The sequence below is a fragment of the Manis javanica genome, chromosome 17 (genome assembly GCF_040802235.1).
Source record: "Manis javanica isolate MJ-LG chromosome 17, MJ_LKY, whole genome shotgun sequence".
Taxonomy (NCBI): domain Eukaryota; kingdom Metazoa; phylum Chordata; class Mammalia; order Pholidota; family Manidae; genus Manis; species Manis javanica.
The window spans coordinates 14,683,892-14,787,381 of record NC_133172.1 but is presented as its reverse complement, the minus strand read 5'-3'; the positions used below and the strand labels follow the sequence as shown (position 1 = coordinate 14,787,381).

The following is a 103,490-nucleotide window of genomic DNA, read 5'->3' as shown; positions in this document are numbered from 1 at the left end:
GTGCTTGCTGCTGTGTCTTTATCTCTTCCTGCCCCTCCATCTGATGGATTCTCGGCCTGCTGTTCTCTCTCTTTTCCTTCTCAGCTCACTGCCTCTCTGTCCATCTCTCTGGTCCCCTTTCGTCTCTCTTTCTTTTGTCTCTGTATCTGTTTATGTCTCTCTCTGTCTCCATCCTTCTCGCTCTGTATCTCCGTGTGTCTCTCCATAACTGTCTTGTGTGGGCCTCACTGTCTGTCCTTCTCTGTCCTTGTAACTCCTCAACCTCCCCATAGCAGGTCCCTTCAGGACCCCGTCTCCCCCTCCCAGACAAGGCAGACCTCAGCCTGGTCACTCCAGGCAGGTTGGCTGTGGAGGAGCGGCTCTGCACCCCCTGCCCTGGGCTGGGAGCCAGGCCCATCAGCGACCATGACTCTCCAGCCTGCTTGTGGCTCCGGAATTGGTGGAGCAGTATTTCCCTGAAAGGACACTGGACCATTGGAAGAAATGGGTTCCAAGCCACCAGAAACACACTAGGCTTTGTCCTTGCAGACTGTCCACTCTCAGCAGGTGTCTCCTGCCCTGGCAGAGCCTTGGCATCTCTGTTGGCACCCAGATATCTCTCAGTCCTCTGGCGTCTTTCCTTCCAAGTGGACCAACAGATATGGTTTGAGCCCCTGGCTCTGTGGCCACCGAAAGGGGCTTATAAAACAAGTTTTCTTCCTGTAGACTTGCCAAGACCAGCCCTGACCCTCATGTGAGGCAGGTGATCATGGTTAGAAGCACCTGCCAGGGCTTGGAGCCAGAGAGCCTGGGTGTGAGTCCGACTCTGCTCCTTAGAACTTTGTGTCTTGGGCAAGTCACTTAACGTGTGTGTGCCGTTTCCTCATCTCTACAATGGGGGTAATAATAGGACCTACCTTGGAGGGTTGTTGTGAGAAACAAATGAATTCATATGCAGGACATGTTCAGAGCAGTGCCTGACGCATAGTAGGCGCTCCTACGTTGGGTGTTATGACAATGTCGCCCAGCACCTCTGACTGCTGGTTCTGCCACTTCCACAGTCACCTCAGCCATTCCACTTATCTATTCTCCACCTTCCCACCTCACGAGTCACAGCGTGCTCCCCTGTATTTGCCCCACAGTACCACTAACTGTAGGAAGAAGCAGTTAATAAAATCTGACTGACATCTTGTGACCAGGAAAAACTACCTGTGAGAACAGACGGTGGGGTCACCCAGCCTTCCTCTGAGGGCCCCTCCTGGCCGCTGCACTTCCTAGCTCCCTGCTGGCTGCCACGTTCTGGTCATATCTCACACACAAGAGTTCTCTTTATGATCTCTGTCCCCATCACCCCTTAGAGCCAGTGTCTTTCCCGGACAAGGTAAGGAAAACGCATTGATGCCATCAGAGTGGATACCGGGTGCTTTGCGAGCCCAGCACCCCCTACCTTTTCTGAAATCAGCACCCCCATCATGTTTGGGGATCTATGGGTCCCTTGTTCCCAAGCCCAGTGGCTTTGGTAACTACCTCCACCCACCCACTTCGGGGAAGAGCGCTTGATCCAGACCAGCCAATCGGCGCAGCGCATACCTGGCCACGCCCCCTCGCCACACCCCTAGGTCAGTGTCTGGGGCTTGTCCCACTTCTAATACCAGACGCAGGGCGGGGCTTCTCTTTCCTCGGGGCCTGGAAGCTGAAGGGATCTAGGCCGGCTTTCGCTACATTGTCGGGAGACCGACCTGAGACTGGCAGCGCAGAGTGAAGCAGAGCCAGGCGACAGGGAGGGAAAGATTTCCACGAGCATAGAGCCTCTTAATCCGGATGTGTTTGAAACAAGACTTTTACTAAAGGAACCAATAAGTTTTGTTCCTCTCTTTTCCCCACTTTTAACTTAAACTTAATTTTGCTTTTTGTCACCAGCAAAGAAACCTTTCCAATTCAGTTGGCACGATTTCTGCAGCGACTGCAGCAGCTTGAATGTCCAGGACCTCAATCCCCTATGGAGTAAGGCATTCGATGCAGGCATGAAGAAAGGGACCAGGTGCCATTTTGCTCCATTTCTACTCCTGCCTCCTTAACTAACCAACAAAGTGTAGAATGGTCCTGTTTCACCAAGTTAAGGCTGTACTTGAGCCCTTGAAAAAAATTCTGCCCAAAACACTATGACGAAAATGAAAAGCCCCTCCACCCCCCCCACCCCCCGAAGACAGGAACTTGTTACACATATAATAAATAGCTTACTATTTACTGAGGGCTTCCTGTGACTGCACCAGGCACTCTTCTAAGTGTTTGCAAATACAATTTCATTTAATCCTCACATGAACCTTGAGAGGTGTCTCAGTCTGCTCTGGCTGCTACAGCAAATACCATAGACTGGGGGCTCAAACAACAGGCATTTGTTTCTCAGTTCCAGAGCCTGGGGGTCCCACACCAGGGAGCCAGTTTAGTCTGTTCTGATGAGAAATTTCTTCCAGATTTACAGACAACCACCTTCTTGCTGTATCTGCCCACGGCAGAGAGAGAGAGAGAGAGAGAGAGAGAGAGAGCAAGCTCTGGTGTCTCTCTTCTAATAAGGGCACTAATTCCATTATGGGGACCTGATCCTCATTACCCTATCTAAATCTAATTACCTCCAAAAGGTCCCACCTCTTAATACCATCACATTAGGAGTTAGATTGTCAGCATATGAATTTTGGGGAGGACACAAACATTCATTCCATAGCAAGAGGTAAGTTTTATAGTGACCCACATTGTACAGATGAGAAAACTGAGGCACAGAGAAGCGTGGTGCTTTGCCCATGATCTCACATTTGCAGAATCAGGATTTGAATCTGGTGGTCTGGCTTACTGATTATACTATATTGCCCCTCAAAAGATTAGTATTAGTATTCAGAATATATAAAGAGCTCCTAGAAACAAACAACAGTGACTCAATAGAAAAATGGGCAAAAGACACGAATAAGCAATTGCAGTACCAATAGCCAATAAGCACATGAAGTCATGTTCAATGTCAAGGAAATGCTAATTAAAACATGAAATACCATTATGCCCACTAGATTAGGAAGAAACCTAAGGAGTCTGAAAATACCAAGTGTTGACAGGGACACGGAGCAAAAAGTGTGCTGATGGAGAGTTGTAACCTGGTACAAACACTTTGGAAGACAATTTGGTGTTACTCAGGAAATGCCTACCCTATGACCCAGAAGTTCTACTCCCAGACATATAGCCTTAGTACATGTACGTGTGTCTCAGCAGACATGTCCAAAAACGTTTATAGCAGCATGGTTTGTAATAGCAAAAAACGAGAAAATTGTGCTATGTTCATGCAAGGGACGACAATGCAGAAGTGGAAACTGGATGAACTGCCATCACCCAGCTTCAACAACTGTTAAGCAGCCAATCCCACCTCACCCCTCTTGTATAATTTGAAGCAAATCCCAGACATCATTTCATTTCCTCAGTAAACATTTCAATATATTTCTCTAAAAGCTAAAAACTCTTAAAGAGCAACCATAACCTAAGCACCATTGTCAAAGAAAATTAACAATTCCTGAAAATCCTCAGCTGTCCAGTCCATGTCCACATTTCTAGTTGTCTCATAAATGTCATAAAATGGTGACTAATTTCTTATTAGGATCTTATCAGCATCCAAATAAAGTGGTTTTACTGCAATTGCTTGACATGTATTTAAAATCTCTTTTTATCTATAGGTCTTTCAGCTCTCTTTTTTTTATTTTTTACAATTTTTTTTCTGAAGACCCTGATCATTAGTCCTGGAGTTTGCCACAGTCTAGAGATGGATGATGCATGCCTGGTGGCATTTAACAAGAGCTTCTGTCTCCCTGTAAACTGGGCATTAAATCTAAATGCTTCATCAGTTGCAGGTTCCAGTCTGGGGCAAGATGGTGGCCCAGGAGGTGTTTGCTTTTGCTTCTGGCTGCTGCTGTGTTTGTGATGTTGGCAGCAGGTGCTCGTGGCCAGCTGCACAGTGTGACCATGCGAATCCTAGCATTTCATCTTCCTTTAGTAGCAAGGCTGTCACATAAAGGCACACAGCCCCTGAGCTGCTGTTTAGTTGCTCTGAGGTACAGTTCATAAAAGAAAGGATACTTCCTTGATTCTTCCCTTTTACCACTTTTCAGAACCACCCTTGTTTATTAAACATCTGAATATGTATCAGAATTTCTTTTGATAGCTTTTGGTGTAACAGCCTAAACTAGCTAGTGACAAACCAGCCGTCATGTTGGTGACGGTTAACAGGCAGCAGGGACAAAAATGTCCTCATAACCTGTTCTGTAAGTTTGGTGAGGCCCCAGCGGCTATCCTTCCACGTGCTCTAGGCTCACCTTTCATAGATGGTTCATTTGAGGTGAACCTGACCACATCCTGGATGAGCATATAGCTGGTATCAGGCAACCAGAGTCCTTCTGGAACTATTGGCTAAACATAGGATCACTTAGAAATGTGCCTCGGGCACCATTCCTGAAGGTGAGTGATGAAGTTTACTAGATTCTTACACACTGTTCAAACAAGGGTAAGAAATAGCTAAAATATTTTAGCCAACATTGCACGCTCCCAATTTTGCCAATAACAGCCCATTTTTAACACACTCTATGCTAATTATTAATAAGCCACTCAATACACAAATGAAAACCCATTTCTATTATTCATCGTGCTAATTAATGAAGTCTCTGGTGATTCTCAAAGATAAGTAGTTGACATCTGTGGAGTTTAACAACAAAGCAAAAACTGAAGGAACATAACAGCAGCAGACTCATGGAACCCAAGAATGGACTAACAGTTACCAAAGGGAAAGGGACTGGGGAGGCTGGGTGGGAAGGGAGGGATAAGGGGGAAAATGGGGCATTACGATTAGCACACATAACATTGCCGGGGGGCATAGGGAAGGCAGTATAGCACAGAGAAGACAAGCAGCGACTCTTTCTTTAGCATCTTACTATGCTGATGGACAGTGACTATTATGGGGTATGTGATAGGGACTTGATAATAGGGGGAATGCAGTAACCACAATGTTGTTCATGTGAAACCTGAGCATAAGATTGTATATCAGTGATACCTTAATTTTAAAAAAAAGGATAAATAATTGAAGTCTTGTAGTAATTGACTATTTGGCTTTTGATCAGATGTTGGCTGACTATTTTAGAAGTATGTATTACAGCTTAGGGTAACCAATGGCCCCCAGAATGTAACATATTTACATATATATTTAGATCATCCTGTGTCTTAGCTTGAGTTCCTCAGAAACAGATTCTGAGCCAAATTGTTGCATGCAGAAGGGAGTGGCCTCAAGTGATACCCCCAAAAGGAAAATAGGAGACACAAGAGGCAAAGAATAATAACAAAACCATAATTGTGTCTATAAAAACTGGAATGAGTTACTAGGAAGAAAGAATAATCTACTCCTTCTTAGTAATATAAGAAAAATTATTAGTATTATCAGGAATATTATATTTTCTTATATAACCTCTCTAATTTTACATGGGGAAAGTTTACAGATAGCATTTAATTCTTGACATTGATAATTAAGTATCATAAGTTCAAGTATGAACTTTAAAAAAAATCAGTAGCTGATAACTATTGTACAATAAGAACAGGGCATATAACTTTCAAATCAGTGGAATTATTTAAAAGGAAAAAAGGAGAATATAATCCATTTGGCAAAGGTCAAAAAACAAAGATCAATTCAGGGACTCCTAACAAAAACCGAAAGCACGAAACAGTGACAGAGGATCAGCTACAATGCGTTCCTGCAAATGTGTAACACTTACTAGGACAGGCCAACAAACTTCAGCTCTGTGAATTGCACATCAAATCACTCTCCTGATTAAACAACCCAGAAAAGTTTAAAATAAAAAGATTTGAAATAGATATCAAGCAACGTGCAAACAAACAAAATTCAGGATGGTATATTTGGTATCAGAGAAAAATGAATTTAAGAGATTTAGCATTATTTTGGACAAAAGGGACTTTTTTTCTCCTTAACACTTAATTTTATTCAGAATTTTTAAACTGTCTCCAAACTATCTTTTATGGTAGTTTTTTAAATTATTATTTTTTATTATCAAATGTACATCACAATGGTTCAAGAGTCCCTCTCCCTCTCCCCCTCCCCCTGCCCACTCCCCTCCCCGTTGGTGACCACTAGTCACTTTTCAGTGTCTATGAGTCTAATGCTGTTTTGTTCCTTCTGTTTTGCTTTGTTTTTATAGTCCACAAATAAGTGAAATCATATGGTATTTGTCTTTCTCCACCTGGCTTATTTCACTGAGCATAATACCCTCCAACTCCATCCATGTTGTTGCAAATGGCAGGATTTCTTTTCTTTTTATGGCTGAATAATATTCCATTGTGTATATGTACCACATCTTCTTTATGCATTCATCTACTGATGGACACTTTGGTTGCTTCCCTATCTTTGCTATTGCAAACAGTGCAGTGATAAACATAGTCGTGTATATGTCTTTTCAAATTAGGAATTTTGCTTTCTTCTGGTAAATTCCTAGGAGTGGAGTTACTGGATCAAATGGTATTTCTATTTTTATTTTTTTAGGAGCCTCCATACTGCTCTCCACAACAGTTGCACCAATTTGCACTCCCACCAACAGTGTAGGAGGGTTCCTATTTTTTCTCATCCTCTCCAGCATTTGTTATTTCTTGTCTTTTGGATAGTGGCCATTCTAAGTGGTGTGAGGTGATACCGTGGTTTTAATTTGTGTTTCCCTGATGATTAGTGATATGGAGCATCTTTTCATGTGCCTGTTGGCCATTTCCATTTCTTCTTTGGAGAAGTGTATGTTCAGATCATCTGCTCATTTTTTTATTGGGTTACTTGTTTTTTGGGAGTTGAGGCATGTGAGTTCTTTATATATTTTGGATGTTAACCCCTTATCAGATGAGTCGATAATCTCCCATACTGTAGGATGCCTTTTTGTTCTGTTGATGGTGTCCTTACTGCACAGAAGCTTTTTTAGTTTGATATAGTGCCACTTGTTCATTTTTATTTTTTATTCTTTTTTATTTTGGTATCATTAATGTACAATTAATTGAACAACATTATGGTTACTAGACTCCCCCTATTATCAAGTCCCCACCACATACCCCATGTACAGTCACTGTCCATCAGCATAGTAAGATGCTATAGAGTCATTACTTGTCTTCTCTGTTATACTGCCTTTCCCATGTCCCCCCCGCTACATTATGTGTGCTAATTGTAATACCCCTTTTCCCCCCTTATCCTTCCCTTCCCACCCACCCTCCCCAGTCCTTTTTCCTTTGATAACTGTTAGTCCATTCTTGGGTTCTGTGATTCTGCCGCTGTTTGTTCCTTCAGTTTTTGCTTTGTTCTTATGCTCCACAGATGAGTGAAATAATTTGATACTTGTCTTTCTCCACCTGACTTATTTCACTGAGCATAATACCCTCTAGCTCCATCCATGTTGTTGCAAATGGTAGGATTTATTTTCTTCTTATGGCTGAATAATATTCCATTGTGTATATGTACCACATCTTCTTTATCCATTCAGCTACTGATGGACACTTAGGTTGCTTCCATTTCTTGGCTATTGTAAACAGTGCTGCAATAAACATAGGGGTGCATATGTCTTTTTCAAACTGGGCTGCTGCATTCTTAGGGTAAATTCCTAGGAGTGGAATTCCTGGGTCAAATGGTATTTCTATTTTGAGTTTTTTGAGGACCCTCCATACTGCTTTCCGCAATAGTTGAACTAATTTACATTCCCTCCAGCAGTGTAGGAGGGTTCCCCTTTCTCCACAACCTCGCCAACATTTGCTGTTGTCTTTTGGATGCTGGCCATCCTAACTGGTGTGAGGTGATATCTCATTGTGGTTTTAATTTACATTTCTCTGATGACTAGAAATGTGGAGCATCTTTTCATGTGCCTGTTGGCCATCTGAATTTCTTCTTTGGAAAAGTGTCTGTTCAGCTCCTCTGCCCGTTTTTTAATTGACTCATTTTCTGTTTGTTTGTTGAGGTGCGTGAGCTCTTTATATAATTTGGATGTCAACCTCTTATCAGATATGTCATTTATGAATATATTCTCCCATACAGTAGGGTGTCTTTTTGTTCTACTGATGGTGTCCTTTGCTGTACAGAAGCTTTTCAGCTTGATATAGTCCCACTTGTTCATTTTTGCTTTTGTTTCCCTTGCCTGGGGAGATTGTTCATGAAGAAGTTGCTCATGTTTATGTCCAGGAGATTTCTGCCTGTGTTTTTTCTAAGAGTTTTATGGTTTATAACTTACATTCAGGTCTTTGATCCATTTTTAGTTTACTTTTGTATATAAGGTTAGACAATGATCCAATTTCATTCTCTTACATGGAGCTGTCCAGTTTTACCAACACCAGCTGTTGAAGGGGCTGTCATTTCCCCATTGTATGTCCATGGCTCCTTTATCATATATTAATTGACCATATATGCCTGGGTTTATATCTGGGCTCTCTAGTCTGTTCCATTGGTCTATGGCTCTGTTCTTGTGCCAGTACCAGATTGTATTGATTACTGTGGCTTTGTAGTAGAGCCTGAAGTTGGGGAGTGAGATCCCCCCTACTTTATTCTTCTTTCTCAGGATTGCTTTGGCTATTCAGGGTCTTTTGTGGTTCCATATGAATTTTTGAACTATTTGCTCTAGTTCATTGAAGAATGCTGTTGGTATTTTGATAGGGATTCCACTGAATCTGTAGATTGCTTTAGGCAGGATGACCATTTTGACAATATTAATTCTTCCTATCCATGAGCATGGGATGTGTTTCCGTGATATTGGTTTGTTCTTTAATTTTTTTCATGAGTGTCTTGTAGTTTTCAGGGTATAGGTCTTTCACTTCCTTGGTTAGGTATATTCCTAGGTATTTTATTCCTTTTGGTGCAATTGTGAATGGAATTGTTTTCCTGATATCTGCTTCTGCTAGTTCATTGTTAATGTATAGGAATGCAACAGATTTCTGTGTATTAATTTTGTATCCTGCAACTTTGCTGAATTCAGATATTAGATCTAGTAGTTTTAGAGTGGATTATTTAGGGTTTTTTATGGACAATATCATGTCATCTGCAAACAGGGACAGTTTAACTTCTTCCTTGCCAATCTGGATGCCTTTTATTTCTTTGTGTTGTCTGATTGCCATGGCTAGGACCTCCAGTACTATGTTGAATAAAAGTGGGGAGGGTGGGTATCCTTGTCTTGTTGCTGATCTTAAAGGAAAAGCTTTCAGCCTCTCCCTCTTAGGTATAATGTCGGCTGTGGGTTTGTCATATATGACCTTTATTATGTTGAGGTACTTGCCCTCTATACCCATTTTGTTGAGAGTTTTTATCATGAATGAATGTTGAATTTTGTTGAATGCTTTTTCAGCATCTATGGAGATGATCATGTGGTTTTTGTCTTTCTTTTTGTTGATGTCGTGGATGATGTGGATGGATTTTCGAATGTTGTACCATCCTTGCATCCCTGGGATGAATCCCACTTGGTCATGGTGTATGATCCTTTTGATGTATTTTTTAATTCGGTTTGCTAATATTTTGTTGAGTATTTTTGCATCTATGTTCATCAGAGATATTGGTCTGTACTTTTCTTTTTTTGTGGTCTGTTTGCCTGGTTTTGGTATTAGAGTGATGTTGGCCTCATAGAATGAGTTTGGGAGTATTCCCTCCTCTTCTACTTTTTGGAAAACTTTAAGGAGGATGGGAAATTAAACCCTTTTGTGCTTGCAAGTGTTACTGTGGAAAAAAGTGACAAGGCAACTCACATAATGGGAGAAAATATTTGAGAGCCGATAAGAGGCTCTGTGGTGGTTGATTTTATGTGTGAGCTTGGCTAGGCCACACGTAAAGAAAACCAACGAAAGGAAAAACTCTTTTTACTTTATTGCATAATACTTCTGACCCCGGATGTGAGGGTTTTCCCACACTAAACAGTTCTCCAGTTTACAGCGGACCCTGACTGGCTGTCCTATGATGTAACTCCATTCTGACTCTGTCTGCCCAGAGTTAGCTCAGATCCGCAGGTTAGGGCTCAGTCCCAGGAGACTGCACCCCCCACTCACCCGCCCCCTCCACCCTGACTTAGATTCCAAGCTGAAGTCCATACTGTCGTTGTGCTTCTGACCAACTGGCTATAAATCAGAAATTCCCACAACCTTTGCCCTGGATTGGATAATTTGCTAGAACAGCTCACAGAATTCAGAGACTGTTTATTTGCTAGGTTACCAGTTAATTGTAAAGGATACAACTCAGGAATAGTCCATGAAAGAAATGCACGGAACAAGGCATGGGGGGAAGGGTCTCGAACTTCCATGACCTCTTCAGGTGCACCAACCCCTAGCACTTTGATTTGTTTACCAACCCGGAAATGCTCAAAACCCCTTTAGTTAGGATTTTTATGGGGGCTTCATTATGGAGGCATGATTGATTAAATCATTGGCCATTGGTGACTGAACACGATCTACAGCCCCTCTCCCCTCCCTGTTTTCCGCAGAAGCTGTGCCATTTTACTTCCCCACCAACAGTGCAAAGGGTTCCAATTTTTCCACATCTTGGACATTTTTTATTTTCTTTTTTCTTTTTTGATAGTAGACCTCCTAATGGGTATAAGGTGGTATCTTATGGTTTTGATGTGCATTTCCCGAATGATTAAAGATATTGAGCATCTTTTTATATGCTTATTGACCATTTGCACAGTTTTTTGGAGAACTGTCTATTCAAGTCCTTTGCCCATTTTTGAACTGATTTTGTTGTGCTGTTGAGTTTGAAGAATTTTCTATGTATTCAGAATATAAATCCTTTATCAGGCATAAGATTTGAAAGTATTTCCTCACGTTCTGTGGGACGTCTTTTACTCTGTGGACAGTGTCTTCTATGCGTCAAATGAAAAAATTTTATTGAAAACCAATTTGTCTATTTTTTTCTTTTGCTTCCTGTGTCTTGGTGTGGTATCCAAAAAACCATTGCCAAATCTAAGTGATGAAGCTCTTGCCTATGTTTTCTCTTAATTGTTTTATAGACCTCTTATATTTAGGTCTTTGATGCATTTTGGATTTACTTTTGTGTGTGGCGGTGTTAGATAAGTGTCCACCTTCATTCTTTTGCGGGTGGATATCCAGGCCTCCCAAAACTATTCATTCAAAGGACAGTAACATGTATAATTGTTGAGTCACTAGGTTGTATACCTGAAACCAGCATAATATTGTATATCAATTGTATTTCAATAAAAAAAATGAAAAAAAAATCACCCCAAAGTAGTGTTATAAACCATGAACATGGGTGTGTGATTCATTTTTCTTTTTCAATGTCTTCGAGCTTGTAGTCTTCATTGTATACATCCTTCACATCCTTGGCTACTAATTCCTAAGTTGATTCCTTTTGATGCTTTCGTAAAGGGACATTGTTTCCTGAATTTTCTTCTCAGACTGTTAACTGTTAGTGTAGGGAAATGCAACTGATTTTTACGTGTTGACTAGTGTCCTGCTACTTTGCTGAATTCATTTGTTAACAAGTTTTTTGCTTTAACAATTTTGGGGGAGAATCTTTAGGGGATTCTACATAAAATCATATCACACTATATATGATATCACGTATCATACTACACATATGTATATGTGTACACATACTACATATACATAGACAAACAAAACATTTTAAATACGTACAAACTTCAGTTTTCTCCTGAGCCATTTATGAGTAAGTTACCAGCATGCAGCCTCTTCACCTCCAAATACTTAACTCTGTATTTTGTACAAACAAAACATTCTCACTATATACATGATAAGACAAGAGGTGAAAATCGGGAAATTAATACAGATGGATCATTGCCATTAATTGGCAGAACCCAACCATCCTTACCAGGTGTGCAAATAATGTCTTACTTTTCACCGTATATTATGAAATTCGTGCCATAGGGGTATATTACCTTTACAATTTTTTTTTAATGTTCAAAGACTACATGACACAGACAAATTTAAAAAATTTTTAATTCATTTAATAAGAGCCCTGGAACCAGTAAATGACACTTTCTCGTCTCCATCGGAAGGGAAGGACCCTTCGTTCCACAGTCCACCCAGAAATACACTCAGAAGGGCCAACACGAAGAGCGACGGCTCCATTGGAACTTGGAAAAGTGCAGAAAAAGTTCAGGTCGTTTCAGGATTCGAACCCGCGCCCAGAATAGGTGTCCCGTTCAGGGTGCTGCCCTCTTTTTCAGGCTAATCAAGGTGACAGACCCGAGATCCTGCATGGATGGCAAGAGTGCATCATCCGCAGCGGCCAAGAGGGGGCGACCTGTCACTAGCTTTCCAGGGTTACCGGACCGGAAGCCCCAGGCGTGTCCCGAGGGCAGTGGCTCCTCACCTTTTCCGCCCAGGCCTGAGCCCAAGTGCCCGCCGGGTGCTGCCACCCGCCGGCTCCACCGCCCGATGAGAGATGGGGCCGCTGCCGAAGGCGGGTGGGGGCGGGGGGTGGCGCTCGCTTGCTCCCCATGCCCCGGCCATTCGGGGGAGACCTAGTCCACGCCCCCCCGGAGAATCCCCCCCTGTCGGTCGCGGGAAACTGGGCGTCTGTCTGCGCGCCCGCTCCCCTGTCCCCTCGGGAGTCATGTGGGTGGAGCCGGGGTCTCGGGGCGGCAGGGGAGCCGAGGTGGAGAAGGGTGGGAACGGGGCTTGTGAGGGCAGCGGGGACCCAAGAGTCTGCCCCGGGTGCGCGTCTGCCCTGGGGGGCCCACGGCGGGGGCCTGTCCCGACTCGGGGGCACATGAGAGCCCCCACGACATCCCGATCTGCTTCACAGCCCCTCCCCGCCGGAGCCGGTTCCAGGCCCCGAGGGTAGAAGGGGAGGCCGGCGCGCAGCCTGCACCCTCTGAGGCTGGGGTCTTCAAGGACCAGGCGTCTGGGACTCAATGCCCCGGCTTGCAGATGGACAGATTCGGAGGTTCCTCAGATCCGCGGAGGGGCAGCCAGGGAGGCCCGAGCCCTCGCCAGCTCCATAAGGTCACCCCAACCCCAGTGCGCGGGCTGCTTTGCAAAGTGCAGCAGGAAGACAAGCCAAACACCCACCCTCCAAGGCCGTCCCAGGCAGCAGTGGACCTCGCATCCTGCCCGAATCCCCCTCGGCCCCCGAATCGTTGTGTGAACCTTAGTGCCTTCACCTTTCTGAACCTGCTCTCTTCTGTATGAAGGAGACACAGACACAGATGAGGGGCTAAGATTTTATCTGCCCTCCAGGGACCCTGGCTGCCATCTCACCGGCCTCCAGCGGTGGCTCAGAAGACAGTCACGGACTCCAGCTTCAGGTCCCCGCGCACCTCCAGCAGGCGCACGCGCGCTGGCGGGATCCTGTGGCGGAAGTGGTGGTAATCCAGTCCACAGACCGTCACCTGCAGGGGCGGGGGCCGTGCTAAGGTTGCAGAGGCCGCCTGCGGGGCCATTCTCGACCCCACTTACTTGAGTGACCCGGGCAATCACTCTGCTGGGGCTCAGGTTCCTCACTGGGACTATGGGCTAATGTTCATTCTAACCTCTTGGTTTGAGAATTAAATGAGTTTACCATTCAGCGCACATGTGCGTTTTAAGTGTTGCAGTGGCCTTCTTACCACCATTTCAGCGTCCACTGCCTCCCTCCTCACAGCAGACTTAAAGTGGTGGGTGGGCAGCCCTGGCGGTTGAGGGTCTGCAGTGACCACTCCCTGCCGGCCTTGTCTCAGGGTCCCATCTCCCAACATACCCTTGCCCCTGCCACAGCCCCAAGCTCAGGCAGGAATGCAGAGGGTGTCGGGTCTGGGATGGAGGTCTGGGCCACGTCTCCCTGCCAGGACACCCACCCTTTGGGCTCCTGGCTCTGCTCACTCGCCCTTGCCCCTGTGCACACCTGCCCTTCTGCCACTGGTGGTTTGTGGCAGGGGAGGAAGAGGCCTAGGGACACCCTGCCCAGCCCTGGCCACACATTTGCTCCTCACCACCATGAAGGGCCTTCCTAGCCTTCCCCAACTGCAGGAGGGACCTGGGTCTTCGCCCCCCCACCCCTGTGCCAGGGACACACCTGGAAGCCATCTTCCTGGACAATGAAGAGCAGTTCGAAGGGCTGCCCAACCTGGAAGGGCATGCCTGAGCCAAACTCCTCTAGGCCCCAGGAGCCATGCTCCCGGGTGTTGAAGACCACAACACACTGGTCGAGCCGGGGGTTGAAATGTAGGACATAGTCATCACAGGGCCCACAGATGGACCGCAGGATTACAGAGAACCTGGTAGATGGAGGTGGGGGTGAGTTATCAGATTGATGTCAGGAGCCTAGAAACACCCAGGCCAATGTCAAGGAGTCAGGGATGGGGACTCATGATTTTCAGAGCACACACATTCTCAGGAATGTCACACACAACAGGAGTGGCTGTGGACTAGTGTCCAAAACTTTGGGTGGGCCTGGATGCGCATCCATTTTGCGAGAGTCAGTGTGCTATGGTCTGGGCGCTCGGCATCCCCAGATGAGTATTCAGGCAGTAAGGGTGTCTTGGTGCTGACCCCTTTACTCCATGCAGATGGATGCAGCTGCTGCTTCCCAGAGGAATCCCCGTTCTCAGAGAGCTCAAGACAGTATCAAGGAACCCAAAATATTCAGGCACCATAGGTTCCCAGAAAGCCTGCAGTTCCCTGACACAGGAAGTCATAGGATTGAATGCTTAGGCCCACATGATACCCAGGTCCCTTGTGAAAAACAGGAGACATTTCCAGAGGTCCTGGGGACTCAGACTGGAAGTCATAGGTTTTATGAGGGAGCCATGAGTTTGCCCTGGAATCACCAGATTATTAGTGAGATGTAGGGACCCAGTTTGTACTGTCTTGGGATAAATAAGTAAAGACATCAGATTCCACAAGGTCAGAAATGGTCTAGGGAATCCCAGACCCTGGTGAGCAAAGGTAGCTCTGGGGCCTCCTCTCAGGGCTGTAAGCAGCTGGGGTCCATAGAACCTGGATACCTCCCGTCTCTTACAGCTGGGACCCAGACTCACCTGCCAGCCCTGCAGGGGACAACACCACGGATTTTGATGACTGTGTCAATTGTGATGCCATTGGGCAGCAAGGTCTGGTTGAGCAAGTCCTGTTGCAGAAGCAGGGGTGTGGGGGGCAAAGTTACCCAGGCAGACAGAGACAGATGGGTCAGGCCTAGGGAGAAAACCAGCAGCCCCCAGACCAGCAGAATCAGAGAGAAGAAAGGGCACAGAGAGAGTGAAAGAGCCAGAGACAGGGGAGGGGGTGGAGAGAGAAACACAGGGCATCACAGAGAAATATTCAGGGAGAGGGAAACTGAGAGGAAAGACCAAGAGGGTCATGGGGGCATTGGGACAGGGGCTCAACCAGAAGCCCAAGCCCAGGCCCTTCAACGGCCCAGGAGCACCCACTTTGTCTTCTAAAGCAGGAGACCTCAGCCAGGCCCCAGCCCCACCCCTGTGCATCCTTGGCTCCAAGATCCCCCAACACCCTCGGCTCTTGGAGCACTCACAGAGCTCCCTGCCATGGCTGGGGTAGGGGACAGGTGGGTGGGAGGTGTGGCTGGTGGGACCTTAAGTAAAGGCAGGGCGTGGCTGGCCTTGTTGACTCACAACCGCATTCCTCCCCTCCTGTCACACCAGGCACTCTGGCTCTGTGGCCCTGCTGGCCCAGCACCCATTGTCCCACTGTCTGGGGCCTGTGACCCCCCTCCACTCACTGAGGGTCCCCAGGTCACCGTCCTCTCCTTTGAGCTGATACAGGTAGCGACAGTTACTAATGCAAGAACAGGGAGCAGGCTCACTGAGCCACCCTCCACCCAGCCCTGTCTTCCTGCTGCCTGGCAGAGAGGATAGAACCTTAGGCCCATTTTACCTTGGAAAACGTGGGTCCTGAGAGGCCAGGCTGGGGGATGGAAGTGGGGACCCCTCTTTCCCAAGTTGGGACCTGCTCCCTAAGGCCAAGGATGTGTCCCCACAGAAACTGGTGCATCTGTCAGACTGGCCACGGCACAGCCAATGGCAAGAGGAAAGGGGGAGCAGAGGGGCGGGATTTCTTGCCTGGGCTTCAGTGCTGTATCGTGGTGCCTGGAGGGGCCTGGCGGTACTAAGCTCTCAGCAGGTGTGGGTGGAAGAGGGAGTAAAATCCATTCAGTCTGTTATCAGCTTAGTTTCTAGGTCATTTCTCCTAACTCGGATTGAAACCGTGCCTTGCAGGGGAACAATCACAGATTATGAATCAATACTGTTGAGCTTCTTTTTCAGACAAAGGCCAGAAGCCCCCGAGCCCCTGGCAGGTCCTCCCCCGAAACCCACCTGATCCAGGTGAAACCGGGGGAGCCCTCCAGCTCATGCAAAGGACAGATTCCTTCTCCTGGTCGCTGATCTTTTTGATGCCCTAGAAGTAAATTATCCAGGCAAAGAAGTAACAAAGCTGGGGAAAAAGGTCTGAGGTGAAGGGTACCCTTAATTATTGTAGGCAGGCAAACAGTAAAAGCGATCCAGCCTCAACCACAGAAAACATGTCCCAAATCACCATCAGTTAATGATGTGGAAATGACTGTGGATGGAGAAACCTGAGGAGGAATTTCCCAATTTAGGAATATTTTTTTTTTACTCTTTTAAGAAATCAAAATGGAGTCACATTTGTCAGACACTTGATATGGATTTGGGCCAAGCACGTCCTCCCTCCAGTGCGAACTTGAACATTAAACTGTCTGAACCACAGCATGTCAAGGACCAAAGTAACCAAGTTCTGTTGACTGTGACCTTGTAGTTTTTCAAAATGCAAGCTACAAACTCGAATTTCATAATTCTAATATTTCCCTCATCTATCTTTGCTTCATGAAAGTGCCACACATAATTTTTGACAACTTTTGTGATTTTCCTTAACCCTGTGAATTTTGCCTTTATAAGCCTCGTCCGTTTGTCATCTGGTGGAACACAGGTCAAGCACACCTTGACTGTGTCCCCTGGGCTTCAGACCTAACAAACCCGGAATAAATCTTTTCTGTTTAATCTGATCAGGATCTTTGCTTCCTTTCTTGGTGGACATTTCTTGGCATAGTCAGCAGGGTCTAGAGCAACCACCCGGACCCCAGTGCTGCCAAGGGCTCGTGGAAGTTGCCTCATGGAAGGAGACCAGTACTCTCTGACGTCTCCCCCGGCAGGCTCCGGCGCTCCAGCGGTGAGCCCTCTGGGATCCGAACCTCCCGGACTTTGGTTGAGGTTCAGATCAGACCAAGTCATTTATTCACCTGTTTCAGGTCATAGTTGACTCTGTCCTCTTCCATTTAGGAAGGAGGTTTCCACCTCTACCCACAGGCAGGAGGTTCGGGTTTAAGATTCTTCTCCCTCCGATAAAAGGTTTGACTTTAAAAATAGATAATGGGCTCATCTTGATCTAAGGAAAATAACAAAGAAATGCCTCCTCCAGGGACACTAGCTGGTTTTACATTTTACACCTATGGACCATCCTCCTACAAATTTTAACCATGATGGATCCATGTCATCCTGTGGGAGGAGTCAGTAACTTCTTGGACAGTCTTCTGTGTGAGGATGACCTGACAACTCTTGCTAACAGCCATGTGTGGGAGCCTTCTTAGAATGGGCTCTTTCAGTCCCATCAAGCCTAGAGAACAGATGTTGCAATCTTTTTCTATAATGGCCACACAGTAAATATGTTAGTTATTGCGGGTGATCCTGCCTCTGTCAAACTACTGAACTGTACTGATGAAGGAAAAAAGCAGCCATCAGGCAACACATAAATGAAGGAGTATGGCTGTGTTCCAATGGCGCTTTATTTACGGACACTGAGACTGGGATTCTATAAGGTTTTCCACGTTGTGAAACAATATACCTCTTTTAATTTTTTGAGGTGTTTCAAAGTGAAAAGATCATTCTTAGCCTGTGAAACAGGCTGTGCCTGTGCCAACTGAACACATAGCCTGTGCCTACTAACACAGGCAGTGGGTGGGTTTGTCCCACAGACGTATTCGCCAAACCTTTTTGTAGATGACCAGTCACTGATGGTTGGACTGTCACTTCATGGAAAACCAGAACCACAATCCTTTAGATAAGCAAATCCTGGGTTCCTAACTCCAGATCCTGTGTAAGATAATAAATATTCATTATTTCATGGGGCTAATTTATGGAATAATTTGTGAAGAAGCACTAAATAACCAATACTGTCAGAATGGATAAGAAGACAAGATCCAAGTACATGCTGTGTACAAGACATGCTCTAGATCTTAGACACAAATAAGTTGGAGTCTTTTAGTGTTTTGCATATACATACAGGTTTATTTAAATGATTGGATCTATGCTCTTGGAGACTGAAGCAAATAAATTAAAAGTATAAGGATGAGAAATGATATATGGTGGAAACAGTAACCATGAAAGAGTAAGAAAGACAAAATTGCTATCAGACAATAGATATTTAAATAAATTTTACTGGAGACAAAAAGGGACAATTCAAAATGATAGTCAATATTATAATATGTAAGTAAATTATTAAATATATATATCAAATACACACACACAAATTTAGCAAGTAAAAATGTATGCTAACAACACACCTGAAAATACACGAGAGAACTGAATGGACAAATAGACTATTATCTAATTATAGTTATGAACTTGACTACCCCTCTTTCACTAAAATTGATAGAAAATACAAACAGAAACTTGTAAGGATATAGAATAGATAAACATTATCAACCAGTTTCACCTAACGAATAACACTCCACCTAACAAAAGCAGAATGTACACTATCCTCAAGCACATTAGGAAAATTCTTCAGTGTAGAACATTGCTAGGCCATAAAATAAGTCCTGGTAACTATACAAATTGAAATTCTACAAAGTATGTTCTCCAACCATACTGGAATTTGGTTAGGAATCAACATATAAAGAGAAATTCAGGACATCTGCAAATATGTAGAAATTAGACAACACACTTGTGGTTGACCCTTCTGCCAAAGAAAAAATCAAGAGACAATTTAGAAAGTATCTTGAGCTGAATAAAATCAAAACACAACATAACACAAAGCATATGATGCAGCTACAGCAGCATTTAGAGAGAAATTTATAGCTTTAAGTACATAATAGAAAGGAAGCAAGGCCTAAAATCAACTATCTAAGCTTCCACCTGAAGACATAGAAAAAGAAGAGAAAATCAAACTCAAAGCAAATAGAAGAAAATACTCAAGATCAGAGTAGAAATCAAATAAATAGAAGACATAAAAACCAGAAAGAAAAATCAGTGAAACCATCAGTGGTTATTTGAAGAGATCAATAAAATTAATAAACCTTAGCTAGACTGATCAAAAAAGAAAAGGGAGAGACAGAAATTACTAGCATCTAGAATAAAGGAGGGAATACCACAATGGTTCTACAGAAAATAAAAAGGAGTACAAGGGAATATTATGGAAAAGTTGAGGCCAACAAATTAGACAACTTACATGAAAAGAAAAAATTCCTAGCAAGTCAGTGATGATCTAAATGTGATAGAGAAGAAATGGAAAATATTAACACCTATAGCAAGAACAGCAATTGAATGAGTAATTTCAAAATGCTCTTACAGAAAAACCCATTCCCAGATGGCTTCACTGGCCAATTCCACTAAATATTAAAGTAATGCCAACTCTACATAAACTCTCTGAGAAAAAAATGAAGCACAGGGAACAATTCCATAATTATTTTATGACACAATTATTTTCCTGATACCAAAGTCACACAAATGTATCACAAGGAAAGAAACTAAAGACCAAGGACCTTCATGAACATACATGTAAAAATCTTTAACAAAATATTTGGAATCTGAATCCTTACTATATACAAAAATGATTATACATCATAACTAAATGGGATTTCATCTCATGTTGCAAAGTAGGCTTATATCATAAAATTAAATCATGTAACGAGAAACGAGTCCACACAAAGGCGCATTGATACCATGCTAATTCCTGATCACCAACACTGGAAACACCTCAAATGTCCACCAACAGATGAATGGATCATCAACAGATGAATGGTATGATCCTACAATGGATTACTATTCAGATAAAATGAATGAATGAATACTGCATGCATACATACATGAACTTTAAAAATATTGTGCTGAACTGAAATTGGCCTGGCAGAAAAGAGTATGTACCCTCTTCTATTAATGTTAGAGCAGGAAAGCCTACATTATTGTGGCAGATAGCAGATGAGTGGCTGCCAGGTGCCAAGGATGTGCTTGGGAAAGGGTGATGGAACTTTCCTGCTCCTTGATGGCGCAGTTGGTGGCACAACCATGTAGGTTTTCAAAAATTCATGGAATTGTACACCTAGAAAGGGTGAATTTTATTATATGTAATTTTGTTATATGTGATTTATTATACTTAATAAATGTGATGTTAAAAAAATCAGTAAATATATGTATTCCAGTATTCCTCAAAATGTAGAGTGTATTATATAAACAATTATATAAAAACACTGGAAGGAAAGACATGAAAGTACTAACAGTAATCATTATCTGGATGGTTTCAAATTTGTTATTTAAAATTCTGGAAAAAGCCTGCATATATTTTATAATCATGGAGATTTAAAGAAACGTAAAAACTTTTTTCTGACAGCTGCCAGGAGCTTACTGCAGCATTGTTTGCATGTAGTGGATGACGGTCGTGACACCAAGAGACATACAGCAGGGTTCAGGTGACATCTGTTGTGTCATTTCTTACCATGGAGCACTGGGCAGCCAAAAAAATGAATGAAGCTGAACACATATTTTGCTAAGTGACAAAAACTCAGTGGATAAAGGATATTGCCATTTATGCAAGGAGGAAAGAACATTGCATACACATTTAGTTAACCTTAGAAATAAAGCTATTTCAGTTATTTATTCCAACAGCAGGAAAAAAAAAAAGCTTTTATTTGGTAACAGCAGAGAAATGCAATCCGGGACAAGGAAAGCTATTGCAAAACCGTAAGCATATCCAGAGAACAAAGAAGAGGGACACTCCTTTCGGGAGTAAAGTCTGAGTTGGGAGGGCTCTTCTAAGCAAAAAATCCACTGGGCCAAACTAGGAGTCCCAGGTGTTGTGCTGCTCATTGGCTGAGTTGTGAAAGTCTCTCATTGGCTGGGCTTTTGCAGGGAGACAAATTCTTCCTCCCTCCCGTGGTAAGTTAGAGTAACTAAAATAGTATGACTTGCAAGCCTGCGTCTCCTCTGGCGAGACCTGCATTTAAACAGCTGTGGGCGTGAGCGCTCCCTCTGCTGGCCTACTGATGCCATGTCAGTGAGTTTTCTCTTAATTTTCACCTTTCCCTTTTTTGATGGAGATCTTTCTCTGAAAACATTGCTGATGGAGTCGGGTTTTCTCTCTTTAGTGGTTTCGTCCCTTAGTGCCAGAAAGGACCTTTCCTGGTTGTCATGTCCTGTGTCAGAGTTGAAAACCACTGAAGGCCACATTTGAGTAGCAAGGAAGGTTAGGAGGGAGAACTCTCAGGCACATCCCACCTGCAGTCTCTTTCCAAGATCGTAAGCATTGGTGATCACCTATTTATGAGAATCATTTTCACAAAAGCTTGCAGGAAACAAAATACAAAACTTAAAATAATCATACAACATCATATCATAGATAAATTTTCACAAATGCCTAGGATGCCTAAATGGTTTTCTTGGCTTCACTGGAGATGGCTGGTAATTATAGATTTGCTTTGTTTATGTCACCGTATTCCTATTATGTTAATATGTGTGTGCAAATTAGTTAGTAGTTTAAAACCTATACATACTTAAGGTACTATACAAGAAGATATGTCAAAGAAATAATCAATCCTCCCAAGTTTCCTTCATATGCTACATCTATAGCTTTTCTTCTTCCTTCCTAATTACAAACCTTAAATAGAATTCGTGCCTCATATCGAATTTACCGAGTATCATAATTCCTCCAGGTGGTAAAGATACCTCGAGACAAGTGCTGGGCATAGAAGCCACAGGGCATAAATCTGCAAAGAAGTAAAAAGCTAACCTTTGCAAACAATATGGCTTCTCTCTCACTTACCAACTTTACATTTCCCTGTATGGCCCCGGAAGATGACTGGTTAGCCAGAGACGGGTAAGATTCCTCAAGGGAGGAACAACCTAAGACAGGCACAGTCGCAGGGGGGCCATCAGGTGAGAATTTGGGGATCAACAGAGGTGAGGCTCAGAACCTCACCCCCCCTGCTTTGAGAGAAATCTTCTGCATCCGTGGATGTCTTGCTGCCCTTGTCTAGCCTGGATTAATACTTAGTCCATAGGCACACACCTGATCATCTGATCATCTACATTTGCCTTCTTACAGCACTAAACTATGTTTTCTACCTTTATCTTGCATCTACCTACCACTTCAGCATTTTATTAAAAATAAAAATAATAATAATAATAGGAGAAATGTGGGATCAACATATAAATCAAGTACAAAAATCAAATGAATATTCATATTTGACCTGATGGTTTATAGGTCATATTGCATGATCAAAACCGAAAGTTTCTGTGATGAATGCCCTTGTACTGTTCACCATGTAAGAATTTATTCACTCTGTAAGAATTCGTTCACCATGTAAGAACTTGTTCGTTATGCTTCAGAAGATTGGAGACTGACGAGAATTAGGCTTGAGATGGATTAATGATTGTACATTGAGCATTGACCCCCCTATACTGAATTTTATTGTTGTTAACAACCATTTGATCAATAAATATGAGAGATGCCCTCTCAAAAAAAAAAAAAAAAAATAATCATACAAAACAGAAGGAGGAACATGACAATTCCAAATTGCAATTTGGTCCTAAACCAGGACCCCAGAACTGAAAGTAGCCAATTGATAACATTTATGGGCATTTATTCTAATTTAGGGTACAAAGGCCTTCCTAGCAGGCAAACGTGGAATCACATAGGCCTTCTGGAAGTTTCTGCTTAAAGCAGCCGTGCAAGCGAGTAGTGAAAGAAAGCAAGAGCACTGAAAGAAATAACCACATGCATGTAGGTGGGTGCAGTACAGGTGTGAGCACGAAGCAAGAGCTGAAGAACTTTTTGCAGAACAGCGATACTGAGAGACATTTTTAAACAGTGTGATTATCTCAAAAGAACTGTTTGGAGCCAAACGTGTTATCAGCGATACAGCCTGTAAAGCTGCGATTTAACAGACCGTGGATGTGGATAAGAAGCCAAAGTTGGTTAACAGTTCAGAAGAAAGAAAGACTTCTGGAAATTTTGAACCTTCTTACTCTTCAAAACGCTCATGGGATCATGACGAGGTTGTTTCCAAAAAGCCATACCCAACACAGAAGAGGTATCCCCCTTTGCAAGGGGTTAGGAAATGCAGACACAGGCATTTTCTTTCCACAAAAGAGATGGAAGCAGCAAACAGTGAGAAAACGTACACAGGCCTGGTCCAGACACCTTGGGAAAGCTGCCTCATCCCACGTCGCTGACTTCCATTCCAGGAAATCGTATTTTCCAGGTGGAGTACAGGCCCCGTCCGGGTTTGGTGCTTTCTTTAGATGTGTCACATGAATCCAAGGGTCTGTTCCCTGGAGTTGGGTGACACAAGGGTTGGTTAGCAGCTCCTGATTAGACCTTTAAGGGAGACTGAAGAGAATCTTGCTGAAGGCAGCTTTTCCACTAGTCAAAATCTTCAAGTTACAATGTGTGATACTTAAAGTTATCATCTCCTGGGAGAGCACTGTGAAAAGATTACTCTACCAAAGCAGGGTTATTTTATTTTATTTTACTTTTTTTTTTGAGGGCATCTCTCATGTTTATTGATCAAATGATTGTTAACAACAATAAAATTCTGTATAGGGGGGTCAATGCTCAATGCACAATCATTAATCCATCTCAAGCCTAATTCTCGTCAGTCTCCGATCCTCTGAAGCATAATGAACAAGTTCTTACATGGTGAACAAATTCTTACATAGTGAATAAGTTCTTACACAGTGAACAGTACAAGGGCATTCATCACAGAAACTTTCGGTTTTGATCACGCATTATGAACTATAAACAATCAGGTCAAATATGAATATTCGTTTGATTTTTATACTTGATTTATATGTGGATCCCACATTTCTCCCTTTATTATTATTATTTTTTTTATTTTTAATAAAATGCTGAAGTGGTAGGTAGATGCAAGATAAAGGTAGAAAACATAGTTTAGTGTTGTAAGAGAGCAATTGTAGGTGATCAGGTGGGTGCCTATAGACTATGTGTTAATCCAAGCTAGACAAGGGCAATAAACCATCCACGGATGCAGAAGATTTCTCTCAAAACGGAGGGGGTGGTGGTGAGGTTCTAAGTCTCACCTCTGTTGATCCCTAAGACTTCTCACCTGATGGCTCCCTGCGACTGTGCCTGTCTTAGGTTGTTCCTCCCTTGAGGAATCTTACCCGTCTCTGGCTAACCAGTCATCTTCCGGGGCCATACAGGGAGATGTAAAGTTGGTAAGTGAGAGAGAAGCCATATTGTTTGAAAAGGTTAGCAAAGCAGGGTTATTTTTAAAAGAAGCATTTAGGCCTTTACAAAACTGAAATGTCTCCTTTTGTCAACCGTGAGGCAACGGAGGCAGGGGCCAAATGCACTGCATGCCCTGTGACTGTCCCAAAGGGTGAGAGTCCACGAGTTCCAAAGGGGTGGATCTCAGATGTAGACGGACTAATGGCCATGGTTTTGGCCAAGGTACTTGGTAGGTCTCCACAAATTTTGCCAATTATATTGACAGGGCTGTTAGTGCATATGGCTAACCCTGAGGACTGAGGATGGTGTGCACAGTGAAAGTGTAAGCCAGCCAGAAAGCACAGCCTAGTCAGAGTGACTGACCAGTAAATGGGTTCTCTGATTATTGTGCAGTTTGAGACGGGTTCCCCAGGTAGGGACAGGCTTTTCTACAAAATTTTAGCTGCAGAAGGAGCATTTCCCTACAAGGGGTTGCACATTGGGCAATTTAAAATGACTGGGGGCCTTGTGTACAGGTGAGACAAGTGAGTAGGCACCTTTTGCAGCCTTGTTATTATTTCCCCACCAATATTGGTTCAAGAACACTATCATTTTGTCAGTAAATAAATGGTTTAATGCACTTACAGTGGTAAGTAGTGGGAATTTTAGAATTTCTGGTAAGGGCAGATTGTTATTTGGTCCAAACCAGAGCTCTCTCCTTTCACCCAAACAACAATTATTAGATTTCCAATCTTGTTCTTTCCCTTTCTGGCACCATTTGTTGGGTATTTCTTCTCAATTTTCCAAATTGTCATTTGGAAAGCATCCCTTGGGAATATGAAGGAGATTTTGCTATTTGTTCTTTCAGAGTAGCATTTTGGTGGAAATATCAGCTCCGGCCTCCAGGGAGCCAAGCCTGGAATGCCCAGGAACTTTAATAGCCAGCACCACTGGCAGAAGTATGACATCTACAAATTTCTGGACATGGGGACCATTTTAGTTTTATGCCCATTGAAGGTTAGGAGAGCTTACTGTTTCAAAATATTGCAGAGTCATGAGCTACCACAAAGGCATACCAACTATCAGTATAGTCGAATGTCTGCAGAACACATATCAGAATGTTTGCAGTTTCCCCTTGGCTAACATAAAGCTGGAATAGGGGCAGACAGCTCAGCTTGTTGGGCCAAAATACCCAGAGACAGGGGCGCTGCCTCCGTGACTTCAAAAGTAGTTGCAGTCACATACCCACCATGATATTTACCATTTTCATTCTTTGAATAAGAACTGTGAGTAAACCATGAGAAGTCTGCATTGGTTGGAGGAGTTTCCTGTACAGGATCACAGGGAGTCAAAAGGTGATCTCTCAGCATTAATCACTCGTGATGCATTTCATGTGGATCCAATGTGGTCCCATTGCAAGATCAGGTGCCCTAAAGATCAAACCTGAGTTTGAGAAGCTGCAGTTTTCTTTGGAGACTTTATGTCCCTTTAAGGCCAAAAGTTCTCACAGGTGAGTGCTCTCTTCCTATGAAGAGGTTTGAGGAGGAGAGAAGAAGCAAATCATCCGGGTAGTACAAGGAGCCTGCAGGGCACTTTACAGCGTCCTAATCAGCCTTCGAGGGTTGTGAAAGTAAGGACTGTCGGTGAAACCGGGGGCATCACTGTGCAGGTGTGTTTCCTCTTCCCAAGTGGAAGCAGAAAGGTATGGGCCACCCTTATGGACTGGAATACTATGGATGCACTGCGTAGGTCAGTCACAGTGAAACATTTGCTGTCAGTGGGGATGGCTGTCGGCAGCTCGTGGAGTTGGGAAGAACAGGGTGCCTGGGGATAACAATGCTATTCTTGCTCAGAGGCCCTGGACAAACCTCCGTCCTCAGCCATTGGTTTTCTCACGGGTAAAACAGGGGGAGTAGAGGGGCTAGTGCAGGGGGTGAGGCCCAGAGCCTATAATCTTCCATTATGGGCTTGATGCCTTAAAGGGCTTCTTTATTACCGGGTGTTGATTAACTCTGGGCAGAGGTTTTGAGGAAGCTACTGGAAACTTGGTGGGAGGCGCACTGTGGATTCTGCCCGTAGAGAGGGTGGCAGCTGCTCCAGTAGGAACAAATGATCAGTGTCCTAAGGCTTCCTATAGTGCCATCAAAGACAGGGCAAATAAGACATTTAGGGGTCATTTAATCCCCTTGTTGGGCTATTTCGACTACTACTGTGAAATTCTAGAATTATTTCCCACTTTGGAGAAAGAAATTCTGGCATCCATCTATCTATTTATCTATCCATGTATCTATCTGTGGGGAAGTTGGGGTTCCCATGGCCAGGATCCTCACTGAACTTAAACCACCCGATGATGTAACTGGCCTGTTGCTGGGCTGCCGCTTCCACACCTTTAGGCGATAAGGTATTATTGCGCTATATGGAGAGCTCGGCCCAGTGTTGTGCGCGGAGGCAGATGCTAGTGCTCGACCTGCCGCCGGGAGAACAAGCCGGGTAATAAACCCTTTCACCCCAAAGAACGTTTTGCTGTCAATTTCTTCGGTCACATTGAATCCACAGCGAACTTGCCAGGGACTGAAACCCATTGGGGAGACACTATCTATCTATCTCTCAGCTGAATAAATAAATAAATAGGGCAGAGGAACTGAGGAGAAGCAGGGTGTGTATCTCTCAAGGCCTGGATGGAAGAGAATGGGTTCAGAGACAGGAACCTGTGGAGGTTTATAAGAGACCCCACTATTTGAACAATTTTAGTGCTCCCAGGCAGGGGCTGCTTTGGAGCAGTGGGGCTGAGCTCAGAATATGTTGCTCCAGTGTCAGTAAGGACAGAGAGAGATTCATTCCCCATCTGGAGTGGCTCCTCCAAGCCAGTTAAGAAGGGGGACTGGGAAGTACCCCATAGTTCCTTGGAGCCGATCATTGGGAACTAGGACATTGGACAGGCAGCTAGAGGGCTGAAGGAGTCTGAAGCACTTAAACTTGTAACAATCTTTTTTTTTAACCAATGTCTTGCCAATGGGTTTCAGCCCCAGGCAAGTTCACTATGGATTCAATGTAACGGAAGAAATGACAGTAGAACGTTCTTGGGGTGAAGAGTTTATACCCAACTTTATTTCCATGGTGACAGGTCAATCACTAAAATCCTGTCAGCTCAGAGCGAATCTGCATGCAGCAAGCTGGCTCTGCCTCTGGGCCCCTCTGCCCGCACAGCTGTCCCAGTCTCTGTCCTCGGTGCTGCCGCCACTCCAGCCTCTGCTCTGCTCTCCTGCAGCCCTGCAGCCGTGCCACCGTGTCACCCAGAGCACAGGGCGGAGCTCTTTATATAGAGTCAATAGCAACATTTTGCCCACACATGTGCAGTGAGCTAGCCAACCAGGGCCAGGTGAGAATCCTGGCCACAGGAATCTTCATTTTATCCATACCAATGTCTGAGCTCTTTGCAATAATAGGAAAGCTTGGGGGCTTGGTTAGGGGCTTTCATTGTCAGAAATGGAAGTTGAGCATTTTACTGTCTTTCTTTTAAGTGACTCATCCAGGATGCAAGCAAGCTGGTTTGCCAAATTAACTAAATCTAGAGTGGACATAGTTTCTCATTCTATCCTGGTCCTTTTAACGAGGGAAGAAAGATACCAGTTCAGCTTTTTAATAGCGTTAGAGTTAAATGCTACCTGGGTGGATCCAACATTTAACAGACCATAATTATCTTTAAAAACAATCTGAAATCAACTGTAATAGTTATGAACAGGTTCATCAAGTTTTGTTCATCAACAGTCTTAATGAAATGCAACTGCAATTGTTCAGTGGAGGTTTCCAGTAAGTGTTCTAGCATTTTACCAAAAGGTAGGAGTCTTTTTCTCCAAATCCCTTTCAGATTGTTCATATCAACCCAGTTTCATCCAATGCTTGGCCTGGTCCTCACCAACAATCAGGGGGATTAATTGATATAAGTCTGAGAAACCGGGTTGGTAAGTTTGAATAACTATGTTAAATTTCTCAACAAACTCATGGGAGTCCTCAGTCACTTTAAGAAACTATGGCTCACAATTCAGCTTTACTCCAGGGAACATAAGAAACTTGGGGTCTATTTAGATCCTCAGAAGAGAGGCAGGTTTTAATAGGTTGAGGGATGGAGGGATCAGAAGAGGTGGGGGACAGTGCAGAGGGAATAGAAGAAAATGACACTAGAGGTGGGGCCTGAGCACAAGGTGGCTGCCATGTCTGGAGTCAAACAAGATAGGGGAGGGGAAAGAGCAGCCTCAGAAGCCATTTCGCCTTCTTTCAAATGTTTGTTTGCCTCAGTTAATTTAAAAATAGTATTTTGCAAAGAAGCCAACTTAGAATCCTGAGAATGTTCTGAATCAGTCCAGTTCCATAAAAGGAATCAAACCAAAAGCCAAATGAGTACTCTCAGAAATAACATGGCCTTAAAGGAGATCCTGAATAAGGGTGGAGAGCTTGAAAATGCAAAGATGGTGGAGAACGTGTCAAGGTATTAATTAAAAGATGCATCCCATTCTTTTCTCTTTTTTTTAACCATGGCTTTCTAATTTAATTTTGAGAAAACAAGTTGGGGAGATTGAAAATAATGGCCTCATAATGGCTGTTAGTGTTTGAATTACTTTTGGTTAAGTTGTTCCATTTAGTTATAAATGTGCAAGAAGAGGAACCATAGTTTTTAATCATAAAACCAGCTGGGGGAGTCCTGAAGGAGAGGGGGGCCCTCAAAGCATTTTGATACCTGAGATCTCATTTCTTAGAAATTTTTCTCTAAAACACAGAGAAAAAGTCCTAAACAGCAGAGTTTGAACAGAAACAGTCTAGTTCCAAAAGGAATCTGGCAAAAAGCCAGCCAGTTCCAATAGGAACAGTCTAGTTCCTAAAGGGAATCAGACAAAAGGCCACACTGTTTCGATAGTACAGTGCCAACAAGAACATTTCAGTCCCCCAAATAATATGGGCTGGAGGCCACAAAGTTCCAACCCCACAGTTCTGTGAAAATTAGTAAAAGGAACCTCGCTGCCATGGTGTCGAGGCCAGCAGGGGGTGCTTTCATTCCCACCACCTCTCAGTACCAGACCTCACCAGAAGATGGACATCTTACAAGTCACACTATTTCAGCCACTTTACTACCCAGCAGGAGGAAGAGTTTCTGCCTCCTGTAGCAACAGCTCAGCCAATGAGAAGCCATGACACATGGGACTTCTGGTTTATTCCAATGGACTTTTTAACTTAGAGCAGCCCTCCCAACTCCTTCCTTTTCCTCTATAAAGATCCTTCCTCTTCGTTGTTCTCTGGACATACTTGAGGCTTTGCTATAGTGTACATGACCCAAATCGCAATTATCTGCTGTTCATTAGTAAACTGTTATTCTTGTTGGTGAAATAACTGGGAGTTTTACTTTTCAAGTTAACATTTCCAACAGGAACAGTCCAATTCCCAAAAGGATATGGACCAAAGGTTAGCAACAGTTCCAGTAGGATCAGTCCAGTTCTGTAAAAGGAATCGAACCAAAAGCCAAATGAGTACTTTCAGAAATAACATGGCCTTAGAGGAGATCATGAATAAGGGTGGAGAGCTTGAATATGCAAAGATGGTGGAGAAGACTTACCATCAAACTCCAGGGCCGGCAAGAAAGCAGTGAGCTCGGTGAGCCATGTGGGTACTGACACCTATTTGCTCACCAGCCTTCAAGTTGCTGGCAGGTCATCTCTGAGTCCCACTCCTGACACAAAATAATGTTCATCTTAAAAATAAGATTGTTGGATTAATACTTAGTCTATAGGCAGAGACCTGATCATCTACATTTGCCCTCTTACAGCACTAAATTATGTTTTCTACCTTTATCTCACATCTACCTACTACTTCAGCATTTTATTTAAAATAATAATAAGGAAGAAATGTGGTATTCACATATAAATCAAGTATAAAAATCAAGTGAATAATCATATCTGACTTGATTGTTTATAGTTCATGATGCGTGATCAAAACCGAAAGTTTCTGTGATATGACTGCCCTTGCACTGTTCACCATGTAAGAACTTGTTCGTTATGCTTCAGAAGATTGGAGACTGTTTAGAATTAGGCTTGGGGTTGATTAATGATTGTGCATTGAGTCCCCTATACACAATTTTATTGTTGTTAACAACCATTTGATCAATAAATATGAGAGATGCCCTCTCAAAAAAAAAATGCAAAGGGAAAGCCAGAAAAGTGAAAGGGCTAATACTACAATTTAGACATAGACTAATAACATCAAACATGTCAAAAGCAAAAAAAAAGAAACCTGCCTCCTCAATACTCCAATGTTCTTACCTGCTTTATGTTTTGTTAATTGCACTTACCAAGCTTTTTGACCTATTAACCAATTCAAATGTACTTGTTATTTTATCTATCTCCTGTCTGTCTTACCCACTAGAATATCAGCTCCAGGAAAGCAGGGAATTTTGTCTGTTTTCTTCTCTACTGTATCCCCAGTGCCTAGAACAGTGCCTGGCATACAGTAGGTTCTCAATAAACATGTGTTGAATAAATGAAAAAAACTGGTTAATAAAAAAATAAGACTGTTGGGCAGCCATCAACATTGAAGCAGGACCCTCCACTAGCAAGAAGAGTATGACTCACTGAAAACTTAGATGATGGCTAACATTTTTAGCAATAAAGTATTTTAAAATTAAGGCATGTGATCAGGGCACTTCTCAAGATGGTGGCGTGAGTAGGGCAGTGGAAATCTCCTCCCAAAACCATATATATTTTGAAAACACAGCAAATACAACTATTCCTAAAAGAGAGACCAGAAGATAGAGCACAAAAGCCAGGCTACATCTACATCTGCGAGAACTTAGCATCTCATGAAAAGGGTAAGATACAAAGCTGTGACCCAGTAGGTCCTGAGCACTCCCCTAACCCCAGCTCACGGGCGGGAAGAAAATAATCAGAGTGGGGAGGGAGTAGAAGTACAGGACTGATAAATAACCAATCTTAGTAATCTGCATTGGGAGCACAGACAAACATTGCATGGTGTACTGGATATTAGAGAAATGGAAAAGTAAAATCTGAGACTAAGACTGAAAACAGGTCCCCACAGTTGGCTCCCCTGGGACAAAAGAAAAGCAGCCACTTTAAAAGTCTTAAATGGATAAGGGTTTAACAGGTGGACAAAATCGTCCTGGCACACTCAGCCCAGCAGGCTGGGAATTTTAAGGAACTTCAGGCACCCAATCCCCTGGTGGCAATGCAGCTCCAAAGCCCCTCACGGCGATAAGCACTGCCGTTCATTCCCCCACACCAGCACCGCAAACAAACCGGCTAACCTGCTGTTGCTGCAGAGCAGCTGGGGAGCACCCCGCCCACAGCAACCACACAGAGTCTTCTCCGAGCACACAGCTAACCAGGCCAGACCGAGAGGCTTCCCTCTGCATGCACCTGCCCTGCACAGGCAGAGAAAGCTGGCGCAAAGTTCAGAAGGCATGAAGGGGCAGCGTTCTTGCAGGAGAACACACGCCTCTCATCTGCGACCCCTGCCAGTGCCCTAGGCTATCCTGAGGGCCACCCTGCCCACAGCAGCTCAGGGAATTATCCCAGAGACTGCCCCCGGTGTGCAGGTAATGGGCACAGGCAACAGAGAAGGGCAAGGTGACCAGCAAGCGGGAAGGGACTTTGTTCTCACAGCTGACACATGCACCACTTGCTGGCGATCACTTCTATCGCCATGAAAAGGCAGAAGAACCTGGTCCAGTTTAAAATCACTCAAACACCAGAGAGAGGGCCTGGTGAGATCAATATAACCAATCTTCCTGAAAAAGAATTCAAAATAAAAGTCATAATCATGCTGATGGAGCTGCAGGGAAATATGCAAGAGCTAAGGGATGAAGTCCAGAGGGAAATAACAGAAATGAAACAAACAATGGAAGGACTTAAGAGCAGACTGGATGAGGTGCAAGAGACTTAATGGAATAGAAATCAGAGAACAGGACTACAGAGAAGCTGAGGCAGAGAGAGATAAAAGGATCTCTAGGAAAGAAAGAATGTTAAGAGAACTGTGTGACCAATCCAAATGGAACAATATTTGCATGATAGGGGTACCAGAAGAAGAAGTGAAAGAAAAAGGGATAGAAAGTGTCTTTGAAGAAATAATTGCTGAAAACTTCCCCAAATTGGGGGTGGAAATAGTCTGGTCAGACCATGGAAACCCACAGATCTCCCAACACAAGGTACCCAAGGAGGACAACACCAAGACTATAATAATTAAAATGGCAAAAATCAAAGACAAGGACAGGGTATTAAAGGCAGCCAGAGAAAGAAAAAAGGTCACCTATAAAGGAAAACCCATCAGGCTATCATCAGACTTCTGAACAGAAACCTTACAGGCCAGAAGAGAATAGCATGATATATTTAATGCAATGAAACAGAAGGGCCTTGAACCAAGAATATTGTATCCAGCAAGATTTAACTTTGAAGGAGGAATTAAACAATTTCTAGATAAGCAAAAGTTGCGGGAATTTGCCTCCCACAAAACACCTCTACAGGATATTTTAAAGGAACTGCTCTAGATGGAAGTAATCCTAAGGCTAAATAGATGTCACCAGAGAAAATAAAATCACACCAAAGAAAGCAGACCAACCAAATACTAACTAAAGTCAAAAAATAAAATCAGCTACCTGCAAAAGCAGTCAAGGGAAACACAAAAGAGTACAGAATAAAACACTTAACATATAAACAGTGGAGGAGGAAGAATAAGAAGGGAGAGAAATAAATAATCATCAGACTGTGTTTATAATAGCATAATATGTGGGTTAAAGTTAGATGGTTAGATAGTAAAGAAGCTACCCTTGAACCTTTGGTAACCACGAATCCAAAGCCTGCAATGACAATAAGTACATATCTTTCAGTAATAACCCTAAATGTAAATGGACTGAATGCACCAATCAAAAGACACAGAGTAATAGAATGGACAAAAAAGCAAGACCCATCTATATGCTGCTTACATGAGACTCACCTAAAACCCAAAGACATACACAGACTAAAAGCGAAGGGATGGAAAAGATATTTCATGCAAACAATAGGGAGAAAAAAGCAGGTGTTGCAGTACTTGTACCAGACAAAATAGACTTCAAAACAAAGTCACAAGAGATAAAGAAGGATATTACATAATGATAAAGGGGTCAGTCCAACAAGAGGATATACCCATTATAAATATCTATGCACCCAACACAGGAGCACCGACATATGTGAAACAAATACTAACAGAATTAAAGGAAGAAATAAAATGCAATGCATTCATTTTAGGAGACTTCAAAACACCACTCACTCCAAAGGACAGATCAACCAGACAGAAAATAAGTAAGGACACAGAGGCACTAAACAACACACTAGAACAGATGGACCTAACAGACATCTACAGACCTCTATACCCAAAAGCAGCAGGATACATATTCTTCTCAAGTGCACATGGAACATTTTCCAGAATAGACCATATACTAGGCCACAAAAAGAGCCTCAGCAAATTAAAAAAGATAGAAATTCTACCAACCAACTTCTCAGACCACAAAGGTATAAAACTAGAAATAAATTGTACAAAGAAAACAAAAAGGCTCACAAACACATGGAGGCTTAACAACATGCCCCTAAATAATCAATGGATCAATGACCAAATTAAAACAGAGATCAAGCAATATATGGAGACAAATGACAGCAACAGCACAAAGCCCCAACTTCTCTGGGATGCAGCAAAGGCAGTTCTAAGAGGAAATTATATAGCAATCCAGGCCTATTTAAAGAAGGAAGAACAATCCCAAATGAATAGTCTAAAGTCACAATTATTGAAACTGGAAAAAGAAGAACAAATGAGGCCCAAAGTCAGTAGAAGGAGGGACATAATAAAGATCAAAGAAGAAATAAATAAAATTGAGAAGAATAAAACAAAAGAAAAATAAATGAAACCAAGAGCTAGTTCTTTGAGAAAATAAACACAATCGATAAACCTCTAGCCAGACTTATTAAGAGGGAAAAAGAATCTACACATATAAACAGAATCAGAAATGAGAAAGGAAAAAAAAATCACAATGGACCCCACAGAAAGCAAAGAATTATTAGAGAATACTATGAAAATCTATATGCTAACAAGCTGGATAACCTAGAAGAAATGGACAATTTCCTAGAAAAATACAACCTCCCAAGACTGATCAAGGAAGAAACAGAAAATGTAAACAGACCAGTTACCAGCAACAAAATTGAATCGGTAATCAAAAAACTACCCAAGCACAAAACGTCCAGAGCCAGATGGATTCACCACTGAATTTTATCAGACATATAGAGAAGACATAATACCCACTCCCCTTAAATTTTTCCAAAAAAAAGAAGAGGAGGGAATACTTCCAAACTCATTCTATGAAGCCAGCATCACTCTAATACCAAAACCAGGTAAAGACCCCAACAAAAAAGAAAATTACAGACCAATATCCCTGAGGAACATAGATGCAAAAACACCCAACAAAATATTAGCAAACTGAATTTAAAAATATATCAAAAGGATCATACACCATGATCAAGTCAGATTCATCTTAGGGATGCAAGGATGGTACAACATTTGAAAATCCATCAACATCATCCACCACATCAACAAAAAGAAGGACAAAAACCACATGATCATCTCCATAGATGTTCAAAAGGCATTCGACAAAACTCAACATACATTCATGATAAAAACTCTCAACAAAATGCGTATAGAGAGCAAGTACCTCAACATAAAAAAGGCTATATATGACAAACCCACAGCCAACATCATACTTGACAGCGAGAAGATGAAAACTTTTCCTCTAAGATTGGGAACAAGACAGGGATGCCCACTCTCCCCACTTTTACTCAACATAGTACTGGAGGTCCTAGCCACAGCAATCATAAAAAACAAAGAAATAAAAGGCATCCAGATTGGTAAGGAAGAGGTCAAACTGTCACTATTTGCAGATGACATGATGTTGTACATAAAAAACCCTAAAGACTCCACTCCAAAACTACTAGAACTAATATCTGAATTCAGCAAAGTTGCAGGATACAAAATTAATACACAGAAATCTGTTGCATTCCGGTACACTAACGATGAACTAGCAGAAAGAGAAATCAGGAAAACAATTCTATTCACAATTGCATCAAAAAGAATAAAATACCTAGGAATAAACCTAACCAACGAAGTGAAAGACCTATACCCTGAAAACTACAAGACACTCTTAAGAGAGATTAAAGAGGACACTAACAAATGGAAATTCATCCCATGCTCTTGGATAGGAAAAATAAATATTGTTAAAATGGCCTTCCTGTCTAAAGCAATCTACAGATTCAATGCAATTCCTATCAAATTACCAACAGCACTCTTCAATGAACTGGAACAAATAGTTCAAAAATTCATATGGAACCACCAAAGACCCTGAATAGCCACAGCAATCCTGAGAAGAAAGAATAAAGTGGGGGGGATCTCGCTCCCCAACTTCAAGCTCTACTACAAAGCCACAGTAATCAAGACAATTTGGTACTGGCACAAGAACAGAGCCACAGACCAGTGGAACAGAATAGAGATTCCAGACATTAACCCAAACATATATGGTCAATTAATATACAATAAAGGAGCCATAGACATACAATGGGGAAATGACAGCCTCTTCAACAGCTGGTGTTGGCAAAACTGGACAGCTACATGTAAGAGAATGAAACTGGATCATTGTCTAACCCCATACACAAAAGTAAATTCAAAATGGATCAAAGGCCTGAATGTAAGTCATGATACCATAAAACTCTTAGAAAAAAACATAGGCAAAAATCTCTTGGACATAAACATGAGCAACTTCTTCATGAACATATCTCCCTGGGCAAGGGAAACAAAAGCAAAAATGAACAAGTGGGACTATATCAAGCTGAAAAGCTTCTGTACAGCAAAGGACACCATCAATAGAACATAAAGTTATCCTACAGTATGGGAGAATATATTAATAAATCACAAATCCGATAAAGGGTTGATATCTAAAATATATAAAGAGCTCATGCACCTCAACAAACAAAAAGCAAATAATCCAATTAAAAAATGGGCAGAGGAGATGAACATAAATTTCTCCAAGGAAGAAATTCAGATGGTCAACAGACACATGAAAAGAAGCTCCACATCGCTAGTCATCAGTGAAATGCAAATTAAAACCACAGTGAGATATCACCTCACACCAGTTAGGATGGCCACCATCCAAAAGACAAACAACAACGAATGTTGGCGAGGTTGTGGAGAAAGGGGAACCCTCCTACACTGCTGGTGGGAATGTAAATTAGTTCAACCATCATGGAAAGCAGTATGGAGGTTCCTCAAAAATCTCAAAATAGAAATACCATTTGACCCAGGAATTCCACTCCTAGGAATTTACCCTAAGAATGCAGGAGCCCAGTTTGAAAAAGACATATGCACTCCTATGTTTATCGCAGCACTATTTACAATAGCCAAGAAATGGAAGCAACCTAAGTGTCCATAAGTAGATGAATGGATAAAGAAGATGTGGTACATATACACAATGGAATATTATTCAACCATAAGGAGAAAACAAATCCTACCATTTTCAACAACATGGATGGAGCTAGAGGGTATTATGCTCAGTGAAATAAGCCAGGGGAATAAAGACAAGTATCAAATGATTTCACTCACCTTTTGAGTATAAGAACAAAGCAAAAACTGAAGGAACAAAACATCAGCAGAATCACAGAACCCAAGAATGGACTAACAGTTACCAAAGGGAAAGGGACTGGGGAGGATGGGTGGGAAGGGAGGGATAAGGGGGGGAAAGGGGCATTGCGATTAGCACACATAATGTAGCAGGTGGGGGGGCACGGGAAAGACAGTACAACACAGAGAAGACAAGTAGTGACTCTATAGCATCTTATTATGCTGATGGACAGTGACTGTAATGGGGTATGTGGTGGGGACTTGATAATGGGGGGAATGTAGTAACCATAATGTTGCTCATGTAATTGTACATTAATGATACCAAAATAAAAAAAAAATTAGACTATCAGTTATTTTACCAGCAAAGCTGTGTTTATTCAGGAGCAGCAGAGAATTGCAATTTAGGACAAGCAAGCTACAGCAAAATCACATGCATGTCCCAAGAACAAAGGAGAAGAAAATCCTTTATAGAGGAAAAGGCTGAATTGGGAGGGCTGTTCTAAGCAAAAAATCATTGGAATAAGCTTTGAGTAGCACACATCATGGCTTCTGTTGGCTGAGTTGCCACAGTCTGTCCTTGGCTGGGTTGTTGCTGGTTAGATGGAAACCCTCCTGTTGGGTAGTAAAGTAGCTAGAACAGTATGACTTGCAAGGCCTGGGTCTCTTCCTTCAGGTGAGGTCCGGTTGAGTACTGGTGGGTGTCACAGCTCCCCCTGCTGGCCTCCCAGCCCATGTCAGTGAGGTTTTTCTATTATAATTTTCACATTATGTTTAGAATTGCTTAGAGATTTTTGGAAATTTACACAAGAAAGAAGGCATGGGTAACAGCAGTTGACTCTCATAAAGGAGGACTTGCTTTTATATATATACATTTTTTTGAAAATTTGAAATGACATGCACATAACACTTTTAAGTCCAGTGCATTTTTTGTACTACATCCGTTTGAGAGAGAATAAGCTGCAAACATGCTTCCTAAACACCTTCAAATACTTTACTGTGTATCTTCTATAAACAAGAACGTCTGTTGCATGTCCACTGTAAGGTAAGGGTGAAATAATCACTATGGATTTCTAAGATCTAATCTGAGGACCTCAGGCACCTCTACCAGATGTGCTAATAACTCTACTTTCCACAGTATAGTTTTTATTGTTGTACTATATGTATATATTATCTTCACAATAACTAAAAATAAATTATATCTTGACGCAGGCAAATAAAAATAAAAACTAAGTGAACAATGAGCCCAGGGAGACAGGGGGAATTCATACACTCCCGGGTCCTCCGGTGGGAGAGGGGACCCCTCCTTCCACGGCCCATCCAGAGACATACTGTCAGGGGCCAAAAAGGGGGCGGGGGGTTGTTTCAGCCAAAGGGTCTAAAGGGCCGAAAATTGGGTGCTGAAAATTCTCAGGACTCAGCGCTGAGATGGGTGTCCAACCTCCGCTGTGTTTCAGGCGAAGTCGGGAAGCAGCCTGAGCTAACCGCGTCTGGAAGGCGAAGGCTGCAGCGCTCCCCAGGGGAGGCAGGAACCACATGCTTTGCCCGGGCTCCGGCCGCCAAAGCCCAGGCTCGTCCCCAGGGCAGCGGTCCCGCACCTTCCCGGCCCAGCCCCGGGCCCACGTGCCGGCGGGGACGTGCCACACGCGGGGCTCCTCCGCCCGCTGAGAAACCAGGCGCGGCAGAGCCCTGGGAGGGGCGGCGGGGGCGGAGGCGGGGCTCCCCTCCCCAGATAATTTCCATCCGGCGGTCGCGGGAAACGGGGCGTCTGCGCGCCCCCTCCCCTGTTCCCTCGGGAGTCACGCGGGTGGGGCCGGGGTCTCGGAGAGGCCGGGGATCCGAGGTGGAGAAGGGTGGGAACGGGGCTCGTGAGGGAAGCGGAGACCCAAGAGCCCTGCTCATCGCGTCCCCCCTCCCCTCCGTGGGCCAGGAGCCGCTCGGTGCGCGTCTGTCCCGGAGCGCCCACGGCGGGGGCCTGTCCCGACTCGTCAACAGAAGGGAGACGGGCAGCGCGGGATCCGCTTCGCAGCCCCTCCCCGCCCGAGCCGATTCCAGGCCCCCAGAGCCCAGGGCGCAGGCCAGAGGGGAGAAAGGGAGGCCGGCGCGCAGCCTGCACCTTCTCCTGAGGATGGCGTCTCCAACGACGCGTCTGGGACTCAATGCCCCGGTTTACAGATGGACCGATTCGGAGGTTCCTCAGATCCGCGGAGAGGCAGCTAGGGAGGCCCGAGCCCTCGCCAGCTCCATCAGGTCACCCCAACCCCAGTGCGCGGGCTGCTTTGCAAAGTGCAACAGGAAGACGATCAAAAGACACCCCCACCTACCCAGACCGTGACCCTCCTAAGGCCGTCCCAGACAGCAGTGGCCCTCAGATCCTGACTCCATCCCGCCTCGGCTACGGAATCGCTGTGTGACCCTTAGTCAGTGTCCTTACCTCTCTGAACCTGCTCTCTGTATGAAGGAGACACAGACAGATACGGAAGCTAAGGCTTTATTTCCCATCCAGAGCTGGCTGCCATCCCACCCGCCTGCAGCGGTGGCTCAGAAGATCTTCACTGACTCCAGCTGCAGGTCCCCGCCCACTTCCAGCAGGCGCACGCGCGCTGGCGGGATCCGGTAGCGGAAGTGGTGGTATTCTGAGTCGCCGACCACCGCCTGCGAGGAGAGGTGTCAGTGCAAAAGGTCCCTGAGGCCGACTGCGGGGTGTTTCCGACTCAGGTTCCCCATGGAGGAAATGGGATAATGTTCATTCTAACCTGTTGTGAGGACTAAATGAGTTTACCATTCGGCGCACATGTGCGTTTTAAGTGTTGCTGTGGCATTATTACCACAATTTCAGCGTCCACTGCCTGCTTCCTGACAGCAGATTTAAAGTGGTGGGCGACCCGGGCGGTGGAGGCTCTGCAGTGACCACTCCCTGCCGGCCTTGTCTCAGGGTCCCGTCTCCCAGTCCACCCTTGCCCCTGCCACAGGCCCCAAGCTCAGGCAGGAGTGCAGAGGGAGTCAGGTCTGGGATGGAGGACTGGGCCACGTCTCCCTGCGAGGACACCCACCCTTTGGGCTTCTGGCTCTGCTCACTCGCCCTTGCCCCTGTGCACACCTGCCTTCTGCTGCTAGTGGGTTGTGATGGGGGAAGAGGCCTGGGGACACCCTGCCCAATCCTGGCCATGACTTGGCTTCCCACCTCCACGAGGCACCTTCCTGGCCTTCCCCAGCTGCAAGAGGACCAAGTCTTGGCCCCCAACCCTGTGGCAGGGACTCACCTTGAAGCCTTGCTCCGTGGCAATGAGGAGCACGTCAAAGGGCTTCCCACGCTGGAAGGGAATGCCCAAGCCTCGCTCCTCTGCTCCCCAGGTGCCGCTCTCCCTGGTGTTGAAGACCACCACAGACTCGTCCAGCCGGGGGTTGAAATGCAGGGCAGCTTCACTACCCTGCTCGTCACTGCACAGCAGGTTTACATAGAACCTGGTAAGTGGGGGGAAGAGGGAGTGTCAGTAGATGTCAAGGCCAGTGGACTGGGACCTACCATTGCCAGAGCACTTCCAGACTTACGGGGATTTGAGAATGTCACACATCACAGAAAGAGAAGCTGCGGACTGCTGACCAGTGAGCAGAATCCAGGGCATTCAAAAACCCTGGGGGCTTGGACACATGTCCACCTAGTGGGGTCGCTGTGCTGTGACCTGGATCCTCCTCATTGCCAAAGTGTCTGGGACTTGCCAGAGAATCCCAGTATGACAGCCAGGGTGCTCCTGAGTCCCGGGATATCCCATTCCAGGAACAGTATGAGGGACCCTGATTTTCAGGCACCCTAGAATCCAAGAAAGCCTGCAGCTCCTGGACTCAGGAAATCATAGCATTGATTGCATCAGCCTCCCAGAAACCCAGGGTCCCTCCAATTCATGGGACACATTTCTAGAAGTCCTAGGGACTCGGACTGGAAGTCATAGGTCTCAAGGTGGGAAACCTGAGATTGCCCTGGAGCCCCCAGATTCTTAGGGAGATGTAGGGACCCAGCTCTACAGTCATGGGACAAATAAGTAAAGACATCAGATTCCAGGAGGTCAGAAATGGCCTAGGGATTCTCAGATCCTGGTGGGCAAAGCTGGCTCTGGGTCTCTTGGCTGTGGCTGTAAGTAGTTGGGGTCAGCTGAGCCTGGACACCTCCCACCCTTTACTGCTGGGCCTGGACACTTACCTGCCAGCACTGTCAGGGACGACACCACGGATTCTCATCACGTTACCAACTCGGATGCCCTCAGGCAACGAGGTCTTATGGGGCACGTTCTATAGGAGCAGAGGTGTTGGGGGGATCAAAGTTACCCAGGCAGACAGAGACAGATGGGTCAGGCCCAGGGAGAAAACCAGCAGCCCCCAGACCAGCAGAATCAGAGAGAAGAAAGGGCACAGAGAGAGTGAAAGAGCCGGAGACAGGGGAGGGGGTGGAGAGAGAAACACAGGGCATCACAGAGAAATATTCAGGGAGAGGGAAACTGAGAGGAAAGACCAAGAGGGTCATGGGGGGCATTGGGACAGGGGCTCAACCAGAAGCCCAAGCCCAGGCCCTTCATGGCCCAGGAGCACCCACTTTGTCTTCTAAAGCAGCAGACCTCAGCCAAGCCCCAGCCCCACCCCTGTGCATCCTTGGCTCTAAGACCCCCGAACACCCTCGGCCCCTGGAGCACTCACAGAGCTCCCTGCCATGGCTGGGGTGGGGGACAGGTGGTGGGGGGGCATGGCTGGTGGGACCTTAAGTAAAGGCAGGGCGTGGCTGGTCTTGCTGACTCATGCTCAGACTTTCCACACCCACCGCCCTCACCTGGTGCACACCCTGGACCTGGGACCGTTTTTGCCCAGCACCCACTGTCTGGGGCCTCTGACCCCCCTCCACTCATTGAGGGTCCACCCTCTCCTTTGAGCTGATACCGGTAGAGACAGTTACTAATAGAAGAACAGGGAGCAGGCTCACTGAGCCACCCTCCACCCAGCCCTGTCTTCCTGCTGCCTGGCAGAGAGAATAGACCCTTAGGCCCATTTTACCTTGGAAATGGCTGGGGGATGGAAGTGGGGACCCCTCTCTCCCAGGTTGGGACCTGTTCCCTAAGGCCAAGGATGTGTCGCCACAGAAACTGCAAATGGTGCATCTGTCACATAGACTGGCAATGGCAATAGGAAAGGGGGAGCAGAGGGGCAGGATTTCTTGCCTGGGCCTCAGTGCTGTATCTGTGGGTGCCTAGAAGGGCCTGGCCACACTAAGCTCCCAGCTGATAATGGTGGAAGAGGGAGTAAAAGCTAACAACAGCTGCCATTTCCAAAGCCTCTGGGTCCGCCTGTGTGTGCAAGAAATGACCGACTGCTCACCACAAGCTGTTGAGGAAGGTGCATTGACTGTCCCCATATTCCAGTCAAGGAAACTGAAGCTCAGAGAGAGGAAGTGATTTGCCCAGAGGCCCACAGCTGTGCCATACCACTGTATCTCTGGCTTTCTTCATCTCTGGGAGTTTCTCTCCTGTCTGTTCTGTCTCTGTGAATGTCCTAGTCTCTTTCTCTGGCTGGCCCTGTTTCTGTATGTCTGTCCCATGTGTCCTGTCTGCTTTTCATCTTTAAACCTTTCTCTTGTTCCACCTCCCAGACCTGCTACCTGTCTTCCACCTAGTTTTCAGTCAAGGGGGTGAAGGGGTATCCTAGGGCCCATCTGCCACCTGGAAGAAGCAAAGTGGGATCCTCCATCCGGGCCCATTTCCAGCCCCTATAACCTGAGACTCCAGAAGCATCCAGAATAGGAAGGGGGGTGGTCATAGGCAGAATGCTGAAAAGTGGTTCTAGAAGCCAGGGGAGAGGGAGAGGCAGGGAGCTGAGCTGGACCCGCTCTAGCAGCCTGGCAGCCCTCCTCTCTGCTTCCACCCTCCTCTTCCAACCCACTCCACCCCAGCTCCCGCCCGCCTCCACAGGGGGAAAGAGGCCCGAGGCCCAGGAGGGCATGGAAACTTGGGTGGAGACAACCAGGCTCCAAACCTGATCCACCACCTCACTACCCTCCAGGCCTCCCAGACTTTCTCCACCCCCCTCCCCACCTGGGAGGCTCCTGAGGTGGGGGGGCCATTGGGGAAGCAAGTGCCTGGGAGAGGGAGGCTGGGAGATGCATTTAGGTGGGGGCTGCAACCCCCTCATTTTGCGGAGAAGAAAAGGAGACTGAGAGAGGGCAGCCACTCAGCCCAGGCTGCACAGCATGGAAGAGCCAGGGCCTGGGCTGGAGCCTGGGGCTGTGGCCAAGGGCACATCATGGGGACTTTCCATAGAGAGGACAGCGGATTGGAGGCTGTGACATTGTAACTGCGAGCAGAGGTTCCCAGAAGGAGGGAATCCATTACTCTTAGAAATAAGGGTGCTCATCTCTCATGCCTCATCATGTACATTGCTTTGTATCCTGATGACTCGTCTTTTTATTGATGGTCTTCACTGCAGCTGGATATTTCTTCACATGCTGCCAAGCACAAGTCCAAACTTGACTTTGTGGCCGAATGTTTGCATTCAATCTGTTATCAGTTGAATTTCTGGTTCCATTCTCATGACTCAGATGCACATCCTTCATGGATTCTTATTAATTTGTGTTGATTACCTTTATGTCGCTTCTGGAATAATATTTTGGATGCATTTTTTTCACTTACAATCAAGTAGTGAAGGTATTTTTTCCCAATATGTTTTTTCCCGTTGAGCTATCTTTTGCGTTCATTAAAATATGTAGATTTTAACAGAATACGGATGAGTTGTGACTAACGTACACACCTGTGCAACCGCCGCCTCCATCAGCTTTCCTTGAGCCCCGGATACAGCCAGCCCCCTTCCTCTCCCCGAGGAAATCGCAGTCATTTCTCAGTACTTAATAGCCACAAATTCATTTGCCATCAAACTAAAGATAATCAGGTCTTTGGAATACACACCTGAGTTTGCTGACGTTCATCCTCCAGAACATAATTCAGGTGAGTGAGAAGTAATGAACTGCCTCCAGGTTGGTGGCAGGAATTGAAAACCCCGGGCTCTGTCAGTGTCAGCTGTTGGTGACTTTGGGCTGGTTTTTGTGCACAGTGAAGGGAATTCAGGGGCCGCTTTGGTTTTGTTAATGAGCCTTCAAAGAGGAAAATGGCGCATTTAAAAATCTGACTTTTTTCTTAAGCTCTGAAGTCCCGTGGGAACATTGCAGTTCAATGTAGGAATCAAATAAGTTGTGCCAATCCAATCACTGCTACAGGGAAAGCATTTGCTGTTGTGTTTGGTTCCAAAGATAGAAACTGAGTTCATCAAACTCTCTTAAATGAGTCAAGCTGTGTGTGGGATTTCACCTCGTGGTAAGTGTTTAGCATCGCCACTGTCCAGCAAACTCTTCCCGGTCATAAGGAACTCCCGAATGCTTGAACTGTAAATACACTGACACGCTCTTTCTAGTCCTCTTCTTCCTTCCTCTGCTGAGCATGAGGTCCTGCAGGCCCTAGGTGGGCAGTGAGCACTGCCTCCTGGGGGTGGGGAGGCTGGAGCTTGGGGTGAGTGGGGTGAGGGGGCACTGCTCCTTGGGCTGGTCAGGCTGGGGTGTCAGAGGGAGCAGGTGAGGACGGTGCTCAGCCAAGCTCTGGCCCGCAGGGCCGAGGGGTGAGGAGGGCAGCTCTGCTGGGAGGTGCCCAGCCCCAGCAGGCAGACACTTCTGTGCAGGGGTGAGGCCCTGGGCAGTGCAGGAGCTCGGAGGAGAGGGGAGGGGAGGGCGCCTGGAGAGCAAATGGGTGTGGTGTGTGCGATGGAAGAGGGAGTTACAGATCTAGGAAGGACAAAGGCCAGGGAACCCTGTCCCACGGCATTGGAAAAAAGTATCCGTGTGAACTAATGGTTTCATGAGTTTTTTGAGGAGAGGAGGGAGCAAGTGTCTCTTTTAAAATATGTTTTAATTTTGTTAAAGTGTAAATATCAATATTAACCATCATAACCATTCTTTAAATGTACAATTCTGTGGTGTTATTTACTTCCGCATGTGCAATCAGTACGACCATCTATCTCCAGAACTTTCTCCCCTTCTGCAACTCAAGCTCTGTGTTAAAGGCTCGCTCTCCTCCCGCTTCCCCAGCCCCTGGCTACCACCATTCTCTGTGTGTCTCCGAATTTGACTACTCCAGGTGCCTTGTATGAATGGAATTATAGTAATTGCCCTTCTGCTGAGTATTATGATACATATAAAGTGAAAGAAATATAGATGTCATTACGTGTCTGTGTTGAAGGGTGACAAAACATGCTATCCCGTAATATGCCCCATAGGCATAAGGATTAAATTTTTGAGTAAAGTTACTTGCAAAACAGCAGAGGTGAAAGGACATTCTCATTTCTCCTTTTCTTCCTGCAAACAGGAGATACAAACTCCCATATGGAAGATGTGTTCTCTGCACCAGAAGGATTCTTATCAAGTTAAGACCTAGAGAATTATATGCCATCAGGCCTTGTTGAAATAATTCTTATCTTCCTTTAGCCTCCCCACATTTTAGTTTACTTTTCCACAACTGCCTCTCTTGTTCAACTTAATATAAAAGCATGTAGGTTTAGCCATTTCTTTGTCTTCATTTCCTTAGGAGGGCTCCAGTGTCACTTAAAACTTACGTAAGTGTATATGCATTTCTCCTGTTAATCTGTCAGTTTAATACCCCAGTTTAATTCTCAGGCCCAGCTGAAAATCTAGGAGGGTAGTTACAACTTTGTCTCCCCTACAGTGCGCATATATACATCTGCATTCATGTACCCCCACCTCTTCTGTCCTGGAAGGGCCTGGAAGCAGAGACACGGAAGAGCAGTGAACACATCTGTGCCCAGATCTTGGTTCCTAAGGACGGCACCTTTCTCTACTAAAGAAACTCTTTTCGAAATGGCTATTTCTAAGGCTTGGCCAGGGAAAGTATATGATGTGCCAGGAACAACTTATTGTGTCAGAGAATGTGCTGGGCATGTTGGACAGCTGCATGAGCTTGCCTGAAGGGCTCCGCACTGAATCTGGGGCAGGGAGAGTCATGCATGACAGGACCATCAATCCGCAGGAAGCCACGAAGCCATACTGATGTTGTCTTGCTCTGTGAGGGTTGCTATAGCAAAAATATCATCACTTGGGTGGCTTAGAAACAACAGAAACTTATTTCTCAAGGTTCTGGAGGCTGAGGAGTCCAGGATCAAGGCACCAATTTATTAAGTTGCCTTGTGAGAACCCATTTCCTGGTTCAGGAATGGCCATGTTCTCATTGTACCCTCACATGGCTGAAGGGGTAAAGGAGCTCTCTTGGTGCTTTTATAAGCACTGATCCCATTCATGAAGGCTCTGCCTTCATGATCTCATCTCTTCCCAAAGGCCCCACCTCCAAATACCAACCCCTTGAGGATGAGGTTTCGCCACAGGAATTCGTTGGGGGTGGGGAAGTGGACACAACATTCAGTCACTAGCAGATGTGAATCATGAAATGATTGAAATGAGAAAAGTTTGATGAACAACATAATATTTGCATAATTTCCAAGCACCTTCCCACAAAGGCTTTACTAATGAAAAAGGACAAAAAGATAACTCTATTGTGGAGAAGGCTGGCAGGTATCATGAGTCATGTGATCCAAGTCACCATAACCAGTGACAGGACACATCAAGTTCATGGGCAGCTTGATAGAATGCACACAGTGTCACTTCTGTGGGTCTTCTGCCCAAAGGGAATAACTTGAATGTCCTCCAAAGCATCAAGGTCTTGAAAGACAAAGAAAGATGAGGAACCATTCCAGAGTGATGGGGACAGACTAAAAAGATATGACAAGCAAATCAAAGCAGGTTCTGAACTGTATCCTGTGACACAGGGAACATGGAACCACAGGCCGAATTTGAAGGGGTCTGAAGGTCAGATGGCAGTAGGGTCTCAGTGTTGAGTTCCTGATACTGACGAGTGTAGATGGATGTCCTTTTTTACAGGAAATACTTAGTATTATACTTATTATTCAGAGGTGATGGTGAGGCAGGTCATAGTAGGATGCAGGCAGATAAAGTTCAGAACCCTTGTAAATTCAAAAAAAAAAGCCCCAATCCAACTCAGTCTCTTAGATAGACCTCAGCTACTCTGACTGGTTGTGCCCTATGCAAATGAAGCATTGAACTTTCAGCCAATCAGAAGTGAGTTGTGATGTCATTAGTTCAGTTATCTATTGGAGAGGGGGACTTCCTCCTCTCAGGAGGAAATATAAACCCCAGACACCACAGCCCAGACGTTATTCTCCTTGGAGCCCCCACTGATTAGCAGGCACTTCCTCTTTTCACTCATTGAAAGAGCTTTGCTGGTTGCTGCATACTCTTGTCTGCTGGCTTCATTCTTTATCACCTCCAATATGCAATACTGGGAAAAAAAAATGTTCTGACAAGTAACAATGGGGCTTCCTACTGGCAATTTACTTACATAGGGCTGTATTTGCAAATCTGTATGTTTGCAATTTTTTCGAGATATTTAAGTGCTATAAACATATAGTGAGTCTTAAGTACTTTTAAATGTTTTCATACTGTTTTTAAGTAATAAGAATCATATTTGTAAATTAAATTCAAAAGTCTAAATTGTTATTCAATTATATACTTTAAGTTGGAATCACAAGGCTATTCAGTTAGCTATTTTAATATGCCAAAGTTCTTTAAAACATTGCATATACTTAATACATCAAAATTAATATATTTTAAAAAGATCATTTTATAACCATCCCACTAGGATGACTATAATACAAAAGATAGACAATAATGGGTATAGCTAAGGATGTGGAGAAATTTGCACCCTCATACTTTGCTGGTGGGAATGTATAATAGTGCAGCTGCTATGGAAAACACATTAGTGTTTCCTCAAAAATCAAACCCAGAGTTACCATAGGACCCAACAATCCCATTCCTTGGTATATACATGAGAAATGGTAACATAAGTCCACACAAAAATTTATACATCAGTGCCCATAGAAGTATTATTCATAATAGTTGAAATAAATTATTCATCATCAAAATGTGGAAACATTCTAATTATCTATGAACTGATGATGGATGAACAAAAGGTGGTATGTCCATACGATGGGATATCATTCAGCTGTGAAAAAGAATGGAGTACTGATAAGATGAACCTTGAAAACAGCGTAAGTGAAAGAAGCCATATACGAAAGGCCTTATGTTGCATGATTTCATATGATATGTCCAGAAAAGACAAATCCATGGAGACAGAAAGTAGTTTGTGATTGCCAGAGGCTAGGAGGAGGGAAGAATGGAGAGTGACTGCTAATGGGTGAGTTTTTTTTTTTTTGAGGGGGTGGTAAATGAAATGTTTGGAATTAGATGGTGCTGATGGTTCTTAGGTACTTTTACCCTAAACATCTTTGCTGCAGACATTTTCACTACATAGCTAATTGGCGATAAGGCAATTTTGCCATATGTCTTGCCAATGGGTTTCAGTCCCAGACAAGTTCACTATGGATTCAATGAGACCAAAAAATGACAATGGAACATTCTTGGATGAAAGGGTTTATATCCAACTTTATTCTCATGGTGGCAGGTCAATCACTAAAATCCCATCTACTCATAGCAAGTCTGAATGCAGGAAGCTGCTCTCTGCCTCTGGGCCTCTCTGCCCCTGCAACAGTGAGTAATTTCAAAATATTCGTATAAAAAACCCATGCCAGATAGCTTCACTGGTCAATTCTATTCAATATTAAAGCAATCCTACACAAACTACAAGAAAAACTGAGGCAGAGGAAACAATTCCATAATTATTTTATGAGGCAATTATTTTTCTGATGCCAAAGTCACACAAAGATATCGCCAAGAAAACTATAGATCTTCATGAACTTACATGCAAAAATATTTAACAAAGTGTTTAGAAACTGAATCCATGCTGTATGCAAAAATGATTTTACATCATAACCAAGTGGGATTTGTCCCTGGAATGCAAGGTTGGCTTAATATCAGTAAATAAAATTATGTAATAAGAAATGAGTCCACACAAAGACTTATTGGTATCATTCTAATTGGATGGAAACATCTCAAATGTCCACCAACAGATGAATGGATAATCAAAGTGTGGTATGGTCTTACGATGGATTGCTACTCAGACAAAATGAATGATTGACTGCTACAAATACATGCATAAACCTCAAAAACATTGTGCTGAATGGAAATTAACCTGACAGAAAAGAGTATGTACTCCCCTTGTTTTATACGATGTCAGAGAAGGAAAAACTACATCATGGTGGCAGATAGCGGATCAGGGGCTGCCAGGTGCCAAGGGTGTGCTTGGGAAGGGGCGATGGACATGTCCTGTGCCTTGATGCTGGTGTCGGTTGAACTGTATATGTTGATCAGAATTCTGGGAACTGTACACCTGGAAAGGGTGAATTTTGTTATATATACATAAATAAATTTGATATTAAAAACAACCTCAATAAAGTATGTATTCCAATTTCCCCCAAAATATATTGAGGCATATAGACAATTATAGAAAAAAAGACTGGAAGGAAAAACACAAATATACTAAAAGTGATCATTTTGGGATCATGAAGTGGATTTTAAATTTGCTATGTAAAATTCTGAAATAAGCCTGCATTCATTTTACAATCAGAGTGGAGATTATAAAAAAGGTAAAAGCAATTAGCTGACATAGGTGCTAGGAATTCACTGCAGTATTGTTTAGATGTAGCAGATGATATTACACAAAAAGACCTCCAGGAAGGCTTGTTTTACTCCCTAAGATGGAGCACCAGGCAGCCAGCAAACTGAATGAAGCTGGAGAAGTACATATTGCCAAGTGACGAAACCTCTGTTAGCGGATGAAGGATGCTGTTATTTATGCAAAGGGACCGATAACTTGCACATGCATGTGTTTAGAAGTGCATAAAGATTTTTGGAAATTTATACAAGAAAGGAAGACAAGGGCAACAGTTTTCTCTCATGAAGGAAGACTTTCTTGTACATGTATATACCATTTCTAAAAATTTGAATTGACAAATATGTAAGCAGTTTTAAGTTCAGTACAAACTTTTTTTTTACTACACCATTTGAGAATAAGTTGCTAAGATGCTTCCTGATCACCTTCAAATTCTTTATTGAGAGTTATCTATAAACAAGAACATCTGTTAAGGCACATCTGGTACGTGGCTCCAGTTCTTCAATTAGGTAATAAGTTATCCATTCGTGTTTGTTTCCCGAATTTCACTGTCGCCTATAGGGTTGTGCAACCGACACCAGCATCAAGGCACAGGACATGTCCATCGCCCCTTCCCAAGCACACCCTTGGCACCTGGCAGCCCCTGATCCGCTATCTGCCACCATGATGTAGTTTTTCCTACTCTGACATCGTATAAAACAAGGGGAGTACATACTCTTTTCTGTCAGGTTAATTTCCATTCAGCACAATGTTTTTGAGGTTTATGCATGTATTTGTAGCAATCATTCATTTTGTCTGAGTAGCAATCCATCGTAAGACCATACCACACTTTGATTATCCATTCATCTGTTGGTGGACATTTGAGATGTTTCCAGTGTTGGTGATTATAAATTAGGATGATAACAATAAGTCTTTGTGTGGACTCATTTCTTATTACATAATTTTATTTTCTGATATTAAGCCAACCTTGCATTCCAGGGACAAATCCCACTTGGTTATGATGTAAAATCATTTTTGCATACAGCATGGATTCAGTTTCTAAACACTTTGTTAAATATTTTTGCATGTAAGTCCATGAAGATCTATAGTTTTCTTGGCGATATCTTTGTGTGACTTTGGCATCAGAAAAGTAATTGCCTCATAAAATAATTATGGAATTGTTTCCTCTGCCTCAGTTTTTCTTGTAGTTTGTGTAGGATTGCTTTAATATTGAATAGAATTGACCAGTGAAGCCATCTGGCATGGGTTTTTTGTACGAATATTTTGAAAATTACTCACTTAATTTCTGTACTTGGTATAGATGTCTTAACATTTTTCATTTCTTCTCTATTCAGTTTAGATCATTTCAGGCTTGCTAGAAATTTATTCTTTTTATGTAAGGTGCCTGACTTGTTGGTCTCAACTCATCCATAATATTCCTTTGTAATCCTTTTTATTTTTTTGTAGAGGCATTAGGGGTGTTCCCACCTTCATTTTACATGCTAGTCATTTGTGTCTTCTCTCTTTATTTCTTGGTCAATCTAGCTCAGGGTTATTAATTTTTGTTGATCTTTTCAAAAAGCCGAATTTGGTTTCATTGATTTTTCTCTATTGTTTCATTGATTTCTACTCTGATTTTATTATTCCCTTCTAATTAATCCGAGTTTGATTTATAGTCTTTTTTTCTAGCTCTTTAGGTGGAAACTTAGATTATTGATTTTAGATCTTCCTTATGTACCTAAAGCTATAAACTTCCCTCTAAATATTGATGTACCTGCATCCTATACCTTTTGTTATTTGTGTTTATTTTTATTCAGCTGAAGATGCCTTTTAAATTCTCTTTTGATTTCTTCTTTGACACATGAATCATCTACAAGTGTGTTATTTACTTTCACATACTTACAAATTTCCTAAATTTGTTTTTGTGGTAAGTTTCTAATGTAATTCCATTATTGTTGGAGAACATACTTTGTATCATTTCAATTTGTCTAAAGTGATTAAGGTTTATTTTATGGCCTACCAATGTTCTACACTGGGGAATTTTCCAACTCTGCTTAAAATAATGTATATTCTATTCTAGGTAGAGTTGTAGCTGTTAGGGCAAACTGGTTGATAGTTGTTATATCTCCTTCTATATCATCATTAATTCCTGTCTGGTGTTTTTGAACTACCAAAAAGTGATAGTGAAGTTTATAACTATAATTGTTAAGTGGTCTATTTGTGGTTTAAATTCTGTCATGTATTTTGGTATCTGTTGTTAATGTACATTTTTACTTTATATATATAGATATATGGACTTGATATATTGTAATGTATTAACTCTTTTATTATGAGTTATTACTCTTTGTCTCTAGTAAAATTCTTTTTCACATCTATCGTCTGATATTAATTTTGTCTTTCTAACTCTCTTATGGATACTGTTTTCATTGTATATCTTTTCTCATCCTTATACACTCAACTTATTTATGTCTTAGCTCTAATGTGTGTCTTTTGTACACAGCATGTACTTGGATTTTGCCTTCTCATCCAGTCTCACAAGTATCTGTTATCTAGTGCTTCTTCACAAATTATCCCATAACTCAGCCCTGTGACATAATGAATATTTGTTATCTTACACAGGATCTGAAGTTAGGAACCTAGGAGTGGCTTACCTAAGAGGTTGTTGCTCTGGTTTTTCATAAAGTGACAGTCCAACTGTCAGTGGAGATTGGTTATCTACAAGAAGGTTTGGCAAGTCTGGCTGTGGGCCAAACCCACCCATTGCCCGTGTTAGTAGGCACAGGCTATGTGTTCAGTCAGCACAGGCACAGCCTGTTTCACAGCCTAAGAATGGTCTTTCTATTTTTAAATAGCTGAGAAAATTTAAAGAGATGTAGTATTTCATAACACTGAAAAAATATGTAATTTCAACTTTGTGTCCAAAAATAAAGTTTCATTAAAGCACAGCCATGCTCCTTCATTTACGTAGTGGCTGTTAGAGAAAAAGATTGCAACCCCTGTCCTGTTTTTAAGGCTTGATCAGGACTGGAGGAACTCCTTCCAAGAAGGCTTACACATACACACACACACACACACACACACACACACACACACACACACACGCAAGCATGCACACATGCACACACACACACACACACAGCTTTTGGGAAGAGTTGTCAGGTTCTTGTCACATGGAAGCTGTCATAGTACTGTCTGAGAAGTTACTGATTCGTCTCCGAAGACTGACATAGCATCACCTCTGCCATATTCTCTTACCACTCATACCAACCTGGTACAAATTGGAAGAGGACTATACAAGGATGTGAATACCATTGGTGCCAATTTTGGAAGCTGACTACCACAGACAACCTCTGAATTTTGATTGGAATGTTTATTTCATTCACATTGGATGTAATTATTGATAGACTTGACTTCATGGTTGTATTTTGCTAAATCAACACACAAGGGACTTGGAAAAGAATAGTTGAATGGATGGCAGATGTAAGTGGACAGATAGAAAGATGAATAGATAAATGAATGTGTAAATAGTGGAAAATGGATGGAGGAATCAATCACGAAGAAATAAATGGATGAATGGATAGACTGATAATGCAAGAGTGGATGAACAGCTGAATGGAGGGATAAATGGGCCTAAAGGCAATGAATGGATGGATGGATGTGATGGAAGGTAGAAAATTGTATGGTCAATTGGAGGAATTAAGAGATGATGAAAGAATGAAAGTTGGATGTAAGGATGGCTGAATGGTTAGAACCATGGACTAATAAATAATTTGTTAGATGTTTGAATGGTTAGATGGCCAGATAGATGGGTGAAGGGTACAGTGATGAGTGGACAAACAGTTGAATAGATGGACTGATGGTGTATGAATGGTTGGATGTTTAGATGGATGGATGGACATATGCTTGGAGAGATGTTTGGAAAGACTGATGGATGATGAGATGGGTGGTGGGGAGATGAATGGTGGGTGGATGGATAAAGGTTTGGATGAAAGGATCATTGGAAAAAGAGATGGTTAGGAGGTGAGTGCCTAGATGGTTGGATGTTTGATGACTAGATGGATGGGCCTTTCATCGGAGGGATGAATGGAAACTGATGGATGCTGAAATGGATGATGGAGAGTTGGGTGCATGGATGGATGAAAGGAATAACAGTCTGTATGTATAGTGGTTAAGTGTGCAGCCTTGGGAGCCAGACCACTTCGATTTGAATCCTGGTTCTTCCAGTAAGGGCTGGGTGACCTTGGACAATTGGCTTTATTTTTCTTTGCCAGTGTCCCCATCTTTTACAGAGGGGTGATAGTAATAGTTCCCACCTCCTGGTGGTTTTGTGAATAAATTGTTACACATAAGGCCCTAAGATCACTGTCTGAGGCACACCTACATTTCTTATGACGGGAGGAGGGACGGACAAATAACTGGCCGGCTGAGTGGACAGGGCATGACCGAACCTAGGAAGGAAGGAACAGCGAGGGAGGTGAATGGAATCACATCTAGTCATGAGACACCCTCAGACATTTTATTAGGGGCTCAGAAGGGAGTCCTACAGGATCTTTTTCTCTGTGTTTCTAGGGGTTATGGCCCCAGGAATAGATCAGACCTGGACATAGGACAAGGTGACATCACCATGGATCTCCAGCATGTCCACCTTCTGAAAGGCTGAGAGGCGATAGGAGAAGTCGAAGAGGTGCTGCCCGTTGGCAAAAACCTTGAAGCGATCTATGCCACAGCGAATGGACAGCTGCAGGGAGAGGGAGGCCTGAGGCCAGGGCCCGGACACAGGCTTGGGAGGGAAGAGGAGAAGGGACCCCAGACTCACGTCAAAGAACTGCCCAGGACCAAACGGATTGTGGGAGATCTTCCTCTCCTCAGACCCCCATGAGCCATTCAGGTAGCTGTTCCGAACCAGGACTCCTTCCAATGGGCGGGGGTTAATGTGCAGAGCCAGGTCCCCTGAGGATGCTACTTTGAAGTTGATGGAAAAGCTGGGGTCCGAGAAGAGGGAGGTGGCAGTCAGACAAGAGCCAGCACTGGGCTCTCTAAGGGAGGAGGGAGCTGAGGCCCGGACTCCTGGGGCTGAGAGAGGAGGCAGGCTGAGGATTCCCACCTCAATCTAGATTCTGTACCTGTTGCATGTGGGGGGTACATAGCCCTTGACTATGATGGTTCGTCGGACTGTGAGCTCCCTTTGCAGTCTCCGCATAAATGGCACAGGCTGTGGAAGAGAACATGGGGTCGATCAGCAGCTCTAAGGTCACCAGAAGCCAGATGCAGGGACACATTTTCAACGGGCACCCACTCCTCTTCGGAAAGATCCCCAGACCCCATCCCTGACCCACCCTGGGACCAGCTCCATCCGCTCCCCACCTTGCACCTAAACATCCTCAGCTCACTCTATGTCCTACCCCCTCAGGACTCCCCGAGGATCAGGGTGCGCCCCCACCAACATCGGTTCCTGCTTCCCCACCAATCACCCACACAGAGCCCTAAACCCCTGCAGGACACCTTACCGGGTTGAAGACTGGGGGTCCCTCCATTGTCTGTGAAGTGAGGAAGAAGAAGTTTTATTCTACAATATTGGACAATATTTACCACACACCTACTACATGCGGGTGTATCTCTAGGTGCGTGATCAGTACAACTGGGGACCCAACCTCTCTGACCCACCGTTATCACGGTCCCCACCCCCACAATGGCCACAAAACCCTCTCACTCACAGGCAGGATACTTGGCTGTTGGTTGCTCTGTCCTGGACCCTACATGGACAAACGGAAGGCAGGAATGGTGAGGGAGTCTGGGGTCCTGTGGCCACCCCAGGACCTCCCCAGCCACTGAACCCCTACCTCAAGGGCAAACCCATCATCACCAGCAGGTACTCCCTGGGTCCAAGGGAATAACCCTGGGTATCCTGGGCACGGAGGGAGAAGGAGGCAATGACAGGGTCCCTAAATTAGGGTTTCAGGGATGCATGCCCCCAGGCAGCCCACCGCCACTGTCCCAGGGAACTCTGGGGCCACAGGTGGCAACCAGGTGGCTCATTAAGGACATGACCTTATGGGGTGTAGGGGTGCCCAGGGCACAGTGAGCCTCACTCTGCCCTTCAGGATATCCTGGTCAAGCTATTGTTGTGCCCTTCCCTGTCCTGGCTTCCTGCTGACCCAGGGCCCTCATCCGGGCCTCTCCTGCCCTCACCCTAGAAGCCACACAAGGCGCACACTCCTCTGAGCGCCCTCCCAGACCCACCCAGCACCCCTGCTCATCTCATCCCCAACCTTCACTTGCCCCTCACACCGTGTGCCCAGCACGGGGCAACCAGGCGTCCTTGGCGCCACGTTCCCACCTCTGCCTTGTCTGTCCCAGGCCCTCTCAGACTGCGTGTCTGTCTCTGTGTCTCTCTGTCGCCCACACCTCATTGGTGGTCATTTTGCCTGGACCACCTTCCCTTCCCTAGAGAACTCATGCTCTTTCTCTCTGTTTCCTCCTCTTTCTAACGAACCCCTTTCTGCCTTGACTGCCATTTTAAGCAATATACTCTGAAGGCCTTTCGAAATAGCTTTATTGTGTTTTCCTTTTTAATAAATGTTGATGACGCCAGAGAGTAGAACGTACTGCGGGAGGCTGTGGCCGCCTCGCGCACAGAGACACTCCCCACACGCCCCCATCAGGGAGGCGCAGGCGCGGGGCCAGCACAGACCCCACTGCCTGTGGTCAGAGGCTCCTCCACTTGCCAGCTTCTGACCCTGGGCGACTTATTTAAGCTCCCTGTGCCCAGTTTCCACATCTGTAAATGGGGCTGAAGGACATCAGAGTCCTTTCCCCGTGGAATTGCTGGGTCTTCCAGGCTGGGACACGTAGAGCCCTCAGTGGAAGGGCTGTCAGGGGCCTGGGGTCTGGGCCGCTTGCTCACAGTGGGCCTGGGAGTGGGGTTCTGGGCGTGGGGCGTATGTCTGTTCAAACTTCCTGAATGTCACCCTCCGGGCCTTGACTGCCTGCAGCTAGCATCGCCTGGTGTCATATCTGTCTTCCCCGTGAGAAGCCTCCGTCCCCTCTGGGCCCGCGCGTCACCCAGCCGGGGGACTGCCACTGAGGAGGAGAAATGCACGTGGGCAGGAATGAGAGAAGGCAGGCAGGCGCGCAGAGAGGGAGGTGGCCCACACCTGGTTTGGGGCAGGTGGGCCTCCAATGAAGTTGATTGATTGAAGCTCCAAGTCGCCATCCACCAGCAGGTGTGTGACCATCTGCAGGGGTATGCGGTGCCCAAACTCATAGAAAGGATCTCCATTTACCACCACCTGGTCGGCAGGGGAAAGGTCAGAGTCAGCACCCCTGACCTTGGCGAGGCAGAAACAGGAAGCAGGGAACAGGGGATCTTCTTAACTTGGGCTCAGAAGTCCTGGGGATGAGCTGAGATAGCCTCAGAGTCAGGGACCTTGGAGTTTGCATGTCAGAGGTCAAGCCAGGGTCAAAGGTCAGCTCACAGGTTAGTGAGTGGGAGAGGAGAAGGAGGTTAGTCTGGGGATGGGGATCAGGAGAGAATCAAGTCTAAGTCCTGGTTTTGGCACCAAATGAGCTGGGTTTGAGGTGTAGCTCTGACATGCCTTAGCTGTGTGACCTTGGGTTAGCCACTTCCCCTCTCTGAGTCTTTGATTCCTCATTTGTACAGTGGGGCTCACACTCGGACGTCTGGGTAGATTAAACCTGGCATGGCACTCAAAGGCACTGTGCAAATCCTGTGTAGGCCAGTGTCCTGTAAGTCACCACAGTTCCATCCCTAATGCTAAGCGGTGGGCAGGGGCTTGGGATCCAGCTCCCAGGACCGAGTCCTTCCTACACGCTGAACACTTCACACGTGGACGTCAACATGGCAATTCTCTCAACAGCTCCGTGAGGCAGGGAGAGGGACCGTCCCTGCTGTTCAGGAAAGCTGAGGCTTCAGGCAGCAGTGACCAGCTCAAACTCACACACTGGGGACCCACAAAGTGCAGACTCCACTCCTTGTCTGCCCGACCTCAAACCACACTGTGACCCTCCGTGATGTGGGGAGAGATCTGGTGCCCAGAGGAGGGCAAATAAAGTCCAGGCAGGTTCTCCCACCAGGAGATTCATCACGTGGGTCATTTGAGAATGACTGTGCACAAGGATGTCACTACAGCACCATTTATAAGGAGCCAGAAGTGGGGATGGACTGAGTTGAGAGTGGGCACTCAGAGTCCTGCACAGCCACCAGAAGGCACAGAGCAGGCGTGACAGAGCAGCCCGGGGCTCCAACACCGAAGTGATGTGTGAGCAAAGGAGCAGAAGGGATGGCACAGCTCCAAGGACAGACATGCTCAAATCACCAAAGACATGGGGACCATCCAGGCTGGGAGAGGTCAGGGTAAAGGCCACCTTGGGACCAGGGGCCAGGGAGGGACGTGAGGGGGTTGGGGACTGGAGGGGTTCAATTTCTGGCTAGGCACTGGGTGCACGGGTGTTTCTGTTTGTGAGAAACCAGGAGCCGTGCCCATGGGTGTGCACTTTATTGGGTGTGGATGCACTTCTCACATAGATAAAAAGATGCTTATGCACTAGCCATCAATCACGATGTGTGGGTTTAATATGGGGCCTGATCAAACCAGCTGTAGCTAACAGCGAGCGATGGCATTTACATGGTAACTGGAACACTGGCTGGCTGTGTGGGGGCATGAAGGAAGGCCTGTGAAGTTTGTAGGTGTGCTCATGGCATTGTAAGTGTGTTTTTAAAACAGAAATATTTATGAATGAAATTATCGGAAACCTGGGATTTTCTTTTAAATAATAGGGGAGAGAAAGTGTGGGGTAAGGCTGAAAGCCTAGGTGCTTGAGTAACCACTGCAGAGCCCCAGGCGAGGAGAAGCTCACCGTGTTCTGTGCTTCCTTCTGTTGGAGCAGGGCTCCCTCTAAGAAAGAGCAAAACTACACACTTCACAAGAACACAGAGGAATGGGATGATAAGATTAAACAAAAGGCTCTCTGTGGGTAATAGGAATGAATAGACAAGAAAGAAGAAAAAAAAGTCAGGTAGAAAGGGCACGGGTGGGGGGGAAGGGAAGGGAGGCCCCTCACTGGGGCTCTGACCTTGTAGTGCTCGGTGAGGACTAGGAACACCAGCTCGAAGGGGGTGCCCTTGTGGAAAGGCATGCTCCTTTTCTTCTCTTCTTTGCCCCACTTGCCGCCCTGGTACGAGTTGAAGACCACCTTGTCCCAGCCATCAAAACGGGGATTGAAGTGGAAGGCAATGTCATCTCCAGAGCCATGCCCCGCCACGAAATTCACAAAGAACCTGGCAGGACAGGAAGGGCTGTGCTCCTGGCCCCATCTGCCAGCTCACAGGGCCTCTCCGTCCCACTGTGTTCCAGGGTTCCTGACACGAGGCACCCTTGGCACTGTTGACTCAAAGGGGATGGGGAGGTCAATCGTGCCCCTGAACTCCAGGAGCAGATTCCCTCGGCCACTCCTTTGCTCGCTTCCTTTCTTACTGGGCTGCCCTCCCCGCCCTGCAACCCCTGCTCCCCGCACCCCACCACTGCCTCTGCCCAGCTTCAGATAGGACTGCAGCTGGGACTCCTGCATTTCCACATTCACCTTGGGTCACGCACAGTCCTAGGAAGCCTACACCTATCAGTTCAGGCTTCTCTGTTCGTTCCTGAGTCCCACAGGCCACTCCCCACGTGCAGCCAGAGGGAAGGTACACCGAGTCAGAGCAGGTTCCACACCGCCCCTCACACCAGCAGCCCTGGTGATTCCAATGCGCAGCCACACACCTGTCCCAGGGCCTTTGCCCTGGCTGTTCTTTCTGCCTGGCACACCTTTCTTCAGATACACCCCAGGCTCCCTCCCTCATTTCCATCAGCTCTTTCCTGAGAAGTTCCCTTCCCAGGGAAGCCTTCCTTGGTCACCCTATATAAAAGGGCAATGCCTCTCCCCACTCCCCTATACCCACTCCCCATCTCTCTTTCCTCCTTGCTTGTCTCCATGGCACAATCACTATCTGACATATTATATATTTGACTTATTTATTTTTTTGTCAGTCTCCTCTACTAGGATCTCAGCTCCATGAGGGCAGAGATCTCTGTCCTGTTGACTGCTATGCCCCAGTGCCTAGGCACAAAGTAGGCACCGAATGAGCAAAGAAACAATGAATAAAGAAGCTCAATCCCATGTGGTCACAATTCAATTGTTCTTGCCATTTTAAGGCCATACAAAAAGCTAAGATTCATTTTAGCACTTATCTCCCAGTTCTACATGTTTTACACATTGAATCCTCTAAATAGTCCCGTGGTACAGATGGGATCTAAAGCAGAGAGGTACTGTGCCTTTCCCAATCACACAGCCAGTGACACAGCTGGTCCAGCTCTGAGCCTGTGATCGTAATGCGTGCTATCATGCCTATCAGTTCCAATCCAATGTCCCAACTCTGGGGCCACCCTCACGGCAAGCCTCCCAGGCCAGCTGGTCTTTGGCCATCCGGTGCAATGAAAGCCCCTGCCCCAGCTAGGGTGGAGGAAGGGAGGAAGGCCTCCACCCAGGCAGGAGACCCCATTTATAGACCCCCTCCCAGCCTGGCCTGGCATGGGGAACACTTACCTCTTCATGTGGTCCTTAGCCACTCCCTGGATGTAAATGGACATTCCGACACTGAGGCCACCTGGGATGGGCTTGTTGTAGGGCAGAGTCTGGGGAAGGGGCCAAGTGAGGGGTCTCAAAGGCCATTTGCCTATTGCAGACTTTAACCCTCTAGAAGCTCCCCACTCCCTTAAGCAAGGAAGAGGAAATTAAGGGGTAAGAGGTCATTGTGAAGATGAAGAGGGCCAAGAGTTAGGTATGGCCCTAAGTAGCATGAGGGTCAGTCAGGGTAGGAATAAATCAAGCTCCAGGGTCAGTATTGGGTAAATCAGACCCAAGGATCAGGTGGGCTCCTCCACAGATCAGGATGAGAACGAATTGGTATGTGGGGGTCAGGGTAGAACTAAACCAGGGTTTGGGGTTAGGGCGTGGGCCAGAGTCTCACCGGATTGTAGATGGGCTGGTAGCCCGGTGCAGGGACATAGGCCATCTTGAGAGGCTGGGCTGGTGGTTTGTCCTGTGGGAAGAGCTGCAGGAGTGGGGAATGGTGACAGATGGCAGGTGGTGGGTGGCTTTTATACCTGAGGGTGTGGGAGTGGCTGGCAGGGCAAGGTCGGTCCACAGGGTCTCTCATCTGGACACCCTGGCTCACACCTTTTTCTAAGGTACCCCTGTCCTCCTTCTTTTACTAGGATCACTGGTAACCACCCAGAACCCAGATCATCTGGGCCGGGCCTGGGGGACTCAGATCAGGACCCCCTCCTCTAGGCCCTTCTGCAAAGAGGAAGCACTAGTGAACTTGGACCCTGCCAGGGCCTTATCAGAACCCATAAAAGCCTGCCCAGATCTTTGTTAGCAGGGTGAGGCCAGAAGGGTTGGGCGGGACAAGGCTGCAGGAGTGGCCCAGGACAGATGGGCAATGGAAGTGAGTGAAAACAGGGAGAAAATGGGTGCTCCTGACATTCCCGGGAGCTGTGAAAGGACATAAATTTATTGCATGCCTTTACCATGTACATTCTATCGTATATATAGTGGTTTAGGTCACTGACCTCAGAGTTTCTGGGCTCAAATCCTGCCTCTGCCACTTTCTGGCTGTGTGATCTTGGGTCAGTACCTTAACCCCAATTTGCCTATCTGCCCATCAGTAAAATGGAGATATTAATAGTAAAAAACCTCACAGGGTACTTGCAAAGAATCATTAACAAATTTAGAACAGGACTTGGTGTATATAGGAGGCACTAAATTAATGCTTAGTCTCTTGTACTCATTCCAAACATAAATCCAGGCAGTTGGAATTATACATCTGAAAACCTGAAGCTTAAAGAGAGAAAGCTAGATAGCAGTGGAACTCTAGCCAGAGTCCAGCACCAGATCCCACCATGCTATGCAGAGAGCTGTGCCAGGCAGGGTGAACTGGCAGAGCGGCCATCTGTAGCTATTCAGCCCAGAGGAGGCCATGTGACTTTGTTTGCTCCACCCCTGGCAGACTTCCTATTGGCCCTGGCCTGCCCACCGCCAGCCCTGAATGGTCATCACTTGCGTGGTTCCCATTCCCATTAGTTAAATCTCTATCCCCAACTTTCAGCACAATTAGTGGTCCTTTAGCCCCCAGGTGCATCTTAGCCCAGTTCTACCTCTCCTCCCTCTCCAGTAAGGACACCAGGTCTTTTATATTGCTTTATTATTCATGCGGTGACGATAACAACCTAGGCTAAAAAAAAGTTTTAAACTGGGAGACTGGGTAAGAAAGTGATGCGGTCATTAATCCTCCCTCTTTGTGGATGAGCAAACGCTGGCACCAGATGAGGCAAAGCCAGATCTGGGCTAGAAAATGGGACGCGGAGGTTCTCAGAGCTTGGAGAAGGTGACGCTGTCCAAGTCCTTCTTCTCCATTACGGCCTGGACTGACTTGGGGATGTCCTCCGTTTGCAGCATGCTCATGTTCCAGGAAGTCTGGACAAGGAGGATGGGAAAATGTCAAGGATGGCGGAAGACAGCAGTTGAACCAATGATAAATGTGAGGGAGATAGCAGCGCACCAATCAGAGGACAAGGCCTTCAGAGGGCTGCTGGACCCTGATTGGTCGCTCTGGGATCAGGCATTGGTGGCAGGGAGAGCCTCACCATGTAGTTGAGGCCGTCAGCCACCGAGTGGTCGCGGGAGTAGAGCAGGTTGACTTTGGTGCCCTGCACTGCTAAGGGGCTCTTGCTGGAAATCTCCGCAGCCAAGGCAAAGGCCGAGTCAAGCATAGTCTCCTTGTCTGGGAACATCCGGCTGTGGGTAAACGGAACTGGGAATCAGGTGATCTGAGAAGGCTTCTTCTCCCTTCCTCCCAAGGATGAAGAAGTGGCTGATCACAGTAGAAAGCGGAAGACCCCAGTGAAATGGACCAGTCAGAGCAAGGCACTAGGCTACAGAATAAAAAACGAACCACCCAGAGAGAGGAAGCCACGAGAGGGCATACACTGGGACCCAGAGGGCACCACCCAGGCCTGCTTGCCCCTTAACCAGCTCAGATATCTGCCCCTACCTGACCAGCCCACTGCTCAGGGCCTCATCAGCCATCATCTTGCGGGCAGTGAAGGCCAGCTCGTTGACCAGGCTGCAAGAGGGCAGGGCGTGTCAGGGGATGGCAGTCACCCTGGGGTTCAGGTAATACCCTGCAGCCCCGTCCCCGGGGCTCTCCCCACCCACCTCTGGCTCCCGATGATTCTGGGCAGTCGCTGCAGCGTTCCTACATCTGCTGCCAAACCTATGTCCACCTCCTGGGGGAGCAATCATGTCAGTGCTTAGTTTGTGCCCAGAATTGCCCCCCATGCAACCTAAGTGCCCATGAAATTCTACTTTTACTGCATTACCCACTCCACCCCTACCCGAGACTCCCCCACAAAGGCCTCATTTCATTCCATTCGCATACTTTGGCCCCTGTAGGTTGCTTCAGTCTAGAATAGAACCCACCTTCCAGTTGCTCTTCCTTTTAGTTCATTGGGGTCAGCATGTCCACCTAGAGGGAAGCCCTCAAACCCTGTCCCTCTGACTACCTTAGTGCATCCATGGGCTCCACCCTGCCTCTGTCTCCAGCACTGACCCCGACAGCACCCCCAGGCCTCATCCCTGGCCCCAATACCGTTACTCACTCCTGACCTCACCTGGACTGCATGATCTACCCTCGACTTCCTTCATGGCCAAGTGTTACTTTTAGGGTTCAATTCTAACTTCTTCCATGAAGCCCTCCAGGCTCACTCCAGGCCTGCTTTCCCCACTCCCATCATGTTAGCCTGGGCTGTCCCTGCTCTGCCCCTGCTCTGCCACTCACTGCTCAGCTCTAAGCAGGACCCCAGGAAGCAGAAGCTTGGAGGATGACTCACCTTCACCTGGAAGAAGGCATCCTGGGCACAGTACCGGATGTCACAGGCGGTGATGAGGTCCACACCTGGGAAGCAAAGGCCAGAGACCCTAAACCACAAAGACCAACCCCTCCTCACAGGTGCTGGGACTAAACCTTGGGACAAAGTCTAAGTAGCAACAGATCTGAGGTTGGAGGCCATTGATTGAAGTGAAGGGGCAGCAGCCAATAGGCGTGCACAGCCAGGGTGAGGGCCCAGATGGCTGGTGAGCAACTGCAGACTTACCTCCGCCAATGCAGGCCCCATGGATGGCCGCAATCACCGGCTTAGGACACTGGGAGGGAACAGGAGACTTGCGGTCAGGACTGGCCCAGGAGAGGTGCACAGAGGCAATGCCCTACCAGCCCCCAGGGGCACCTTCTCGATGACACTGAAGGTCTCTTGATATCCGGTGATAAGGTTACGCAGATGCCAGCTGCTGCGGGCCACATCATCGCCTCGGGGTTGAAAGAAGTCCGAAGCGAGGTCCATGAGGTCGATACCTGGTGTGGAGGTGTGAGGAGGCTCACATGGCCTCCCAGGCCCCACCCATTGCCCAAGATAGAGGTCAGAACCCAGACTCAGCCGATGTGGAACCCCAAACGGCCTCAGCAGAGAGAGCAACTCACACAGGGCTTATGGAGGAATTGAACATGGGTGTGTGTGAAATAAAAAACAGCTGACATTTCTTGAGTCATTATTTGACAAATTGCTGTTTATCCCCAGGGCAACCCTATGACATGGGTCCCACTACCACCTCGATCCTACCAGGGGTAAACTGAGGCTTGGGGTGTTTAAGTAACTTGACCAAGGTCACACTGGCTTGTGAGCAGTGGAACTAGGATTCTGAACTCAGAACCACAAGCTTTTTATGCAGAACAGTCTAGGAGTCAGGTTTTTGGCATGAGTCATTGAGTCGGTGGGTGGGAGTGTTTCCTGAGAGAGAAAAAACAGAAATGAAGCAATTTTTGTAGCTCCAACTGCAAGATAACCCCAAATCTGACCTTTCCTCCACTAATCACTTTCCATGACTCCTACTCTGGCTACTGCCATTTGCTGGGCCTCCCTGTTCCCACCCCAGCTCCCAAAGCCTGTTCCCCACCCATGGCCACAGGGAACTTGTGAACACCTCTCTTCCTACCTCCCACTCCACTTAAAATACAATGCAGGGTCTTTCCCAAGATCTTACCAGCCCTGTGCACACACCATTTCTGACCTATTCCTTGGGGGACACACGCCTCCGACAGTTTTCCCAACAGCACAACACATTCCCTCCCCGGGGCCTTTGTGCCTCCAGCTCCCTGTGTCTAGGACAGTCCTCACCCTGCGATAGTCACAAAACTGACTCCATCTCTGTTCAGTCCACAGCTCAAAGGTCACCTCCTCAAAGAGGCCCACTCTGGGTAAATAGCAGCTCCATCACCCTGTCTCCTTCCTCTGCCTCATCTCCTACACTAGCCTCCCATCAGCCCATCACTCTGTGCTTGTCAGCTTCAGTCAGCGCCCATCTCCCTTCTAGGATGTGAGCTCCGTGAGCAGACAGGTTTCGTCTTTTTGTCTGCCACGTATCCCCAGTGCTTAAACATGGCCTCGCACACAGCAGGTACTCAGATAGTGAAGAAGACAGACAACAACTCCTGCCCTCATAGCACTGCCCTTCTAAGGGAGAGTCACAGGGAGAAGAAAACACATTTTGTCAGGTGGTGGTTGAGTGCTGACAAAGGCAGAGGGGCCTCATGGGCCAAGGGGCAGACTTCCCTTCTACTCAGGGTGAGGTAGGGCTACGGGAAGCTTCTGAGCAGAATCATTTCTTTCTTACTCCTGGGGTTAACCGTTTGTATCCTTTTGCCTGTCCTTTGAACAGGGATATTTAACAAACCTGATGAATCAATCCCACATTCGGCCACACCCCCGCTCTGAGGTTTTGTTGCCCCCATAGCTTGTTTAAATGAGTGAGACGTGAGACCGGAGGTGCGTTGGCTCAGGGTAGAGCCGAATTTGTGTAAGTTAAGTGCAGGGCGAACTCCCTTGTGTGACCTCGGCAGTCGCTTATCCTCAGGGCCTTGTATTCCGTGTTTCTTCTCTGTAAGATGAGGGTAAAACCCTCCAAAGAGCTGATGCAGGTGGGCGGGTGGGGGGGTGGATAGGCAGCAAGGATTCAAGGAGACAGAGCCCCAGAGGCACTGTATGCAGTGCCTGACATGGAATGACATCACCACGTTACTGTTATTACTCACTCCGTTTCAGGAGAGGCCAGAACTGCCTGGATCAGCCACTGGCACGTGCTGGCTTCCACACCACGTCTGAGAAGCCCGGGTGACTTAACGAGACACTTACTCCCAGAACCAGCCCAGCTTAACACCTTGCAATACCTCCTCCCACTGGCTTTTCTCATTAGCAGTACTGCTTGGATCTGCCAACACTGGTGTTCGCAACCCTTTGAAATACAGGTCCCCAAACCATGGTTCATGGTGTCTCCTTCCAAAGCGAGGACTCCTCATTACAGAAGCCCCCCATCTTGTTTCCCTATGAACCTCTAAATGTTTCTGACATCATTTGTAATCGTAACTGTTATTCAGAATCACAAATTATAACAGCTATAGCAATAAAGACCTGCTCGTATTAACATTTTACACGTAGTAACTCATTTCATCCTCACAGCAACCTGATGAAGAGGTGCTAATATTACCTCCATTTTCCTCAGACAGCCGAGGGGACATGAGCAGGTGGCACCAGTGGGAGATGGGTGGCTATGGAGAGCAGGGCCCTTCCTGGGCACCAGCAGCCTGATGCCTGTATCACCGAGTGGCTATGAGCCAGGCCTCTGCAGCCAGGCAGGCTGAGCTAAAAAATCCCAGCCCTGTGAGAACTGTACTAGTCTCTTCCTTAGTCTGGACCTTGGTTTCCTCACAGGTAAAATGGGGATGATAACTGAACCTGCCACATAGGGTGTGGTGAGTATTAATTAATATGTCAAGTGCTTAGACACTTCTCAAATGGTAAATTAAGTGTGGGATATGTCTTTTTAACTAGCAGTTTCATTCTATCATTGAAACTACACATTACATTTAGTTTCTTCTTTCTGGCCTTTAGACTCTTGCTGTTGAAACTGAGAAAAGACACCCACAATCAGCAGGGAGTGGAAAGATGAGAGCCCCAGACCTGGGACAGCCACAGATGAAGCCTCACGGTTCACCTCCCAGGCATGAGTTGCGTGAAGGCAAGGGGTCAGAAATGGGAGCTGCTTCCTGCTTCTAGGTCCCTGGCTCTGGGAAGGCGACTGGTACTGCCCACGCTGAGCATTTGTTGAATGAATGAACAGACAAATGAAAGAAGAAGAGAGAGAGGTGGAGAAAGCAAGCAAGGGACATGCAAAGATGTTAACAGAGGAAACAAAGAAATAGATTGTTTACTGTCTGTCTTCCCTACTAGGTCAGGAACTCCATGGGGGCAGGAGCTGGGGCTGTCTCAGTCACCACTGAGTCCCCGGCACTGGGCTGAATCCTGTGCAGACATGAGTGGATGTAGTGCTTCACTTCTAGTGTGGACCCTCCCACAAAGAACAACAATGTGATCTGGATATAGATAAGATACAAACAACTACCTGGCAACACAGGGCAGATTCTGGAGGGAATTATCACTTAGAAGAAGGGACTGCCACCAAATGAGTAACCTGTTTCAAAGCTTTTAGCCTGAGGCCAGGCTAAAGTTGTGCTTGAAAAGCCAGAGGACAAAGCCCAGGGTGACCCTAGCTGCTGGGAAGTGAGGGGCAAAATTCTAGAAGGGAGCGAGCCAGAGAGGGAGCCCTAAACTGTATGTATAAACTCAGCCCAAATCTCTTGCTGATCCATGAACCACGCATGTCACCCAACAGGAGATTTAAAAACCGATTCCCAGTAAGCTCCTGAAACAGAAAACAACACCCCTTGGAGTTATGTAATAGGATGCAGAGTTTCCACATTTTCTTCCCCTATCTCAATATCCAGGATCCAACTAAACTTCCAGATACAAAGAAACAGGAAAATGAGACCCTTTTTTTTTTTTTTTCAAGAGAAAAGGTAAAAAAAAAGATGACCCTCAAGGTGACCTGGACGTTGAAATTAGGAGACAAGGATTTTAAGCCAGCCATTATAACTATGCTTTGTGGCACAAAGAAAAATATGCTCATGATAAATACAAAGATGCAAAACTTTGAAGTAGAAAATATTTTTAAAAGAACCAAATGGAAATTTGAGGACTGAAAACTGTAATATTTGCAATTGTTTAAATCACTGGATGGGCTGAACAGCAGAATAGAGATGACAAAGGAGACAATGAACCTGACTGATTAATGATCCAAACTGAAGAACAGAAGTGTGGGCCACTCAGAAGATCTAAGAGACATGGGACTGGAAGTCAGTTCCTGTGTGTGGAATAATTATATGAATGCATGTTATTGTAACACATTTACAGACATAAGAAAAAAACTAAGCAGTTAAGGGCCCTGGTCAAGGCCACAGATCCAGGATGGAAAGAGACTTCAGAGCCCATGATCCTGCCACGTTCTGTTGTAATAATTTCTGTATTTGAATGTCTTAAATAAATATGGTAAAATAAAAGCGGAAGTTAGAAACTGCTTGAAAGCCTAATCAAGAGGCATTGCTCTATTCCCAGGAGCAAGGGTAAACTGTCAGAGGTGGGTGCGGGGAGCACTTGGTACCTGCAGTGAACAATTTTCCTGCACCAGAGATCACCACAGCCCGGCAGTCAGCATCTTCCGCTATCTTGTTGAAGCAGTCCACCATCTCCCTGTGGAGAGGCAAGGAGAGAAGGGCTGTGTGTTGGGTGGGAATCTCCTGTCCTCACGTCCATCTGTCGCCCACATTCCACCCCTGCCCAATCGCTCAGCCCCTGCTGCCTCCTGCAGGCAGGCCTCCAGGATCCACAGGCCAGACCTCCAAAAGGCCCTGTTCATGGCATTCCTCTTCTCAGGCCGGTTCAGCTGCACATGCAGAACATGTCTCTGGGTAGCTGTCACTCGAAGGGACTCATAGCTGTGTTCTGGGGCTTCACTGGGTACTGCTCTGGAGGCCTCATCTTGTGTAGAGGAGCCCATGGGGCGAAGACTAAGACTGAGACCCAGGTGGGTGGGTGATGTCAGTCCTGGGGAGACAGAGGAGGAAGAACTTTTGATAACGTGACCGGGGACACAGCACCTTCAAGAGCAAAGGGCACTCCTCTCATCACAGTTAAGGCTAGATTGGGGTACAGAGGTCCCTTACAGTCCTCGGTTTCGCGGGGATAATGACTTTAAGATTAGGGGTTAACTTTTCAGCGGCCTCAGTCTGATGACCATTTCAGACCCTTGATCGTGAGGTCGACCCCAGATTGGGAACACTGGGCTGCCAGCGGCCCGATCGTAAGATACAGACCCGTATGGGGGCACACGGACACTGTATTTAAGGCGATCGGACCCTAAACGACCCGTAACAGACCTCCTACGGTCGCTATGAAAGCACGACAGCGAAATGGAGCCCCTAGAGTGAAGAGATGACTCACTCCGCGTCAGCAGGTCGCGGAGTCTGCGAGAAGCCGCTGTCGCCGCCGCCATTACGACTGAGTCGCCAGAGTATTCTGACAGAAGAAACTCAAGTGGGCGGGCACAAAGGGCCGCCATGTTGGGCGAGGGCATCGACGCCGTAGCTGCATAGTGGTGGCCCTCCCTCCTCCCGCCATCTTTACTAAGGGCAACCGGAAATACCTTTCTAAATTCTCCCGCTCAGTTGCAGAGGCTTGGAAATGTTCCCTTTCGCCCAGTGGAGGCCTGGCCAGTAAAAATGATTCACACTGCTGCTGGACGTTCCTGTACAAAGGTCATCGCGATGATTTATAACGGTGGAAAAATGGGAGGCAGCTGAAACGTCCAAGGGCATATGGCAGAATAACCACAACCCTGTTAAGTTTGTAATCACGCACTTTTACCATGTTAAAGTTATCTACTATTGCGTTTACCCACGTTTAAGGGAATGAATATACATTCGGGCCAACATTAAGGGCTGACTGTATTGTCTAATTCACATCACCAGAAGGTCGTACTATTTTTCATTGTGCGCAAAGGAAATGGGCTCAGGGGAGGGGAAGTCACTAGTTCAAGGTCTCTGGGCTTCAGGAGTGCTAAGGCAGGGAATTATGCAGCTCTTAAGTCCACTTCTGAACATAATTAAAAGATAAAACCACTCTGGAAAAACCAGTTAACCCAACAGCATAAAACAAGCTGTAGAACTACTTAAGCGTGCTGTTTAGGGAGATGAGCACCAAGGTTAACAGATGTCATAGGGAAAAAGGCTTCAGGGAATTCCTTTTCTTAATGAAATGTATCAGACAAGTAGGCTCCTTTGTAAAACAGAACCAGTTGACTATCCAACCAGAGAACTTTAGTATATATGCTATGAAGAACTGAAATAATTACATAGTGTGAAAATATTTTCTCCTTGTCCAAGGGGTGGGTTTTAAACTTCCCCTGGTGAGGCAGTTTGTTCATCTGATAACTGCCATGTGACTTCAGTAGATTAACAACTGGAGTTAAAAATCCTCATAGTACATTCCCAGAATTGTTGAAGTGCAGGTGCATGAACAACGTACTGTATTTTTTTACCTCAAATCCGCAGGCTGCCTCTTCCCTCCAGTAGAAGCCAAGATAAATCAGGTTCTTTACATATTGCCAGCCTCCATACCCCATTCCAGCTACTCATATTCCCACCCACCGTTAGGGAGTATCTTATGTTGTAATTGCACATGTATCCTTTTAACTCAATTCCACTGCTATGAATTTACCTCCCCATCAGTTACAGCAAAGTTGGCTAAGATGCTAGTAAGAAAATGTGCATAGTTGTGTTTGCAATAGTAAAAAACTGGGTTTTTTGCTTTGGGGACCAAGTAAATTATGACATTCACAAGGGATATACTCTGCAGGGGTGAAGATGAGGTTTGCTCTCTTATGTGGTTATGAATTACTGTACAGCACTAGAGTTTTGTTAAAAATACGTATCCAACTACTTTTCCTTATAGAAAAAAAATTGCTGAAGGGACTGGGATAAAACTTTCATCTGAGATTTTATTTTCCAACCTTCTAAGAAGGTATGCTTATTTTGTAAGACTAGTTTTTTTTTCTAAATCTCTATAGAAGTTTTTACTTTTTTCAACACTTTACTTTCCAAGTCATTCTCCAACCAGATTCAGGTTGCTTTGACAGGGCCCGTGAACAATCCCTCAGGGCTCTTGGATTTTCCTCCAACTCTTTGATTCCTACCATTTCCTCAGTCTGCAGCCCTGGCCCACCATGCTCCTCAGGGCTGGGCCTGCATCTCTGTCCTGACCTGCAGCTGCCCCTCTTCAGAGTACCAAGTGGGAGGGAGACAGACACACCCTGAAATCCCAGGAAATGTTGTTTATTTTCCAAACAATTTTATTGAAATGTGACAAGAGTACATGGGTTGCACAAATGTATGAAGAGGAAAAAATAATCACATGTACAGTAATTTTTAAAAAGTGAAGGTTAATCTTGGGAGATACCAGTTCCCCTTCCCCTCCCCCTCCAGACTCCAGCATTTCCATTATGGTTAAGCCTCTACTAACCTAGCATTAAAAAAAAAAAGGAATACAGAAACTTTTGCCAAAAAAAACCACAGCATAAAAGAAAGAGAAACATTTTCCTGCTCAGATGGGGCTTTTCCTAGGCACCTAATTAGGAGGCGTGCTGAGCAGTAGAGAAACACAACTTCAGAGTGTAAGGGTATGGACCATCTGCAAAGGAGGAAAAAAGGGAGGTTTGGTTGTGTACCTCTCTGGAAACCCCCAATCCCTGCATAGTTCCCCTTGCTTTTGCACATCTCTTATTTCCTACAGTTCAACTGGTTTAACTGGTCAAACTGCTGTGTAACTCAGAATAAACCAAATGCATAAGGCATTTCTCCTTTCCCTTCAATCCCACAGAAAATCCCATTCCTAACTCCTTAGCTGGTCCAGGGCAATAGGCCTGCCCCAGAACTGGGGGGACAAATTTTACCTGCTGACTAGTAGAGCCTCTTCCCTGGGTGTTATCTAAGCCAGACTATTCAACTGGCACTGCTGGGGCATTTACTGGTAGCTTCTGATGCAGAGAGAATGCCAGCTCCCTGTAGGACAAGCCCAAGCAACTCCCAGGGGGTGGTGGCAGCAAGCAGCCAGGCTAGCTGCCTACGGAGAACATCAGGCTGCTCTCCAGGCGACTAGGTCCCACCTGCCCATGTCAGAAACAATGAGGACATCTCTGGGGCCCTATTTTGATGGCAGGACGGCTCTGGCCTGAAGCCAGCCCACCAATCAGGCCACAGGGGGAATAACTCCAGGACACACAAATACTCACTTGGGTTTTTCATTTGATAATGGTTCAGGAAGCCCAAAGTCTCCAGGGCATCGCTCTTGGATTCCCACTCCAGTAGCCCTGAGGAGCTGCGTTCACCTGATCAGGAAGCAAAAATTTTAGGCTGACCTGAGCAAGAACTAGGGAGCCACCTGTCAATAACCAAGGAATGAGGGAAGGAGGCAGGGGCAGTTTACCCACTTTTGCCTGAGAATACTTTCACAGAAGATGGCCGCTTTACTCCCAATTCATCGCAGATCTGCAAGAGAAAACAGATTCAGAACACACGGGGAGTGCCACCGGACACAATTTCAGTAGACCACTTCTGAGCACATCAATTTTTCTGAGTTTCTGAGCTTTGTTACACTGAGGTGTCTCCTGTGACCCACCCCCCACCCTGCACCCACATTCCCTCCCTGAAAGGGAACCACTTGTATGTTGCCAAGGACTGGGAATCTTTTTTAAATTTCTCATCTTTGGCTATTTGAGTGTATATTAGTACTAGGTAAATATTTGCTCAACTGAGTAGCAACATCTCAGGCCAGAGCAAGGTCCAAAGTCTAACTCTGCCTCTGCCAGTCAGATTATCCCCTCATGCCCTAAACTGCCCTAGTTCCCTCTGACCAAAGCTTAACAGGACATTCTCTTCTGGTTATCGCCTAGGCACCCCCAGGGCCTGAACAACATGCATGTTCTGAGACTGGACTCTGCTCACCACTGTATTACTCAGGCAGGGAGGACTCTTTCCCAGCAAATGAACAGCCATCTTAGTGTGCCAAAAGTGCAGAACATGGCAAAATTCACTGTTGCTAGAAGTCTGGTGCCATTCTCAGCCTGTCTGTCCTGGTCCGTTATGTCCCCAGCACCCAAATCAGGGGCTGGCAGAAGAGCCAAGTGTTTGTTTAAAGACGAAAACGAATGGCCTATTCAGATGGCTGCAGTGAAGGACCAACTCAATGGCACCCACCTCAAAGAAGTTCTCCTCTGTCACCTCCAGAGGGGCATTGAAGAAATGCAGCACATTGCTAGGGTGCTGGATGCGGTTCTTGGCTGCCTGCTCTGGAGTGGAGAACCGATTGTTCCTGGATTCGCTGAAGTCTTTGTAACTGCAGGACCCATCTTCTAGCCCGTATGACTGGCCAGGCATGATGGCTGGCTGCTTGGAGACACTTCAGAGGGGGGGAAGGAGTGCCCTTTGTCAGACTCCAAGCCCTCCACTGTAGCCTCCTTCCTGCCTGAGCCCACTGTGCCTCAGGAGGCTGCTCCACAGCAGAGGCGAGGCCAACACTCACCCTCACTGCTTCAGAGCAGCATCTGGGGATGTGCCTGCCACACCCCTCGGGCCTGAATAAGCACCTCAGCTTTGTGCTCCTTGGCTGGGCTCTGCCAGTGTGGGCCCCATTCTGCCTCCCTCCTCTTCTCTAGTCCTTCTCCAACCACCCTTAAGGTCAACCGGAAACCTACCAGACATTCAGCTTCTGCCCGAACATGAAGTTGTTATTCAGGTGGGTGATAGCCCTGTCCACAGCATAGCCATCAGCCATCTCCACCATGGCAGCCCCTGGCTTGCTTTTCATGAATTTCACCTTGAGGAGAGCAGCCATGGTCAACACCACTGCCCAGCTGGCCAGGGACCTTACCCTGCCCCTTCTGAGTTAGAAAGAATTAACTCCAGCTCTGGATCAAGGCTTCCATTTCCTCACTTGTTAACAGGGACAGGAGACCAAAGCAGCATTCCTGGCCCATAGAGTACAGTCCAATAAGCAGTGTTTTCTAACCACAAGACATAACCCATGAGTGTGTCACTAAATGAAGCAGACAGAGAACAGTAGGCAGAGAAGATAAGGCAACTATTTTCATCAGTGTTTGTTACACAGGAAGGGGCACACACAGTTGGAAAGGCCGGGCTGTGCCTGGGGGCCTGACACGGACACTCAGCTGACCGGCGCTGCCCCCAGGTGGCAGGTGTCCCAGCCCTTCCCTCTCCCAGGCTGCTCCAGACGCCTGCCTCGCTCCAGCGCCCCTCCCCTCAAAGACACATTTATCTACAGATACAGGGTTCACATGTAAGGTTTCTTTGGGGGTGAGAGTATTCACACCGGAAAATAGCAGTGTAAGTGCTGAAATCAGGCCATGCGGCTCTAAATTCTGCTTTCACATAAAAGCATGTGAACCCCAGTGAATTATTTACACTCTGTGCTTTCATTTCCCCCAGCTGTCTAGTTCAAATTCTTGTAGGAAATTAAATGAGTTACTGCATATAAAAAACCACTTCTAACAGTGCCTGCTACACAGGAAAAACTTCAAATGTATTAGCTGCTACTACGACTAATGGGCCAAGCCAGGGGCTGCAAATTCAAGACTTCCAGGACCCAGACAGGTTTGACAGAATCAAGAAACTGCCTGGTCTGAGGCAGACAGTAACTAGTCAGCCCCAGCCAACAGTCACTCAGGAAAGGCAAAGGCCTTATGTTGCCAGATCACCTGTAAGATTTCCCAAGGAAATCCTTACACAACACCGACCTAATGCAAAATATTAATACTTTTAAGTGATAAAAGCCCTAATTTCTTAACGTGGGAAAATTTAAAAAACCACCATATACAATGAGGACCACATAAATTGCCTGATTAAGTGAGTCACCCTCTGTACCTGCCTGCTCCTAGCCAGGTTCACTCCCCCTTTCCACTGACCAGGAGCCTCAGAGGCTCAGCACCTCTTGGCCCTTCCAGGTCTACAAGGAAAGCAATGAACCCAGCAGAAACTCACCTTCTCCACATTGCCATACAAGCAGAAGACATTGAAGACTCGATCACAGTTCATCTTAGACTGATCCAAGCCATAGACCATGAGCACAGGGCTGTCAGCGTGGGGGCCATACTCGGGTGGTGGGGGAGGGGGTGGGGGGTGCCCATACTGGGGACCATAGCGACTTGGACCCCGACGGTGACCCCCCACTGGTGGGCCCATCCTTCTCCCTTCGTAGTGAGGTGGGGGGGGGCCATAGCCCTCATCATGGTAATGGCTGTGGTACCCACCGTGGGGCCCGCCTGGGGGGTGGGAAGGAAAGAGAGGGAGGACGGGTGAGAATTTGCGCAGTGGGCGGCGGGCAGGGGCACATGAGCCACGGGAGTCCACGGAGGGGAACCCCCTGCCCTCACCATATTCTGCGGGGTGATCTCCCAGGAGAGGGGGCTGCCTCTGGCGTTTGTTAGGGTTATTGCCAGGGTCACCTGTGGGCAGAAAAAAACATTTAGAGCCTAACTTACGAAAAGAGGTGTCTCTCTCCACCCTCTTGACTAGGAACTAGTCTCAAAGTACCCCCAGCTCCCGTGAGCCTGGGTGGAAACCCTCCCTTCCTCACCGGGCTGCTGGGGCCTCTGTACTGTGGCCTGACCTAGGGTGGGCAGGAAGCCCAAGCCTCAAGGCTAGAGCCCACTTCCCCTTTCCCCGCCCATATCAAGTGAGTTGGTTTCCTCTCCCTGTAAAGGATAAGACCAAGTCCTGGGCTCTTTCTCACCCGTCTGGCTCTGGTGGGAAGCCCAGTTCTTAGGCCTTCGAGGAAACCTACAGCTACTATGGAAGCTATGTTATGGGACGACCAACAGCTTTCTAGAATCAACTCCCAATGAAGAGAGAGTTAAGAGCAGGAAAACAACCCATGGTAAAGCTGAAAGATAAAATTTGGCCTCCAAAGCCCCAAGGTTCCAGAAGCCCTAAGCCCCATGCTCTAGGCTCCTTCCTTCTCAATCCTGGTTTCAGCCATCCTCCCACCTAGTTACGCCCACCCCGAGGGACTGTAGGAAAAGACAAGCAGGGCAACATCAGAATCAGTTCAAATGAGCAATCATGTACAAGGCATCAACATTCTCAGACTCAGACAATGGCGCAGATCCACCCCCAACCCCAGCTAGTTCGTAACTGCTGCCATTAGTTTAGCGCTTGAGTGGCAGACATTGTCTAAACACTTCACAAACATCACCACTTCTTAGGTTCCTCACAACAACCCTATGAGGTAGGTACTGTTTCAGCCCCATTTTACAGATAAGGAAACTTTACAGTTAACTTTTAACTGAGCAGTTAAAAGACACTTTGGCCGAAGGTCACAAAGCAAGTTAGCGGCTGAGCCAGGATTTGAACCCAGGTCTGGCTGACTCCAAAACCCAGGGCTCAAGACCACTGCCCTTTCCTGCCACCTGGCCTGGGTTTTATTTTCAACAATCTCATTACAAAGATGGAAAAGGGCTACTTACAGCAGTAGTACAGAGTACAATGTCCATTTGTCACAAAAAACAAATCTGCATTTTCTCTTACCATTGGACGCTTCAACAGTGAGTTAGCACAGTTCTGAAAGATGGCGTCCCATCAAACATACACTGCGACCCTGCATCACATGGTTTTACAGTCATAAATACAAGTTACAGTACACATCCGCTACAGTTTAAAGAATTGTTTTAAAGTCAGTTTTGATTAAATCAAAATGGCTCACAGATGTTCTGTCCTCAGAAGATACCAGAAAAGTGGAAAATAAAGGTGTATGAAGTGGGTAGTGTCCCTCCGTGTTGTCACCTCCTCACATTGTGTGCTGCAGTGCGGTGCTTCTGGCTGTGTAGCGCTCCATGTGCGTGTCTCCTGGTTATGAAGTGTGCCAGTGGCCCCACTACGCCCGCGCTTTTGGCCTTGGGAGCACGCCCGGTTACCCACCAGCAGGTAACTGTGTACCTCTGAGCTGTTTAGCTGTCTGGTTTTAGGTCTGGTTTGGTTTGATTTTTTTTTTTGTTGTGGTTTAAGTTTTTTTTGTTTGTTTTCTGATTTCCAGTTGGTGCAGATTATGTTGGCAGCCGGTGACTGCGGAAAAAATAAAAATATCAAAACAGAAAAGAAAAAAAGGCCCTCCCCAAACCAAAGGACTTAAAAAATTAAAAAAAACCCGTATGGCGAGGAATGGAGAGAAGTTCCTATTGTCTTGGAGGCCCATGGAATCTACTTCAGTCTATGAAACGGTTTCCGAAAACAGCGCCGCTGGCTGGCTGAGAGCTTTGTTCTGTGTTTCCTACTTCTGTGTACCTTCTCGGGTTCAAGTTTGCTTGGATTTTGGCCTTTTTAATGTTTTAAAAAAAGCAGTGTCTGCTGCCATGTTGCGTCTCTTTCTCTTTGTCTCTGTCTGCCTCTGTCTCTGTGCTTGTAGCTGTTCCTTGGAGCGCGGTGTGGTGTTCTTGATGTAGTGAGCTCAAGTCTGCGGCTGTTTCTGGGGACGTGGTGGAGGCTGCATGTTCTGTTCTCTCCAGGAAGAGCTAGTGGTTTCTACCCTGTGTGTTGGTGAGCAATGTGCAGAGGCAGAGCCGCTGAAGTATGGTTCCTGAGGGGGTGGCGAAGCACCGCCCTCACTCCACGTCACCTCATCAGCTCTTGTTTTTGACCCCCAGCCTTGGGGCAGCCAAAGCTGAGAGGTAGCAAAACCAATGCACAGCCAGCCCCTGCCACTAGCCCCTGCTGGTCTGCACATCTTCTATTTATGTTCCTTGGAGAAGAAATGGTTGGTTGCCATGTTTCTGTTAGCAGTCATGTAATGCCATTGCCCGCTCTGGTACATTCACTCGGTCACCAATTTGCCTCTGACCTCTGAAGGGGGCAGCCAGGCCCACAGCGCTCATTGTGAGGGTCCTGGGGAGAGTCTAGCCCACCCTTCCCACTGCTTCCCAGCTGCAAAGGCAAGCAAAACAGGCCTGCCTAGAAACGGGGGCCTCTGAGCTCCCAGGCCCTCTGAGACGTCCCAGGGACAAGGCAACCAGCCTCCTCCCCCTCAGCCCATGGCCTAGTCCGCCGTATCAGACCCAGACAGTGATGGATGGTCTTGCTGAGAGGGTGCCGCTGTTTTTCAAAGGCAATCCTCCACCTCTCCCTCCTATCCAAGGCAAACATTCTTGGCAGATTTCTAGGAGGGGGTTGTCCATTTGGGCCCCCTGCAGAGATGTTGATTCCCCTCTACAAGTGAGGTGAGGCTCTGTCCGCCCTACTCCAATCCAGGGTGGGTGTCTCACCTCCACAAAGTCAACTTGCTCAAACGCTCTGCTGCAAGGGCCCAGGAGGCCTCATCTCCCGATCTGTCCCTCCCACAAGCAGACCCTCTCAATACTGGAAAGCAAGAAAACCATTCCTGGCCCAGTGAGAATGGAGAGTCAGTAACCCTAAGCAGGCCCCAAGAAGGGCAGCAGCAGATCCATTTAGGAGCTGCTACTGGTTTATAAGCCATCATCACGCCCTGTGCTCAGTGAGGCCCTACTCCCCACCCCATCCAAGCCTCTACCTTGACTCTGCACCCTCAGCCACATCCAAGGGCCCCAAGCAGCAGCTAGGATCCACAGAGGCCCCTCATTCACCCTTTCCCACTGGAGTCTTTTCCAAGAGCTGATCCCCAAAGCCCTCCCATGTCCACAGGGAGCCCAATGGCATTACATAACCCCAAGCCCAGGTCTATGAAGTGCACTAACCAAGTGAAGGCAAGGCAGGTGTACTAAGAACAAAGTGGCCGTCAGGATTACCTTGTCCACTGAGGTTGGGGTTTGTGTAGTCCCAAGTATCCTGATCATTCTTGAACACATTCAAGCGTGTAGGCTATAGGAACAAGACAAAGCTTGAGATCAATCAGCCAGACCCCAGCTCAGCTGGAAGCTGACAAGGGGCAGTTACTTCCCAGACTTACCTTTGCATATTCAATCTTCAGGGTGCAACAGCCTGAGTAAATGTCAGCCCCATTCAGAGAGGCTTTGGCCCGCTGGGCACTCTGCACAGAGTCAAATGTGAGTAAAGTTAAGGGAAGTCCCATCTGGGCCTTCTTTTGGAAGGGTTTCAAGTTGTCTGGAGAGGAATAGACTAAGGGAGCACATACAGCCCATGCTGTCTGTGGACTCTGGGGTTAAAGTTCACCAGCCACTTGTTTGGAAATAGGCTGGAATGCTGATATGGGGGAGCAGTCCCTGCCCCAAGTTCCTTAAGTGATCGGCACTCTCACCTCTACCACCACCATTCTCCTCATGTTGGGTACTTTCACTAAGCTTCAACACATTCTGAAAGGCACCAATCTCATCATGTTCCTGCCCTAACAGTCCATCAATGGCTCCCCACTGCACCCCGATCCTGGCTTCGCAACACTGCCTAGGATACTCCATGAACTTTCTTCTAGCATCCGTAGTGAAACCCCCCCCAACCCCGCCCTTCCCATTTGCTTTCTCCAACATGAAGCTACCCACCTGAGGGTATTTGCAGAGGCTGGTTCCTCTGCCTTGAATACCAGCTCCTACCTCCTCAGAGACCTTCCCAGGTCATCTTATAATTCCTTTCCCACTGTACCTCCTTATTTTTTACCTTCACAGCACTTTTAAATTCTGGACTTTCATACTATACACTCTATTACTTTTCCATTAATGGTCCCTCCCATCCAACTGGGCTCTGTGAAGGCACTTGGCCTGGGGCAGGCATTCAGTAGACACAAGCTGGTTGAAAGGACGGACCCCTGCCAAGGCCTGTGCCTGTGACAGCCCCCACCCTAAGGAACACCAGTTTCCCAGCAAAGGATATTCCACCATGGCCTGGACTCCATTCTTTCGAAAAATGACAATTCTCTGGACAGGGCCACAAGGGTTACAGATAGTGTAGAGAACGTCCTGCAAAAGCAAAATGGGCAAGATCAAAGGGCACTGGCAGACCAGTTTGGCTCCAGGGAGTGGACAGGGAGAAAGTGAGGGTGGGATCTCTCACAGAAGAGCATAAAGCAAGCCTGTGGGGCACACACCGTGGTAATAGAATAGATGGGGTTCAGGATAGTAAAGAGAAGCACACTGTTGACACTCCGGGAGTCATCCGAATCCCCAGGGCGGGAGATCTTCTGGCTGGTAGAGTAATTGACAAAAGCTGGGTGACCGGCAATATAGATTTGGTTGTCTGCTGCGTAGTTCACTGCATTGCAAGCCCCCAACACATCTTCAAACTCCACCAACGCTTGTCTCTTTTTAGGCATCACCACCACATAGCTGGCAGAGAGAACACAGGTTTCAATCTTCAGGGAAATGGAGATAAGTAGGAAGATGGCATTCAATTTTCTGCAAACTGCTCCCTGGCCGCTTCTGTACCATCATGGTTTCCTGACCTGAATACCCCTCACTGTAGGTGGCATGATGGCAAGAGGCATAGCTTTGATATCACCTCCTCTGAAATGACTTCCTTCAGGACCCCTCCTCACCTGACTTGAGTCAGATGTCCCCCCAACCCCTGGCCCCAGACACCTAGGCTTCCCCTATCATTGTGCTGACCACTCAGGGAGGGCAAATGGGAGGAGCCTAGGACAGTTTTGTTTAGTATGTGCCAAATACTAAATAAGTATTCGCTGAGTGAGAGAATGCTGACTAGAAACTACAAGACTGGAAAAGAGAAAGAGAAGAAAATACATAATTTGCTATAACCTGAACCAAAGTACAACAGCCAAACCTAAGAGCAGAGGAGCCCTAGGACCACAACCCTGGACTAAAATGGCCATTATCACTTCCAATCAGATATTGGTGATGACCTCGAACAACAACGCGTTTACTTCTCTGTATACTCAACCTAAGCTGAGTACCTGATGGGTCCAAATTCCTGCAAGGCCTCCACAAGGTCAGCTTCCACCACGCCGTCAATCAGGCCCCTGATGTGGACAACCGGGGAGGCAGGGGTTTTGTGCGGGTCATCGTAGTTCTCCTGAGAAAAAAAGCAAAAATAAGATTCATTTTTTGCTGTATAAGATTGTGGCCCACTGGCCTCTGGGGTGTTGGGAACTTAAGTAAGCATTAAGGGTCATCCAGAAAGGACACACAGGGAGACAACAAAGGGTAACAATTCAAGCTGATCACGCCAAAAGGTATCTGGGCCAGCAGAGTAGAGGCGCCAAATGGGTGGTCACTTGCCCATGGCCCTTGCTATAGCTTCTGAGGAAGGCAAAAATGTAAGACTATGCACGTCCCTACCTTACATTCACCCCAGGACTTCTCTCTTCACACTGGTCAAAGACTGGTTTGGAAAGAGGGACACTACAGGCAGAAAGAACTCAAATAGTTCTCTACTTCAGTCTCAATCAGAATAACCCCTCTGCATCTGTCCCAGTTTTAATCTCTGCCCTTTATCCAGTAGAGCACGCTACCATCATCACCCAAGCCAAGCATTACTGTTTCCCACCACTCATACCCAGGTCAAGTCCGAATAAAATAGTGTGTGTTACAGAAGCGGTGGCAGCCAGGCCAGCCTTCACTGCTTCTATTTCTTTAATCACTCTCCCTAAAATCTGTTTGGAAAATACTGCCTGGGCCAGACTAAAGTAAAAAAAAAAAGTGAGGAAGATAAGGAAGAGAAACTCCAGGGACAGAAGTGGATTCTATTTCACGAATGAACCACACAAACCACAGAAGGCACAATCGCTTGATGTTCACCAGATCTGCGGTTTGGAGTTTATAGCCCTGGGTTCTAAACCCAGCCACCCCCTCACTAGCCGAATTCTACATAAAATTGATCTCATCTCTGTAAACTGGGAATCTAAACACCACCCCGTATCTCAGGAGTGTTATAGATTCAATTAAGATACTTTTGAAAGTATGGAACAAAGTTTGGCATAGATTAAAATACTAGTAAATCACAGCTACGTATCACCACTAAACTCTGGAATACCCCACAAATAGCCAAACGGGAGAAGACTTTATGAACTCGGAGGAACTGGGCTCCAAGCCAAAAGGAACAACTGGTGGTTTTTTCAGAATAGACTTTATAAAGGGGCTGAATCCCTTCCAAATTGCCCACCGTCAGGGAACATTTTGGCTCATCAAACCCACTGTAATCAGTTAACCCCCAGAAATGGTAAGCAAACTTGTAATAGTTCTAAAGCTTGGCTCAATTCCCAAGTAACTAAAGACTTACAAGCCTTTCTTCGGTTTTCAATGCCACAAAAGTGGCGGATATAGTCTGTTCTGGGGCAACATCCTAAAACAAATCAACTCCCACATAAGACAAACCACGACCCTATAGACTAAATAGGGATCGGTCGTATTTCTCCGCCTCAGGAACTGAAAAGGCCACCGCCCACCCATTCCCGCTCACACGGTTCCCTCCCCCCACACCAAACGCCCACGAGGCCCGGGCGGGAGAAGAGCGCCTGCGCATGGGATCAGAGGTTGGGGGTGGGGGGGGAGGAGGGCTATTAAAAAAAAACTGGCCCGGCCTGGCCCGGCCCCCATACGCCAGAGAGCGACGCCTGCGCACTGCTCCATCCGCAACGGGAGCTTCCTCCTCCCTCTCGACCCCACTTTGGAAAACGCGCACGCGCAAAGGCCTGTCCTCGCGCAAACCCCGCCGTTAGCCCAACGCCAGCCCCTCCCCCACCCGTCAGCAGCGCTAGAGCCAGGGCGCCTGCGCAGATTCCTCGCCCCCCCCCCCCCCAAAAATAAATACCGTCAAGGTGGAAAAATTTCCCTTCCTTCCCAGCCATCCCCGGCCCCTAGGACTCTGGCCTCACCCCGCCGCCGCCACCCGCCGCCCCAGCTCCTCCACCGCCGCCGCCTCCGTGCTGGTCGCCGGCGTTGTCAGTCTTGAGCCGCTTAGGGGCCCGGCCGCCCTCACTGCCGCCGCCGTAGTAGCGGCCACCGCCGCCTCCGCCGCCCGCCGCCGCCATCTTCACCATCGCTCCAGACCGCCTCCGCTGCTCGTCCGGCTGCTGCCTCTGCTCCAGTCGCCGACGCCGCTTCTCCGCCCGGGGCAGCAGCCTCCGCGACATGGCGGCGCAGAACCCGCCTCCCCCCGCCTCTCATTGGGGGAGGGACACGCCCGTCACCCGCCGCCCCCACCCGATAGGGGGAGCCACTGGTCCCGCCGCGGGGGGAGGGGAAGCCTCTGCACGCCTTGTGCGCCTATTGGATACAACCCACGCCGTTCTGAAGGAGAGCCCGCCCTCGTTTGTCTGGGATACTCCTTATTGGCGAGTGCTTCCTGCCCCGGGTTTCTCTGACCCCACCGCCTTAAAATAAACTGCTACCTGATAGGTCTTATTTCTGACACAGCTTGGCCTCACTAGGAGCACCTGATAGGAGCGCCGCTTCCCACTCTCCGAAAAGGCTCCGCCTCCTTCTCGCTTTTATTGGTTTCTTTGCTAATCTATCAAGCCGAAAGCCATTAGCCTTCCAGTCACGATTACTTTCTTGCGCCATTTTGTAGAGAGAAGGAAACCCCTCCCTTTTGCCTCTTTCCAGAGGTTACTGCAGGTGCCCATCTTCTGCGTCTCCACAGGCTTTAGTCAATAGAGAGTGGAAAGAGTTCCCTTACTAGACCATAGGAACAGTGGTGGTCTCTGATTGGGTGAAAAAAGGCGACCACCTCGACCGGTAGGCTCTCTTTTGGGCAGCCTAGGAGAAGAGAAGCGAGAACGCGTGTGTGAATACGCGGCTCCGGAGGCGGGGCAGCCTTCTAAAGGAGGCTTGGAGTCCTGAAGGACTGAGTCCCGAGTGAATGATGTGTGTAGCGCCCGAATACCGGGCCGAGAGAGGCATGTGCCAGTGTAGCTCTGTTCCCATCATTATGCCCTATTTCTCTACACCTCGAACCTTCACAAATACCGAAGGAACGTTTTTAACCCAAATATTTGACCTTTCCCCTCAATGCAAAACCATTTGCTGCTGCGGACTGGTTTTGAACAGTATCCAGTTCGCCAGCGTCTCTAGCACTTCATATTCAGCCACAGTAACTCACTTCGCACATGCAAGGGTATTTTGTGCACTTCTCGGCCTTTGTCCGTGGGGGCCTTCCCACCTAGATGCTTTCTCCACTACCCCTCCTGCTGAAGCTCAGGAATAATTCCTTTTGTTCCTGCAGTCTCAGCTCACTCTGAAAACCCTTCCTACCATCCTGGACCCACGGGCTTCCTCCCCCGCCCCCCAAGTAACCCCTGATCACTCAGGCCAGTTGTTCTCACGTGACAACCCTGACCACTCTGGGTTGTCAGTCTGGCAACTTCTTTTCCTTAGCAGTAAGTCCTGTGTGGGGAAGGGTGCGGTGGTCCCTGTCTGGACCTAAATGAAGCTGGCCCACCTACCAGGTAGCCCCAGGTACAGCACCCGAGTGCTGGAGCTCTGCGGAGTCATGATGACATAAGCCTTTGCGAGCCTACCTTCCTCGAAAGCGGGCTAGGGCCACCCTGCTGCGATCACTCTCGAGAGTCTAAGGTACCAACGACGCCCCAATAGGTGGATTTATAATCTCGCCCTAAGGGCTCTAACGTTATGGGACTGTCCGCTGGGGGGACAACTGCACTCAGAAAGGCAGGACAGAGTTGCAGAATATGCGAGGGACGTCCCCAAAAGATTCTCCAGAACCTTCCACCTGCTGAAGGGGGTTCCCGAATGAGGTACTCGTGAAAACTAAGTTTGATATGGGGTCAGTGGCTGTAAGTGAGTGGGACGGGCCTGGTTGATCCGAGGGTTTGGGGAAATGAGAAAGTCAGGGTGGGTTGAGGGGCTTCTAAATCAGCTCCCAGTTACACCAGGAATTCCCGAAAAGGTTCGCGGAAAGGAGACGGGGGAGCGGCGCGCGGCTTCCACACGTGACCCATGCGGCGGGAGCGACGCGGGACTGGCCCATGGAAGGGCGGGGTCGCGAGGTCCCTACGTCAGAGGAATGCGGTGGGGGAGGGGGAAGAGGAGCCCCTCCCCGCCCCGCCCCCGCGCCCGGCCCGGACGCCCCTCGCGCCGGCGCAGGCGGACGTGAAGCGGCGGGACCGTCCCCGGCGACGTACGTTCCAGGCCGCTCGCCCTCCCGTGCGCGCCTAAGGCGAGCGGCCTGGCGGCCACATTATCAGCAACCCCCTCCTGCGCTCCCGGCCGCCGCCCCTCCCCCACCCCTCGCACTCGGGCCAAGGCGACGGCCTCGGTTGGCGCCTCCCAGGCATACCCCCACATCCCTCCTCGCCCCCTCGCTCCCAGCCCCTACCAGCTCGGCGGCGAGCCTGGCCGGCCGTCCGGGATCGAAAAGAGAGCAGATACTGGGAAGTTTTGGGGGAGGGAGGGGCGGGCCTTAAAGGGACCACGACCTCTTTTCAGCCTGGGAAAGAAAAAGGGGGTGTGCGGGAAGGCCGGGAGTTGCTCCGCGGTTGAATGGAGAAAGCAACGAAAGAAAGGAATGGAAAGACCGTCGAACTGCTGCGTTCGGGCTCCTGAGTCCCTTTTCCCCAAACACCCCAATCCTCTACACTCCCCTCCCCCTTTTCCCTCACAGAAAGTCACACAGCTGGTTAGGAGTCACGCCTCATTCTTCCTGGTCAGCTAAGTGTTGTGTTAGTTGGGATAAATGCTGGGGTGCATATTGTACAGATGGGGAAGTGAGGTACAAGTGACTGAGTGGGGATCCCACAGCTTGGATTTGGTTGCCGCCAAAGTCCGCATAACTTCGCTTCGCAGTGCCTGTATGGTAAAGGGGGCTGCAATGCGCAGTGGGGGTTAAGGCCCTGGGCCCAGACTGCCAGGTTCAAATGTGGGGGATGCGCTCACTAGCTCTGGCCCATGACCTTGAAAAAGTGAGTGAGCCTTTAAGGACTTCTTGCCTCATCCAGTAGGAGGGTGATAATAGCACCCGCTTCCTAGAGTGGTCTTGGATGCCCAGATTGTCTGGAAGCATATGGGACCTCATGCCTACCCTCAACTGACAAATGTAAAATTGAGGCGGTTAAAAACTCATCCGATGGACAGTGACTGCAATGGGGTATTGGGGGGTCTAAATAATACGGGTGAATGTAATAATCACATTGTTTTTCTTGTAAAACCTTCATAAGAGTGTTTATCAATGATACCTTAATAAAATTAATTAATTAAAGAAACGCAATCTGGTAACTTTGAAGACCTAATTGTCTTTATTAAGCGATTCATTTATTGGGCACCATCCCCTGTAGCAAGTAGAGAGGATCTGAGGAATTGCGCTAAATAGGTTTTTAGAGATGGAAGTGTGTATGGTGGTGGTGGGGAGTTATTAGCAAAAGAAAAGGATTGTTTAAGGCAAGGTTGCTTTCTCAGAGGCAGCTGATCAAGGGGTTTTATAATGCAGACTACACGCTCTTAGGGGAGATGGAGATGGTATAGTTGATGGATTATTTTATCCACGGTGCTGACCAGAAAAATCCGGACTGACTGACTGCCTTTCTGGGGGAGGTTGAAATTAGGTTTAGTTATTAGGCCCTGGTTTGGCGACTTGGCCTAGCAAAAGTGACACCATGTTGGGGCTATGTGTTTCCTTTTAATAAGACCCAAAGAGGGAAAAGACCAGTTGAAATTTATCATAAATTAAAGTCTCTCCCCTCCTTAACATCCCCAAGGTGTATCCTGACCCTGGAAGGCCCGTCTAAATCCATGCGTAACCCTTTCCACCTATTCACAACACAGCATTAAACACTGGCTTTCCTTCTGTTCATCAAATGCCCAAAGCTCATTCCTGACTTAGCCCTTGCTGTTCTCTCCCGCCAGATCCTTGCTCATCTGAGACCTTGGCTCCAATGTCACCTCCTGACCACCCAGTCTAGTTAGTACCATACACAGTTATCATGGATCCCTGTTGCTCGTGCTCTTTGCCCTTATTGCCATATGAAAATACCTAGTTGCTTGTTCATTTTGTCTCCACATTAGAATCTAGGTTCCTTCTGAGGCCAGAAGTGTGTATAATTTAATCCAAGGATCCTGGGGTCATTTATTCATTCAGCAGATGTTTTTGAGCCAACAGTGTGGATCTGGGATAAGGTGGTGAAGAAGATACAACAAAATCCCCTCCCTCCTGAGTGTTACATTCTTGTGAAAGGTAGATAATGCATAAGATAAGTAAAACATACATAGTATCAGATGGTATGAAGAAAAAATGAGGAAGGAGAATGAGGGCATGAGGGTATTTGCTATGCTCAAAGGGGTATGCAGGGAAGCCTCACTGAGAAGGTGACATTTTAGCAAAGACCTGAAGGAGGGGAGGGAGGCAGTCATGTGGATACCGAGCCTTCAGCCTCCTCATGCCTTTGTTGGGGAGGAAGAAATTTTCTCTGCCCCTCGAGGTTCTTCTGCCTGGTGGAAGAATGATATTGGTGTGAGACAGATTAACAGGAGAGAAAAAGTTTAATTACCTACTTATGGGGAGCCATAGACATGGGTTCCAAAGACAGGGAGTGAGAAGGTATCTGGTCACGACCCTCCCTACCTCAGAAGGACTCAGGAGACCAGGGCCCACACAAGAGATTTTATTAGCTCGTGGGTGAGAAAACGCATTTTTAAGGAGTAGGGGTGGGTGACCATCTGGTCGTTGGTGATTGGATCTTAAGGGGTGGGGGTCTTCGCGCCAGAATTTGCCTTCAGGGAGAATGAAGTATATATGTCATTCTGAACCAAGAAGTGGCTAGGGGTCTGAGACTTCAAAGAAAAAGGGCGTAATTCACAGTAATATGAAAGAGTAAATGTTTGATAAGCTAATGTTTGCTGGGCCACACAGAACAATGGGACAGAGAGGAATTTTAACAGACTTAGCCACATCCCTCCCTTTCCACCACACCTAGTGGCACATTTTAGGGTGGCCTGCCCTTGGTCTCTACACCTTCACATAGATGAAATTCCTTTACCAACCATATGATCACCCCCTTCCACACATTGTCTACACACTTCCGCCTCTCAACCCTGCTCATTTGGCAAAACCACAGCCTTAAACCTAAGGCTCCATCTCTCACAGGCCTGCATCTGTGCAGCTGGATGTGGAGAAAAATACTTTCATGCTAACTAGTCTTGTTAAGCAGAAAGACAGATATGAGCAGGATGAGAAGAGGTTGGACCCACGGAGAACACAGGGAGTTAGATTAAACTGTTGGGGAAAGTCGGTTTGGAGACAGGGAACTCAGAGTACAAGGTGAGGCCAGGGAATGACAGAACAGAATAATAAAGGAAGTTAATTGAACTGCTACTTAGCACGGGACACATCCCCCGCTAACTCCTTAAGCCAGTATTACCTGGCATCCAGTGTCTGCTTGGATCTGCACAGCATGGGAACTGAGTCCCTACCACTCCAGGATTTTGGAGAGCTGCAGAACACTGGATGGAATGACATTTTGTTCTGCAAACTTCCTAGAGGCAAAGAAAGGAGACTTTCAGGCAGGCTACTTAAGAGCAAGACTGTAAACTCTAATTCCTCGGGGTCACCCAGGTGACAGTAATTTGCAAGCCCAGATCTGAGCTCTCAGCAGCTCCTCCCTACTTATCTGAAATAGGACAGAGAGAGTGAAGGTTTGAGCTGAAATCTGGAGGATTAGAATGAAAAAGCAAAGTAACAAAGACTTATCACTGGAAAAGCACAGATAAAACGTGATAAACTGAGCACTGAGAAGTTTATTTAAAGCAAAAGGGTGCACACTCAAAGGGGAGTATGGGCTACCTCCGAAAAGAGGAGCCCCTAAGGTTTTAGGGTCTGGGGTTTTATAGGCAGTTGAGGATTTTCAGAGAGGGCTAGGGGTGTGGACTTGTTAAGTGGTCACAGAATGTTCATCCTATATGAGTCATTAAGTCTCTTTTCTTATTAGTACTCCTGGTAATTCTGCAAAATTAACATAAGAAATTTACTGCTGATTTATTCCCAGAATAGCAGCTTCCTGGTCTGAGGACATATCGATCAAGACCTACTGCCCTGCCCCCAGGGTGGTCCAAGTTAATGTCTGTTTATTAAACAGTATGTTAAGAATCTTACTTCTTCTTCTTGGGTTTTTTAAATACAATTTTGGCTTTAAGGTGGAATCTTCCTGTCTTTATTATGCTGTTTATAGCTGGGCCTTTTAGCAGGCTAAAGGAAATTTTACAATGACATGATCTAATTGACACAATGAAGACAGGGGCTGTGCTGAAATTCTTTGCTTTATCTGGGGAATATTCAAACATTCAGGGTCAAGCTGCTCCTGACCTTTTGAGCTTTAACTGATTAACTCATGAACTCTGAGTCTTCTGGCCTTCTAATTTTAACTGGTTAACTCTGAGTCCTTTCTAGGGGGCTTTACAGACCTTATTCTCTTTCCACCCCTCTCATATCTATTTTCCTGCCCAACAATTATACTAATCTTGGCATTTTTTTTTTAGGAAAATTAATCGTGAGGCTTGTGCCTTGTCTCTGCCCGATCTCACTTGCATTAGCTGGAGCGAGTCTTAAGGTCAGCCCAGACTCAGAGCGCATGTAATGAACTCACATTACAAAGGGCCTGAGTCCTTTCTAGCTCTCTGGTTTTGTTAGGCAGAAAAATAGATATGAGTGGGGTGGAAAGAGAAGAAGTTCAGTAAAGCCCACTAGAAAGGATTCAGAGTTAACCAGTTAAAATTAGAAGGCCAGAAAAGACTCCGAGTTAATGAGTTAATCAGTTAAAGCTCAAAAGGTCAGGAGCAGCTTGACCCTGAATGTTTGAATATTCCGTAGATAAAGAGAAGTGTCTCAGTACAGCCCACGTCTTCTTCATTGTGTCAATTAGATCATGTCCTTGTAAAATTTCCTTTAGCCTGCTAAAAGGCCCAGCTATAAACAGCATAATAAAGACAGGAAGATTCTACCTTAAAGCCAAAATTGCGTTTTTAAAAAAAACAAGAAGAAGAAGTAAGATTCTTAGCATACTGTTTAGCAAACAGACAATAACTTGGGCTCTCCTGGGGGCAGGGCAGACAGTCTTGATTGGTACGCCCCCAGACAAGGAAGCTGCTATCCTGAGAGGAAACCAGAGCAGTAAATTTCTTGAAGAAATTATGCTAATTTTGCAGAACTACTTGGAAGACTCATAAGTTTAGTCTCATCAAAGATAAATATCTTGAGACCACTTAACAAGTCTACACCACCCCGCCCTTTGTCACATTCCTGAAAAATCCTTAAAAGGGGTAACCCCCAACTTTTTAATGCGCTCTTCTTTCTGAGGTTGCCCACACTTTCTAAGTGCATAACTTGAACTTTCTCCCAAGCTTTCAGTGTGCTTCCTTCTCTCTGAAGTAGCCCACACTCTCCTTTCTCTGTGCACTTTCTCTCTTGAAATAAATCTAAACCTTCAAGGTGCCTCTCTTCCCTGAGGTTACCTCATGTTTTCTCTAAGTAACTAACTTTAAATAAAACTTTTACTCTGCTTCACTAATGTGTCTCTGCCCTTCAATTCTTTGTCGCGGCGGGAAAAAGAACCGAGGAAAACAAACTCAACCCCAACAGTCTCCCCTTAAACTCATGCCCACTGACTTGGCGTGTTCGCAGCAAATTTGCCTACGCCCTCTGGTCCCTTAGACTCTCCCAGATGATATATCAGACTGAGACAGAGCAAGGAAATGGGACAAGGGTCATGCCATTGTAAAATCTACTTGGGGCCTACAAAAAAGGCCCAGTTTATTCTTTAACTTAATCTACATGCTGTTTTTCTCAATCAGATAAGTAACTGTGTAACCAGGTGTAAGTCCAGGGAGAGGAAATCCCGGGGCAAAATACCTCTAAAACTGAAATCGGTCGAAGGGAGAAATAAAGTTTAAAATCTGTTTATTGCTTACAAACTGCAGTCCAGGGCCTTCTCTCCTTCCTGCTCCAACAGAAGCAAAACCAGCCCTCCCCATCACCTCTCAGGTACAGATGATGTCAGGGTTCTTGTTTGCAGAGACAAAGAATGAATTTAGCAAACACCCAAGGTAGGAGAGCCAGGGAGAGGCTTTTATTTAGAGATACAGTGAGAGGACAGAGCTCCTGGTTCATGCCAGGAGGGGACAAGAGAGCCTGTAGTTGTGCATTGTCTAGGGGTTTTATAGGCAGTTGAGGATTTTGGGGAACCGGATAAAGGGCTTAGGGGTGTTAACTTGTTAAGTGGTCCCTGAATATTAAAAATTAACACAGGAAATTTACTGCTCTGATTTCTCCCTGGGATACTGGCATCTTGCTCTAGGAGCATATCAAACAAGGCCGCCTCAAGGCCGCCTGCCGAGCCCCCAAGGTGGGCTGAGGTATTGTCTGTTTGCTAAAGAGTAAGTTAAGAATCTTCTTAATTTCCTGGGTGTTAAAATGCTATTGGGTTTTATTATGCAAACGATTAGCATAATAAAAATATGGTCTACTTACTTTAGAGCTTAATGTTTAACACGGAGTTTTGGTAGGGGGTTTCCTTACATGTAGTTTCGTTGCCCTTGAGACAGGGGCTCTGGGTGTAAGCAGAATACGTGAGGGCCTCCAGAAAAAGCAAGGCAGGATGTTTACAGTCAGAGCAAGGAAACCCCCTACCAAAAAACTGTTAAATATTAAGCTGTTGAGTCATTCTTCAGTGAGATCAGTTAATACTCCCCAGATAAAGAAGAGTAGCACGTGTTTTTATTACGCTAACTGTTAAGTCCGGGGAGAGGAAATCCTGGGGCAAAAATACCTCTAAAAACTGAGATCAGTCAAAGGGAGAAATAAAATTTTAAATCCATTTACTGCTTACAAACTGCAGTCTGGGGCCTTCTCTCTCTCTCCTGCTCTAGCAGAAGCAAAACCCGGCCCTCCCCTCCCTTCTCAGGTACAGATAAGCCCTCCTTGCCCAGGTAATTACCCACTGATATGGAGATCAACTTCTTTCCATCCCTGAGGATATGTAAATGCACTAAAGCCATAACTTCTTTCCACCTCTGAATGCCTATTGATATGCAGATGTACTAAAGTCAGGTGAGATATTCTGGAAATATTACAATTTCACCTACACCAGGACAAGAGAGAGACCTCTGGAGCATAATAAACCTACATGGGTAAAGAATGCTGGGATCCGGATCAACACAGTCACCTAAATAACCCTATTCTTTAAGGATTTTAAAAGGAACCCTATTTTAAAGGAACCCTATTCCTTTAAAATTTCAAAGGAATTATGAATCACCTCTATACAGCAGGCCTTATGTAAACCCTTACCCAAAAGGCCCTATAAAACCCCAAACCCTAAACCCTTACATGCCTCCTTTCCGAGGTTGCCTGCATTCCCATCTGACTGTGTACTCTGTTATATCAAACAAACTTTCTTGTTGCATAAGCCAATTATACTTGTCTCTGAACTCTTCTCCATGATAAAGACAGGAACTCTCCAACCTCCAGCTCTGGAAAGTGTCTTTGTCTCTGCTATTTTATTCAGCTTTTAGCCTTAACACAGTCCTTTTCTCTCTCCCTGTTTTATGTCAGTCCAGTAGGGAAGTGAAAGTTCTCAGAACATAAACTCACTCCATCCAGTGCTCTGCAGCTCCCCCAAATTCTGGAGTGGTAGGAAAATAATTCCCATGGCATGCAAATCAAATGGACACTGGATACCAGGTGACCCTGACTTTAGGGATTTGCCCTACATGTAGCAGAAGTTTAAAGAATTTCCCTTTTCTCCCTGTTCTTCCTTGCTCTACGGCCTGCATGGCTGCTGCTGACATTTACTTCCACTCTTGCTTTAATGAATTCCTTCCTTGCTGGCACTTGTTTGACCTGATCAAGAATTCTTTCCAGATCAGAGTCAAGAGCCCTCCCTCCCCGGTCTGGGTTGAGGTTTCACCTGGTGAGCAGGGAGAGACCTCCCCAGATGCAGCTGCCCGACAACAGGACTTTCTCTTCAAACCTCCACCCAGAAGCTCTCTCTTCATCTTCACTCTCAGCAGAGATCTTGCTTCCTGACAGCACCACAGACTCCCTCCTGCGGCATCTTTACCACCCCCTCCACTGCCCACCTGTGACTGGGGGAGCTAGCCACGTTTCCATCTGCTGACTGCCTCTTTTCTTATGCATACTTTTTTTTTCTTCTTCTCAGGAGGGAAATGTGACAGGCCTGAAAGCAGAAATGGGCCAGTTCTTTATTTTTTAAGCCTCTCTAGGTCTCCAAGTGGAAACATCTTCATGGTCTATTGGGCCTCAGATTGAAAACTCATACACCCTTAGGTGCCAGTGGGTAAAGCCAGCCTGGTAGAGGAAACCTTCTCAGTTGCATTATACAGCTGTGTAAGTCCGGTGAGAGGAAATCCCAGGGCAAAATATCTCTAAAAACCCAAATCAGTCAAAGGAAGAAATAAAGTTTAAAATCCGTTTTATTGCTCACAAACTGCAGTCTCTCTCCTGCTCCAGCAGAAGCAAAACCGGCTCTCCCCTCACCTCTCAGGTACAGATAAGCCCTCTGTTCCCCAGGTAATTACCCACTGATATGGAGATGAACTTCTCTCCATCCCTGAGGAATGATGCAAATGCACTAAAGCCATATGTCTTTCCATCACTGAATGCCTATTGATATGCAGATGTACTAAAGCCAGGCAAGATAGTCTGGAAATATTACAGTTTCACCCACAAGCTGGGACACTTTTTTCTCAGCTTGAGTGAAATACAACTGACATATAGAAACCATACATATTTAAAGTAATCAAGTCAATGAGTTTTGACTTACAGATAAGCCTGTGAAACCACTTCCACAATCAAGATAATGACCATAAGGTAATGAACATATTCATCATCCCCAAGTTTCCTCATGCCTCTTAGCAAACCCACCATCCCTCACCCCCCACACATGCATCCCCAGGCAACCACTGATCAGCTCTAAATCATGATTGGTGAGTTTGCATTTTCTAGAATGAAATTAGATAGTGTGTACTCTCACATCTGGCTTTTTCATTCAACAGGAACATTTTGAGATTCATACCTGCTGAGCGATTATTCATTCTTTTTATTTCTGGGTACTATTCCATTGCACAGAATAGTTTGTTCATCAAGTTACGACCATTTGTTTATCAAGTCATCCATTGATGGACATCTGGGTTGTTTCCAGTTTTTGGCAATTACAAATAAAGGTGCTATGAACATTGGTGTACAAGTCTGTGTGTGGAAATACACCTTCATTTCTCTAATATATATAGGAGTGGAATGCCTGGGTCATATATGTGTATATTTAACTTTTTAATAAACTGCTCCTGGCAGACACTAGAACAGGGTCCTTGGTTCTTGTGTTCAAGTATGGAAAGAATTTAACATGAACACTTAGGAATATGCAAGCAAGCAGTGCACATTATTAGAGATGTGAGTAAACAGAAACACCTTGATAAACCAAGGTGGGCTGCTCAGTAGAGTCAGCACTGAGAAGAATCAGGGTGCCTCCTATTATGGGGAGCAAAAATGTTTATTCATTAGTTATTAGGTCACCTAGCATGAGTAGGGAGAGTTTCAATTAGCACAAGTGCAACTGGATTACATACTTGTGGGCATGTTGCAATGTCATCACATGTAGTGTTGAGACAGGGACTATGGGTGTAGTCAGAGTAGGGTGAGGGCCTCCGGAAAAAGCAAGGCAGGATATTTGCAGTCAGAGCAATGCAACTACATGCAAGGAAACCCCCTACTAAAACTCTTGTGTTAAACATTCAGTTCGAGAGTCATTCTTCAGTGAGAGAAGTTGGTGTACCCCAGATAAAGAAGAGTAGCACATGTTTAATTTATGCTAATCATTCATAATAATCTGTAAGATTCACTTTAACATGCTATAAGGCCCAGGCATATGTGCTGTCTTTCCTCCTTCTGACCTGATGAAGTGATTTGCAATCTGGACAATTAATGACAAGTAAGCCCAGGCATCAACAGCATAGTAAAAGGCAGGAAGATTCCACCTTAAAGATAAGATGGCATTTTAACACCCAGGAAGTTAAGAAGTAAGATTCTTAAATTACTCTTTAACAAACAATACCTCAGCCCACCTTGGGGGCTGGGCAGGCAGCCTTGTTTGATATGCTCCCAGACCAAGATGCTGATATCTCAGGGAGAAATCATCAGAGCAGGAAGTTCCTTGTGCTAAGTTAATTCTAAGTATTCAGGGACCACTTAATAAGTCCACACCCCTAAGCTTTTTTTCACATTCCCCAAAATCCTCAACTGCCTATAAAGTCCCACCGGCTCTCTTGTCGGGTCCTGGCTTGAGCCAGGAGTTCTGTCCTCTCACTGTATCTCTCAATAAAAGCCTCTCCCTGGCTCTCCTACCTTGGGTGTTTACTAAGTTAATTCTTCGGCTCTGCAAACAAGAACCCCGGCATCAGCGTCAGTGTATAAAATCTCCACCCAGTGTGGGAAATCAAGTATTAAAATGAAAAGGTAACTATCAACTATTGGACACCAAATTTTCCTTATGCGCATGTCACAAGTTGTTTGTGTCTTGGTTCATTGATTATCTGACCAAGGGGTGCCTAAACCTAGGATAAAACTTCTTAAGACAATAAGCTGACCTGAAAAACAAACCACATTGGAGTCTTAGAGAGCCAGTGGTCCAAGTCACCAGGGACTTTGTCAGGACTTAGGTATGTGGAGTTGGACCAGTCTGTCCATTTTTTTCTGCCTATCTCAAAACTACCAAGCTATTTTCCACAGTTGTACCATGGTGTCTCTTATTTAATAATAATAATAATTTTTAAAAACTGGTTAAAAATTCAGTCTTTATTTTAATTCATTCATTGGTTCATTGAACACATATTTATAGGCTAGGACTTTATGCCAGGCCCTGTTCTTGGTTCTGGGGATTCAGCAATGAACACGGCACAGAAGAGTCCCACCTTCAGGAAAGTGAGGTCTGACTGAGGTCTTCTCTCAGCACAGGTGACTGGGTTTAGAGGCTGGGAGCACACACATGCTCGGGAGACAGACAGTCTAGGTCCAAATCCTGGCTCTGCCATTTCCTAGCCATGTGGCTTTGCACAAGTCCCCTTACATCTGAGCCTTACTCTGTGAAAGGGGATGCGTGAATGCAGTCTTTACCTTCTGCGGTTGGGGCGCTGCTGGTTGGCAAACTGGCCCCTAAACACAGAGGGTAAGGAGAAACAGAAGAAGGAAGACCCTTCAGACTGGCAGGTGGCAGGTTTAATAAGAAAGAGAGCTTACCTGCAAGGCTTGTCTCGGGTACCCAGAGATGAGTTGATCTCCACACCCACCCGCCTGAATCTTAAGAGTTTATCGAGAGGCCTTAAGAGGGCTCAGTCACATATACTGTCCAGATGGTGTCAACGCCACCTTACTCCCTCAAGGCTGCATCCTTAAAATGGCTGCCCCTGGGCAAAAGGTGGGCAGAAGTACATTCCAAGGACAGGGGAGGGGATGAGAAGCCCCTGATTGTGCATGTCCAGCTCGGGGGTCAACTGGTGGTCACATCCTCTCAATGACCACCCCCAACACTCCACCCCTCATGACCGGATCTTACTCTCACACGTGCCCCCCTCTTCCACAGGGTGCCCTGTGTGGTCAGCAAGGGGTTTCACTAGTTTGGAGGTGGCTCGTTGGCAGCTGTCTGGCCGCACTGGAGACAAATACCACAGCAGCAGGATAGACTCATGCAAAATAAAACACAAATTAACACAAGGATTCCCCAAATAACTAACAATGATTTCCAAGCACCCCATGATCCAAATCACTGCTGTATTAAATCCTGAGGCTGGGGTTTAGATCACTCAGGACATTCCCTTGTGTCCTCGTGTGATTTAATAACGAGGGCACATTAGCAGACGCAGGTATGAACACAACATTCTGTGTGGATAATGCCATAGGTGCCTCCTTGGGAGGCAGTAAAAATGTCCAAGGCCATTTTGGAGGACAGCTTTTCTCATTAGAGACATTTCAGTATTCAATAAGGGTAGGCTTTGCCAGCTGGCATTTATGGCTTGCTAGGCAAGTTCAGTAAGACTTCTGTGTGTGCTATAATGCCCTCCAGGCCAAGGGAGGGAACGAAGATGGCAGCCACATGCTCATACCGCTGGGAAACAGAATGTGACCACCTGGCCTTGAGGAGAGGGAGGCTGGCAGCTTTGGGAACTTGACCTGGTTCTGCTCACCATACATGGCAGGCGTGAGGAGAGGGACTTGGGGCAGGCTGTGCCAGACCAGGACACACCTTCTCCGGTCTCTTGGTGGTGTGTGCTCCATTCCAGGTGTAATGCATTTTATGGTGCTTGCAGCAGGACTATAGGGTCCCAGTGGAGACCGAACATTCCCCCCTCACCCAGGGGTGCAAAGTAACTCCCCCATCCTGGCGGGAAGTCTCACTGCAAATCCTAGTAAATAAAGCCTCTCCCAGGTGTGATGACACTTGGTGTTCTCAGCAGCATAGCTTGTGGATCCACAGTGAGAGTCAGAGCAACGGCTGTTCCCTGTGACTTCCAGGCCTTATAGCTTTTGGTGCCTCGGCAGGGGTGCCCAGTCTGGCATACGGGGCAACAGGGCCTCCTGGTTGATCATTCAAATGTGTTACAGCCTGGCACATACTTTAGTCCACTGGACCAAGGTGGTTTTTACCAGTTAGTGATTGAATCTGCTGCTTTAATATTCCATCTTTCCTATGTACCAGCCCTGCTGCTTGCAGGTTATAGGGGACATGGAACCTCCATTCAATGTCGTGTTCTTTTCTCCAGTCTTGCACATCATGATCTTTGAAACGTGACCCCTGATCACTGTCTAATCAGTGAGAGTATATGGTATATGGTACTCAGTTTCTCTAATCCCCTAAGGGTGGCAGCCTGCTTTGCACAAACCAACGCATATTTAGAACCCGGTGTAATCAGTTGGCCAATCCCTGGCCAGCTGGGAACTCCAGTGGTTGGCCCCAGGGCTCCTTTGGTAGTTGCCTCTGGCGTTGTTTAGAACACACACAGGATATGCCATTAACTGCGTTAGCCAGGTGATTGTATTTCACTGGCCAGCCAGCATCCTTGGCGATATGCCAGGCCACGGGGCGCCGAGATGGCTACTCTTTCTGTGCTGTGTTTACTGAAGGATTGGTTGCTGGACTCATACCCAGCCTAGGGCATTGACTTCCTGATTGCCAGAGGGTGTCAGCGCCTTCTGAGACAGACATGGAAGACAGTGAGACGGCCTCAGGTTCTGAACCCAAATGTTTTTCCACATATCCCAGTTGAACAATGGCTCATTCATGAGCCCTCACCCCTCCACTTCCCATTATCCTGTCCCTAGGGTTAATCCTGTTAACAGCCCTGACAATCAACTCAAAGGGTTAACAGCCAGGGCTCCTGAGTGGTCGATCACCAGGCAAACCACTGGGTACAGGCCCCTGGCTGATGTGGTTCCATCCTGTTTCCAGGCATCTGTATTCTGGGCATCAGTGGGAATTTCCACCACTCCCTCTCTGCAGGCCTCAGGGATCACCAGAGGAATAGGCGTGGGGATGTTTGGGGAATCTACCTACTCTACAGGGCCTAATAACACCACATTCTAGAGACAGTGGGCTGGCGGACAGGGTGCTCCTCTGCAACAAACAGCCATGCCACTTAATGAAAAGGGATTGTGAGCCATGGCAGAGATGGGTCAATGGACCATATTTTCAACCCACCCCTTGATAAGAAGGCAAATTCTTACCATGATATGCTGTTCCTTCATGAGAGACTCTGCCTGGAGGAACACTGTGTATACTGAAAGGAGCTGTTGTTCTGTGGGGGCATCAGGGCTCTGCCCTTTCTAGATCTGGACCAAAATCCTAGTGAAATAGAGTAGGGAAATGGGACAAGGGTCATGCCATTGTAAAATCTAATTAGCCTGGGGAAAAGGTGCAGTTTATTCTTTAACTTAATCTAGATGCTGTTTTTCCTCTTTTTCTAGCCCCTTAATCACTTATGTAACTTTGAACCAGGGTAAGAGAGACCTCTGGAGGGTAAATAAACCTTTGGTGGGTGAAGAATGCTGAGACCCAGATCAACACAGTCACCTAAAGAACCCTATTCTTAAGATAAAACTTAAAAGGAATTATGCATCACCTGTACACATCAGGCCTTATGCTGACCCCTACCCAAAAGGCCCTATAAAACCCCAAATCCTAAACCCTTAAGCACACCTCTCTCTGAGGTCTCCTGCACTCCTGTCTGAGTGTGTACTGGCCTACCAAATAAACTTCCTTGTTGCATAAGCCTATTGCACTTGTCTTTTCATGATAAAGACAAGAACTCTCTGACCTCTGGTGGTAAATGTCCTTGTCACTTCGCTGTTTCATTCAGCTTTCTAGTCTTAACACAACCCTTTTCCCTCCCCCTGTTTAATTTCAGACCAGTATGGAAGTGGAAGTTCTCAGAACATAAACTCACTCCATCTGTGTTCTGCGGCTCCCCCAAATCCTGGGCTGGTAGGGATATCATTCCCATGCTGTGCAGATCAAGCAGACACTGGACGCAGGTGACCCTGGCTTTAGGAGTTGGCCAGGGATTTGCCCTACACGTGGCAGGAGTTCAGTGAACTTCCCTTTCCTCCCTCTGTTCTCCCTTGCTCTCTACTCTACTGCCTGCATGGCTGCTGCCATTTACTACACTCTTGCTTTAATGAACTCCTTCCTTGCCGGCACTTGTTTGACCTGATCAAGAATTCTTTCCATATCAGAGTCAAGAGCCCTTCCTCCCCCGTCCAGGTTGAGGTTTTGCCTGGTGCACAGGGAGAGACCTACCCAGATGCAGCTGCCTGGCAACACTAGGGGCACTCTCCTCCTGTTGTCTCTGCCACAGTGCCCGACTTATATCTTCCGGAGTCACAGATACACATAAGTCAAATAACAGGCCTGCTTGGGAGGTGCTTAGAACTTTAATCCACCTCACTAGTATTTTCGCCACCTTTTTTACCAGGTGGTATAAGGGATGGAGGCACTGTGCCAGGTGCAGAATAAAAGTTCTCCAAACTCCCAAATCCCTGCAAAGGCTTACACCTTTTTCATGTTCTTAGGGGCTGAATAATATTGCATGCTATCAAACACAGATTCTGGGACAACATGCATCTTATACAAACAAATGAGTCCCAAAAGTGGTGCCTGGGCCTTGAATTTTCTGTGGGTTCACCATCCACCCTCTCCCTCGCAGATGTTCCAGGGAAGTCTGCAGAGTGTCCCACATTGAAGGTGAATCTTCATGTGAACATTATATCTTCAATGTAGGGGCCCATTTTACTGATGTGGGGAAGGATAATAGGGACAGATCTTGGGCTACCATCCTATCACATATTGTGGGGCTGTGCAGGTAGCCTTGGGGAAATACTTGAAAGGCTCATTTTTGCCCCTCCCATGTGAAAGTAAATTGATCTTAGTTCTCAGAAACCTGTGCTTCTCAGAATCTTTTCCATAAATCTCCCTGAAGATGAAACACTTATGCAGGAACAATACTTAGATATCCATTTAACCAAGGTGACAAAGACTTAAAAGGCAATTACAGAAAGTTATATAGTTGTAAAAAATTCAGCTTTTTTGAGAAGACTCTTCTATTAAGTAATCAAAGACCTGATAAAGACAACATGAAGCATAGGGGGTTATTTTAATAAAGCAATCTTTGTTTTCTAGAAAGATTACTGAAAAGGAAAAACCGTTCGCAACTCCATCAAGAACAGACCAATACGCCAAGAAAACTTTGTCTTTCTAGCAGATGAAAGAAAATTAAATTTCAGTTTTACATAAGTACACTATTGATATGAAAGGTTATTTTTCTTTAAGTCAATTAAAGAGCTCTTTTAAAAATTAATTTTGGTAATACCCACTAGAAGTAGAAAAACATCACATACACATAACTTACATATATAAACATATATAAACACACAGATCTACACAGCGACCCCATAGCTTTCATTCCAAAACTTACGGGTAATCTTATGGATGCTGTAGACTAGATTTTGGGCAAGGGTACTTCTACAGCATTTTATTTTAAAAATTTTAGAAAGCCTCTTCCCCTAATTTTTTCCTTCAGTCTCAGACGTTTATGGGCAGTGTTTAATTTCAAAGACATGATAAAATTTGCAACTTCAAGGGACAGAGAAAGAATGCAAATTTTCTCTTAGAAGTTTTGGAGCATATTTCTCTATTATCAGAAGTCTGGGATAATTACTATTTAAATCTTTCCTTTATATTAGGGGTTGGACAGCATGGTGCGCTCTAAAATGCATTTCACTGACAATGTCCACAATATCCTCCCCTTTGTTTTCTTCATTTTCCCAGGGATTTTACCTCTTAGTGTCCTAATCAGGCTTTGTCACAAGTGCTCAGATCTTAATTCACGGCAGCTCGCACCCTCTTGGCTTTGCAGAACGGCACACTATAATACGGTCTCCGACTTGCTATTCTGCTCTCCCACCTGGTTGGCCAGCCCCAAAGCTAGCAGAGTAGCGGACAACCTCATGTCCCATTCTAACTTCAGCGCCTCTTCCGCGCTTGTAACTCAAGCTTCAGCCTCTAACTGGGCATCAGGGTCCAAACTGCCCACAATGGAGGCCAGCCCACCATGGCACCATTTGTTCCCCTTCCTGCCAAAGTGCACTCTGTGCAGTTGCTCAAACATATCAGAATAGCAGGTGTTTGGGGGGTGTCCCCATATTCATGCAGAGGTCCACCAGCATCTAATATATCTAGAGGTGGACACCAACTCGGGATGTCCCCCCCCAGATGACTCTTTCCCAAGGCCCATTTCTTCTGTTTCCTGGCTGACTTGGCAATTATTAGTTTGCAAAGTGGGCTCTGTACACAGAGGGCAGGAAGAGAGAAGCAGATGCCTCCAGACTGGCAGGTGCAGATTTGATAAGCAAGGCAACTGACAAGGCTTGCCTTGAGTGTCCTGAACCTGCCAGCCAGAATCTTTAAGTGTATGTAGAAGCCTTTACTGGGCTCAGTCATACGCACCATCCAGATGGTCTCAGTAACACCATACTCTCTCAAGGCTATGTCCTTGGAACAGCTCTCACTGTGGGATCAGTGGGTAGAAGTACACGCCAAGGACAGGGGAGGGAGTGTCCATTCCCGGTCGAGCTCTCCAGTCAGCTGGTGGTCACATCCCCTCAATGACCTCTTCCAACAGGTATGCAAGACACAAATCGTTAGCTACTGTGTATGCTGGGAGAAACCAAAGAATAAATAGGCAAAAAAAAAAATACACTGTTCCTCAGTGGGTATGAGGTGGTGCCTCCTTGTGGTTTTGATTTGCATTTCCCTAATGACTAGCGATGCTTAGCCTCTTCTCATGTGCCTATTAGCCATTTGCCTATCTTCTTTGGAGAAATGGCTATTTAAGTCCTTTGCCCACTTTCACATCGGATTGTTTGTATTTTGTTGCTGAGTTTTAGAAATTCTATGGATGCTCTGGATATTAGTCCCTTGTGATCTGCAAATATTTCCTCCCCTTCTGTGGGTGGCCTTTTCACATGATTGTTTCCTCTGATGCACAGAAGTTTTAAATTTTGATGTAGTCCAATTTCATTTTGCTTTTGTTACCTGTTCTGTTAAACAAAAAAATGAAAAAAACAACCCTAGAAAATCAGTTTGGTGAAGATGTGGAGAAAATCAGAACCCTCAGGCATTGTTGGTGGGGATGTAAACTGATGCAGCAGCTGTGGACAACGGTTCAGAGGTGCCTCAAAATACTAAACATAGAAGTACCCTATGATTTGACCATTCTGCTCCTGGAAAGCAGGATCTCGAAAAGATATTTGCCCCCTTGTTCACTGCAGGATTACTCACAACAGCCAAGAGGTGAGTGCAACCAATCATCCACAGAAGGATGCCTGGATAAACCAAATGTGGTATATATACCCACAATGGAATAGTATCCAGTCCTTAATACCACAGAAATCCTGTCACCTGCTACCACATGGATGAACCTTGAGGACATTATGCGCAGTGAAATAAGCCAGTTCACCAAGAGACAAATACGGAATTATGCCACTTACATGAGACACCTAGAGTTATCAAATTCATGGAAACAGAAAGTCGAATGGTGGTTGCCAGGGGCTGAGGGGAAGGGGAAATGGGAGTTCTGTTTAGTGGGTAGTTGTTTCAGATTTACAAGATGAACAAGTTCCAAGATCAGTTATACAACAATATGAATACAGTTAACATTATGAACTGTACACTTAAAAAAAGTTAAGAGGGTAATTTTATGTTTTTTTAATACATTTTTAAAAATTAAGAACATATACATACAGACATAAACACATAATAAATAAATGCAATGAAATTCTTGGCACCCTGCTTGCCTTGGAGGTTGGCTCTTTCTAGAAGTAGGAGATGGTCCCCTCATGTCTCCTGGGGTTTGGCTGCCCCTCAGTGCTCTCTGAACAGTGCTGTTGTCCCCTAGTCCCTGCTTCCTGCTTCACTGTCCAGCACAGCTTTTGAAACAATAGTGAAAAATTCTTTCCCTGGCACATTTTTTAGCTGACATCTAAAATTAAAGAATTTCGATCATTATAAGGTGTGAAATGTAAACTTTTAATAGCAATGTATCTCTTTGTGACATAGATTTAGAGGGATATTCCTATTCTAGTTAGTTTCTGTACCTGCAGATGAATGTCCCTTGTTGCTAGAATGAGACTGAGTTGGGTATTAATTC

The 103,490-nt window shown here is 46.3% G+C and overlaps 5 protein-coding genes and 3 long non-coding RNA genes across 15 annotated transcripts; 1 reads left to right on the top strand and 7 right to left on the bottom strand.

The window, feature by feature from the left end:
• Positions 1-12,037: 12,037 nt before the first annotated feature.
• Positions 12,038-15,991, bottom strand: LOC108399500 (galectin-7-like). Of its 3 annotated transcripts, none has more exons than XM_017664320.3 (4): positions 15,856-15,991; positions 15,003-15,091; positions 14,039-14,240; positions 12,038-13,376 (listed from the first exon to the last, which is right to left on the bottom strand). In XM_017664320.3, the coding sequence occupies exons 1-4, from the start codon at positions 15,970-15,972 to the stop codon at positions 13,263-13,265; spliced, it is 522 nt and encodes a 173-aa protein (XP_017519809.2). In that variant the 5' UTR covers positions 15,973-15,991; the 3' UTR covers positions 12,038-13,262. The 3 variants fall into 3 exon arrangements, with proteins under 3 accessions (XP_017519809.2, XP_073081934.1, XP_073081935.1); XM_073225833.1 differs by lacking the exon at positions 15,856-15,991 and adding an exon at positions 15,393-15,521 and having other exon boundaries at positions 12,039-13,376; XM_073225834.1 differs by lacking the exon at positions 15,856-15,991 and adding an exon at positions 15,494-15,535 and having other exon boundaries at positions 12,040-13,376.
• A 23,603-nt stretch (positions 15,992-39,594) lies between these two features.
• On the bottom strand, positions 39,595-41,876 carry LOC108405637 (galectin-7-like). Its single transcript, XM_017673904.3, has 4 exons — positions 41,809-41,876; positions 41,318-41,406; positions 40,383-40,584; positions 39,595-39,774 (listed from the first exon to the last, which is right to left on the bottom strand). Exons 1-4 carry the CDS (start codon positions 41,854-41,856, stop codon positions 39,661-39,663), a joined length of 453 nt encoding a protein of 150 aa, XP_017529393.2. The 5' UTR covers positions 41,857-41,876; the 3' UTR covers positions 39,595-39,660.
• Positions 41,877-54,277: 12,401 nt separating this feature from the next.
• On the bottom strand, positions 54,278-60,951 carry LGALS4 (galectin 4). Its single transcript, XM_017673906.3, has 9 exons — positions 60,802-60,951; positions 60,378-60,466; positions 58,869-59,073; positions 56,930-57,064; positions 55,490-55,528; positions 55,283-55,312; positions 54,899-54,987; positions 54,592-54,757; positions 54,278-54,513 (listed from the first exon to the last, which is right to left on the bottom strand). The coding sequence occupies exons 1-9, from the start codon at positions 60,844-60,846 to the stop codon at positions 54,367-54,369; spliced, it is 945 nt and encodes a 314-aa protein (XP_017529395.2). The 5' UTR covers positions 60,847-60,951; the 3' UTR covers positions 54,278-54,366.
• A 1,069-nt stretch (positions 60,952-62,020) lies between these two features.
• ECH1 (enoyl-CoA hydratase 1) lies at positions 62,021-69,437 on the bottom strand. The gene is made up of 10 exons (XM_037021589.2): positions 69,281-69,437; positions 68,677-68,884; positions 68,442-68,530; positions 64,121-64,245; positions 63,989-64,037; positions 63,725-63,789; positions 63,051-63,121; positions 62,887-62,958; positions 62,480-62,630; positions 62,021-62,309 (listed from the first exon to the last, which is right to left on the bottom strand). Exons 1-10 carry the CDS (start codon positions 69,411-69,413, stop codon positions 62,205-62,207), a joined length of 1,068 nt encoding a protein of 355 aa, XP_036877484.1. The 5' UTR covers positions 69,414-69,437; the 3' UTR covers positions 62,021-62,204.
• A 1,716-nt stretch (positions 69,438-71,153) lies between these two features.
• HNRNPL (heterogeneous nuclear ribonucleoprotein L) lies at positions 71,154-85,168 on the bottom strand. Of its 4 annotated transcripts, none has more exons than XM_037021504.2 (13): positions 82,655-82,940; positions 80,735-80,853; positions 79,913-80,150; positions 79,699-79,784; positions 78,824-78,920; positions 78,612-78,735; positions 75,282-75,353; positions 74,890-75,170; positions 73,587-73,708; positions 73,090-73,291; positions 72,324-72,381; positions 72,126-72,221; positions 71,154-71,524 (listed from the first exon to the last, which is right to left on the bottom strand). In XM_037021504.2, exons 1-13 carry the CDS (start codon positions 82,910-82,912, stop codon positions 71,466-71,468), a joined length of 1,812 nt encoding a protein of 603 aa, XP_036877399.1. In that variant the 5' UTR covers positions 82,913-82,940; the 3' UTR covers positions 71,154-71,465. The 4 variants fall into 4 exon arrangements, with proteins under 4 accessions (XP_036877399.1, XP_036877400.1, XP_073082068.1 ...); XM_037021505.2 differs by having other exon boundaries at positions 78,663-78,735; positions 82,655-82,936; XM_073225967.1 differs by lacking the exon at positions 82,655-82,940 and adding an exon at positions 85,117-85,168 and having other exon boundaries at positions 74,890-75,353; positions 78,663-78,735.
• Positions 83,545-85,148, top strand: LOC140847063 (uncharacterized). Its single transcript, XR_012126685.1, has 2 exons — positions 83,545-84,353; positions 84,688-85,148. It is a non-coding gene; the product is annotated as an uncharacterized lncRNA (long non-coding RNA).
• An 879-nt stretch (positions 85,169-86,047) lies between the features above and the next one.
• LOC108395441 (uncharacterized) lies at positions 86,048-90,753 on the bottom strand. The gene is made up of 3 exons (XR_005062221.2): positions 90,693-90,753; positions 88,151-88,265; positions 86,048-87,221 (listed from the first exon to the last, which is right to left on the bottom strand). It is a non-coding gene; the product is annotated as an uncharacterized lncRNA (long non-coding RNA).
• A 4,821-nt stretch (positions 90,754-95,574) lies between these two features.
• LOC108395440 (uncharacterized) lies at positions 95,575-102,007 on the bottom strand. 3 transcript variants are annotated; one of them, XR_005062218.2, is made up of 3 exons: positions 101,789-102,007; positions 98,512-98,629; positions 95,575-97,980 (listed from the first exon to the last, which is right to left on the bottom strand). It is a non-coding gene; the product is annotated as an uncharacterized lncRNA (long non-coding RNA). The 3 variants fall into 3 exon arrangements; XR_001852668.3 differs by having other exon boundaries at positions 95,575-97,365; XR_012126672.1 differs by lacking the exon at positions 101,789-102,007 and adding an exon at positions 99,231-99,475.
• Positions 102,008-103,490: the final 1,483 nt, after the last annotated feature.

Bases quoted from the DNA above. Each gene is read 5' to 3' on its own strand.
- ECH1 (XM_037021589.2), bottom strand. From the start codon at position 69,413: ATGCCCTCGCCCAACATGGCGGCCCTTTGTGCCCGCCCACTTGAGTTT. The intron at 68,531-68,676 runs GTCTGGCCTGTG...GCCTCTCCACAG, and splicing joins ATGAACAGGGCCTTTTGGAG to GGAGATGGTGGACTGCTTCA. The intron at 62,310-62,479 runs GTGAGGCTCTCC...CTCCTTGTCCAG, and splicing joins CTGACGGCCTCAACTACATG to ACTTCCTGGAACATGAGCAT.
- LOC108399500 (XM_017664320.3), bottom strand. From the start codon at position 15,972: ATGCACCAGTTTCTGTGGGGACACATCCTTGGCCTTAGGGAGCAGGTC. The intron at 15,092-15,855 runs GTAAAATGGGCC...CTTCTGCAACAG, and splicing joins CAGGACCCACGTTTTCCAAG to GACTTGCTCAACCAGACCTT. The intron at 13,377-14,038 runs GTGTGTCCCTGG...CCGCCCCTGCAG, and splicing joins TCCAGGAAGATGGCTTCCAG to GTGACGGTCTGTGGACTGGA.
- LGALS4 (XM_017673906.3), bottom strand. From the start codon at position 60,846: ATGGCCTATGTCCCTGCACCGGGCTACCAGCCCATCTACAATCCG. The intron at 59,074-60,377 runs GTAAGTGTTCCC...CTGTCCTGCCAG, and splicing joins GCTAAGGACCACATGAAGAG to GTTCTTTGTGAATTTCGTGG. The intron at 55,529-56,929 runs GTGTGGGCCACC...TTGTCCATGTAG, and splicing joins GCCCACCTGCCCCAAACCAG to GGTCCAGGACAGAGCAACCA.
- LOC108405637 (XM_017673904.3), bottom strand. From the start codon at position 41,856: ATGCCCCCCCACCACCTGTCCCCCACCCCAGCCATGGCAGGGAGCTCT. The intron at 41,407-41,808 runs GTGAGTGCTCCA...CTGCTCCTATAG, and splicing joins CAGCCATGGCAGGGAGCTCT to AACGTGCCCCATAAGACCTC. The intron at 39,775-40,382 runs GTGAGTCCCTGC...CTCTCCTCGCAG, and splicing joins CCACGGAGCAAGGCTTCAAG to GCGGTGGTCGGCGACTCAGA.
- HNRNPL (XM_037021503.2), bottom strand. From the start codon at position 82,912: ATGTCGCGGAGGCTGCTGCCCCGGGCGGAGAAGCGGCGTCGGCGACTG. The intron at 73,709-74,889 runs GTGAGTTTCTGC...GCTCTCCTCAAG, and splicing joins TGTATGGCAATGTGGAGAAG to GTGAAATTCATGAAAAGCAA. The intron at 71,525-72,125 runs GTGAGTATTTGT...CCTCCTTTGCAG, and splicing joins TTATCAAATGAAAAACCCAA to ATGGTCCATACCCTTACACT.